General features: G+C 40.7%; 4 protein-coding genes across 4 annotated transcripts; 3 read left to right on the plus strand and 1 right to left on the minus strand.

Moving 5' to 3' along the window:
- The first annotated feature begins 22,894 nt into the window (after window positions 1-22,894).
- On the plus strand, window positions 22,895-34,012 carry ywhab (tyrosine 3-monooxygenase/tryptophan 5-monooxygenase activation protein beta). The gene is given in 6 exon segments (NM_001011116.1): window positions 22,895-22,982; window positions 29,370-29,671; window positions 30,460-30,583; window positions 31,586-31,749; window positions 31,920-32,015; window positions 33,252-34,012. Coding segments are annotated over 5 exon segments (735 nt in total). The 5' UTR covers window positions 22,895-22,982; window positions 29,370-29,377; the 3' UTR covers window positions 33,309-34,012.
- A 3,125-nt stretch (window positions 34,013-37,137) lies between these two features.
- pabpc1l (poly(A) binding protein, cytoplasmic 1-like) lies at window positions 37,138-62,522 on the plus strand. The gene is given in 16 exon segments (NM_001005062.1): window positions 37,138-37,225; window positions 42,323-42,535; window positions 43,812-44,005; window positions 45,651-45,766; window positions 45,864-46,003; window positions 46,828-46,922; window positions 48,057-48,194; window positions 48,955-49,050; window positions 50,309-50,575; window positions 52,309-52,396; window positions 53,151-53,273; window positions 54,832-54,965; window positions 59,491-59,584; window positions 61,524-61,654; window positions 61,752-62,229; window positions 62,309-62,522. Coding segments are annotated over 14 exon segments (1,890 nt in total). The 5' UTR covers window positions 37,138-37,225; window positions 42,323-42,342; the 3' UTR covers window positions 61,833-62,229; window positions 62,309-62,522.
- Window positions 62,523-64,786: 2,264 nt separating this feature from the next.
- stk4 (serine/threonine kinase 4) lies at window positions 64,787-99,560 on the plus strand. The gene is given in 11 exon segments (NM_203918.1): window positions 64,787-64,993; window positions 69,913-69,993; window positions 75,002-75,130; window positions 76,062-76,176; window positions 78,481-78,645; window positions 80,193-80,360; window positions 87,412-87,549; window positions 92,164-92,292; window positions 93,113-93,299; window positions 96,804-96,955; window positions 98,771-99,560. Coding segments are annotated over 11 exon segments (1,458 nt in total). The 5' UTR covers window positions 64,787-64,958; the 3' UTR covers window positions 98,930-99,560.
- Window positions 99,561-106,424: 6,864 nt separating this feature from the next.
- kcns1 (potassium voltage-gated channel, modifier subfamily S, member 1) lies at window positions 106,425-113,782 on the minus strand. The gene is made up of 3 exons (XM_002938013.4): window positions 113,368-113,782; window positions 108,328-109,318; window positions 106,425-107,269 (listed from the first exon to the last, which is right to left on the minus strand). The coding sequence occupies exons 2-3, from the start codon at window positions 109,291-109,293 to the stop codon at window positions 106,880-106,882; spliced, it is 1,356 nt and encodes a 451-aa protein (XP_002938059.3). The 5' UTR covers window positions 109,294-109,318; window positions 113,368-113,782; the 3' UTR covers window positions 106,425-106,879.
- Window positions 113,783-118,099: the final 4,317 nt, after the last annotated feature.

Below are 118,099 nucleotides of genomic sequence, written 5' to 3' on the forward strand. Positions count from 1 at the left end.
CTTGATCCCAACTAAGATATAATTACCCCTTATTGGGGGCAGAACAGCCCTATTGGGTTTATTTAATGGTTAAATGATTCCCTTTTCTCTGTAATAATAAAACAGTTCCTGTACTTGATCCCAACTAAGATATAATTAATCCTTATTGGGGCAGAACAGCCCTATTGGGTTTATTTCATGTTTAAATGATTCCCTTTTCTCTGTAATAATAAAACAGTACCTGTACTTGATCCCAACTAAGATATAATTACCCCTTATTGGGGACAGAACATCCCTATTGGGTTTATTTCATGGTTAAATGATTCCCTTTTCTCTGTAATAATAAAACAGTACCTGTACTTGATCCCAACTAAGATATAATTAATCCTTATTGGAGGCAAAACAATCCTATTGGGTTTAATTACTGTTTAAATATTTTTTTTAGTAGACTTAAGGTAGGAGATCTGAATTACGGAAAGACCCCTTATCCGGAAAACCCCAGGTCCCGAGCATTCTGGATAATGGGTCCCATACCTGTAATGTATCCAGAGCAAACATATTCTAGCACACTTTAATTCAATTCCACGTTTAAAAATATTATGCTTTTGATTATTGTCACTTCTTTTTACCAACTTTACTTTGACAATACTTTTATATTTTTAATCCATGGCTGTAAGGAAATATGTGTAAAACCATCAGTGTTATATAAATACGGTGGTTGTATATTTCTTGGGGGATGTGGCTGCTGCCCTCTAGTGTCCCTATAATTTTTCACATTTATCCCTTCACTGTGAATTATCAGGGACTTAATAATGTTACTATAATTCACTATAACGCCTCAGGATTTAATTCTATTGTGCAACATACGTGTGTAAATACAGCAGTCCCCCGTGCTTTGGTCTTAATTCTAATTTGCGTCCTTGTCTGTAGCTGTTTCAGCAAAGGGCTGCAACTCATTTAAACCACTAAATTGACTAATTGCACTGTTCCATACAATACCAGGTATGCAATAAAGTGCAGACTCTGTTCAATTCATTATTGGCAACTGCAATCAGCTTTGATGAGCAACTCTATGGTGTCAAAAAAAATCAATGTTAAAGAAGTAAGAAACCTCCTTCCTTTTAAGATATGTAAACCAATGTTTCCACCAATTTTTAACCTTCTGCAGTCTGGCTACCGACCAAAACACTCAACAGCTCTCATTAATTAATGCAAAATGGCAAGCTTTATCCAAAGGGTCGGTTCTTTCTACCCATGGATTTAGCTTGCCCAGCCTATAGCCAAACTTTAGCCTTTCCTAGACGTTCTGCATTCCAGAACCAACTCTTGGTTTGAGTCAGGTCCTATTGATTGGACTTCAACAGTTTCTTTTACATTCTGGAGAAACCAGTCCAGGTATAATCTTTATGTAAAAGACAAATTATTCTGCCTCTACTTCTGATGTCTCCTACACAGTCCTATTGAGGATTACATATACCTACCTGCCCTTTTCTCTATGTTCTGCAAAACCTAACCAGATACACTCTGAACCTCCTGATCTTGTAGAGTGATAGCTATAGTAGTCAACTTTATCCAAAGGGTTGGTTCTTTCTACCCATGGATTTAGCTTGCCCAGCCTATAGCCAAACTTTAGCCTTTCCTAGACCTTCTGCATTCCAGTAAAATTCTTGGTTTGAGTCAGGTCCTATTGATTGGACAGTATCTTTTACATTCTGGAGTAACCAGTCTCTTGTCTTTGGACCCAGGTATCATCTTTATGTAAAAGATAAATTATTCTGGCTCTACTTCTATTGTGGATTACATATACCTACTTGCCCTTTTCTATTTATCTTATTTATTTCTATCTATGTTCTGCAAAACCTAACCAGGAACACTCTAAACCTCCTGATCTTGTAGAGTGACAGCTAGATTAGTCAACTTTAGTGTCATCTTTCTTCCCCATTTATGAGACTGGCATAAAACACTTTTTACTGACCAGCTGGCAACCCTACCCTTCAGCTTCTATAGGCAACAAGGACAGTCCCAGAGATTTCCTATCCTTGACTTTCCTCAATCCTCCATGTTTCTGTCATTGACACCTTACATGAGCCAAGTCATTCTATTGTCATTGAACTCATTCTTCATGTCCATTTTCTTATAAAATTCGAACTTAAAGATTGCAGTTTCCATCATGTGCCACTTTGTTAGGTACAGCCAGGGCCAGAATTAGGGTTATAATGTGCTGGGGGTCGCTGAAGTAGTCCACAAGTGAACCCAATGGGGGGGATGAAGACAAGTGGTGGAACTGGGGAAGGAAGTGGAAGGGGCGGATATTGTGGTAAGTGAGGAAGGTGGTTAGAGGGACAAGAGGTACTCGCCTTGGGTGCCAATACCTTTTGCTCTGGCTCTCCCCAAATAATAAGGTCACACAATGAAAAAAAGCCCATTGTGCACACAATGAAGCACCCAATGGTGCGAAACGCGTTAGGAGTGTGGGTACCATGAGGCACTGGGATGCACCTATCCATTGTTTGGTATAGTATGTTTGATTTTCTCTAATTGTTTGTTTAATTTTGAGCCAATAAACAGTTGTTTTTCTCACTGAATACTTTGTTGATTGATTATATATATATTCAGGACCTATCAGTGGGATATAACTTGCAGACTCTCTTTCTTAATCTATTATTAATACTAATTACACACCAGATTCCCCATGTACCTGTCCCAAGCAACTTTCCAGCTGGTCTTAATTATTTACTGTTGATGTTTTCTCACTTATTAGCGTTTCTATTCCTAATTTTTCCAGCCTGCAACTGAAAAGTGTTGTCCTCGGCAACCAAAAACACACTGACTGAGGTTTCTTACAGTTATTTTTATTAATTATCTTGTTATGAGGGCTCCTCTCCTATCCGTGTATCATTCTGACTCGCTGGTTGCTATAGTAAATAAAACCTAGCAAACAGAAGTTAAAATTCCAAACCTTAGCGCTTCAGAACAAAGAAATCATAAAATTAAAGAGGTAGTTCACCTCTAAGGTAACTTTTAGTTTGTAATTATTTGCCTTCCTCTTCTTCCCCTTTCCAGATCTCAAACTGACCCCGGCAGCCAAGAATCTATTGCTCTGCGAGGCTACAGTTAAAGGTGGCCCTTAATTCTTAAAAGGGCAATTTTCCATATAGGATTACCCAATGGCACATACTACTAAAAAAGTATATTTTTATGAAAATGGTTTATTTAGATGAAGCAGGGTTTTACATATGAGCTGTTTATGCAATATATTTTTATAGAGACCTACATTGCTCGGGGGTATAGTTTTCCTTTAAATGGAGTAGGGCTTTGTCTATCCCACCACTACTTCTGTGCGCCTCTATCTTTCTTGTACAGGTATAGGACCCGTTATCCAAAATGCTCAGGACCAAGGGTATTCCGGTAAGGGGTCTTTCCGTAATTTGGATCTCCATACCTTAAGTCTGCTAAAAAAATAATAAAACATTATTATAAACCCAATAATATTGTTTTGCATCCCATAAGGGGTAATTATATCTTAGTTGGAATCAATTACAGGTACTGTTTTATTATTACAGAGAAAAGGGAATCATTTAACCATGAAATAAACCCAATAGGGCTGTTCTGCCCCCAATAAGGGGTAATTATATCTTAGTTGGATCAAGTACAGGTACTGTTTTATTATTGCAGAGAAAAGGGAATCATTTAACCATTAAATAAACCCAATAGGGCTGTTCTGCCCCCAATAAGGGGTAATTATATCTTAGTTGGGATCAAGTACAGGTACTGTTTTATTATTACAGAGAAAAGGGAATCATTTAACCATGAAATAAACCCAATAGGACTGTTCTGCCCCCAATAAGGGGTAATTATATCTTAGTTGGAATCAATTACAAGGGACTGTTTTATTATTACAGAGAAAAAGGAGACCAGTTTTAAAATTCTGAATTATCTGATTAAAATGGAGTCTATGGGAGACGGGATTTCCATAATTCGGCGCTTTCTGGATAACGGGTTTCCGGGTAAGGGATCCCATACCTGTACCACAGTAAATAAGTGGAGGCTGAAATTTTGCGTTAACCCATTATCTTTCCAAGACATTTTTAATGTCATCTGTATTTTTAGTATATGTGGAGCTAAGCTGCTTTCCCTCTTTCTCTGATGGGCAGCAGAACATAGAGATTGGCGATGAGCGAATCTGTTCTGTTTCGCTTCGGCCAAAAATTTGCAAAACAACAGGAAAATTTGCGAAACTGCGAAAAATCATTTGACATGCGACTTTTTTGTCACCTGCGTCTTTTATTGTCATGATATAGGGATTTATACCAGAAGAATATTTTATTTTATGGACATAAATTCAACTGATTCAAAAGCCTCATGTCTCTCGAACGTGCCAATACCTGATATGTATAGTTTTATGGAGATTTCTGACTTCTATAGTTCAAAAACTCCCAGCAGTAAATTATCGAATTTTCAAAGCACTACAGCAGAATACGGTATCCCTTATCCAGAAACCCATTATCCAGAAAGCTCCGAATTATGGAAAGCCCGTCTCCGATAGACTCCATTTTAATTAAATAATTCAGAATTTTAAAAATGATTCCCTTTTCTCTGTAATAATAAAACAGTACCTGTACTTGATCCCAACTAAGATATAATTACCCCTTATTGGGGGCAGAACAGCCCTATTGGGTTTATTTCATGGTTAAATGATTCCCTTTTCTCTGTAATAATAAAACAGTACCTGTACTTGATCCCAACTAAGATATAATTACCCCTTATTGGGGGCAGAACAGCCCTATTGGGTTTATTTCATGGTTAAATGATTCCCTTTTCTCTGTAATAATAAAACAGTACCTGTACTTTATCGCAACTAAGATATAATTACCCCTTATTGGGGCAGAACAGCCCTATTGGGTTTATTTAATGGTTAAATGATTCCCTTTTCTCTGTAATAATAAAACAGTACCTGTACTTGATCCCAACTAAGATATAATTACCCCTTATTGGGGGCAGAACAGCCCTATTGGGTTTATTTAATGGTTAAATGATTCCCTTTTCTCTGTAATAATAAAACAGGACCTGTACTTGATCCCAACTAAGATATAATTACACCTTATTGGGGGCAGAACAGTCCTATTGGGTTTATTTAATGGTTAAATGATTCCCTTTTCTCTGTAATAATAAAACAGTACCTGTACTTGATCCCAACTAAGATATAATTACCCCTTATTGGGGCAGAACAGCCCTATTGGGTTTATTTCATGGTTAAATGATTCCCTTTTCTCTGTAATAATAAAACAGTACCTGTACTTGATCCCAACTAAGATATAATTACCCCTTATTGGGGGCAGAACAGTCCTATTGGGTTTATTTCATGGTTAAATGATTCCCTTTTCTCTGTAATAATAAAACAGTACCTGTACTTGATCCCAACTAAGATATAATTACCCCTTATTGGGGCAGAACAGCCCTATTGGGTTTATTTCATGGTTAAATGATTCCCTTTTCTCTGTAATAATAAAACAGTACCTGTACTTGATCCCAACTAAGATATAATTACCCCTTATTGAGGGCAGAACAGTCCTATTGGGTTTATTTAATGGTTAAATGATTCCCTTTTCTCTGTAATAATAAAACAGTACCTTGTAATTGATCCCAACTAAGATATAATTACCCCTTATTGAGGGCAGAACAGTCCTATTGGGTTTATTTAATGGTTAAATGATTCCCTTTTCTCTGTAATAATAAAACAGTACCTTGTAATTGATCCCAACTAAGATAAAAATAATCCTTATTGAATGCACAACAATCCTATTGGGTTTAATTAATGTTTTATTGATTTTTTGATTAACATCTCCTTGAAACTGGCTGAAACAGGAAGCAATTAGGGGATTCATTTCTCCTTGAAACTGGGTGATACAGGAAACAATTAGGGGATTACCTTCTCTTTGAAACTGGGTGAAACAGAAAACTGGGTGAAACAGAAAACAATGAAGGGATTAACATCTCCTTGAAACTGGCTGAAACAGGAAGCAATTAGGGGATTCATTTCTCCTTGAAACTGGGTGATACAGGAAACAATTAAGGGATTACCTTCTCTTTGAACTGGGTGAAACAGAAAACTGGGTGAAACAGAAAACTGGGTGTAACAGAAAACAATGAAGGGATTAACATCTCCTTGAAACTGGCTGAAACAGGAAGCAATTAGGGGATTCATTTCTCCTTGAAACTGGGTGAAACAGGAAGCAATTAGGGGATTCATTTCTCCTTAAAACTGGGTGAAACAGGAAACAATGAGGGGATTACCTTCTCTTTGAAACTGGGTGAAACAGGAAACAATGATGGCATTAACTTCTCCTTGAAAATGTCTCAGGCACAGGCTGTCACTGACTAGTCCATACTAGTCCTCCTAAACCTCCATAGGACTCATAGGATCAAACCTGACAATTTTTTTTGACAAAAAAAGGTTAACTAAACATCAATAAATCACAAATTATAGAAGTTATTTTCGAAAAACTCCAATTTTTCAGGAAATATTCTTTTTAGAGAAACAATATCAGAAAAATGTACAAGTACTGGCAAAAACCCATTCGTAAATCTCAAAAATATAGAAGTAAAAAAAAAATCGACATTCTCAAAATTGCTTGGTAAATGTGGCCCTTGATTGATTGATTAACTGATGTTTGGTTATAATCTACATTCACTACATCTGCCATCAGTCCCACTTACATACAGGTGTTAAATGAATCTTTTACTTATTTTTGGTATTTATATTTAAAGGGTATAATTGAATAGATTTTATGTGTATTGCTATTGTTTTGATCACTCTTTATTACAATTGTTACTTGTTGATTTTTTTAGCTAGGTGATTGGCAGTCCTTTGGTTGGTGTTAATTATTAGCTGTTTTTTTTACATTTACAGTAACTTATGTTTCATCGTTCATTAATGTGGTATTTAGTAGAAAATAGTGCTAATTCTTGTGTAGCTTTTTGGGATCTAGTGCAATCAGCACATTGGAATAAGTAGTAGCTGTGTCTATTGTTATAACTTTCCTGTATTATTTATACAGTATTACTTGGCATTTATACTTTTACTATTGGCATTATTGGTCCATTTTTTTTTATCATCTCTTTATTTAGTTTTTCCAACATATTTACAAAAGGAAAAAAAAATTAAAACTAAAACATTGTAGACCAATATTGCGAGGCATATGTATAGTAGAAGTTGGTTAACTAACCCTAGAGAGACCAGTGAGTAATGGTTCAGTTAATGGTCATGTGAGGGGGCGTAACCACTGGGAAATGTGGTCCTTACAGTCTTGTAGGGGTTGCAAGTTCTGAAGGATTCGAGTTTTGTAGCTCCTGTGTTCTGAAATTAGTCCATAGATCTCAAATGTCCTTATGGAGTTCCAGTTTGTCCACAGAGAATGCTGAGAGAGTGCATGGAATGTATATAGTCGATTCGGGTATTAAGTTGTGTTGTATAGAGAAGCAGTTTAATGCTATAACCTAGTGAGTTGCTGTCAGAACATGAGTATTCTGGTTCTTTAACAAGGTTTTGATTTGTTTTGTAAAAACAGTAAGGCTGACTCAAGGTCAGGAGGGATCTCAATGTGGAAAATTTGAGATAACAATTGGAATGAATGTAGCCAGAAATGTTCCACTATGGGACATATCCACCATGACTGTAAGTAGTCTTCCTTGATTTGACATCCTCAAAAGAAAGTTGCTTGAAAAAGTTTGGGAAAAGATGTTTTTTTGTACCAGTGTTGTAACCATCTAAAGAGAAATTTGTATGCCACTTCTTTTATACTTATATAAGTAGAGATCTTCCAAATATATTGCCAAATCTTATCCCACTTTGTTGGTGTTGTAGAGAGTTGTAAGTTTGAATCCCAATTTTGCATATTATATATAAAGTCTACCCAGGGTAGTTTGTCAGGTGGGGTATGCCATTGTACTACTTGCACCAATCTTGCAGCTTTATAATGTTGAAAGGTTAGGGACCAATACCCCTAGGTATGCAATATTTGTTTGCTTTCATTGGAAGGGGAAATTTAACTCTAGTAGTTTCACTCAGTGTCGGACTGGCCTACCAGGATACCAGGAAAACTCCCGGTGGGCCCAGGTGTCAGTGGGCCCTCCTGCTCCTGACCATTTATCCTGCTTCATGGTCATTCCCTATTTCTGAATGGAAACAAAGAGGAGAAATAGATGGAAGAATAGATACTAGCATGTAAATAAAAGAGACTAGGAGAATAAAGAGGTTGGGTGAGGAAAGGAGGAAAAATTGTTTGGAGAGTGGGCATATGGGCTGTAATCCTGAAACCTGTTTAAATGTATCTAAAGTGTTAAATAGACTGGGGAGCCTTGTCAGGGGGTCTCGTCAATGTCAGGCACAAATTGCCAGCGTCTAAATTGATCTTATAATTTTTTGTGTCACCTGCTATGTTAGTGTCTAAGCGTATTGATTGTGCTAGCGGCTCTTTTGCCAGAACAAAGAGTAATGGGGATAATGGGCACCCCTGACGAGTACCTCTTCCAATCTGTATAGGTGTGGAAAGTCTATTGAATAATTTTATGGACGCTATAGGACCACGCAAAAGCCACGCAAACCCTCTACAAATGCACCATATATATTATACTGAGACAAAATATTGAAAAGGATCAATCAAAGAATCAAAAGCCTTATACACATCTAACATCAGGAGGAGCACTGGAGATCTGGTTCCTAGCAACTTTGCAATTTGGTTTTGATTTGCATAGTTTGCTCTGTGAGGCTACAATTTTATTGTTACAGTTACTTTTTATTACTTATCTTTCTATGCAGGCCCTCTACTACTCATATTCCCATTTCTCATTTAAAACTCTGCCTGGTTGCTAGGTTATATAGGTATTTAAGTATATGAGTGTTTGAAAATAACTCCCATCATTCGTGATTCGTTTATTTAACTTTTTTTGTAAAAAGAAAAAAAAAATGGACAGGTTTGATCTGTCGAGTACCATTGAGTTCTATGGAGGCTTAGAATAGTAGAGGTAGTGACAGCCTGTCCTTGACACGTTTTCAAGGAGAAGTTAATCCCCTCATTGTTTTCTGTTTCACCCAGTTTCAAGGAGAAATTAATCCACTCATTGGTTTCTGTTTCACCCAGTTTCAATGAGAGTTAATCCCCTCATTGTTTTCTATTTTTTACGTTTTCAAGGGGAAGTTAATCCCATCAAGTTTTCTATTTAACCCAGTTTCAAGTGAAACTTAAACAAATTTTTGTTTTCTAAGAATGAATGCCAATGCTCCTAAAATGGCTGCCGGAGCAATTCCTGTGTGGGAAAAATAAAGAGGATTCATGGAAACAAACGTCCATTTAAACTCAAATTTTGGGGAGTTTTAACGATCCTTTCGGCTCGAAAAATACAGGATTTTCAAATGTAAATTTAAAATTTTCGTATGGACGATTCAAGCATTATCGTGAAATTTTATAAACAAAACAATAAATGCATTTAATTAGAATGTATAGCATGTCGAGTTTATATGACTTTCAATGCCAGAAAAAAACACATTTTAGTAAATCAGCTCCTTAGTGTAAAAATGTAGTCAGTTATAAAAGTCTGTCTCTTACAGTAGTTTTACAGCAAACAGTTGTAGCCCTATTCGTCTACTGAAGGAAATCCTGCATCCATTTCCTGCTTTTTGGCACTACAGGAGTCCTGTGCCTCCGCTACAGGTACGCTGTAAAATAGCTGGCAGGCTGTATGTATCAATGTTATTTAAAGGTACAGTGTCCTGCAAATAAATGTTGCAGGACACTGCAGAGAAGTTCCCAGGGTTGTGATTGGTCCAGGCCTGGACTGGGAGTAAAAATAGGCTCTGGCATTTCAGGTACCCAGAGACCCAAACAGCCCTCACTGGCCCAATAAATTGTAACTCTCTATGGAATCTTACAGCCAATGGCAGATTAATAAAATGTGAGGCTCCAGGGCTACACTTCCCACAGGCCACCAGGAGACACACAGCACAGACAGCAGGCACGCAATGTATGCATAGGGGTCTAGTGTGGTCAGGGGGCTTTTTTTCAATTATTATTTCTATTTTCTCTTTCTGAATTATTTAATATTTCATTTTATATATGCTGAGTCTGGTTGGGTGCACCTGGGGGAAGAAGGCAGGCAAAGGCACATGTGTGTGCCCAGATGCATGCAGATCCAGTCACACATGCTCTCTACACTGGGTCAGCATACAGAGCTGACATGCCAAACTGAGTACTGCTGTACCTTTTGAACCCTGGAGTTGCCACCACCACCTGACCAGGCTGTAGATCCATGGTTCTTTTTGCGCCCAGCAGCAGTACACTTATGCCAGGTGGACTTCCACACAATTTTGTCAGATTTGCAACAAACTGCACGCACAGTTATGCGCTTTGGTGACTGCGCTTGAAATTGCACCTGCAGATGTACATGTTCCCTTATATAGGCTGGGGCAGCAACATGCCTCACTGATGGTGCATCGCCTGTTCACCTGGGTGGCACCAGGAAGGGTGCCAGGTACTCCCCCTGCCCCTGCAACCATACAACAGTGATTGTCAATCTCCTTCAGTTTAAACACCACTTGAAGGTCCAGCCTTTGTTTGGCCAGGGCCTTCCTTAAACCTGTAGCCTTTGGCCAGGTTCCCCTTTGCTCACAAAATGAGTTCAGCTATAGGAAAATATTTGTGTTTCAGTCATTCAGTCAGTTTCAAAATATCTAGAGCAAATGAATTATTACCCCAACGCTAACCCTAGCTGACCGTAAAACTGTGCCATTTTGCCCGATTCTACCCCCTGATTAGTCTTCAGGCTGAATCTCTATGGTCACATTTCCAAAAGCACCCCCAGGGTTAGTACCCCTTTAGTTTGGGAACCACTGCTCTACAGTACAAAGAGTAATCAAAGGAGAAGGAAAGGTACAATCACTGGGTGGTGCCAAAATGTTAGGCACCCCCCAGTGATTGTAATCACTTACCTTTTACCCTGCGTTGGTGCTCCTGTGATACCCCCAGTGATTTTACATTTCCTTCTCCTTTAAAAACACTGTTGTGGGGGGCACTAATCACATTAGTTAGTCTGTTACTTACAAAGCATGAACCCAAACAGAACATTGCTTGAGTTAGTAAGTAGCCTCCAGAAGGCAAAGGGGGCTGTGGTGCAGCAACTATGCACCATGCACCCACTTAGTAAATTAACCCTACTATCTGTAGAACATCAGTCGTTTGATTAATGTTTTTTTCTTTCCCTTTGGTGTTACTATGTTACTTGTAAACTCTACTATTTACTGCCTGTGCACTCCCTAGTAATACTGGTCAAACATACAAGGGAGATAAGAATCCCGGTACAAAGGGCACATTACTGATATGTGCTTAGTGCTGACAGAGGGACATCACGCTGTCCTTCTCAATAACAGGAGCTGGCACACACCACACATTTGAGCCAAGTTCCATATCACATGCAATTCGGCACAAGCATTGTGATTTTGTGCGTGTCTGACATACATACCAGAACTCACACTTTGGCTAGCAGCGGTATAGGGGTCTCTTCTGTACTTTCATAAACCCAGGGTCTCCTTCTGTACTGTCATGAACCCACAAATGTACCACAGCATGAATGCAAACATACAGGCTCTCTTTGCAAACCCTAAAAGAGCACCTAAGGAAGCAGATAAGCACAAGCCAGCAATATGCTGTGTTCCATATGGCATGCAGTGTTCCATGATGGCATGACTTTTTTTTCAGATCAATGACAGGACATGTGTACCCCCTTAGGCCAGGGGCACATGGAGCAGATCACATACCTTCCTCCATCTTGGTAAATAACTATGCATTTGTACGCTGATAACTGTTCTGTGTAGTTCTACATAGGCCAAAGCAGTCACAGTGCAATGCATTGTGGGTTATGTAGTTCCTGAATGCTGTCTGTAAGCTTTGGAGATGTTGTTACAATTTGCAACATCAATGTTTTAGTCTCTCCTCCCCTGCCAGGATTTGAAATAATGCAGAAAGAGGAGAACCGTTTTGCAATTGGATTTCAGCATACATAAATGGTATTTATTCATACTGTTTGAAGGAACAGATTATAGTGATAGGTACAGTATATTAGGGGTTTCAGTGTTGTGTGGGTCTCTTTAACAAATTTTAGTTCGGAGGCCGATGTTCAACTTTAAGTAATTTGGAGCTTGCTAGAACTAAAGGTAAATCAGAGTAATGTACATACAGAATTAATTCCAGGTAAAAGAAAGGTGTTAGCCAAAGGTGTTAGCCAATCAAACTCTTAAAAGGTACAACTCAAAATTAGAAATAAGTAAATCAAAGTTGATGCTTTATTGGCTAACTAAGAATATAATCATAGAATGCTTTGTGAACATTTCAGTTACCTTTTTTTATCAAGCTGCTTTATTGGACAGTAATTAACTGTAGGAATGAGACCAAGAACAGTTTCTTGAAAGGGACAAAGCAAGGCAGCAACTCAGTGGGAAAAACAAACAGAATAGGAAGAGTTTATAGAAAGGAGGCTATAGAGAGGCTATAAAACAGGGAGGTTATAATTGCAATTTCTAAGTGGCTATTGAGACCTTCTCTGGAACAATAATGTTGAGTTCTAGAGGCCTTATCTAAAGGAAGGCATTTAAGCTAATGGCACAGTTAGTATTTTAGGGTACTTTGTTTACTGTTTCTTTCAGCGGAAAAATACAAACCCTTTGATACTTAGATTGTAAGCTCTACGGGGCAGGGACCTCCTTCCTACTGTGTCTCATGCTACATGGCACTTAATCTCTGTGTATTTATAATTATTTATTGTATGTATTAAAACACTTGTCCTCCTTGTTTGTAATTGCGTATATTGTAAGATTGTACAGCGTTGTGTATCCTTGTAGCGCTTTATAAATAAATATATACATACATATATACATATTCTTGAGTAATTTCATATAATCTGGCCCATGAACCTGGGTCATGTTTTGTAACAGGTGACATGGAAAATGATGGACAGCAGTGTTCTACTATTCATTTCTGTATAATGATTGGTGGTTTTGCGCATAATGAAGAAATGTGCACTGTCGGGCTTTTAACCTTTCAACTGAATCCAATGCTTATAGCATAGGTTTAGCACTTCCCGGTCCTTTCTGTCAAATGTGCCCAGTCTTTATTCTCAAAAGTCCTACAGAAGTTTCCTACACACATTGCTCATATCTTGTGCACTGCCCTCACACCAGATACCAGCTCATCAGGGTTCTAGATTGTTTAGATAGCTGACCTACACTTGCATCTTGTCTCTCGGGTGAGCTACAAAAGGCTTCAAAATATACCCCTCGTTCGTAGGGCACTTATCCCAATTTGCAGTGAGCTGGTCACTGGTTGTTTGTTCTTCTGCCTGGGGTTCTCCAATGTTCCTTCCTTACTGTGGCCTCCTGTCTTCTGAGGTCCTCTGCTCCATTCCTCCTCTCCACTGAGTGGTATTAAACAGGCCTTCCCCTTTTCTTTATAAAATACTGGTGAAAAGTCTATCCTACCTAATTGTGGGCTATAAAGACCTATTACAACCACAAAAAAGAGGTAAAAATTGGGCCCTCACCAAAAAATGTATTTGCCTTACACGTTTTGTGCTCTTTGGGCATTTAATCATAAGATAGTTGAGATTAACAGGAAGTAGCTATTTATACACACATCAACCAATAAAAACATATGGAAAAACCTCTTGAAGACCTATTGTATACAGAACATTTACAACCAATCTTGACCCGGATGGGGCACAAACTTCACCCACAGAGGAAGCTCCCCATATGGGCCTTAAGCTTAAGTACACTAATAAAATAACAGCAATATAAATATCTATATATATATATAACAATAATAATGCTATTAAAGTATTTCAAGCTGCTCAAACCCAATTTTGTTGCACTTCTGTTTGTTTGGGGGCATAAGAACCAATATACTTTTGTTTACTAGCAGTTGTTCCTCTGGTGCAGCCCATAGCTCTTTAGGACGTCACCTTCTCCAGTTCAAAATGAAATACAAGACAGAGGGAGACACTTTAAAATACAATAAGCTTGGCATTTCATTTTTAGAATGTATGCAAGAGGAAGATCAAGCAACCCATGTAATTACCAGTTGACCTGTTATTAGCGACCTCTCTTATTTGACCCACCCTGCATTCAGACTCACAGCCTACATTTTTATCCACCTGAAACTGTTACCCGCAACATGCGTTACCCACACCCAAAACAAGGAAGTCATACCACACACAGGTTTAGTACTGGCTGTGAGGAGTCTATGTGCTACGTAACCAGTTGAAAGTATTTAAAGTCAAGGATGGCAAAAGCAAGGAACAGAGTCATCACTATTAGTTACAAGCCTAACTCCACTCTGACACCTGTTGCTAACCAGGGAAAGCAGAGGCCCATAAACACAAGGTCCCTGGTTCTAGACTGGACAGGTACTGACCACTTCCTGCACACTGTAATATAGTTTAGCAGGGATGGATCTTCCTCAGGAAATTGTGTTCCAGGGAGCCTGGGACCAACACAGCCCAGAAGTATCGAGCCCTAGAGGAAGCCAACATCTCTAGAGAAGTCTGGGAGTAGGGAACCCTGTGAACAAGGACTAGTTAGTGAGCAGGATATATTTTGTGCATGCTAGGAACGTAAAACAATTCAGGTCAGCTGCAAAAGCAGCTTGTGTGCTCCAACCAGGAGAGATAGCAGGGAGTAGTCTCCTAAAAGGCTCTGCTGTCTTAGTGAAAGGACTGCAGTAGTGACAAGTGCATCAGGCTTAGAACTGTTCCCCCTGATCTAGACCTGCTGTTGGGAAACCCTAAGGACATTCTGCCCATGCTACTCTCCACAGTGGTGCGTTAGTGTTCTGCCTGTGATAATATTTGAACTGACACCTATTACTCTAAATCTGCAAATGTACACATCCCTGTGGATCATTCTTATTGGACAAATTTAATTCAGTTCAGTTTTGTTACACAAGTGTTTCTGGTGTCCTTATTTTTATTTTTCCATTCACTATTTTACATCTGGCAGTGGGGAGATGTAATTCAACAATACCCCTTACATATCCCAACCCAGCACCCAACTGTAATTAAAATATTAGATATTATATTGTCTTAAGCTGGCCATACACTTAAAGATATACTCTTTTGGCAACATCACCCACCTTAAGGTCGGGCTGATCAATCACAGTGACGGGAATGCAGGCCTTCAGGGAGAGGATAGAATCAATGAGCCAACACAATTGTAAACCTGATCTTCTGTCAGATATTGGTCAGGCAGGCATGTCAATGAGTCCCATACACAAGCAGATAAGCTGCCAACTTGGTTTGAAAGGGCCATATTGACAGCTTAAATCTGCTGGTGTATGGCCACCTCTCTCTCTAAACCAATGGACCCAGTTTCAAATCATAATAAACTCATTCAGCTTTAAAGGGAACTAATCACATGGTATTTTTGTGTAATTATCTTAAACACATCAATGTTTATACCAAATTATATGTATTTTGGAAAAAACATATTCTTAGTTTAACACCAGTGACTATTTCTTTTATACACATTTATTACATGTGATGTGCCATGCCTTAACAGGTACATGACCAAGTGCTTAGAGATTCACAGCACTGTCTAAGACATATGGCAAATGGGGTGTTTTTGAGCAAAGGTACACCTGTTAATGTTTATATGCTTCACACAGCACTTCTGATTTAACATTAGCAGCGGCATTCTTCTCTACTGGAGGGTAATGTTTAGATATAAATAATGATGGGATAAAAAATATTAACTGAATAATCAATCCCCCCTGGAAAAAGAATTAAAGTTTGAAATAGGGTTTAGTGCAATTTTCTTAATTTTTTCTAAAAAAAGAGACTCTCTTCACAAAACATCTGATTAGTGATGCGCAAACTGTGGTAGTTAAAGCATTCTTCCCGGCCTGCAGCAGCTTTCCATTCATTTGGAAGGAAAATGCCCTGATGATGGTAGATGGAGATGCTCTCAGGTAAGTTTCTCTTGTAAACATGGAAGAAAGTGCTCCCAAGTGATTCCCCCCCGAAAAACCCAGGCGTCTTCCATATGTTTAAGATGCAATGAATAAAAAGCTGCTACAGTAGGGAAGGGCATTTTGACCACTGTAGTTGTCTGAGAGAATCAATACAGTCACACTTTGCTATGTGCCATAATGCTACAGAAGCCCCTGTCTTCAATGGGGCAATATGTCTGTATCTTTGCAAAGGGGAAGAAGCACACCAATATGCCGGCAATGCCTTAAACTCATTTATTTGCAGTAACAAACAGCACAAGCTTTTGGGGGTAACCCCTTCTTCAGGTAATACAGTGGTGTGAAAAACTATTTGCCCCCTTCCTGATTTCTTATTCTTTTGCATGTTTGTCGCACTTAAATGTTTCTGCTCATCAAAAACCGTTAACTATTAGTCAAAGATAACATAATTGAACACAAAATGCAGTTTTTAAATGAAGGTTTACGTTATTAAGGGAGAAAAAAAACTCCAAATCTACATGGCCCTGTGTGAAAAAGTGATTGCCCCCCTTGTTAAAAAATAACTTAACTGTGGTTTATCAATTTCAATTTTCAATTTCAATATCAATTTCTGTAGTCACCCCCAGGCCTGATTACTGCCACACCTGTTTCAATCAAGAAATCACTTAAATAGGAGCTACCTGACACAGAGAAGTAGCCCAAAAGCACCTCAAAAGCTAGACATCATGCCAAGATCCAAAGAAATTCAGGAACAAATGAGAACAAAAGTAATTGAGATCTATCAGTCTGGTAAAGGTTATAAAGCCATTTCTAAAGCTTTGGGACTCCAGCGAACCACAGTGAGAGCCATTATCCACAAATGGCAAAAACATGGAACAGTGGTGAACCTTCCCAGGAGTGGCCGGCCGACCAAAATTACCCCAAGAGCGCAGAGACAACTCATCCGAGAGGCAACAAAAGACCCCAGGACAACATCTAAAGAACTGCAGCCTCACTTGCCTCAATTAAGGTCAGTGTTCACGACTCCACCATAAGAAAGAGACTGGGCAAAAACGGCCTGCATGGCAGATTTCCAAGGCGCAAACCACTTTTAAGCAAAAAGAACATTAAGGCTCATCTCAATTTTGCTAAAAAACATCTCAATGATTGCCAAGACTTTTGGGAAAATACCTTGTGGACCGACGAGACAAAAGTTGAACTTTTTGGAAGGTGCGTGTCCCGTTACATCTGGCGTAAAAGTAACACAGCATTTCAGAAAAAGAACATCATACCAACAGTAAAATATGGTGGCGGTAGTGTGATGGTCTGGGGTTGTTTCGCTGCTTCAGGACCTGGAAGGCTTGCTGTGATAGATGGAACCATGAATTCTACTGTCTACCAAAAAATCCTGAAGGAGAATGTCCGGCCATCTGTTCGTCAACTCAAGCTGAAGCAATCTTGGGTGCTGCAGCAGGACAATGACCCAAAACACACCAGCAAATCCACCTCTGAATGGCTGAAGAAAAACAAAATGAAGACTTTGGAGTGGCCTAGTCAAAGTCCTGACCTGAATCCTATTGAGATGTTGTGGCATGACCTTAAAAAGGCGGTTCATGCTAGAAAACCCTCAAATAAAGCTGAATTACAACAATTCTGCAAAGATGAGTGGGTCAAAATTCCTCCAGAGCGCTGTAAAAGACTCGTTGCAAGTTATCGCAAACGCTTGATTGCAGTTATTGCTGCTAAGGGTGGCCCAACCAGTTATTAGGTTCAGGGGGCAATTACTTTTTCACACAGGGCCAAGTAGGTTTGGATTTTTTTTCTCCCTAAATAATAAAAACCCTCATTTAAAAACTGCATTTTGTGTTTACTTGTGTTATCTTTGACTAATAGTTAAATGTGTTTAATGATCAGAAACATTTTGTGTGACAAACATGCAAAAGAATAAGAAATCAGGAAGGGGGCAAATAGTTTTTCACACCACTGTATGTCTGTATACATTTTTTTTCAGCATGAGCAAAATAAAAGAACATATGCTTAATAAAATAAATACAGTGGCTTGCAAAAGTATTCGGCCCCCTTGAACTTTTCCACATTTTGTCACATTACAGCCACAAACATGAATCAATTTTACTGGAATTCCACGTGAAAGACCAATACAAAGTGGTGTACACGTGAGAAGTGGAACAAAAATCATACATGATTCCAAACATTTTTTACAAATAAATAACTGCAAAGTGGGGTGTGCGTAATTATTCAGCCCCCTTTGGTCTGAGTGCAGTCAGTTGCCCATAGACACTGCCTGATGAGTGCTAATGACTAAATAGAGTGCACCTGTGTGTAATCTAAGGTCAGTACAAATACAGCTGCTCTGTGACGGCCTCAGAGGTTGTCTAAGAGAATATTGGGAGCAACAACACCATGAAGTCCAAAGAACACACCAGACAGGTCAGGGATAAAGTTATTGAGAAATTTAAAGCAGGCTTAAGCTACAAAAAGATTTCCAAAGCTTTGAACATCCCACGGAGCACTGTTCAAGCGATCATTCAGAAATGGAAGGAGTATGGCACAACTGTAACCCTACCAAGACAAGGCCATCCACCTAAACTCACAGGCTGAACAAGGAGAGCGCTGATCAGAAATGCAGCCAAAAGGCCCATGGTGACTCTGGACGAGCTGCAGAGATCTACAGCTCAGGTGGGGGAATCTGTCCATAGGACAACTATTAGTCGTGCACTGCACAAAGTTGGCCTTTATGGAAGAGTGGCAAGAAGAAAGCCATTGTTAACAGAAAACCATAAGAAGTCCCGTTTGCAGTTTGCCACAAGCCATGTGGGGGACACAGCAAACATGTGGAAGAAGGTGCTCTGGTCAGATGAGACCAAAATTGAACTTTTTGGCCAAAATGCAAAATGCTGTGTGGCGGAAAACTAACACTGCACATCACTCTGAACACACCATCCCCACTGTCAAATATGGTGGTGGCAGCATCATGCTCTGGGGGGGCTTCTCTTCAGCAGGGACAGGGAAGCTGCTCAGAGTTGATGGGAAGATGGATGGAGCCAAATACAGGGCAATCTTGGAAGAAAACCTCTTGGAGTCTGCAAAAGACTTGAGACTGGGGCGGAGGTTCCCCTTCCAGCAGGACAACGACCCGAAACATAAAGCCAGGGCAACAATGGAATGGTTTAAAACAAAACATATCCATGTGTTAGAATGGCCCAGTCAAAGTCCAGATCTAAATCCAATGGAGAATCTGTGGCAGGATCTGAAAACTGCTGTTCCCAAACGCTGTCCATCTAATCTGACTGAGCTGGAGCTGTTTTGCAAAGAAGAATGGGCAAGGATTTCAGTCTCTAGATGTGCAAAGCTGGTAGAGACATACCCTAAAAGACTGGCAGCTGTAATTGCAGCAAAAGGTGGTTCTACAAAGTATTGACTCAGGGGGCTGAATAATTACGCACACCCCACTTTGCAGTTATTTATTTGTAAAAAATGTTTGGAATCATGTTTGATTTTCCTTCCACTTCTCACGTGTACACCACTTTGTATTGGTCTTTCACGTGGAATTCCAATAAAATTGATTCATGTTTGTGGCTGTAATGTGACAAAATGTGGAAAAGTTCAAGGGGGCCGAATACTTTTGCAAGCCACTGTATTTGCTTAAGCTGGCCATACACGGGCATATTTAAGATGCCAATTCTACCCCTTCAAATTGAGTTGGCAGATTGTCTGCCTATTTATGGACCCTCCCAGACTTCATCCCTGATATCTGAATGAAAATCAGGCAAATATCCATTGGACAGATTTAAAAATCCTGTCAGAGCAATGACAGCATGGGCACACTGATGCAGTCCTCTTCCGATGGTCTGCACTGGCGCCATGTAGGTGGCTGGATCAAGCAAAAATCCTCAAAAAACCCTGTCAAATGAGGAGGTCTTCAGGTGTATGGCCACATTTAGTTTGTAAACTAACAGAGCATTGTTTTGCCTTCAAACTTACTACCTTCCCAGTCCTTTTATTATTGGTGCACTGGTAACCTGATTAAGTACCTTGTAAGAACCAGGAAGTTAGAAACATGGAATAGCTTCAGTTCCTGGTTAGCTCAAGAAATAAAAATATATGCACTCATTATTACATTAAAAATGCGTTATCTGTTTGTATGGCATGTAGAAATAAACTATTTGTCAAGAAACAGCCTATTTTATCTGAGAGCAATTAAAGGCATTTGACATCTTTTTATGTCTCTGTGTAAAGCTGGCCACACATATCCTTATTTAGACAGGCAGTTTAGCAAGATTTGACTGTTAGCTTGGGGGCTGCCCCTGGGGACACACAGCAGGGTATTTATATAAACTATAGTAGGGTTTCTGTAGCAAACACCCCAGCTGTACCAGTGCAGGAATGGCTGCCCCCGGGGCTACACAGCGGGGTATTTATATAAACTATAGTAGGGTTTCTGTAGCAAACACCCCAGCTGTACCAGTGCAGGAATGGCTGCCCCCGGGGCTACACAGCGGGGTATTTATATAAACTATAGTAGGGTTTCTGTAGCAAACACCCCAGCTGTACCAGTGCAGGAATGGCTGCCCCCGGGGCTACACAGCGGGGTATTTATATAAACTATAGTAGGGTTTCTGTAGCAAACACCCCAGCTGTACCAGTGCAGGAATGGCTGCCCCGGGGCTACACAGCAGGGTATTTATATAAACTATAGTAGGGTTTCTGTAGCAAACACCCCAGCTGTACCAGTGCAGGAATGGCTGCCCCCGGGGCTACACAGCGGGGTATTTATATAAACTATAGTAGGGTTTCTGTAGCAAACACCCCAGCTGTACCAGTGCAGGAATGGCTGCCCCCGGGGCTACACAGTGGGGTATTTATATAAACTATAGTAGGGTTTCTGTAGCAAAGTAGGGTTTCTGTAGCAAACACCCCAGCTGTACCAGTGCAGGAATGGCTGCCCCGGGGCTACACAGCAGGGTATTTATATAAACTATAGTAGGGTTTCTGTAGCAAACACCCCAGCTGTACCAGTGCAGGAACGGCTGCCCCCGGGGCTACACAGCGGGGTATTTATATAAACTATAGTAGGGGTTTCTGTAGCAAACACCCCAGCTGTACCAGTGCAGGAATGGCTGCCCCCGGGGCTACACAGCGGGGTATTTATATAAACTATAGTAGGGTTTCTGTAGCAAACACCCCAGCTGTACCAGTGCAGGAATGGCTGCCCCGGGGCTACACAGCAGGGTATTTATATAAACTATAGTAGGGTTTCTGTAGCAAACACCCCAGCTGTACCAGTGCAGGAATGGCTGCCCCCGGGGCTACACAGCGGGGTATTTTATATAAACTATAGTAGGGTTTCTGTAGCAAACACCCCAGCTGTACCAGTGCAGGAATGGCTGCCCCCGGGGCTACACAGTGGGGTATTTATATAAACTATAGTAGGGTTTCTGTAGCAAAGTAGGGTTTCTGTAGCAAACACCCCAGCTGTACCAGTGCAGGAATGGCTGCCCCGGGGCTACACAGCAGGGTATTTATATAAACTATAGTAGGGTTTCTGTAGCAAACACCCCAGCTGTACCAGTGCAGGAACGGCTGCCCCCGGGGCTACACAGCGGGGTATTTATATAAACTATAGTAGGGTTTCTGTAGCAAACACCCCAGCTGTACCAGTGCAGGAATGGCTGCCCCGGGGCTACACAGCGGGGTATTTATATAAACTATAGTAGGGTTTCTGTAGCAAACACCCCAGCTGTACCAGTGCAGGAACGGCTGCCCCCGGGGCTACACAGCGGGGTATTTATATAAACTATAGTAGGGTTTCTGTAGCAAACACCCCAGCTGTACCAGTGCAGGAATGGCTGCCCCCGGGGCTACACAGCGGGGTATTTATATAAACTATAGTAGGGTTTCTGTAGCAAACACCCCAGCTGTACCAGTGCAGGAATGGCTGCCCCCGGGGCTACACAGCAGGGTATTTATATAAACTATAGTAGGGTTTCTGTAGCAAACACCCCAGCTGTACCAGTGCAGGAATGGCTGCCCCCGGGGCTACACAGCAGGGTATTTATATAAACTATAGTAGGGTTTCTGTATATGTAATATTTTTATTACTTTAAAACAATTTCATTTTTGGTGTTTCTTTTCCTTTAAACATGTGGTATATTTTTTTTAACTGCAGGTCAGTGTGCCAAGGGTCCCCTGTAGAATAATTGCAGCTTGAAGGGCCACAGGCAGCCAGCAGCTTCTGAAACAAATACAATATCACTAGGCCGGTATGAGGCTGTACAGGGGCCCTAGAGGCAAAGGGACAATGGTGTAGGCCACTCGGTCAGCCTGACAGCAAAGGTCCCGAAGCACACGTTACAATCGCCCAAACTATTGCTTTATCGAAGCAGTTCATTGATTATTTTCACAACACCATTTTATTGAAATTGAATAAGCTAGATTTTTTTTTTTTTTCAAAGGGGGTGGGGAAAGATAAGCGGACGACAAAATGGAGACTGCAGCAGGTTAGACGCCTTCATTCCCCACAGAATGCACAATAACACATTCTGTATACCCCACGATTGAGAAACTCAATAATACTCATAACTGTGTCAGGGCAGCTTAATCCCCCTGATTTCTGCCCAAAAGCCCCGCAAAGTGTCGCCTCAAACCCCCTACAAGCTGACACTTGCCTCCCCTTCCCGCCCAGACGCGCTTCCTCCCACCCCTCCTGCTAAGACGGTTGACGTCATCTCCCCGTTGCCGAGGAAACGATGAGGTCACCCCGCTTCTCCCCTCCCTCCAGTGAAGCCGCCAGTGCTTGTTGTACTGTCAGGAGTTTAGAACTGAAGGAGAAAGGTGGAGGGGAGGGGCTTGGAGGCGGGGCTTGAAGGAAGCGGAAGTGGCGGCTGGAACGGAAGTGGAACGGCCAGTGAATCTGCAGGAGAGGAGGAGAACGGTGAGGGAAGCTGAGCTAGCCCGGGTCGAATTACTGAATCTATTGGCAGGTCGCGGATTTTTGAGGTACGTGCGATGGCAGAGAGCGTAGTGCATTCGTGTGGGAGATGGCGGCCATTCTATAGCCGCCTATGGGGTCGCTCCTTACAAGGGCGGGGATCTGTGCGCGGCCTGGATCCCTTTCCCCAGCGCCTGGGGCTCAACATCCGCTCGCTTTCCCCATTGGGGCCCCCTTAGTACCCCACACCCTCCGATGCGCAGGGTAACCTCGCCCGATCCGTAGGCCTCTTTCCGACCCTGTCAGCCGTATTATCCCCAGCCCTGCCCTTACACAGCTCCCAGCATTTCCCGTTACATGCTTTCCCTGTTAAATGGAAAATACGTATATAATTAATAGACTTTTTTTCTTTGTTATGGAAAACCTATAACCGCACATTATTGATTATTTTTTTTTTACCCCTTAATGTCATTCGTTGCCGGTGCCCCAAAGCTTTTTGTAGGCAATATCTCATTTAACCTATAGACGTCATTGAAACAGCGACACCTAGTGGCCAGATGCTTGTATAGTGTCACAAAGCAATACCGCAATACTGAAAAAGCACCAAGATAGTCCCCTGTAATTCGCTGCAGAAGAGTGTATACAGCCAGCACACACCTTATATACAATAGGTTTCATATACATATACAATGTGTTTCATAATATCAATCAGGAAGTGATCTCTTTATTTCTGCAGCAGCAGGAAGTGGCAAATCAGGGAAACAAATGCTCCATTTGGGGATATCTACAATTATACAGGATCAGCAACTCTATGGGGTGTTTATTTGTAGCCTTTCCAAGCCCTGATCTATATGCAGGCCTATTTATCATTATCTACACTTTCTAGGCAGCCTGAGGGCTACAGTTCACATACACTAGATCCCAATTACTGAATCCGGTAGCTAAATTGTCATGCAAACCAAGAATGTCATCTATAGTTGTACATTACATTAACATTTATTTATAAAGCGCCAACATATTCCGCAGCGCTGTACAATAAGTGGGTTACATACATTGGACATACAGAGTAACATATAAAGCAATCAATAACTGATACAAGAGGTGAAGAGAGCCCTGCCCAAAAGAGCTTACAATCTACAAGATAGCACTGCAACTAGCAACATCCTTGTACAGGTATGGGATCCCTTATCCGGAAACCCATTATCCAGAAAGTTCCGAATTACATAAATGCCATCTCCCATAGACTTCATTATAAGCAAATAATGTAATAATAAAACAGTACCTGTACTTGATCCCAACTAAGATATAATTACCCCTTATTGGGGCAGAACAGCCCTATTGGGTTTATTTAATGGTTAAATGATTCCCTTTTCTCTGTAATAATAAAACAGTACCTGTACTTGATCCCAACTAAGATATAATTACCCCTTATTGGGGGCAGAACAGCCCTATTGGGTTTATTTAATGGTTAAATGATTCCCTTTTCTCTGTAATAATAAAACAGTACCTGTACTTGATCCCAACTAAGATATAATTACCCCTTATTGGGGGCAGAACAGCCCTATTGGGTTTATTTCATGGTTAAATGATTCCCTTTTCTCTGTAATAATAAAACAGTACCTGTACTTGATCCCAACTAAGATATAATTACCCCTTATTGGGGGCAGAACAGCCCTATTGGGTTTATTTAATGGTTAAATGATTCCCTTTTCTCTGTAATAATAAAACAGTACCTGTACTTGATCCCAACTAAGATATAATTACCCCTTATTGGGGCAGAACAGCACTATTGGGTTTATTTCATGGTTAAATGATTCCCTTTTCTCTGTAATAATAAAACAGCACCTGTACTTGATCCCAACTAAGATATAATTAATTCTTTCTGGAGGCAAAACAAACCCATTGGGTTTATCCAATATTTAAATGATTTAACTTAAATTGTGGAGATCCAAATTACAGAATGATCCCTTATCCGGAAAACCCCAGGTCCTAAGCATTCTGGATAACAGGTCCCATACCTGTATAACAAAGGGTTGCTGTGGGCCCTTGGGCTTATCATTCAGCCACTAGAAGGTAGTTGGTATTTCCTAAATAAAGTTGGCACTTATCTGGCTTTGCAGATAATGGATCTTTCCATTATTTGGGTCACCATACCTTGAGGCCTGCTAAAAAATAGTTTAACCATTAAATAAACCCAGTAGAATTTTAGCTTAGTTCCCATCAAGTACACAGTACTATTTAATACAGAAGAAAGGGATCTCGGTAAAATACATTTGAATTATTTACTTATAATGTGCTCTATGGGAGATGCTCTTCCTGTAATTCGTAGGTTTTTGGATAACGGGTTTTGGGTTAAAGGGATCCTATACCTGTTCCAATTTATCCATCTAGAGATATGAGTATATGCCCATATAGTGAGATGATATACAGCCATATAGGAAAAGGTCTGCCAATCTATACACACATTTCCTGATCTCCCATGTAGCCCCTAAGCCGCGCTTAATCAATACATTTCTTGGCTCCTTATTCAGCTGATGGTCAGTATTGATCCCTGACAAGCTGCCTTTAATCCTGCTATGACTCCCATCCATATTTCATGTGTACAGCTCTTAAAAAATCAGAAGTCTATCTCAAAAGTCTATCAAACAAAGGCATGCTTGGCTATATGAATAATTAATAATGGCACGTTTAGAGTGAGAATATAAACGTTCTGCCCAGTGTGCCTTGCCATGATTAAGCAGTTTGGTTCTGGAGTGCTGCATTGCATTCTATGTACCAGCAGAGTTTATGCCAACAAAACATTTTTTTTTTTAAATTCTTCTAACGTTTTAATTGCTTTTTTCTTTTACTCAGGATTAGCACTGTGGTTGCATATTTGCTCTGCATACCCTTCTCATTAGAAAATGTGCTTAGCTTGTTTGTACGGATCCTTTGTGCCGGGTTGTCTATAGCCTCCTTGCACCAAGAAGCTCGGCTGTTAATTGCATACATGACATTGTAGAAAATCCTTTCACAGCCAATATTGCTAATTACCTTTGATCCGAGCCTCCAGTTCCGAGGCAGGCCAGTGGGTGGCAGTGTGCTGCATGTGTGTGACACAAGAATGCCTCTGCTTATCTGATTTTCTACAAAGTTGTCAGTGTAGGGGCCTTTTTCTCATGAACACACCATAACTAATATGCATTCAGTATAGCCATGGCCCTTTAAAGTTGATTTTCATATACCCTTCATTTAGAACCTTTTGAACTAAAATACAGCATTTGTTAAAATACTTGACCTTTTCTTTTTCAAATAGTTTATTAAACATAATTTTAATTTGGCAAGATTTCCAAACAAGCTAATCTTTACCTGATTCGGGGAGCAATGGAAGACCCATCAGGACGCCCCACTTCCCAATCACTTTTATGGCAGTTACTGCAAACTCACAATATTTGCCGGTTTGGCCTGCGGGCAGATTAGTTGGATAAACACATTTTCACATGCCCTTTAGTCCTGCAAGTTCTTAAATGTGGGACTGGACCACTAGTGGGGATCCAAAGAAGTGGATGCAGGGGGCATCCAGTATCTGGAAACCCATTATCCAGAAAGCTCTGAAGTACAGGAATGCCATCTCCCATAGACTCTGTGTTAACCAAATAATTTACATTTTTAAAAATGATTTCCTTTTTTTGTGTAATAATAAAATAAAGTACAGGTATAGGATCCTTTATCTGGAAACCCATTATCAGTAAGTTCCCAATTACGGAAAGGCCATCTCCCATAGACTCCATTATAAGCAAATAATTCTAATTTTTATAAATGATTTCCCTTTTCTCTGTAATAATAAAACAGTACCTGTACTTGATCCCAACTAAGATATAATTACCCCTTATTGGGGCAGAACAGCCCTATTGGGTTTATTTAATGGTTAAATGATTCCCTTTTCTCTGTAATAATAAAACAGTACCTGTACTTGATCCCAACTAAGATATAATTACCCCTTATTGGGGTAGACCTGCCCTATTGGGTTTAATTAATGGTTAAATGATTCCCTTTTCTCTGTAAGGGTTGGCACACGCGGCGGCGCGATTTCCCGAAATCGCCGAAAAAGACTCGTAAGGCTTTTTCGGCGATTTGCGCGAAATCGTTCCACCGCGTGTGCCATCCCGCCGGCGACTTACATTTTTGCCGGTGGGAAGGCAACTCGGGGAGATTAGTCGCCCGCGACCAGGGAGTTTTGTCGCGGGCGACTAATCTCCCCTTGTGCCAGAGCCCTAATAATAAAACAGTACCTGTACTTGATCCCAACTAAGAAATAATTACCCCTTATTGGGGCAGAACAGTCCTATTGGGTTTATTTAATGGTTAAATGATTCCCTTTTCTCTGTAATAATAAAACAGTACCTGTACTTGATCCCAACTAAGATATAATTACCCCTTATTGGGGGCAGAACAGTCCTATTGGGTTTATTTAATGGTTAAATGATTCCCTTTTCTCTGTAATAATAAAACAGTACCTGTACTTGATCCCAACTAAGATATAATTACCCCTTATTGGGGCAGAACAGTCCTATTGGGTTTATTTAATGGTTAAATGATTCCCTTTTCTCTGTAATAATAAAACAGTACCTGTATTTGATCCCAACTAAGATATAATTACCCCTTATTGGAGGCAGAACAATCCTATTGAGTTTATTTCATGTTTAAATGATTTTCTAGTAGACTTAAGGTATGGAGGTTCAAATTGTGTAAAGACCCCTTATTCAGAAAACCTCAGGTCACGAACATTCTGGATAACAGGTCCCATACCTGAAATACCACTGAAGCCCAAGGAAGCTGCTTTTTTTCTAACCTCTTCTTATGAATTCATGATACAAGCCTAAGTGATGTTCTAAGGCAGGGATTTGCTGCTGGAAACCCACAGACCAAATACAGCTTACATTTTATGACCCCAGCCTAATTTTGATACAATCTAGCCTGCAAATGTATTGTCCATCAAATAACCTGCTCCATGGAGAAAGTTAGGCATCACTAATCAAGCATTTATTAAGATGTAAGGGCTATGGCTCATGGGGCAGTGGAGGTTAAAATACCCCTCTCCGCCTAGAAACTGCTTCCCATAGAGAGCTATAAGAAACACACTAGTTAAAGCCCATTTAATGATGGGAAGGCAGAAACAGGTCTTTGGATTGCCACTGTTTTCTAAATGCTGGCAGCAGCAGTCAAAATGTCACCTATGCCACAAGCCCTGCCCCATGGATGTATTGGCAGACCCAGAATGGCAAGTGGCTGGCCATTAGCCAAGCAAACAAATTGAATTTAATATGAATGCTTGACCAATACCCACTGGCCTCAATCAGCATGTTGTGTCTGCCCTAGGTCTTTCTTTAATTCTCAAAGAGCATTGGAGTGTATTTCTTAGACATTACTTGACTTTGTCCACCAAAAAATGTTGGAGCATCAACTTATGATTGGTCAAAATGCATGCTTTTGGAATAAACATGGATTTTCTCTCACTTCCAAAGCAAAGCATGATTTGTTCTTCTTTATTCCCTCTAATTGGGTCATGAAAGGGGGTGCATGACCAGTTCCTCCATATGCATAGTACAGGTATGGGATCCCTTATCCGGAAACCCATTATCCAGAAAGCTCCGAATTACGGAACGGCCATCTCCCATAGACTCCATTATAAGCAAATAATTCTAATTTTTAAAAATAATTCCCTTTTTCTCTTTAATAATAAAACAGTACCTGTACTTGATCCCAACTAAGATATAATTACCCCTTATTGGGGGCAGAACAGCCCTATTGGGTTTATTTAATGGTTATATGATTCCCTTTTCTCTGTAATAATAAAACGGTACCTGTACTTGATCCCAACTAAGATATAAATAATCCTTATTGGATGCAAAACAATCCTATTGGGTTTAATTAATGTTTTATTGATTTTTTAGTAGACTTAAGGTATGGAGATCCAGATTACGGAAAGACCCCTTTTCCGGAATACCCTTGGTGTCGAGCATTCTGGATAACAGGTCCTATACCTGTACCCACACGCATAAAGGTCTCATAATCACTACAAACCCCTCTCTGACTGGGTCTGACCAATTTCTGGTGAAGGAAAAATGTGTATCCAGTTTTTTTAGGAAAACCCCCACAGTTAAATTTAATCTAGTTAGTTTCCTGGAAATAGAGAAGTGATTCCTTTGTGTTTCCATAGGGATACAGTTCAGACTAACTGAAAGCGACTACGCTGCGTTATACTAAAGATGATTACCTAGTGTGATTGAAGCTGCTTGCTGCAGAATTAAATGGCTGTTGCGGTGTTCTGAATAATCAAATCCTAGGTCTAGAGTAGGCCTGCATTGCACTGCATTTGTTATTGATTATATTATGTTTCTCTCAAAGGGATTTTCTGTAAGCTTCAAGTCTAGTTGGATGTTGAGTAACAATTTTTATTTGTACCTTCTCAATAGATCTCACCATGGACAAGAGCGAACTGGTACAGAAGGCTAAACTGTCTGAGCAGGCCGAGCGTTATGACGACATGGCAGCTTCCATGAAGGCTGTGACCGAGCTGGGTGCCGAGTTGTCCAACGAGGAAAGAAACCTGCTATCTGTCGCCTACAAAAACGTTGTTGGCGCCCGACGCTCCTCCTGGCGTGTGATCTCTAGCATTGAGCAGAAGACAGAAGGAAATGATAAGCGGCAGCAGATGGCACGAGAGTACCGTGAGAAAGTGGAGACAGAGTTGCAAGATATCTGCAAGGATGTTCTGGTAATAAATTCTAATAGGCTTTTTTCTTTGCAGGGTATAAGGCAAAGCAGCTAAAGCTTCTTATAGGGCTGCTAAAGCATATATGTTACTTGCATATTGTTCTCCTATAGTCCTGGGTGCAAAGGTTTAATGAGCAACTATAGGTTTTGGTTGCCCTTGGTCAGATGTACCACGGTGCTATTGTACTGACGGCTTCTGTAGATACTTCTATGTATACTTTTTATTGTGAATTATAAGAACAATTGATGAGCTTAATGAATAAAATACGTGTGTCCCTTCTGGTTTATTTGCATGACATAGATCTGATTGTCTTGAGTCCTATCCAGAAACAGAAATTCGCCATTCCCCATACACTCCCCATATTACCTTGTGATGCCCCATGTAAACATGAAAACAGTTACAATTTCATTGGTATATAGCCTACAAATGCTACCCCATATTGCACATACAATACAAATAGCAAACTATAAAAGCCTCTTTAGCAAAAGGTGAAAATCCCCTTTCGCACTGAATGTACTGATTGTCTGCAGTAATCTTCTTGTCCCCCTGCAGGCTTACTGGCATTTATAGGGTTATGTACTATAGACAGCCTGCCTAGCTGAGAAAATGTTCAGGTACCTCCAGTTGCCATGGGTGCAACCAAACCTTATAAAACATGCAAAATATACATGGGTGTTAAAATACAGTTACATTTTATATTTAGATTTTATTCTATTTTCTTAAAAGCAGAAATATACACATATGTACATACATGCTTACAATGGGCTCTTCCGTATGTGTTCTTGTAGGGTCTTCTGGATAAGTACCTTGTACCGAATGCAACCCCACCAGAAAGCAAGGTCTTCTACTTAAAAATGAAAGGGGATTATTACCGATACCTTTCAGAAGTAGCTTCTGGAGACAGTAAGCAAGGTCTGTATAACCAATGAGAAGAATATCTGCAATTTCATTAATGCTGTTTATTTTTATTTGTCTTTTAATTTAGGCCATTTTGTCATTAAAGTAACAGTAACACCAAAAAATGAAAGAGCTTTAAAGTATATAATGCACTGTTGCCCTGCACTGGTAAACTTGTTACTTTTATACACTTTCATTTTTTGGTGTTACTGTTCCTTTAATACTATTGACTGGTTGCTAAGGTAAGTGGGAACCTTGCAACCAGTTAACTGCTGAAATAAAAAATTGCGAAGTTTCAGAACAAAAAACTTAATTCATAAGCTACAATTAATTACAACTAATTTTAATCACTGTGTCGCTCCATCACTGTCTACATCATGCTAAAATTAAGTAAACTATGAGCCTTGGGTCATTTCGTTTTTCAACTGGTATGTTTTAGCTAGCCCAAGAATACTAGTGGGTTTTTTTTTATCACCAGTTCCTATTGATTTAAATGGAATAAAGGCAGAAGTGCTGGCATGAATGCTGCTCAGTTCAAAACAAGCTAAGATCTTTGCTTCCATGCATATCCCGTTCGAGTCATTGCAAACCAAATAAATCACTGGTGCTTTTAAACGGCAGCATGTACTTGGTGAAAAGTGCAAAATGTGTCTTTCTTGGCTTGAAAAAGAGAAATTTAGGTGAGTTTAGCTCAGGCAAGAAGCAGATAACTAAACTATATAAACATAAAAGTGATGAATAATGATAAATTGAAATTGGGCAGCAGTTTGTGGCCATCTTGAAATAAAAATCAATCATCAAAATCAAATAGGGATGATTTTGTGGGTATTGAAGTCTTTGGCCTCTATTGCCTTGATAATACAACAAAGTTTAAACCTCAGGATATTGGGTAATTATTTGTCTGCAATTAGAAATATGATTTTGTCGTGTCAGAATTGCTTTAGGGATCAAATTGCTACAATATATTAAAATGTACAGTATTAATGAGCTGACCATTTTATATTTGTTTCCCATTAGAAACTGTAACCTGCTCTCAACAAGCCTACCAGGAAGCATTTGAAATTAGTAAAAGTGAGATGCAACCAACACATCCTATTCGACTCGGACTGGCTCTAAACTTCTCTGTCTTCTACTATGAAATTCTGAACTCTCCTGAGAAAGCATGCAGTCTAGCAAAATCGGTAAGTTTTTTTTTTTTTTTAAATTCTGTATTTTTGTATGTTGTCTATTTTGTGTGGGACTTTGAGTGCGATTGCAGTCTAATTGATTTAAGTTGGCCGTAGAATCGGCAGTAAAGAAAGTGTCTTTGCCATCTGTGTACAAGTTGAAAGATGGGTTTGTTTCATTGCAGGCATTTGATGAGGCAATAGCTGAACTGGACACGCTGAATGAGGAGTCCTACAAAGACAGCACTCTTATCATGCAGCTACTAAGGGACAATCTTACAGTAAGTTTTCTTTTTAACTAATGTCATCTTCACCTTCATCTTTTTAAAAAAGCAAGTATACTGCATCAGACTGCCCTGTGTCTGAAAGCAGTGTCTTGAACTGCATCACTGCTTCAGAGGGCAACTACATACCATGTAATACTTTCCTCATTGACTATATACACGCTAATGTGATCATTCTGTGCTGCTGTATAGACCAAATGTAAATATCTGGTTAAGTGCAAACTTAGTTGACCAGTTCAGATTAATTGAGTTAGTTGGCAAAATAAGATATGTACAAGAATCCTTTCTTGATAAGACTGTAGTTCCTTCACAGGTTATAGCAAACCAAAATCCTAAGGCCTTTCCTTTCAGTTGTCTGGGGTATTTTGGGAAATTTGGTCATGTACTAAAATGTCTAAATATCACTGCATTGGGGCAATTGGCTGTAGGTCCTCTTTCATCAGTCCCATTCACTCACTGGAAAATGACACTGGTAGATTTCATAAGTTTGGACAGACAGACTGGAAACCAATAGGAAGACAGGATGACCTGTCAAAACTCTTCTGGTGGACAAACCATGCAGCCACCAACAGCAGGTTAACCATGTTAGGCCAACTGAGCCACTTGTGATATGCACAGAAGGTATGGCACCTCACTTCAGCCAAGTCAGCAGCCTATTGGCCTGTATGTATATTATTTGTCTATTGCTGTAGATCAGAGATAATCAACTATTTTTTTTTTTTTTTTTTTAATACTAAGCTACTGAGCCACACTCAGATATAAAAAGTGTTGGTTGGCCACACAAACATGAAAATGTTCTTTGGGGATGCTATATAAGGGCTATGGCTATTTGGGAGCTTCATGTGGGCTGCTGGCTTGCAGGAGGTTCTGCTTGGAGTATTTTTGTCTCTGAGCTTCGAAAACTTGCCTCCAAGCCAGAGATGTAAAAATGGCACCTACTTTGAGGCCACTGGGAGCAACATCAAAGGGGGTGGTGAGCAACGTGTTGCTCCCGAGCCACCGGTTGGGGATCACTGCTGTAGTTTGTCTTTAGCTAGTACATTCCTACTCTTTGTGTGTCCTACACTCTAACGCTGGTTTTTACTTCTGACCAGCAGGAGGCAGGCTGCCAGAAAAGATAATACAGGAACCACACACTGTACATACAGAGCTCACTTGCAGTATTTTTATTTTTGTTCTCAGACTTTTCATATGATTTGCTCTTACACTCATGCTTTTCCTGTTTCTTTGCAGCTATGGACCTCAGAAAACCAAGGCGAAGAGGCTGATAATGCAGAGGCGGACAACTAACAACGGCCACCCATATTTTTTCCTTTTTTTCTGTTCAGTCACTCTGTTTTGTATACACATATATCCCTTTTTGTGCAACAAGTTAAAAGAATAGTACATCGACTTAAACAACCTCAGTAGCAGAACAATATGTGGATTAGGAAACAAGACTGGCGTCTTTACTCAGTGTAGGAGTAATACATTCTCAGTCTAAAAATATGGCATTCTATTTCTTTTTATATAAATATAAATGATTTAAATATGTAATTGTGTCCCTTTTTTTTTTTCTCCCCTCCCTCCCCCCCCCCTTTTTTTTTTAACTGAACACTGTGATTTACGGTTACGGAGTTTTGTTATAATTTCCAATTGGCAATCACTATAACCACATTAGAACCTTTCATTGCCTCGGCAGTAACAACAAAGTCGACGTACAATTCTGTTTTAACTGTTTGACAGAGCGTTTGTGACCATACTGTGACCCTCGGGATGGAATGGGTTCGTACCATAGTGTATTGCAGTTGTTTCAGTGATAGATATGTTTTGATCGACATGGTACATATTGAACCTAGTTTGTAAGCCTGAATATAATCAAGTCGTTTTGGGTTTTTTTATTTTATATATATATAAATATATTATATATATATATTTAGTCACAATTTTTGAAAATCGATGTAATGCTCACTTAGCCACTGTAACTCAGAAAAAAAAAGGTGGAAAAAAAAAAAGAAAAAATTTTTTATTACGCACATCAGGGGCTCAAACAGATTACATACAATATACAGTGTACAATATTATATTGGTAATTATCATTGCTGGTATGTATACAGATGACATTACTGGTTTCTTTGCAAAATATATAAAGATTTGTATGGTCTTCCCATAATATCATTTGTCGTGTAATATCTTAGAAATTAGCCTCCTCTTTATTTTCTACTTTATCTTCCTTTTCTTTTCTTTTCTTTTTTTTTTTTTTTTTGGGCACAGTATTTTAACAGTTTACATTTTTAAGTGATCACACATTGTTCTGCTTGCCTTTACTTACCCTTATTTTTTAACTTAACCATTGCATCACCTAGTTCAGCTGTCCCTTGCCGCACCCAAGATCCTTCCAAATTTTAAAATACTTTTTTTTTTTTAATTTTTAGTTAAGGATTAATATTGGTGATATCAGTAAATCGGTTTACCTTTCCCCTTTCCTCCGGTGACTTTAAGGACATGTATTCCAGTGAAGTACTGTATTTGATTTGTAATCACTGTCCCAGTATCACAGTATCATTCCTCTCAATACATTCCACTTGGCTGTAAAATTTTTCTAGGTGTCTGTCCATCTGTCCGCTTGGAAGCAAAAATTTTCATGCACTGATTTTCAATTCTCTTTAGCCGAACAAAAAAAATAAAATAAACAAAAAAAAACTCCCCCCAAAAAATGTGCATTTAATACTAGCGCTTGATAAATGCAGTAGTGAATGTGGAACTGAGCCTGTCTGTATATCTGGTAGCTCTTTTCGCTTTGTTTTTACTGACCAGTATTCTGCCTAAAGTTTGCTTCTGTGTTGGTTTTATTACCTAGCACACACGTGGTTGTGAAATTTAGTCTAGCAACAAAGAAACAAAATAAATTTTTAAAAACGCAAAAAAAAAAAAACCCCCTGGTTATTGATGTACTCCAATTTGTGTAATGTATTTTGAACAGCTCTAGTTTCACTCTACACGGAATAATCAGGAACATGTAAGAATTCAAGAGCGAAATAAATAAACAATGTTATCATTTGGTCTGGCTTTTTATTCGCCCAAACCACTTTCTCACAAATACTTATGTTTCCAGTGCCGGTTTCGGTCAGTGCTTGGGTCTCTGGCATGGAAGCAATTGTTTAGATGGGGCCGCCATGTTTGCCCTAAGGGTGCAGGCGTACATGGTATACAGTCTGGATCTCCGCCTGAGTGCAGTTACAAGGAGCAGAGATGATTGGTCCAAAAATGCAAGCTTTTCAGGCTGTTTTTCAAGGTGTTTTTTCGGGTTGATCTCCACTCCTTGTAGCTGCACTCGGGCCTGTCAGTGGAGCTACATATAGGATCGTATTCCTCTTCCAAAGTAGACCATACGCCACATGTAACTGTGCCCTAATGAGGTAACTGATGAAAATAATGGGAAGTTCCCTGTCATGGCCAGGGAAAATTGTGCAACAGCTATTGTTTTCTAAAGGAAGCATCTTGGAGACATGAGAACCTAGAAGGATAAATAAAGATATACATACATACAAGGTCATCTCTCCATAGGCTAAGGAATAGGGGGTATTTTGCCCACACCTGCCTTCAGGTGGCAAACATTTGTGGACGAAACTGTCTTATCTGCCTGTCAAATACTATTAGATTATAGCACCGACAATCTGCAGTAGTAGGCTAACTTGCCCTTAAACCACTCTGCTGTCACAGAGTTCCACCTGCCATTTTGCCATGTGTGTTAAACGTTTTGCTTTCAGTGCTCCAGTATTTGAAGTGACTGCATGTAGTGGGGGTGGTAGCATTTTGCCCACCACTGGATAACGATGCACATGTGTCAGGGGCCCAACGTCTACTTGCTGGGATATAAACATAGCCAGGGTGGTTCCTGGGCAAATCCCATTAACAGACCTATTTTACTCTTAATTGGTGCCCATCAGTGTAGTGCTTGGCAGATGGTACCCTACTGATAATTCTGATACAGAATGCACTGTAATGCCATGTAATGGGAATCCTTATTACTGAAATCTATATTATGTATATACAGTATATTTTGTGTTTGCCCCCTATGCCCAGGTAATTGAAAGCAGCCCAGAGCAGCTTTCAATGGATCAGCATTGAATATGAGGGGAGCTACTAAGGGCATTTATGGAGGCAAAGATTTCATTGTGGTGGCCTTATGTTGGTACAAAAGCCTGCAAAACAACATTTCTTGCCTAACCCTACTGAGCTTTTGTTTTATTTGTTATTTTTTTTGTTTTTTTTTTTGAAACATGACCCCCAAAACAAAATATTTTAGCCACTGTCTTCAATCCCCAAAACTGGTAAAAGTTAGAATGCACCGAATCCAGGATCTGGCCAAACCCCAGCTCTTTTTGCAGGATTCTAATGATTTCAAATCCTGACTTTAAAGCTCTGCACATCTGACTACTTATACAATTTTTAATTTCTCTCAAATTTGAATATGGATTCAGCCAAATCCAAAAATTATCGATGTGGCATATCTCTGATTACTACAGATGTATATTATAACAGGGCCTCACCCACCTCCCATATACGTTTGGGTGCACCACAGGAGCTGGATTTGCAACAGCCCAACACCATAGGCGCAATGTTACAGGAAGGGGTCCCTGCTGTTTCCAAGGGGCACACAGCCTGGGGTCCAGCAGGACACTGATAAGCTGTTTCTGGATGTTTATAAAAAATGTCTTATTCCTAAATTTGGGGGGGACATGAGCTTTTATTTATGCCACTAACTGAGCGCCATTGGAGCAGGGACTGATGTAAATAAAGAATAGTAGATAACTGAAAGGTAATAATAAGAGAAATAAAACTGAGGTAATTTCTCCATGGTAACTGTGAAATTAAGAATGTGTTGACTGACAGGAAAACTGGCCCCTTCCCTTCTTTAGCCCCTGTGGCATTCTGGGAATGAAAGGCAAAACCTTTGCCTAAAGTACATGTTAAAAGTGTAATGGTAATAATTTTATAAGGGCCACAATTTCATATTATTATTATTTTTGGCAGGTCCCCCACACTTCGTAATTTCCCGCCCCTTCCGGACAGTCTACATAAGCAGCAAGCCCCGCCCACCGAGCCTCAGTGCACTTTACGGCCTTAGCGTGCTGTGGGTCCGGCTCCTGCGTAATTAAGCCGCTTGGGGCAGAAGGGCCTCGGCGTGAGTGTAAGCCGCGGAGTATCAGGCGAGGGCCGCAGCGGTATGTGATAGGAAAACCTTTTCTCTTAGCATTAGAAAGGCCATGTTGAGTTAATATGGCGCCCCAAACCCTTACCCTACACCTGCCATTCATACTTGGCTGCTTTTATGGGCGGTGTCGTAAATATTTTTAAAAGGTAGTGTTGTAGACAAACGAATGTGGCGGTTCCCTATAACATATGGCAGCAGTGCCGTAAGTAGAAGATGCTGGGCCCTACAGCAGGTATCATTATAGGGCCCCAAAGGAACTTTTCTATGTTGCTGTTTATCAGTCCCCCTCCCCATATAGTTTGGCTCTGAGAGAAACAAAATAACTGGTTTATAGTTATATTGTGATAACTTGTGTGGAGGGTTCTTTTATATGGGTAGTTTTTATATTATATGTTTATATAGGCATCCCAGGGCCTGTGCCTAGCTTGCGTGACTATATAATATTATATTTTTTAATATATTTATTTTTTTATTAAAAAAAAAAAACCAGCCCGGGGGGGTAAATCAGACAGTGGGCTGATATGATGTCACAAGTAAGTGGAAGTGATGTCACATGCAAGGCTGTGTGTGACATCACTTCCATGAATGAGGTTGGGGTGCGATTAGGTCCTGTACTTCGGTTTGCATCTTGTTCTTAGCAATGTTTTAGTTGGCCTTTATTTTATTTTTTCATAACAGGTTTTGAATTATTAGCCCCGTGTTGCTACTTTTATGACTCACTTTTCTGCTCAGGGTCCTATCTGTTTTAATCTTCCATTCAAACCACAGCCTGGTTGCTAGGGTAAATTGGACCCTAGCAACCAGATAGCTACTGAAATACTAGATTGGAGAGCTGCAGAGAAACCAACCACAGAAAATAACCCCTAATACCAATAGTTAATATAAAACACTAAAGCTGCTACTTTTATGACTCACCTTTCTGCTCAGGGTCCTATCTGTTTTAATCTTCCATTCAAACCACAGCCTGGTTGCTAGGGTAAAATGGACCCTAGCAACCAGATAGCTACCGAAATTCTAGATTGGAGAGCTGCAGAGAAACCAACCACAGAAAATAACCTCTAATACTAATAGTTACTATAAAACACTTAAGTATTTAGCTTCAGACCTAAGTACATCCCCCAGATGGTGGAAGTGAGGTCACGTGCACGGGTGCATATGACATCACTTCTGGTGATGTCACAGGGGTGGCAACAGGAATACAATCCTATATGTAGCTTACCCTACACCTGCCATTAATACTTGGGTGCTTTTATGGGCTTTGTCGTAAATTTTTAAAAAAAGTTCCCTTTGCTGGTAAAAGGTAGCGTTCTAGAGAAATGAAAGGGCGGTTCCCTATATATTACATATGGCAGCAGTACCATGAGTAGAAGATGCTGGGCCCTACAGCAGGTATCATTATAGGGCCCCAAAAGAACTTTTCTATGTTGCTGCTCATCAGTCCCCCTCCCCATATAGTTTGGCTCTGAGAGAAACAAAATAGCTGGTTTAAAGTTATATTGTGATAACTTGTGTGGAAGGTTCTTTTATTTGGGTAGTTTTTAAATTATATGTTTATATAGGCATCCCAGGGCCTGTGCCTAGCTTGCGTGACTATATAATATTATATTTTTTAATATATTTATTTTTTTAATAAAAAAAAAACCAGCCTGGGGGGGTAAATCAGACAGCGGGGGTGCTTTGATGGGCTGATATGATGTCACAAGTAAGTGGAAGTGATGTCACATGCAAGGCTGTGTGTGACATCACTTCCACGAATGAGGTTGGGGTGCGATTAGGTCCTGTGCTTCGGTTTGCATCCTGTTCTTAGCAATGTTTTAGTTGGCCTTTATTTTATTTTTTTATAACAGGTTTTGAATTATTAGCCCCGTGTTGCTACTTTTATGACTCACTTTTCTGCTCAGAGTCCTATCTGTTTTAATCTTCCATTCAAACCACAGCATGGTTGCTAGGGTAAATTGGACCCTAGCAACCAGATAGCTACTGAAATTCTAGATTGGAGAGCTGCAGAGAAACCAACCACAGAAAATAACCCCTAATACCAATAGTTAATATAAAACACTAAAGCTGCTACTTTTATGACTCACCTTTCTGCTCAGGGTCCTATGTTTTAATCTTCCATTCAAACCATAGCCTGGTTGCTAGGGTAAATTGGACCCTAACAACCAGATAGCTACTGAAATTCTAGATTGGAGAGTTGCAGAGAAACCAACCACATGAAATTACCTCTAATAGTTACTATAAAACACTAAAGTATTTAGCTTCAGACCTATGTACACCCCCCAGATGGTGGAAGTGACGTCACATGCACGGGTACATATGACAACACTTGTGGTGATGTCACGGGGGGGGGGAATACACCCCCAGCTCTACCGCCGGCAGTGGCTGGGAAGGGTTTTTCTTTTCTTTTAAAAGTGAAGAACCCCTTGCTCTGCTGCTCTCTGGCTTGGCTTTATACAGTTACTAGGTTGCCAGGGTCCTTCATACCCTAGCAACCAGGCAGTTGTTTGAATAATAAACTGGTAGATTAATGGGAGAGGGTCTGAACAGAAAGATTCTGTAATAATGATATAATTGAGCATCATAATGCCAATCCCAACATCCATATAACATGGAAATTGGGGGCTAAATTAATTACAGTATAAACTGATTTTTTAATCAAGGTCCTACAATAATGTGCATGGCCTAAAGCTCCACTAACTTCTGGCAGTTCTCATCAATCAGACTTCTAGCACTAATGTTTAGAAAGGATGTGTAGCAGTGTAATGCTCTGCACTGTACGACATACCCTCCATTCTGCACATACAGAAAGGACCATTTTTCTTACTTGTGCTGCAAAGAACTTGGGGCCTCAATTGAAGTTTCCTTCTGCACAGGACTTATGTGGTAAAATCTTGTAAAACAGATGATAATTATGACAACAGGTAGAAACATGAATTAGCCATAATGCTAAGCTAGGACAGCACCTGCATTCCTAATAATGTGTATGGGACCTGAAAACCCATTATCCGGAAAGCTCAAAATTGCAAGAAGGCCATCTTCCTTAGACTCCATTTTAATCAAATAATACAAATGATTAAAAATGATATCCTTTTTCTCTGTATAGGTATGGGACATGTTATCCAGAATGCTTGGGACCTGGAGATTTCTAGATAAGGGGTCTTTCCATAATTTGGATCTCCATACCTTTAGTCTACTGAAAAATAATTTAACATTAATGAAACCCAACAGGATTGTTTTGCCTTCAATAAGGATTAATTATATCTTAGTTGGTATCAAGTACAGGTACTGTTTCATTATTACAGAGAAAAGGGAATCATTTAACCATTAAATAAACCCAATAGGGCTGTTCTGCCCCCAATAAGGGGTAATTATATCTTAGTTGGGATCAAGTACAGGTACTGTTTTATTATTACAGAGAAAAGGGAATCATTTAACCATTAAATAAACCCAATAGGGCTGTTCTGCCCCAATAAGGGGTAATTATATCTTAGTTGGGATCAAGTACAGGTACTGTTTTATTATTACAGAGAAAAGGGAATCATTTAACCATTAAATAAACCCAATAGGATTGTTCTGCCCCAATAAGGGGTAATTATATCTTAGTTGGGATCAAGTACAGGTACTGTTTTATTATTACAGAGAAAAGGGAATCATTTAAGCATGAAATAAACCCAATAGGGCTGTTCTGCCCCAATAAGGGGTAATTATATCTTAGTTGGGATCAAGTACAGATACTGGTTTATTATTACAGAGAAAAGGGAATCATTTTTAAAAATTAGAATTATTTTCTTATAATGGAGTCTATGGAAGATTTCTTGTAATTCCGAACATTCCGGATAACTGATCCAGTAACAGCTCCCGTATCTGTACTTGATCCCAGCTACAGTCATATTCAGTTTATTTTATGTTCAAATGATTTTTTTTTTAGTAGACAATTTGCAATTGGTCGTCATTTTTTTATCATCTGTGTTTTTTTAATTATTTCAGTTTTTGTTCAGCAGCATTCCAGCTTGGAGTTTCAGCAGCTATATGGTTGCTAGGATCCAAATTACCATAGTAACCAGGGAGTGGTTTTAACGAGAGACTGGAATGTGAAAAGGAGAGGGCCTGAATACAAAAATAAGTAATAATACCAATAAAACTGTAGCCTCGCAGAGCAAGATTTTGGCTGCTGGGGTCAGTGACCCCTATTTGAAAGCTGCAAAGAGTTGGAAGAAGGCAGCAAATAATCAAAAACTATAAAAAAAAAAAATAATGTGCGTGTATTTTGTGAAACCTTAACATGGGTGTGTGGTTACAATTCCAGCTTCAGTTTAAGGGTGAAGACACACAGAACTACTAGTAGCAGCTACTTGTCAATAGACAATGTTGATCATTTACTGATAATTGTCTCTACAATTGTTTTAGCAGAGGCAATGCTCAGTATTGTCTGTGGCAGGGTATTTTATTAGCAGTGACAAGTAGCTACTACTAAGTAGCTCTGTGTGTCTTCATACTAAGAGATCACCGCGTTGAATTGAGTGTACACAGTGACATTGTTGGTTTTCCTTAGCAGTTGTGTAACAAATGGTGCTGAATCTTAAAGGAGACATATTGGATAAATGGGAAAAAACCCTAATCCTGTAGGCAATTATAAATAATATATGGTGCTGGTTCCACTTTGGGCTAAACATTAATCCTATCCGTAACGATGGCCCTTTTATTGGCGCTGCCTATAGACCCTATCAGTTCTCTGTCCGTGTTTCAAATGAAGGGTGGGCGTGTCCTAACAGTCCCAACCAGAAGCACAGTAGGAGGGGGAGAGCCAATCACAGCCTTGCACTTGCACAAGCAAAGACAGGCTTCAGTTCCCTATCAGGTCAGCCTAGCTGGTTCCTATCCTACAGTGCAATGTACCGAGAGCCGCCGGCCCCCCTGCACAACCAAAGAATTCCGCAGCAGGTGGAACAGATGGGCGGGACTAGTGGGGTTTTGGTGGAATTTCTCAATAAATCAGTCCGAAACACAACTTTTTTAAACACAATCCTTTTACATCTAGAGGAGTATAATTCACTGGTACTTTCTTAATTTGTATATGAAATGTCTCCTTTAATCCCTGTGGCTGTAGAATCCAGCAAGCTGGCAAACATGAATGCAACAGGAGCCGGATATCCGCTGGCATCCCTCTATGTAGGGGATCTCCATCCCGATGTCACAGAAGCCATGCTGTATGAAAAGTTTTCTCCAGCAGGACCAATCATGTCTATACGAGTATGTCGAGATATTGCTACTCGCCGGTCTCTCGGCTATGCCTACATCAATTTCCAGCAGCCGGCTGATGGTAGGTGTACAGTCCGGTCACTGTTACCATTGGTGTATCCTCTCATATAATTTGAACAATTAAGGCTAATGTCACATGGGACTGATTTTCGACCTGCAGGTAAACAGAGGCCGAGAATCGGTCTCTACGCTGACTTTCCTGTGCCTAAGCCATTGCATCAACCTCGGTGCAGGTACACAGAGCCGATTTTGGCACCGAAATGCATCCGTGCCGAAATCCACTCCCATCTGCCTGCACCTGGATATTAATACTTTGGGGCACAATTACTAATCCACGAATGTCCGAAAAGCGCCCGAATGCGTTTTTTTCGTAATGATCGGTATTTTGCGACTTTTTCGCGAATTTTCGCAAATTTTTCGAGCTCAATACGAAAAACTCACGACAATTTGCGAAAGTCGTAATGGCTATGAAAAAGTTGCGACAATTCACGCAAGTCGTAACGGCTACGAAAAAGTCGCATCGGTGATGAAAAAAATCGAAAAAAATACGAAAAAGTCGCAAAATATTTGTTTCCAATCCGATTTTTTCCCATTCGGGATTCGGATTCATGGATTAGTAAATCAGCCCCTTTGTGTTCCATCTGACTCTAGAGTTAATCTGCACTCATTTTCTTAAATGGGATTTTCTACTGCCTTCCTGCAGCACCTGCGTTCCAATAACCGCAAGATGGTGCCAGTTTTATTTTTTTTTTTACGGAAAAACCACCAGCTGAACCAAGCAATATGGCTGCTCCAGCATATAATTTGCACATCTTTTTAAACCACGCCTACCGTGTAATTTTCTTTTAAAGACAATATTGCATGAAGTATGAATTCTGACAGCTATCAAAGGGGTAGTTCACCTTAAGATTAACTTTAAGTATGCGGTAGACTGATATTCTAAGAAAATTTGCAATTGGTATTCATTTTTCTTTATTTACTATGTTTTTTCCGTTATTTAGCTTTTTGTTCAGCAACTCTTCAGTTTGGTATTGCAGCAGCTATGTGTTTGCTAGGGTGTTATTTTTCTTAGCAACCAGGCAGAGGCTTGAGTGAGAGGCTAGAATAAGTATAGTAGACGGACTAAATAGGAAGGTAAGTAATAAAAAGCAACCGTAAAAATAGCTCCAATACTACAAAGAATAAATTGCAGAGGACGACTTGTGCATAAGAAATCATGTAACTCGTACAATAACATTTATCTTTTAATGTTTATATTACAAAGTGCCGCCATATTGTGCAGTTTGGTGTCGCACCATGTCTATTCATGCTGACGCTTGTTCCTATATTTCTTTCAGCCGAGCGGGCCTTGGATACAATGAATTTTGAAGTTATTAAAGGCAGGCCGATCCGAATCATGTGGTCCCAAAGAGATCCAGGCCTTCGGAAATCTGGCGTAGGGAATGTATTTATTAAAAATTTAGACGAGTCCATTGACAACAAAGCCTTGTATGACACATTCTCGGCATTTGGAAATATTTTATCTTGTAAGGTGAGTAGCACAGGGGCGTGCCAATGCCAATCAGTGGTTTTGCTGATATAATGCTGTAAAATAGTAGCTTCATCACAAAATGACACCATTACAAATGATGATACCCAGTCTGGACATTAAAATCATATTCTCTGTTCTTTTATGGTTTCATTATATTAAACTAGGTTTCATTTGAATTTTAAACAAAGTATTTCCATTTTTGTTTTAAGCTTTTTAATCCTTTTAATGGGTAATTCACCATTAAATTAACTTCATATGATATAGATGTTTATATTCAGAGGCAGCTTGCCGTTCTTAATATTTTATGTTTTTTTTTTTTTTTAGCTTTTTGTTCAGCAGCTTTTCATTTTGGTATTTCAGCGGCTATCTGGTTGCTAGGGCCTCACCAGCAGCATAGGGCAGGCAGAGTATGGCACACGCGGGCAGCATAGGGCAGGCAGAGTATGGCACACACAGGCTGGGTAGGGCAGGCAGAGTATGGCACACACAGGCAGGATAGTACAGGCAGAGTATGGCACACACAGGCAGCAAAGGGCAGGCAGAGTATGGCGCACACATGCAGCATAGGGCAGGCAGAGTATGGCGCACACATGCAGCATAGGGCAGGCAGAGTATGGCGCACACAGGCAGCATAGGGCAGGCAGAGTATGGCGCACACAGGCAGCATAGGGCAGGCAGAGTATGGCGCACACAGGCAGCATAGGGCAGGCAGAGTATGGCGCACACAGGCAGCATAGGGCAGGCAGAGTATGGCGCACACAGGCAGCATAGGGCAGGCAGAGTATGGCGCACACAGGCAGCATAGGGCAGGCAGAGTATGGCGCACACAGGCAGCATAGGGCAGGCAGAGTATGGCGCACACAGGCAGCATAGGGCAGACTGAGTATGGCATATGGGGAGGTGAACCTGGCAGGGGTTTGTTCTGGGATTTTTTCAGAAATAGCCATTAAAATGGTCCCTAAGGTGTGTAAATTTGTGCTGGTTGCTGTGCTATCCACAGGGGAGGAGGAGTCATAGATTTAAGGGCGTGTCTTAATATGACATAATATAATTCTTTCACATATGAGTGAAGGTTGATATCCCCATAGTGAGCACCAAGCATTTGGGTTTTTGCTGTGCTACCACCATTATGTGGGCATGGTCTTAAAAGCATTTGTGTTAACATGGGTGTGGTTTGAAGTGGGTGCAGTTTAAAAAAAGGGGAGTGGTCAAAATGGCTTCCATTAGCGGCCCTCCACTGTGTATACTAGAGAAATTCCAGCCCTCGGCACCACAGAAGTTGGACAGCACTGATGTAAAGTATGCATTGGCTGTGTTTGCAATGTAGATAATATAGAATATTCTTTTGTTTTCCACTAGCAGAAATATTAGGAGTTTAATGCAAAATTATTTTAATTTTACTTTTTACCCCAGGTTTCTGACAGTGCCACAGACTTTTTGTTGTGTCCTCCTATTGTTATGGCCTTCCATGCTCTATACATGCAGGGAATTTGGTTTGTTGGTGCTTATAGGGGCCAGCCTGGCTCTCTGAACTGGCTTGTGATTTTACTGCACAACTATAGGTGCTTTCATAACCTATAGGAAGAGACTGTAATTCTGAAGCTTCATACATTACATTATTCGTTTGTATCCAACCCCAATTCAGGTGGTTTGTGATGAACATGGATCTAGAGGTTATGGTTTTGTACATTTTGAGACCCAAGAAGCTGCCAATCGTGCAATTCAGACTATGAACGGGATGTTACTCAATGACCGCAAAGTGTGAGTAAAGTTGAAGGCAAAATGTGACCTTACTGTATCTAATCTGAGAGCCGTGCCGATATATATTTGTATGAAATACATATTTTTCTACCTTCAGGTTTGTGGGCCATTTTAAATCACGGAGGGAAAGAGAATTAGAATACGGGGCAAAAGTTATGGAATTTACCAATGTGTACATCAAGAACTTCGGGGAGGATATGGATGATAAAAGACTTCGAGAAATATTTTCTGCCTTTGGTATCTATTTATAATCTGATTTATAAAAAAAAAAAGCTTTTTATAAATTTCTGGATATGGGTAGGGCGAGTCTTCAGTTTAACGAATGTTGGCATATATTTCACTTTATCTTTAAGGGACATTTTATTGTCGTTTTTATTTCCCTTTGTATATGAATGTATATTTATGGATTGCATGTTTTCCCTAGCTTCTACAAAGGTGCACCAAATTTAACCAACTTGCCGAACCTTTAGACTGTGGGTTTGGGTGTTATACAGAATGGAACTGCTGGTTTGAAGTGTAAGGAATATTGCTGCTAGAACTATAAATAGGGGAAAAGCAAGTCTTTATTTCTTACATTTCAGTATTGTTTTGTGTTTCATTTGGCCTAATAATTTTTTCCAAGGCAAAGGTAATTTTCTGACCCAACAACCTTTCAGTCTAGATGGCTTCATAATCATTGCTAATGCTTTATTAACATAGTACAGTGTTCAAAAAACAATTTTGATGGTTAAATGTCTTACATTTTAAAAATTCTCAACAATTTGTTATCCCTTGCGTTCCTGTTCATGATATATAGCATACAGCAGTTCTTTATATATAACGTACCTGTTTCCATCTCATATCTGATGGCTATTAACATTGTGTGAGTTGCCATTCTTAAAACATAGAGCTCTATTTAGTGAATGGACCAAGGGGATTAAACGGCTAATAATAAATAAATGTCATATGACATTTTTGATGTAATCAAAATAATCACCGTGGTTGCTATCAGAGTTGAACTCAAGCCTAAAGCAGTACTATCTTTTAACAACTGTTTTAACAATTTCCATTTTTTTTTCTAGGTAATACGTTAAGTGTTAAAGTAATGATGGATGATACTGGTCGCTCCCGGGGCTTTGGTTTTGTGAACTATGGAAATCATGAAGAAGCACAAAAAGTAAGATTTATTACTAACGGCACCTGTTTTAAATGAGATACTAATGGTAACATAACCCATTTAAGTGCAGTCAGTAGTTTTTACAATATATTTTTGTGCAGGGGCGATATAGATGGTGTTGTACCATAACTTTCGGTTACTGCCATTTCCCATCCTACAGCTTGGGCACAATGCTTGATGTATGGGCTCTGTATAGAAATCGAAAATCTCAATAACTTGACTACCAATTTGCTACAAACCTGCTTACTTGAAACACCAAAACTGTGCCTTATTTTTCTTGCCTTCCATTTACCCAATGGTAAAGTTTAATCTCTCCTGTAGACACTGGTTGACAATGGGAACATGCATCAATTCAGGTTTTTATATAATACCACCCCCCCCCCGCTTTCTTTCTTGGCTCATCTGCTCAGTTATTCTGCTTTAGTTGGGGTTATTCTCTATGGGTCTTTGGGGGTGTCTTTAGGAGCAGTTGCTCATGGGGCAATTAGTTTTCTGCCTGCTCAATTAATAGTTCAGTGACTTAGGAAATAAACAAAACAAAATGGCAACCACCCTCAAGTGAGTGTGCCCTTATAGGCAAATGTCCTTTGGAAATAAATCCTTTACGGTGCTCAAATTTGCAACTTGGCCCATTGAAGTCTTACAGGACTTCACAATTTAGCATCCTAGTTATTTGGGTTGTTTACAACTCATTTAAATGCACCTTCTATGGACATTTCAGTGCATATTTACTTCAAAATTCTCACTACCAATGAGGTGCTTAAATTAATGTCTTCATACCTGACCTTATCAGAATAAACTCATAAGGTCAGGTAAACATACCCCATTTTGTTATGGGTCCCCCTGCTATGCTGGTTTCAATTTCTATTTGTGAGGTGTCTGGATATGAACCTAGAAAAAAATTATATGTGAGTTCTAGTAAGCTGATTGCATTGTCTTGTGGTTTCCTAATTATTATCTTATGTGACAGAATCTATTTGACATGTTAGCTGGCTGTAGCAGGCGTTTTGTCAACTGTTCTAGAGGTATCCAATGAGACGTGTAAGGCTTTTGATTCTCTTTGTGAAAGTAAAAACCCAATGCTGTTTCCTTTTACATTACATGAGAATTTTGTATTATAAAACTGGTTAACAGGCAGTTTCTGAGATGAACGGTAAAGAAGTAAACGGTCGAATGATTTACGTAGGCAGAGCTCAGAAGAGGATAGAGCGGCAGGGTGAATTAAAACGCAAGTTTGAACAAATCAAGCAAGAAAGAATCAACAGGTATCAGGTAAGATGCCCACAGCTCAGTAATGATTGCTAGTGTTTGCTTTCTTTAAACATCTCCACATTAGTGTGTGGGATATTAGCCTGGTGGATATCCAGGCAGGGTATATAGCAGGGCTTAGTCTATTTCACACCTCCAAACTACTGTTGGGATAATAGTGTAGTGTCCTCTGAATTATCACTGTTTCTGTGTTGGAGAAATATATATATATATATAGAGTTGTCATGCCTCCTTAAATAAAGTTCTTTGATGGATCACTAAGTCCTGCATGAGCGGTTCCTTCCTGCAAGAGATTATATATATATATATATATATATATATATATATATATATAATATATCCAAAAAAAGACCAGCAACACCGAGTTAAAAAATATGGCCAACTGTGGTCCTTTTTTTGTTGGTATAAACAGTCTCTTTGGCAGGATTTACAGGCTTTGTTGCTGCTATTTCATTTACAGAGTTTCTCTAATCAGTCATTAGGACAAGCTCCTTCCCAGGTCTACAAATGGACAGCCTGGTTGACTGTCTCCTATCAACTATTTTAGGGACTTCAGTGTATGATTTTATATATTTTATTTTTTTTTAGGTTGTGATCTTAATGACCCCCCTTTCCGATCTCCTCTTTAAGAGCCTGACTAGTGAGGTCATTGGAGAAGATCTTTGACAGTTTCATTTTTGGCTAATTCCATCAGTTATATTTTTTTCTTTTCTACCAACCTTACTTGGAGTGATTGTGAAACATGCCATTTGCTTCATTGCAGGGTGTTAATTTATATGTAAAAAACCTGGATGATGGTATTGATGATGACCGTCTCAGAAAGGAATTTTCCCCATATGGTACCATAACCAGTGCAAAGGTAACATCACATTGTGGTATCTTATCTCTATATACAGCTGTATTGGGAATCCTAAAGGGGCTATAAAATTATTAGCGACACTGTTATCTGAATATTTACTGTGCTGTTTTTCCCTTCTTTGAATAAATTCAAGGGGATGTCCACCCAAAAACTGTTTTTACATTTGAACATTTCAGTATAAAGTTATTGCTAATTTATTTACGTTATTTGTATTCTCTGCTCTTCTGGTTCTGTAGTAGAAGCCAGATGATTAAACATAAGGAGAACTGACTTCTGCTCTGTTGAAAACCACTGACAATTTTTAATCATTGTATATTTGTAAGTTGCTTAGAACTATACTTTTTTTCATTATGCATTAAACAGTTTTTGGGTTGAGGTTCCCTTTTACAGATTTTATTAGGGGGTCATGCCTTTATAATACGGGTATAGGATCCGTTATCTGGAAACACGTTATCCAGAACGTTGCAAATTACAGGAAGGCTATCTCCCATAGATTCCATTATAAGCAAGTGAAAAATTATTTCCTTTTTTCTGTAATAACAATACCTTGTACTTGATCCCAACTAAGATATAATTACCCCTTATTGGGGGCAGAACAATCCTATTGGGTTTATTTCATGTTTAAATGATTCCCTTTTCTCTGTAATAATAAAACAGTACCTGTACTTGATCCCAACTAAGATATAATTACCCCTTATTGGGGGCAGAACAGCCCTATTGGGTTTATTTCATGGTTAAATGATTCCCTTTTCTCTGTAATAATAAAACAGTACCTGTACTTGATGCCAACTAAGATATAATTACCCCTTATTGGGGGCAGAACAATCCTATTGGGTTTATTTCATGTTTAAATGATTCCCTTTTCTCTGTAATAATAAAACAGTACCTGTACTTGATCCCAACTAAGATATAATTACCCCTTATTGGGGGCAGAACAGCCCTATTGGGTTTATTTAATGGTTAAATGATTCCCTTTTCTCTGTAATAATAAAACAGTACCTGTACTTGATCCCAGCTAAGATATAATTAATCCTTATTGAAAACAAAACAATCTTTTTAGTACACTTGAGGTATAGAGATCCAAATTAAGGAAAGCCCCTTATCAGGAAAACCCCAAGTCCGGAGCATTTTGCATAACAAGTCCTGTACTTGTACTAGGAAATCATTTCCTTATGAATTATACAGATTAGCGTTTCTGGTTGAGTCTGTTCTTTAGCAAACCTTAATTGATTCACTTTTATATCCATTTTAACCTCAGGTAATGACTGAAGGAGGTCATAGTAAAGGCTTTGGCTTTGTGTGCTTCTCCTCTCCAGAAGAAGCCACTAAAGCAGTCACAGAAATGAATGGGAGGATAGTCAGCACGAAGCCTCTGTATGTTGCACTGGCGCAAAGAAAGGAAGAACGGAAAGCAATTCTAACCAACCAGTACATGCAGAGGCTAGCAACTATGAGGGCAATGCCGGGTCCTCTCCTTGGGTCATTCCAGCAGCCTGCAAACTATTTCTTGCCTGCCATGCCACAGGTAGGTTAACAGATTTGCCCAATCATAGAGAAATATTCAATTCACCCCACTGTACACTTGATTAGAGATTAGATGTGTGTTGTCATCCTCTCTTGCAGTCTTTTTAGCGTATGTCCCAAGCTCAAGAGAAGTTACTGTTCCACAGAAGCCTAAGTCTGAGCTGTGTTAATTAATTTGTATTTCTGCAGCACAAGTATCCTATTATGTTATTTCAATACCGAGCAGAAAGCATGGTTACATTCAACAAGCTATTAACAAACCTTGGTCATCACTTGTGCCTTTTATACCTTAATCTCCTACCTGGCTTGCCAAATTTTATGTTTATTATTCATATAATATAAAATACTAATATTAGTCTCTAACAATATTATAACCATAGGTTCTTAAAGGGAGGCTTGGTAAAGAGTAATACAAAAACTTGTATAGGCAACATCAAAATGCACTCTAACAAGTCTAAGTGTAGAAGCCTATAATCACAGATCGCAAATTATACACTATGGGTGGGGGGGATTTACGGAAAGTTTTTTTTTTCCGCATTTATATTTGTTTGAAAACATGAAAAAACAAATTTTCATGAATTGCTTGACTTTTTCGACTTGTTGCATGATAACTACAACTTTTTCTATTGTAATTATTGTCATGCAAAAACCAGCGTCAAACCCCAAAAACCTCTACAACCACAAGGCAAAAAAAGATCTTCCAGTTGTGCAGTGACATTCTGCCATTGGCTTCTACATGATCTTGACAAGTTTTAGCTGCCATATCTTTGCATTCAGAATTGTTGTAGTTTTGTGGTATTTTTTGCCACAAAAAGCCCAACCTGAAAAAATCATTCTTTAGTAAACGCCCCCTTAAAAGTAGCCAAGCAACTTTTAAGGTACAGAATGCTGTTTAACAGACATTTGGTTAATAATAGCATTTCACCCATAATCAAAAAGGTATCACAAAGGTTAGTACAAATTATTGTAATCAAAATAACAAACAATACCCTTTGCCATACTAGGAAATAACCGTTACCAATAGTTATAGTATAAAATAAGTCTGTCTCCTGGGCCTGCAGCTTTCAGAGATAAATTCCTGTACACAGTGGCCTATTGAATTAGATAAGTTGGCAGTGCATATATTCAAGAACAAGGTAGCCCCCAAAAAGTGAAGACTACTTGCAAATTTCCCCAGAACATTAAGCTCTACTTCATACTAAAAGGTAATTTTAAAGTGAACAACCCCTTTAAAGTGATACTGACACTAAAAAACTACTCTTTAAAATATGAATGTACATTAAAAGGGCTGCTTTTGTAAGTTACTGTTTCTTGAAGTTCCTAAACCTGACTGTTTTGCCAACCTGACTGTCTCTTCTCAGGCTGTCAGTGACAGCTTCTAATGCTAACGGTCTCCTGCTGCACAATATGGCAGCCCCCTCACAGTGGGACATGGGGGATCAGATAGGCAATGTAAAAGCATAGAAAAATACTTATAGCAAACTTATAACTTCCATACAAAAACAGATAGATGATAGATGTAAAAAAGGTTTAATTTCTGCTTTCAGTATCTCTTTAAGCGGTGTCCAGGTTTAACTCCAGGAGTAAAGAATAAGAAAATCCTCTTATTTTCCTTCTCAACACGTATTAGTTTTACTAGTCAGTAAGCAGGTGTAACCTGTTTGATAACAATGACATATTTATACATCTAAGTGCTGTTAACAGTTTTACTGTTTTAAATCGTTTTAATTAAAGCCTCCAAACAGAACATTTTATAGTCCAAATCCAGTTGCGCCTGTTCGTCAAGCTCCTCAGTGGACTTCCCACCAGTCCAGACCTCCACGTGAGTAAAGCTCAGTCACAATTTTTAGTGCTGTGCTCAGCACAAATGCAAGAAGGAAGAAAAAACATAACATTTACAGGTATGGGATGCATTATCCAGAAACCTGTTATCCAGAATGTTCTCAATTAGGGGAAGGCCATCTCCCATGGACTCCATTATAAGCAAATTAGTTTTTAAACAATGATACCTTTTTTCTCTGTAATAATAAAACAGGACTTTGTACTTGATCCCAACTAAGATATAATTACCCCTTATTGGGGGCAGAACAGCCCTATTGGGTTTATTTCATGGTTAAATGATTCCCTTTTCTCTGTAATAATAAAACAGTACCTGTACTTGATCCCAACTAAGATATAATTACCCCTTATTGGGGCAGAACAATCCTATTGGGTTTATTTAATGGTTAAATTATTTTTTAGTAGATTTAAAGTATGGAGACCCAAATTGCAAAAAAGACCCAAATGGAGATCCAAATTGCAAAAATTACAGATCCTGTATCTGGAAAATTAGGTCCCAAGCATTCTGAATAACCCCAACTAAGATACAATTAATTCTTATTAGAGGGGAACAATGCCATAGGGTTTAATGTTTAAATGATTTTATAGTAGACTTAAGTTATAAAGATCCAAATTGTGGAAAGACCTGGTCCCAAGCATTCTGGATTAAAGTCTTATACCTGTATTTATTATTTAGTACAGTTATTAGTTTGGTTATGTTCACTACATTTTCTCATCCATGCCTTCCTTTGTGATAGAGTACCAACCACCAGCCCCATTAATGAGGGCAGTGCCACCAAGAAGGATGTCTTCAAACATTAGTACAATGAAGCAGGCATCAACACAAGTACCCAGGGTGGCTCCGCATAGTCAAAGAGTAGGTACGTAGCAAAATATCAAACAAAAACCATTAGGGAATACATTTAATAATGTCAAAGGGAATGTTATTGAAGCAAATTATGGTAACTGATCAGCAGTAGTTATCCATTAATGTGTTTTGTAGCCGTGTCTATCAGTATTGCCATTGTTTGTGCAGAGTTCATAGCAGCACTTTACCTGCACTTTGTCAATTATATAAAATATATATTTTCTTGCATTAGAGTAAGTTTCTTTTGTTTCTGCCAATAGAGATAGATGAGTGGTAAAAAGAACTGCATGACTGACAAGCCAAATGAGATGCAGTAGCAAACATTTATGTTAAAGGTGGCCATACACGCACCGGTAATATCGTACAAAACCTCGTTTCGTACGATATTCGGTGCGTGTATGGTATGTCGGCGAGTCGACCGATATCGCAGGAAGCTGCTGATATCGGCCGACTCGCCGATCGGACCAGTTTGAAAATTTTGATCGGGCGCCATAGAAGGCGCCTGACTAAAATCTCCCTTCAGCGCTGAATCGGCAGAAGGAGGTAGAAATCCTATTGTTTCTACCTCCTTACCTGCCGATTCAGCCCTGAATGGTGTGTGGCGGATCTGACGATGTTTCGTGCGACCGATGGTCGCACGAAACATCGTCAGATCGCCACGTGTATGGCTAGCTTTACTCTCAGTAGTTAGAAGAATGTGTAACATCTTTGTGTTCCTTTGTGTAGTTCAGGTGCACCACAAAAAAGGTAATTTTTTTTTTCAAAGTGAACTCTCTGGTTTGTGTATAAAGTTTTTTTTTTATGGTTAAGTGGGTAGCAAGCAGCATTTGTCATTGTCATGCTTTTCTAAGCACTTTAGCAGTTCATTCATAATTTATGTTCTCAATTACCAAAAAAATTGTTTTTAACTGCCAAAGTAATGACTTTTATAACAGTACCCTCTGCTGGTCAGTTCCTGTAATTGTACAAAGAACTATCTCTTCAGAAGGAAAAATGGGAAGGCTTCTGATATTGCTCTGCTCAGAAAAGGTAGAAGCCTTAGATGCCCTTTCCTATCTCCTTCCTGAGAAGAGCAACATCAGAACACTTCTGTGTTTTCCTTCTTAAATGATCTCTCTCTAACTGTAGAGTTACAGGAACTGACCAGCAGTTAGTAAAAACTTAAATAGCTCTGAAACTGAAAATAAATAAATGTAAATTGCTTAGAAAAGCTCCACAACACACACCAAACGTGTAGAACACCCCCTTGTATACAAACCAAATTTGGTCCACCAAATAACCACCAAACCTGTCTATATCTTATCTGCCTGATGGAGCTGTCTCTGTCTTTCTCTGTATAGGCTAACTCTAGATTGAAAGATCATGATAGCCTTGGATATAATGCATGGCCAAAAAATTCTTAAGCCATTCTTGAAGGCATTAATATAATCTGCCATCCCAATATCCCTGGCAGGGCATTGCCCAACCTCACTGCCCTCACCGTGAAGAACCCCCTGCACTGCTGTGCATCAGATATCCTATATATCATTTTAGTCTGTGCATTGTATTAAACTATTATTGTTTGTTTGCAGCAAATATAGGCACTCAGACTGCTGGCGCTCGGGCCCAAGTGAACCCATCCATAATGCGCACGATGCCACATTACAAGTATTCTTGCGCTGTGAGGAATGTGCAGCCCATAGGAACCAACACACACCTGCAACAGGCACAGTATTGAATACGTTTATTTTTCTCATTTCAATATCATTGATTGAATGATGGGGATTTTTTGAAGTATAAGTCATGTTTAGCAATTGTGAGAGCCACTGTAGTGTGTTTGGACACACTCAGCCTTTAGAGAGGTGCTGGTAGATGTGGTTTAACAGCTTTTTAAGGGTCACTGGATACATTTCCCTGCATTACTGAGTCATTTTTTTTTTTTAGGCCCCCAAGCTACGTGCATTGTCCCACAGCCCCCATATCACTTTCTGCTGTGCATTCCCAGACTTTATAAATGGTTTCTGTTTACTAGTGATGGGGATCAGAAGGGGCAGAAAATGTACAGGTGCATTGGTATCATACAGCCAAGAGCATTGCACCTGGGCAGCACATTAAACATTAACTTGCTTTGGCTAAGTTTTGCAATACCCAAGCTTTGTACCGAATGGGACTGGTAGGCACCATAAAGATACATATTTGTTCTGCATAGAGGAAGTTGAGCTTTATGGGTCTTTACAGCCCTTATATATAATGTTTGCAGAAGCCCATACTGGACAATTACATAAAAGTGAGTGCAGAAGTTTGCATGCATGCCAAATCCATGCTTCCCCCAAGGAACTCCCAGCACCCTATGTAACTGCAGAGTGTATTTCAAGTAAGAATTGAGTCATATATGAAATGCCCATTATGACTGGCATCTTTAAGAGGCCTACATGGGTCAATTCATGTAGGGTGCCGAGAGTCCCTGAGTAATTATCACTGGGAAAAGACTCACAGATTTTTTTTATTTTTCTGCAAGCAAACACATTCTCAGTAAGTTTTACATCATCAGTTTTGGCTGTGACTTTTAATGGTTGAGGATTCAGTTGGGTTGCACCGAATCCGGGATTAGGCCCCAGGATTCGGCTGAATCAGTGTGCCTGGTGGAACCGAATCCTTAGGGCAGTGGCAGACTGAGATTAGTCGCAGGCGACTAATCTCCCTGCAATGCGTATGCCGTCCCACCAGTGATTTACATTATAGCCGGTGGGACGACATACGCGTCGCTGCGATGTCCCGAAGTTGTCTTGAGAGGAAACTTTGGGCGACTTTGGGACAGTTAAAAATTTTTTGCACCCAGTTCTCTTTAACCCCTCAATATTGCATAGGCAAATTAATATTTGGTTCGGTATTCAGCCGAATCTTTAATGAAGGATTCAGGGCATGGCCACATCCCAAAATAGTAGAATTAGAAAGGAGAGGTGCAGCTCTATACCATGAACATAGCAATGACCTCTACAATGACTTCATGCTGTCACACAGATAATCTTTTCTCCAAAACTGGGTCTGCCAGTTCTGCATATAGTAAAGAATTGGTTATTTATGTGCTATTTAGGGGCTTTCTGAAAGGTTGAGTAGGATAATTCTAATAATCTAGGGTTTTACTACAGGGATCAGCGGTGGCATTTTGGTGACTACCGGCAATATTTATAAGCTGAAAGCAGTGCAGTCTGTCAGGTCAGGACTCGTGAGAAGCTGCAATAAAATCTCATAGATCTGAATATAAAATATGGTCTACGCCCACTTGGCAATCAACTTCTGCCAACTCGTGTTAATGATTTATATATATATATTATTGTCCTTATTCAGTTTTCAGTATAGCCACAGAAATATTGTTATAGTAGTGGAACATTAGAGTAAATAACATACAAATTTTAAATGCTAAAAGTAGGTCCTTTTTCATTATATTGTACAGCACTAGGTTATCCGGTGTACATTTGGGGGCCTAGTTGGAGAGCGTGGGTCTGGTTTTGTTTTTTTACTTAATGGTGAACTACCCCTTTAACATTTAGTATGTTATAGAATGGCCAATTCTAAGCAACTTTCAATTGGTCTTCATTATTTGTTTTTTGAATTACGTGTCACCTTCTGACTCAACAGCCAAATTATTGCTCTGCGAGGCTATTGTTAGTTCTTATTACTTATTTTCCTATTCAGGTCCTATCCTATAAATATATCAGTCCTCCATTCAAACCATTCCCAGGTTACTAAGGTTATTTGAACCCTAGCAACCAGATACTTGCTAAAATTCCAACCCGCTGAACAAAAAGTACAATAATAAAAATACCTCAGAGCATAATAATGAAGAACAATTGCAGTTTGTCTGAGCATTACTTTATCAATTATACTCCAGGTTAACTACCCCTTTAAAGAAATCGTGAAACCCCTCCAGCTTAGGGGGAATCAGACAAACTTCAGGGGCGGCAAAGAACAGTTGCAGCAGTAGAAATCTTTACAGATAACTTCAAAAATCCAAGATCAGTTAGAAATCTGTTTTATAACAGGGCTTGTTTCATTGGCATCTAGAGGTTTTGGCAGCAGTTCAGTTCTCCAGACTTTTGTGCCATTCCTTCTCATTGCTCCACCTAGTGACGGAAAGCAGGCTACTTATATTTTTTATAATACATGGTTAAGGTCAAGATATTTAATTGAATAAAAGTAACTATGGCACTATAAAGAAAAAAAAATCCCTTAAAGATTTAAATTCTCAAGGCTCTGAAAGGTGACACAGTTCTGTGGTTTTATACGTTGTATGAGATGGAAAGGGGTATTGCAGCTAGGAGTAAAAAGAATCCAAAATTATTTTTTAATTATGTGAATAGTAAAAAAATTAAGCAAGAAGGGGTGGGAACCTTATTATCATGGGGGGGGGGGGGGGGGGGAAGTTGATTGATGAGAATGGGGAAAAAGCAGACATTTTTTTTATCTGTCTATACATCTGAGGAGCCAGCTAATGAAGGCTTCCCTTTTAATATTCCCAGTTCTAGTAATTTAGCTACTGACGCATGGGTCACTCGGGGGGGAATTCTAAACAGACTTGAACGTAAAGGTAAACAAAGGTCCAGGACCGGATGGGATTCATCCCAGAGTATTAAATGAGCTGAGCGCTGTGATTGCCAAGCCTCTTCACTTAATTTTTCAGGATTCGTTGAGGTCTGGCATGGTGCCGAGAGACTGGCAAATTGCTAATGTGCCGTTATTTAAAAAGGGATCCCGTTCTCAGCCTGAAAACTATAGGCCTGTTAGTCTGACATCAGCAGTAGGAAAGCTTTTGGAAGGGTAATAAGGGATAGGGTACTTGAATACATTGCAGTTCACAATACTATTAGTTTGTGCCAGCATGGTTTTATGTGTAACAGATCTTGCCAGACTAATTTAGTCGCCTTTTATGAGGAGGTGAGTAGGAACCTCGATGCTGGAATGGCAGTTGATGTCATCTACTTGGACTTTGCTAAAGCGTTTGATACAGTACCTCACAGAAGGTTAATGATCAAATTGAGGAATATTGGCCTAGAACATAATATTTGTAATTGGATAGAAAACTGGCTGAAGGATAGAGTACAAAGAGTGGGGGTAAATGGAACCAGTGTGGTTAGTGGAGTACCGCAGGGGTCAGTCCTTGGTCCTTTGCTTTTTAACTTGTTTATTAATGACCTGGAGGTGGGCATAGACAGTATTGTTTCTATTTTTGCTGATGACACAAAATTGTGCAAAACTATAAGTTCCATGCAGGATGCTGCCGCTTTGCAGAGCGATTTGACAAAATTGGAAAACTGGGCAGCAAACTGGAAAATGAGGTTCAATATTGACAACTGTAAAGTTATGCACTTTGGTAGAAATAATATAAACGCAAACTATCTACTGAATGGTAGTGTGTTGGGGGGATCCTTAATGGAGAAGGATCTGGGGGTTTTTGTTGATAACAAGTTGTCTAATTCCAGGCAGTGTCATTCTGTGGCTACTACAGCAAATAAAGTGCTGTCTTGTATAAAAAAGGGCATTTTTGGGCTCCAGTCCTTAAGAAGGATATTAATGAGCTGGAGAGAGTGCAGAGACTGCAACTAAACTGGTAAAGGGGATGGAAGGGTTAAACTATGAGGTTAGACTGTCAGGTTTGTGGTTGTTTTCTCTGGAAAAGACGCGCTTGCGAGGGGACATGATTACTCTGTACAAGTACATTAGAGGGGATTATAGGCAGATGGGGGGTGTTCTTTTTTTCCCATAAAAACAATCAACGCACCAGAGGCCCCCCCTATAGATTAGAGGAACAGAGCTTCCATTTGAAGCAGCGTAGGGGGTTTTTCATGGTGAGGGCAGTGAGGTTGGGGAATGCCCTTCCTAGTGATGCTGTAATGGCAGATTCTGTTAATGCCTATAAGAGGGGCCTGGATGAGTTCTTGAACAAGCAGAATATCCAAGGCTATTGTGATACTAATATCTACAGTTAGTACTAGTGGTTGTATATATAGTTTATGTATGTGAGTGTATAGGTTGTGTGCTGAGTTTTCTTGGAAGGGTTGAACTTGATGGACTCTGGTCTTTTTTCAACCCCATATAACTATGTAACTAACTATGTAACTATTTACCTTTGTACTAATACACAAACTGACAATTCCATACCTAACACAAATCCTCTGATCGTCGCTAATTTATCCGATTCCCCAGCCCAGCATGGCTTGAAGGTATTCTTATTCCAGATTATTTGTCCCTAGGTAATGGAACCTGCAGTTCTGATGCAGGGCCAAGAACCACTAACTGCATCATCGCTTGCATCTGCCCCTCCGCAGGAACAGAAACAAATGCTCGGTGGGTATAATTATCAGATTCATGTCTATAGTAGTATATCTAATAATATGACTGTTGGTAAAAAATCTCTGAGGGGACGGTAATGGCTCTAGTGTGGTGTTTCCATTGGCTTCTACTCAAACTGCAATAATGAAAATAATAAATATATGTGTGTATATATATATATATATATATATATATATATATATATATATTTATTCTCAGGGCTGAAACTAGGTATAGGCAGAAGAGGCACAGGCCTATGTCACATCGGTGGGGGTGGGGGAGTTCACTAGTCATGTACCCTCTTTACTACCCCAACCCAGTAAATCATTGCGCATAGGCTAGAAATGTCGCACATTATGCCTTGGGTTTCTGTACCAGCCCAAGGCAACCGCAGCCCCTTAGCAGGGAAGATCTGTGCCCCTAAAGATGCCCCAGTAGCCCCCCATCTTCTTTTCTGCTGATGCCCTGCACATACTCTGTGCTGCTGTCATTTACCTGAGCTTAGGGACCCACTCACTGTATATATGGAATATAAATGTCACAATATAAGGCTGAAAAGTTATATATCCAGGTTCATGTTACATGGCAGCTGTGAAACCAGTGAAATTCTCATCAGAATTTAATCAGCCCTATAGCATCGCCCTGTATGACAGATAAACCTCTTTTTTGCTTGATAATTTGCAACAACCTCTAAGCTCAGCTTCTCAACAGTTGCATGGATCACACTGAGCATGGGCAGTTTTACAAACAAAATCCAAGATGGGGAGCTACTGTGAGAATTGTAAAGTCCTGGATCATTACTGCTATAGAAATGCTAACACTTTAGGCTGGTGCAGTAGATTAGTATATAAAATATGGCATTTCTAGCCATATTCATTTTTAGGGTTTAGTTCTCCTTCTATATTGAATAGAGCAATCTAGAGCGTTTAAAACTGAACTAGTAATCTAGTAAGATCATTTTTGGCATCGGAAGTACTGTATGACAGCTCACCTCTTATTCATTATTTTTTTTTTCCTTTATTCAAGCACTAACCTTTCAATTTCCTGGTGTCAGAGACTCTTGAAACTTTGTTTTTAACACACAGTTCCCTCTTGCTTAGGAGCATTCACACTATGCCTTTTTGTTGTTGGTTACACCTTATATAATAAGTAACATGTAACTTCTTGTTACTAGGAAGATTTGTATATATATTATGTGAATTTATTCTCCATTTTTCTGATTGTTACTTGCACATTTGTAATATGTAAAATATTTTCATTAATTACACATCCATACTTTATAGTACAGGTACAGAACCTGTTATCCGGAAACCCATTATCCAGAAAGCTCCAAATTACCATCTCCCATAGCCTCTATTTAATTAAATAACCTAAATTTTAAAAAAAAATAACTTCCTTTTTCTCTGTAATAATAAAATAGTACCTTGTACATGATTCCAACTAAGATATAATTACCCCTTATTGGGGGCAGAACAGCCCTATTGGGTTTATTTCATGGTTAAATGATTCCCTTTTCTCTGTAATAATAAAACAGTACCTGTACTTGATCCCAACTAAGATATAATTACCCCTTATTGGGGGCAGAACAGCCCTATTGGGTTTATTTCATGGTTAAATGATTTCCTTTTCTCTGTAGTAATAAAACAGAACCTGTACTTGATTCCAACTAAGATATAATTACTTCTTATTGAAGGCAAAAGAATCCTATTGGGTTTCATATTTAAATGATTTTTAAATAGACTTAAACAGTGGTGGTCCAAATTACAGAATGATCCCTTAGCCAGAAAACCCCAGGTCCCGAGCATTTTGGATGACAGGTCCCATACTTGTAGTTATAATACAGGGATGCCGTTATATGGTTCTCAGATACAACTGAATGGCAGACCCCAGTATTTGCCAAGTAGGCGCAGATTGGGTGTCCCTAATAGTTATAACAAATTGTTTCTTTTAATAGGGGAACGCCTTTATCCATTAATACATGAAATGCATCCGACGTTAGCCGGGAAGATAACGGGAATGCTGCTCGAAATTGACAACTCTGAGCTACTGCATATGCTGGAGTCTCCGGAATCTCTGCATTCAAAGGTACAAAGGGTTGTGGCCTTGTAGAATATATATTTCTTTATTGATGTTTTACTACACTGAATTGTTTTGTGATGCTTCTTGCACTTTATATTGATAGGTGGAAGAGGCAGTAGCAGTCCTGCAAGCCCACCAAGCCAAGGAAAATGCTCAAAAAAGTGCACAGCAGTCTCTGATCTGATCCTCTTATTAAATCTAGACAGAGAGCTCTTGTGTAGTGAAATGCTCTGCACACTGTAAGTTTGTATAGTTTGCACAGGACACACACATCTGTATGTATTCACGGGGGTTGATGATTAATTTTTTTGTGTCGTTGAAGTCATATTGTAATATATAAAGGAAATTGAATAAACCTCTATTTTGGAGGTTACATTGTGGTAATTACAAAAGTTAATTTGGGGTGGTTGTTCGTGCTTTTTTTGTGCATTAAAAAAAAATTGCAAACTAAATTTGTCGTTTTGATAATTGAGTTGCTATTCCTTTCAGGCGTAAAGTGTTTTTCATTTACTGTTAGACTGCAACACAGGGGTTTCCAGGCAGGATCTCATCCATGGATAGTCTGCAGAATGAATGATTTTATATTTGTGCTTCATGTCAAAGCATCTGTGCCATGGGTTTGGACAGACTGTCCAGCAATCCCATTGGATCACAGCTAATATATCCAGACAGTTTTAGATGCCTCTTTTTGGTGCATGTATGGGGCAATAGCTTCCTCTTGCTTCTTTCAGCCTTTGGGTCTGTTGGGTCGTCTTGGAGGTCTGTTGACTGATTTTCTTGGTTCGTTCTTGAAGGGGGCCTGTCACCCTAATAAATAATTCCAAATCCTTTTGTATCATGTTAGCAGAGCAAAATAAATTTTACTTACACTGTATAAATTATTGATTTTCCTTTAGACCTGTAGTCAGTCTATAATCTGCAATATTTGTAAAAGGCCAACCGGTGTAATAGAAAAAAAAAGATATTGCCCCCCCACCTCATAATATAGGTACATTATCAGTAAAACTTAAATTAAGACCCGCACCCACACCTGCTGTTCTTACCTGTAAGCTGCCTGGTTCTCGTCCCAACGAATCTCTACATCAGAACTGTACATGTGCAACTACTACACTCTTAGGTTCAATATGAATTCATCCTGGAATTATTAAGCTTCGCCATACAAATTAAAAAGCAAGGCCAAGCTCTGGAGTATGGTTTGAAGGTCACTGTCCCTTTGCCCATTCAGCAAGCAAACGCCGCAAGGCACTTGTCTCGATAATGCTGCATACCCATTGACATTCCAAGGTCCAGTGGCCATGAAATGCCCTTTGTTGCGTCACATGGCAAATCTAATTTATCTGCATGGAGTTGACTAATCAACATGGAAAGTCTGACATTCTGAAGGCAGAAAGTGAAGATGGACGTTTGTTTTGTAGATTCTCTTTACCCATTACACTGTAGATATCTTAGTGGGGGAAGATATGACTGGCTTTTTAGGCACAAGTCCACAAGTACATGTTACTTTCACCTGTAAGGGTATCTTGAAGTAATGTTTTACATGCTATGACTGACATCTCTGTTTTTATCAGAAAGAAGAATAGAAGTTTTTTTAATTTCCATAGTTGAACAAAAGTAGTTCCACTAACCCAACCTTTTTTTTTTTTACTCATTAGCCACACTGAGATGTAAAAAGTGTTGGTAAGCCACACAAACATGGAAAAAGTTATTTGGGGATGCTGTGTTTGGCTAATTGGTAGCCCCATGTGGGCTGCTGGCCTGCAGGAGGCTCTGCTTGGAGTAAAACTGTGTCTCTGAGCTTCCAAAACTTGCCTCCAAGCTAGAAATATAAGAATGCTTTGTGGCCACTGGGAGCAACGTCAAGGGGTGGTGAGCAACATGTTGCTCACGTGCTACTGGTTGGGGATCACTGCACTAAGCCATATAACTTACCACAGACACTAGTGTGACGGTATGTAACAGGAATGAAGTTATGACTGGTCTGTTCCACACTTCAGTGCTAGTAGCCACTGTCCTCATGATATCCTTACAAAGCTGGGAGTTTGACATTACACAAATAGCAGAAAGGCTCAATGAGGGAGGGGTATCGGATGTACTTGTAATAAACCCGTGCTATCAAAATATATATTCTATTTTCCTATGGAATATCATCTTTATATACAGGTATGGGATCCGTTATCTGGAAAACTGTTATCCATAAAGCTCCGAATTACGGAGACTCCATTTTAATCAAATAATTTAGATTTTTAAAACTGATCTCCTTTTTATCTGTAATAATAAAACAGTACCTTGTACCTGATCCCAGCTAAGATATAATTACCCCTTATTGGGGGCAGAACAGCCCTATTGGGTTTATTTAATGGTTAAATGATTCCCTTTTCTCTGTAATAATAAAACAGTACCTGTACTTGATCCCAACTAAGATATAATTAATCCTTATTGGAAGGAAAACAATCCTATTGGGTTAAATGTTGTATTGATTTTTTAGTAGACTTAAGGTATGAAGAGCCAAATTATGGAAAGACCCCTTATCTCGAATTCCCTTGGTCCCAAGCATTCTGGATAACGGGTCCTATACCTGTACTAGATGGATTTTACTTGGAGGCACCAAGACTACTTGGCCCAGTTCTTCAGATTACTCCTTTATGTCCCTGTTGCTATTTCTTTATCCAGAACCACTGGTTCAGTAGCACTGTGTCGCAGGCTGACACTGCATGTTTTTTTGCAGTTTTCTCCTTATCCTACTTTAATAAACAACCCTCGTCTCTTCTACAGGGAAATTTTGTATTATTGAACTTTCCCACACAAGCTGTTTCTTTTAAGGGACCCCCAGGGTCACCCCTGTTGAACCCCCTGCAACACAGCTCCTATGAAGTGTAATTAAAATACCTTGCTTGTGGGGAAGGGCATTAAACCCTTCCTAAGCGAGTCACACACTCCCTGAAGCTAAGGCTTTGTACTAATTGCACTCAAGCTTGAAAATATTTTCTCACAGGGAGGGCGGGTGAATATTTTAGGTGTTGCCCCGGGAGTTAGAATTCCTGAATGGCTGCTGGTGTCCCTGACACACACTGCTCATATTTCACAACCCTTGCACATGTCTCTATCTGTGCACTCTCAGCTTCCGCCTCTGCTTTCCTGCTTCCGTCTGCTAGAGATGCAGCCGCTGCTGTCTGCTCTGCTCTTCTGGGAGGAAATGGTGAGGTGAGACTGCAAGGTGCAGGGAGTTTCATGTACACTGACCGGAGCAGGAGCCTGGCCTCCATGCTGTGCCCTTACCCTGCTTGCTGGATTGTGAGTGCCGGGCCAAAGGATGGAGACCGTACAGCTGCGGAACAACCCCAGAAGGTAAGATCGCTATTGCTTACTGGTTTCTTTAGTAGTGTCTCATCTCTCAGCAACTAGTTCCCCTTCTTCTGTGTAGGGCATTTGCTTAAAGCAGCTTTGTTCCCTCTGTTGTCCAATACACACACACATATATGTGTATGTGTATAGGACCCATTATCCAGAATGCTCGGGACCAAGGGTATTCCGGATAAAGGGGTCTTTCTGTAATTTGGACCTCCATATCTTAAGTCTACTAAAAAAATCAATAAAACAAACCCAATAGGAGTGTTTTGCATCCAATAAGGGGTAATTATATCTTAGTTGGGATCAAGTACAGGTACTGTTTTATTATTACAGAGAAAAGGGAATCATTTAACCATTAAATAAACCCAATAGGGCTGTTCTGCCCCAATAAGGGGTAATTATATCTTAGCTGGGATCAAGTACAGGTACTGTTTTATTATTACAGAGAAAAGGGAATAATTTAACCATGAAATAAACCCAATAGGGCTGTTCTGCCCCAATAAGGGGTAATTATATCTTAGCTGGGATCAAGTACAGGTACTGTTTTATTATTACAGAGAAAAGGGAATAATTTAACCATGAAATAAACCCAATAGGGCTGTTCTGCCCCCCATAAGGGGTAATTATATCTTAGTTGGGATCAAGTACAGGTACTGTTTTATTATTACAGAGAAAAGGGAATCATTTAACCATGAAATAAACCCAATAGGGCTGTTCTGCCCCCAATAAGGGGTAATTATATCTTAGTTGGGATCAAGTACAGGTACTGTTTTATTATTACAGAGAAAAGGGAATCATTTAACCATGAAATAAACCCAATAGGATTGTTCTGCCCCCAATAAGGGGTAATTATATCTTAGTTGGGATCAAGTACAAGGTACTGTTTTATTATTACAGAGAAAAAGGAAATCAGTTTTAAAATTCTGAATTATTTGATTAAAATGGAGTCTATGGGAGATGGGCTTTCCATAATTCAGAGCTTTCTGGATAACGGGTTTCCGGATAAGGGATGCACTGAAAGCAGTGGTCCACTTAAGTACTTTAGTGATGTGCTGCAGGTTTCAGACAAGTTAGGGTTGAAAATTGAGAGGCCATTGGGGGTTCAGGTTGGGTGCGGGTCAGACTGGGGATGTAAACTCTTCCTCTGCTCCTGAAGTTTCTCTGTCTTGGAACCTAAGGTGGAAAGTATAGGTTGGATGTGGGTCCTACAATGGTATCTTTTTGGGGGGTAGGGTCGGGAGCACATTGAGTTTTTCCTAGCCTGCACATTACTAGTTCATATTGGTTTTCAAAACCCAAGGCACATATGTCAGGTCATTTGTCCACTGTCTCAGGTATCATTAAAGTCAACTTTTAGTATCTTATAGAAAGGCCAATTCCAAGAGATCTTTCAATAAGTCTTCATTATTTTTTTTAATAGTTTATGAATTATTTGCCGCCTTCTAACTCTTTGCAGCTTTCCCTTTCCTATTCATATATCAGGCTTTCATTCAAATCATACCCTGGTTGCTAAGGTAATTTGGATCCTGGCAACCAAATAGCTGCTGAAACTCCACTGGAGAGTTGCTGATCAAAAAACAGAAATAGTTTAAAAACAAAAACTACAAGTAATAAAAAATGAAGATGCCCCTGCTGCATTACTCTGCTTTTTCTGAACAGGTAAGGCAAAAAGATAATACTCTGAGGGGCACAAGTATTGCAGCTCGGGAAGGGGATGAGAGTCGTCACCAGGTGTACTTTAAAGGAGAAGGAAAGGCAAAGTCACTTGGGGGTGCCAAAATGTTAGGCACCCCCAAGTCACTTAAATAGCCTACATTTTACCCCGGGCTGGTGCCCCTGTACGGAGATAACAGCACCAGCCCGGGGTACCTGTAGCGCTTCCTTCTTCCTGTTAGCTCGCGTAGAGTGAAAAAGCCGAACTTTAACAGAGAAGTCGGCTTTTCACTCTACTGCGCATGTGCCGGTCATGGCGTCCTGGCAAAACGAAGCAGGAAGGAGGAAGCGCTCGCTCGCAGATGCCCCGGGCTGGTGCTGTTTTCTCCTAACAGGGGCACCAGCCTGGGGTACAAGGTAAGCGATTAAAGTCATTTGGGGGTGCCTAACCTTTTCGCACCCCCAAGTGACTTAGCCTTTCCTTCTCCTTTAATAAGGCACAGGGCCCCCCTGTGAGAAAATATTTGGAAAGACCCGGTGCGCCTATAATCCCTCCCACCGCTGCCCACTTACGTCTCTGTTCCCTGCAGCTTACAACCAGGGGAGGGGGATTTTCTTTCCTGTAGCGGAAGCAGAACCCATGGGCTGGGCCCCCTGTGACCACAGGGTCTGCTTCCTCTATAGTTAATGCCACTATTCTTTTTATAAGAGGATCCGTATTAAAATAATAATTCGATTTAAGGCCTAATAAGTGTTTAGAACAACAATGCACCTCATTTGAACTTTTATTTACTATCGTAGAAAACTCAAGTTGCTAAAGAGAATCATGGGGAACATTAAACATCCTGGGGCTCATTCTCGGGTCGTGTCCCACAGGGTAAGGATCCCTGCATTAGAAGGAGACGTCTCTAGTTTGGAGGGAGCTGCCCTCTACCAAGAGGAAGCTGTTGAGCAGGATGTTATTTATAATTGCCATCAAGTGTTTCACAATTTTACTCCCCTTTCCAGTTCTCAGATTAGCAGTCGTGTGTAGTTCCCCTGCTAATGTTTGTGGCTACCGATATTGTGCAAGAACCTCGGCCCAACTATTGTTCTACTCCTAAGGATATCCATTCATTGTATATTCATTTACAGAGCCATCTGAGCTTTGGTGGGTTAAATGAATATATAGATAAGAGTTGCTGTACAGCATGGCTGCCTTTATGACTGCGGTTACTTTCACTTCTTCTTTTTGGGCAAATGGCGCCGGAGGGGGGGTGAAATACCCTGTTTTGCTATTACTTAAAGCTGCCTTTTAAAGGTAACAATACACAGAAAGGCATTGGCTTCTAATATCTGACTCACTTCTGACTCTTCTATGGGACAAGAATACTCACTTTTGCCAATCAATAAACACTTAGGGACCTATTTATTATGCTGTGTAAAATGAAATTGGGCAAAAAAAGAGTGTAAAAAAGTGTCAAATAAATGGCAAATGTGGCTGTCTGAACACCAGATTTTGCATTGGTATCTTACGTAAGTTCTGGAGGAAGAAAAAGCACTTCAAAAAACGATGTTTTTTTACGTGGTGAAGCCTGGTGATATGTGCTGAATTTTTTCCGATTAGGCTGATCCGCCTTGTCTGCCATCAGACTTTTATGAAAAATTCTGTTGGCCGCAGAACTCATTAGCTTGTGTATGAGCTCAATGGCTGACCAGTTCTAGCTTGCCATTGCTCATTCAGTGACCTGGCCGGATAAGCGTTTCATTACATGTATGTCTTGCATAAAGAAAAGCCATTAATGGCTGGTACGTGTGGTGCCTGATCTTACTGGGTTTGTCACTTAATGATTAAAGGGAACTCCATCCAAAAACAACTTGAAATTTTTGGAAGTAAACATCATTTCAAACAACTTTGCAATATACATCAATTAGAAAATATGCAGCCTTTTCATGATTTTTAATGTAATAATCTGGTTTGGAACAGTTCCCTAAGCCCCGCCCCCTGTTCCCCTGCTGATCTGGCTGACTACTTTGTGACTCAAATAAACTGTAACAGTTGTCGCCTGTCCTCAGCCTGCCTTCAGCCTGCATCCTCCCAATCCCACAATTCCCTGCTGCACACGTGATGTCAATAAGGAAAGAAACATCACAGTGCAATGCATTGTGGGTTATGTAGTTCCTGCATGCTGTCTGTAAGCTGTGGGGAAGTGGTTACAATGTGTAACATCAATGTTTTAGTCCCTCCTCCCCTGCCAGGATTTCAAATGATGCAGAAAGAGAAGAACTGTTTTGCAGCAGGATTACAGCATATCAAATAACATTTATTCATACTTTTTGAAGGAACGGATTACAGTAGTAGGTATATTAGGGGTTTCTATTTTGTGTGGGGGCTCTTTTCCAAATTTTGGTTCAGAATCCCTTTAATATTCTCCCTCCCTGATATATACTGTATGTCGCTCTTCCACATGGCCATATGTCCATACCCAGGCAGAAGGGCATTTATTGCATGCTACTGATGTACCTTGCTTGTCATTCCCAAGTAAGGAGCAGGGGTAATAATGAACTTTGTTTAATTGTGCTCAAGGGACTTGCCTAGGGGATAGAGAGCATTTACCCATGACGCCGACTGGAGCCCCTCAATAGCCATTGTTTCGAGGTCCTTTCTTAAAAGCTTAGCGTCTAAATATTGTGATTTCTCGGATTGCTCATGTGCATGTAGGCACCTGTGCTATGGAGACACTGTTTACCCGGCTTTGTAACGCAAGAAGATATCTGGAGCATGAAATGTATTGAATGTATTGCCCCACCTTTCTGTGCCAGTAATTACACACATTGCACCTGATATACATGATATACATGACTCCACTTCTTGCTACACCAACATTGCAGTGGTTATAGTACTCATCCTCCGGGGAAGGAACTTACTTAGTAAGTGACCCTGTTCTTTTTGGCTAGAACCCTTTAAACATATCGTGAATAATGTACCCCCTGTTGTATAATATAAGGATATTATAAGTCCCAGAGGAATTCCATGACCATATAAAGGTATGAGACCAAAGGCTTTTATATGGGCCGTGGAACTCTGAGGTGACTTCTAGTATCCTTATATTTTACAACAGGGGATACATTATTTCTTATAATACACACGTTTCAGAAATGAATATAACTGATGACATCACTAAGCACCATTTATAAGGCTATAATTACAGGATATTTACGACTCTTGTGTATTATAGTCAAACTGAAATGCCACAAGTGTCTAAAACTGTTTTTCTCCTTAGGCATCTGAAGAAGCTAAGCGAAGAAAGTCTCAATAAGCAGCCGGAAGAAGTTTTTGATGTCCTCGAAAAACTTGGGGAGGGGTAAGTCCAGACAAAGTAGAGAATAACTGTAGAATAAACTGTTATAACTAGCAGCACGTGAACAAACTTACCCTATAGACCAGGGGTGGACAAAACGTCGATCGCAGTCCACCAGTCGATCCCCCATGGATTTCTAGTGGACCGTGTTGAAGCTGGGAAATGTGGAAGTTCAGTGGTTCCGCGTGTTTATTGGGTATGCGTATGTACGCGGGGAGGAGCCAAAAGTCGATCACCAGGGAAAAAGTCTGGGCACCCCTGCTATAGACCATGCCATATAGGGACTTAACCCAAACTTTCCAGTTCACATTGGCAACCACAAATGTGGAGCTGTTAATCTGGTCGTACACAGGCCAATAAAAGCTGCCTTTGCCCTTTCATACCATATTGCCAACTTATTGTCCTGTGAAAGGGGCCTTCCTAATGGCCTGCCCAACAGATATCTGGCCAGATACTGTATCTATCTTGTAGGTTAGAATATATTGTTGTATAAGGACCACATCAATGAGCTCCTCTCTCCTGGTGGATCTTAATAGGCCCTCTGTATGATCCATTTTATGTGCCAGGGCCCAAACAATTGGGTCAGCTTAAATTGTCCCAGTATGTGGGTAACCAAAGCAGGTCGACCTTTCATTTGCTTGTCATCCTTGTCAGATAAGTAGATGTTGCCATGTATGCCCAGCAATAGGTGGCTGCTTTGATTGTCCTACAGGATTGCCAGGGGTGGTGCTGAAAATGACTTTGAAGAGACATAAGGGTGATGGCACACAGTATGTTGGACCATGGGGTCTGCTGTATGGTAGTTTCCCCTTCCGAGCCCTCTATGAAGATTAATCACTTATCTACAGTGGGCGGGGCAGATGGAAGAGGGAGGGAGGGTTTGGCATCTGTGTGTGCACTGGAACCCCCAAAGACCTCTTTGTGGGCAGATCAAGGTACGCCACTGTGTGCCATCACCCTAATATTTAAACTGCACTCTGATCCAGTAGTATCACCAGCTCTCAATATTTGCACCTTTCTGCTCTCAGATTGTAATGTGACTTGGAGGCAATTTCTCTATTTTTTATAAGTGATATCCCATGTTCAGTGCATGGCCTCTTGTTCTAACCTTCCTCTTCTTGGTTATGTACTTCCTTCCTGATTCTTCTTTATCACTTTATAGCAGCATACAATCACATACATCTTTTTCAGAAGACCGTTATAGTGGTGGCTATTTTAGTGCCCCAGCCCAGAGCCTCCCTGAAAGGGAACTATATTATCAGTCAATTCTTCCCACCCTGGCTTCTCTGTTGTTCAGTGATACTGTATAATCAGTTAGCCTAGGGCTAGACCACCTCTACTACGTGCCAGCCATCTCCTGCCCAATTTGGCCATGTTACCTGCCTGTGATTGGCCAGTACAAGTGATATAGGCCAGGGTTAGTCAGTAGATTTCATACCCTAATTCAGCTTTGTTGCCATTGTTACATTATGCCAAATGCACAGGGAACAAGTAGTTTATGCTTTTCAGTATGGCAGAGTATATATATATATATTATATTCCTGTAGTTTTACAGCAGGCTTTTCACTTAAAGCAGCCTTTACTATTTCAATAAGAGTCCAAAGGGCTTGTTTATGAACTCAAACAGAAAAACTGAAACTATACATCTCTAACATTCTGGTTCTTATGTGGAAGTTAATCAGGTTACTAGTGCACAGATATAGGCAGGAGGTTGTTTTTACAGAGCTCATCATTAAACTAACTCGGCTAAATACCAGCCAGGTCAGAAACGTGAAAGCAAAACAATGCTCCATTATAGCTTTATATTCAGGGCTGGGTGCCACCCTAGGCACCAGACTTAACTGCACCCCTATGCTGTGGAAGTGACACGTACACGTATGAGTAATGTCACTTCCTTCACCGCGGAGCTCCACTGCCGGATATGTCCTGGTTGTATCTGGCGGCAACTGGAAAGGGTTTTTATTAAAAAAAAGAATTATAGACTGATCTTATTTGCTAGTTTTAGCACCACCTGAACCCATGCCATACAGATTGCAAAGAGGATGATGGGAACTGACAGCTTACCATAAATGTCTCTGTACAGCAGTTTGTATATGGCCACAAAACCCCTCAACAAATATTGTTTTTTTTCCATATTAGATTACATATATTCAGACATTCACATAAATCCCTGCCATAGCAGAGCTTACAATCTAATTTCCGTACCAAGGGCACCCTGTCATATTAGGGTCAGTTTAATCAAGAGCCATTTAACCTGGCTGTACATTTTGAGATCGTAGGAGTGAATCAGAGCACTCAGAGCAAAACCAAACACACACGGGGAGAACACTGAAACATACAAACTACATGCCAATAGACAGGAATGCTAGTGACAGGGACACCGTGACATTGGGATGTTTCAGGACACTTTTCACTTTTGTCCCACTAAAATCACACACTTTAGGCTTTACAACATGGCAGCTATAGGTGGCCATATATGCACCAATCTGGTGTGACAATGAGGACAACTATCTTGTATCTAATAGTAAAACATCATGGTCATCTGGCACCTCCTATCAAAGCATGTATTTGGCATTATAGCAGCCACACATGACTCCTCCCACATTTCTTGTGCTTGTTTTGGTCGTTGGTCCAACAATAGGCAGTGATTTTGCCTACAGTTCAGATACGTGAATCATTAGCTAATGAAAGGCCACCTTAAAGATTAAAGAGGGAAACACCCCCCAAGGGGCCCCATGAACCACAAGGTATAAATCACACAGAAAATGTTTGGCATAGTTTGTCCTGTCCCGCAAAACACAATAAGGACAAATATTGATAGAGGTGTGTACACAGGGTTTATTCCATCGCATTCACAGCAGGGTGGGGTCATTATTGATCTAGTAGGTTTAGTTTTGTGTTTACTTGTATTCTTGTAATATTTCCAGAAATGTACAGTGTAGCATAGAATACAGGTATGGGATCCGTTATCTGGAAACCCATTATCCAGAAAGCTCCGAATTACGGAAAGCCTGTCCCCCATAGACTCCATTTTAATCAAATAATTCAGAATTTTAGAAATGATTTCCTTTTTCTCTGTAGTAATAAAACAGGGCCTTGTAATTGATCCCAACTAAGATATAAATAATCCTTATTGGGGCAGAACAGCCCTATTGGGTTTATTTAATGGTTAAATGATTCCCTTTTCTCTGTAATAATAAAACAGTACCTGTACTTGATCCCAACTAAAATATAATTACCCCTTATTGGGGGCAGAACAGCCCTATTGGGTTTATTTAATGGTTAAATGATTCCCTTTTCTCTGTAATAATAAAACAGTACCTGTACTTGATCCCAACTAAGATATAATTACCCCTTATTGGGGGCAGAACAGCCCTATTGGGTTTATTTCATGGTTAAATGATTCCCTTTTCTCTGTAATAATAAAACAGTACCTGTACTTGATCCCAACTAAGATATAATTACCCCTTATTGGGGGCAGAACAGCCCTATTGGGTTTATTTAATGGTTAAATGATTCCCTTTTCTCTGTAATAATAAAACAGTACCTGTACTTGATCCCAACTAAGATATAAATAATCCTTATTGGGGGGCAGAACAGCCCTATTGGGTTTAATTAATGGTTTATTGATTTTTCAGTAGACTTAAGGTATGGAGATCCAAATTACAGAAAGACCCCTTATCCGGAATAACCTTGGTCCCGAGCATTCTGGATGATGGGTCCTATACCTGTATTTATATTTATATGGACTAGAGGAAGAGGCATTGTTGGACTGGCCCATCAGGGTATCAGGAAAACTCCCGGTAGGCCCAGGTGTCTGTGGGCCCTCCGGCTCACCCAACTATCTTGCCTTGAATGCCTATACCTGTGATAACCAATCAGAGGCTTGTGTTTAAAATGTTGCTCCCCACCTTCTTTGATATTGCTCCCAGTGGCCTCAAAGTAGGTGCCATTTTTACATTTCTGGCTTGGAGACAAGTTTTGGAAGCACAGAGACACAGTTTTACTCCAAGCAGGACCTCCTGCGGGGCAGAAGTCCACATGGGGCTACCAACTAGCCAATCACAGCCCTTATATTGCATCCCCAAAAAACTATTTTCAACCCATAGCCATTCCCCAGTAATAGTTATGTGTGAGAGAAGCAGTGGGGGTGATATGACTGTGAGAATAGATGAGTGTATATAACATAAAAAAAGGTGATTTGGACAGTGGCTTCCTGACAGGCTCCTGGTACCATAGGCCTCCACTGGTTGGAGATCAGGCAAATGCCGGAGGGCTACCTAAGATGCCACAGACAGTCACTACTTTTTTGGCTGAGGGGGGGCTGTTTGGGTCTCTTTTCTTGAAATGCCCGGGCCTATTTTGAATCTCAGTCCAGGCCAGGTAGAGATGGTTAAATTTGTGTTACCAGAGAATGAAGACTACATGTGCTTTATATTGCAAGGCAACTGCTTCACTGGTGTCCCATGGGTGCTAACCAAAAGAAACAAATATTCTGTTATACTAGCATATTAGTTATGGCCTCCTGCATGAGAAAATGTTTTAAATTAAGGGGTGGTTCACATTCAGGGTAACTTTTAGTATGTTATAGAATGGCCTCTTCTTAGCAACTTTTCGGTTTGTCTTCTTTTTTTAATATTTTTAGTTTATGAATTATTTGCCTACCTCTTCTGACTCTTTCCAGTTTTCAAATGGGGGTCACTGACCCCAGCAGCCAAAAAACTATTACTCTGTGAGGCTACAATTTTATTGTTACTTTTTAATTACTTATCTTTCTATTTAGGCCCTCTTCTATTCATATCCCTATTCATATCCCATTAATGTAAAGGTGAACAACCCCTTTACTATTTTGGTAAAATAGCAAGTATTTTAGCACCGCCATTCCATACATGGTTTTCTCATTTATACCTGCTCAAGATGTCCCTGAGGTTTTGGGATAAAGAGCAAAGTTTTAAAGAACTGATGCCAATATCATTATCAATGTATTATGAATGTATGTTTCCTATGACAGGTCCTATGGCAGCGTATATAAAGCAAGCCACAAGGAAACAAGTCAGATTGTTGCAATTAAGCAGATTCCCGTTGAGTCTGATCTTCAAGAGATTATCAAGGAAATAGCCATCATGCAGCAGTGTGATAGGTAAGTTACACCCCACGTTCCCTGTTCACCTCGATTTCGCAGTTCGATTGTTTGGCCCTTGGGCCTTAGGTGGGCATATTGGTGGAAAGATCAGCTTGTTTGGCGACCACACCAATTAAGTGGATCTTATAGTTTAAGGCTTAAGCAGATTTTGGCACTGAAATGCATACTTGCACGTTTCGGCACCAAAATCCACTTTGTGTCTGTATTCATAGCACTTTCCAGTTTAAACCTACGTACACCTATATAATGATATTTTGGGTGGAATAATGATGTCAGGGACAGGGTTATTGCATCCATAGGATTTATTTCAGAGTATTCTGAGTATAGAATTCTCTGAATAAAGTCCTATGGATGCAATAACCCCATCCCTGACATTGTTCCATCTGAAATTTCATTACGTAGGTGACAATGTGATCACACGGCCTTCAGCAGTGTGCTCAATGATGTTGGGAAGTGCACTCAATGGCGTTGGGGGCCGCTGCTGACATCATTCCACTCACCCCCTATGTCCGGGTTTATTATCCGGCAAAGGTGGCAGACCTAGTGTGGGCATATCTGAAAGCTGATAGGTGCATAGGGGCTGATTCTCGGGCTGTGTGGTCATAGCCTAAGGTCCCAACAAAGACCACACCCTGTACCATACATGGTTAAAATATAGAGGGCCAATAAAGCACTGGAATACATTCACTTATCATGGTAGTAGCATTGTTCTATTTTCTTTTTTTTAATGTCTAAATGCCAATATCCTTGAGTCCTGGTTTTGTCCTTGACTAAATATACTGTGTGCAGTTAGCTTTCGAAATGTGCTAAGCCTAGACTTTACTGTAAATTGGGCTGTGATGTTACAACAATGCTTGGATAACTTTTGTTGCCTATATGCTATGTTGCACTGATGGTAAAATGGAATTATCCATGACTTTCTCCTCAGCCTCCACGTTGTGAAGTATTACGGGAGCTATTTTAAAAACACAGACCTGTGGATCGTCATGGAGTTCTGTGGAGGGGGATCCATTTCTGACATTATCCGACTCCGCAAACAAACGGCAAGTTGCTTCTTAGGCTTCTCAGCTTAAGAGACAGTGTCTGCTCTAATACTTATGGGGAAAGGCACCCTACTTGCTTCAGTTCTTAAAAACAAGAGTCTACTCCTCTTTTCATGCAAAATATTCTTTTTCTTGTATATCCCCCAGGCTCACAAATAAGGGACCCCCTTGTCTGCATAAACCATTGCTAGAGAGCCTGCCAGACTCATTAGGGTCTCTTATCTTAATAAAACTGCTGCTTTTACTGAACATAAACGTATGGCTAAATAAATGTTCTTATTAGACTGAAGGTCCTGCCGATCGAGCCTGGAAATGCTGCCCTTTTATAGAACTAATGGGGGTTAAGAGGCCAAATGTAGTTATTTTTCCACTTCCGAAGGCGTGGGAACAACAGGGATCCATATTTCACATTCTTTAGCGTCTTAGTGGTTTTTGTTGGTGAGAGCTGCCCCAGTGTGATTTTCTTTGTCAGAATAAAAGAAAAGTTTTTAAACAACTAAAACAATAAAAAAAAATGTGAAATATGAAAAGTACCCCAAAACAGTGCGAATATTGAAGTTTATTTGCACAGGTATTTTTCTAGTTGTCACTATTACAATAGGGTAAGGGCACACATGGTGGATCCCCCAGGAAGGTGGAGGAAATGCCATTGGTTGGATCCCCCAGGAAGGAAATACCATTGGTTGGATCCCCCAGAAAGGAAATGCCATTGGTTGGATCCCCCAGGGAGGAAATGCCAGCGTTTGCCAGTTTCTGCCCCCTGGTGCTATCTGTACTAGTTTTTACAAGCCTGAATTGGTATCTGCCCATCACTTGCCACAAATTTGCCTGTCTCTAGGGAAACTACTGGGTAGTGATAGCTACAAGGTAACCCGAAAAAAGAAAAATAGCAGAACTAGACTCCAATTCAGGATTCTAAAATCAATGTTCTATCAAACACTGGCACATCTGTTGCCTTGTGTGTTTCATGCTACAGCTAGCACTTACTCATAGGCACCTTAACCCGCCCAACCTGAGCCTGACCCGGCCGTCGCCCCAATTTATATATCCAGTGGTGGTAAATATAGAGGAAGCAGACCATGCTGTCATAGGGGGACACTCTCCTGAGAGTGAGTGGAGAGGGGGGGAATGGATGGGAGGTGGGTACTTGTTGCAATGAGGGGCTTGGTGCCGCTGTATTGACCCGTGCCTAACCCACTCCATCACTGACATTGAAGAAGCAGGGTGGGAAGAGCTTGAGTATATAGGCATGCACTGTCCAGTCACTAGTGGGGTCAGGGCAGCTCAGAGAGGTTAGGGAGTTGGCTGGACTGAGGGCAAATATGTCCCCCAAAACTTGGGGCAATTGGTTCACCTGACCCATAGGTAAACTCACAGGTCTGACCTGTGCATTACTAGTGCCTTGTACTTTACACCTTGCAGATTAGTTAGTAAAAGTGAGAGGCACTTTTGCACTTACACTCATAAATGACCATATATATATATATATATATATTATATACAGGATAAAGGCTTGTGTGCCCCGGTGTGAGAGAAGCAGAGAAGCTATTCTATAGACCCACAGGGAGGTGCAAATGATACACGAACGTGACAAGCAGAAAGTATTAATAGCACTATGTGAGAAATGGAGGTGCCAAGCTGTTTTGCCGCACTATAAAACTTGATAAACTGAGGATTGTGTTTTATTTAGAAAAGGTCATTAAAGGTAAAATAAATAGCTCTTTAGTGTTTATTTCCTGCTTATTTTAGTTTTCTTGTCACTTGCAGCTCCTAGTGGAGTTGTTTTAGGTATTTCTCTCTCTCTAGGAAGGGACCCCCAGTGGACCTAGAACCTGCTGGAAGGATTGGGGGGTAAGAAATGTAAGAACTGAGCAAGCTGTGGCTGTTATTTCATTGTGTGCATATATCTCCAAGTTGGCCAGGGAATGTCTGGAGGTGAACTTGAGTCTGTCCTCTGGGAAAGCAACAGGGTTCCAGGGAGATAATAATGATGGTGATAACCTCTTCCTAGCTTCCAGTTTGTGGGTACCTCATATTTCTGTTCAACGACCCCCAGCCCAGCAATTTGATAGGAACAAACATCATTTTCACAAAACTTACCCTCATATGTACGTTTGCCCAGGAACAGTAACCCATAGTAACCAATAAGATAAATTATTTCTTCCGGTTGGTTGCTATGGGTTACTGCACCTGGGCAACCTTAGTGTCTTTGATTACATAACCCCAAAAATCTTTAACTTGCCCTTTGCTGTGTTCTTGTCTGGATGATCTAACAGTACTTTTTTTACTCCCTTTCTCTAACAGTTGAAAGAAGATGAAACTGCAACTATTTTGCAGTCGACTCTCAAGGGACTGGAGTATCTTCACTTTATGAGAAAGATTCACAGAGATATAAAAGCTGGGAATATATTACTGAATTCTGAAGGCACCGCCAAGCTCGCTGACTTCGGAGTGGCCGGGCAGCTCACAGTAAGGGGCAGCTCCTTCCCTATAATAAGATCACCGGTAGAATTCTCTTGTAGTTATATATACTCCAGAGTCACCGGATGAAAGCTTTGCCAACTTATTAAATAATTCACAATTAGCAGTCATCTTATTCCTGTAATATGGTCAGAATATGTGTAGGGGCTTGCATAATGGGGCTGTGTACCTTTAAATTAACTTTTAGTATCATGAAGACATTGATATTCAGTCACATGCACTTAGTCTTCATTTTTTTATTTTGTAAGGTTTTTCAGTTATTTCACTTTTTGTTTAGCAGTTATGCAGTTTGGTATTTAAGCAGCTATCTGGTTGCTAGGGTCCTATTCATCCTAGAAACCAGACAGTGGTTTAAAAGAGAGACGGGAATATAAATAGGAGAAAAGAAAGATAAGGGATAAAAAGTAACAATAACATTGTAGTTTCACAGAGCAATAGCACAGGTATAGGATCCATTATCCAGAATGCTCGGGACCAAGGGTTTTCTGGATAAAGGTGTCTTTCCATAATTTGGATCTTCATACCTTAAGTCTCCTAAAAAAATCAATAAAACATTAATTAAACCCAATAGGATTGTTTTGCCTCCAATAACGATTAATTATATCTTAGTTGGGATCAAGTACAGGTACTGTTTTATTATTACAGAGAAAAGGGAATCATTTAACCATTAAATAAACCCAATAGGGCTGTTCTGCCCCCAATAAGGGGTAATTATATCTTAGTTGGGATCAAGTACAGGTACTGTTTTATTATTACAGAGAAAAGGGAATCATTTAACCATTAAATAAACCCAATAGGGCTGTTCTGCCCCAATAAGGGGTAATTATATCTTAGTTGGGATCAAGTACAGGTACTGTTTTATTATTACAGAGAAAAGGGAATCATTTAACCATAAAATAAACCCAATAGGGCTGTTCTGCCCCAATAAGGGGTAATTATATCTTAGTTGGGATCAAGTACAGGTACTGTTTTATTATTACAGAGAAAAGGGAATCATTTAACCATGAAATAAACCCAATAGGGCTGTTCTGCCCCAATAAGGGGTAATTATATCTTAGTTGGGATCAAGTACAGGTACTGTTTTATTATTACAGAGAAAAGGGAATCATTTAACCATTAAATAAACCCAATTGGGCTGTTCTGCCCCAATAAGGGGTAATTATATCTTAGTTGGGATCAAATACAAGGTTCTGTTTTATTTTTATAGATAAAAAGGAAATACATTTTAAAAATCTGATTAAAATGGAGTCTATGGTAGACGGCCTTTCCATAATTCTGAGCTTTCTGGATAACAGGTTTCCGGATAATGGATCCCATACCTGTAACTGTAATTACAGAACACCCTGTACTTGTAGCTTAGGCACAACAGATGGAGGGGTGGCTTTAGTAAAACAGAAAGGTTGAGGATCCAGTTCCTCTATCTGGGTTATCTACCCTGTAATATACAATGAAAGATTCTAATATATATATATATATATATAATATTGGAGGATGAATGGTATATTGATATGCAGCTGTGGTTGGTTTTACTATAGGATACAATGGCAAAGAGGAACACAGTCATCGGGACACCGTTTTGGATGGCTCCAGAAGTGATCCAGGAAATCGGATACAATTGTGTTGCTGACATATGGTCCCTTGGTATCACTGCAATTGAAATGGCAGAAGGAAAGCCGCCATACGCTGAAATTCATCCAATGAGGGTAAGCCATAGAAACACTGACTTCTATGCCTTGTATGTTTGTATACACTGCATATTTGCTTTTGCATCATCTTTAGTGGGGGTGTTGAGAACCTCCTAGGTGTCAGTTGACAAGATGGCAGGAATATTTACAGTTAGATTTAGACCAAGAAGAATGGGAGCTAGCAGTCAAATCGCTGAGAAAGTCCACACACTGTGTGTCCCATCATGAGAATCTCTTAAAAATGATATGGAGATGGTACCTCACTCCAGTAAAAATCGCCAAATTCGATACCAAAGTTACTCCACTTTGTTGGAGAGACTGTAAACAAGCAGGTTCTTTGGAACATATCTTTTGGGAATGTCCTAAAATCCAAGGATTGTGGAAGGAAATAGAGGTTTTTCTTAGGAAATTACCTGTGAATTTGATGTGTATTCCTCCCAGTATGGCCCTTCTCCACATAAAGACCATGGACTTGCCTCCCAAGGAGAGACTGATTTTTAATCACATTTTTGTGGTTACCAGGTGTAAGATAGCAGAAAATTGGAAATCTAAAATAATTCCCAAAATTGAAGATATTCTTAAAACTGTAGAGTTTAATCTCAATGCAGAAAAAACCTGGGCAATCAGATCAGGAAATTTACAGTCCTTTCTGGTGAGATCAAGTTTATGGCATTCAATATACCCAGATACTAAATTGAATGATCTTAATTAGAGGTTATAAATCCCATAAATCTAATAAATCCAATACAACCTATAAACCCTCTCACAGAGATGGAGACTTTTCCAGTTGTGTACTCTGCATAACACAATAATTTATGAGGAGAGCGTACTGTTCTTAACTCTTAGCAATTGAATACAACTTCATTAGTTGTAGTATTAGGTGTAGTTGTAGTTATAGTTTTTACTATATGTATACTTCCTTATTGGGATATATCAATTTATTATAGTAAAATATTGCTCTATATTTTTGGTGAAGCAAAATTTCTTAATGATACAGCTTGACTGTGTTCAATCAATCCTTAGATGGATGCGACCCCTAGGATCTCAGTAGTGTCAGTTTATACGCGTTTTGCACGTTTTCAACGCGTGATTAGTATACGGGTATAAATATACGTGTACATAACAAATTTCTTAACCAACAATATTAAATTATATTATATCATATTTTATCATATGTTGACCAATACTGAATGTATAAGTTTTCAACGGCTGTTATTATTTGTACTGCAGATTATTTTTCTGCATAATGTAAATATTAATGTTTGAAAATATTTTAATGCCTTTATTTGGCTATAATGTTTAAAAAATCCCAATAAAAATGATTGAAACTAGTTGGGGTGTTGCTGGAGACTGGAGTATGGGAAAGAAGGAGAGGAGGGGGTTCGAAATGGTGGTGAGATTGACGATAAGAATTGGGTATCACTGGAGACAGAGACTTGGATGAGAAAGGATTTGAAAGCTTCCAAACCAGCCTCCACCAACTTCCCTGGTTAAACTACTCACAAATTCTCATCCAAAAAGTGGCACAAGAATTTTGCAAAAGGTTTTGAGTGGTGTCATTAACTGTTTTAGGCCCTCTCTGTTCTAGTGATAGTGTCCTGCCTGCGTCATAATGGTTTATAAGTATAGGGTAATAGGTTTGGACAGGGATTCAAAATAGGCCCAAACAGCCCCAATAAATAGCGACTGTCTATGGCATCTTATAGCAGCCCCTCTGGCATTTGCCGGAACCCACAGATTGCCAGTCCAGGCCTGATTTTCAGTACACAGAGACCCAAACAGCCCCCCATAGGCCCAATAAATAGTGACTGCCTATGGCATCATACAGCAGCCCCTCTGGCATTTGCCAGAATCCACAGATTGTCAGTCCAGGCCTGATTTTCAGTACACAGAGACCCAAACAGCCCCTCCATAGGCCCAATAAATAGTGACTGCCTATGGCATCTTACAGCAGCCCCTCTGGCATTTGCCTGAACCCACAGATTGTCAGTCCAGCCTGGGGTTGGATACGGAGGGAAGTATTAAACGGGGTTCTTTGCTTGCTTCATCCTAAAGAAATAGCACTTGGCAGTGACCTACAGGGCCGCCGCTCCCTATAAGCAGAGTACGCAGTCTGCATAGGGCACCAACTCCCCTGGGGGCACCATCCCAGCTGCTCCAAAAAAAAAAAATATTTTTTATATATTATAACATACCCCCCAACACTGTCCCACCGGTTTTTATAGCACATCCCGCTGTCCCAGATAGTTCAATCAATCTATGGGGGCTATTGGGGGCATTGTCTATGGGGGCTATTGAGGGCACTGTGTGTGGGGCCCCTATAGTAGGTTTTTTTTATTATTTTATTTTTACTTCCGTAATATTTGGGGGAGGGGGCACAAAAGTAAATTTCTTCTTAGGGAACCCATTTGGCTAGCAGCGGCCCTGATGCCCTAATAAACTGGGTCTAAAATAAGGGGAAAGTTTTTGAAGGTTGCTCTGCCTCTGTTCTTCTCCCACATTTCCTTTAGTTTCCACTAGAGGGAGACATTAACTCACTGTTTAATGCTAGATTGGAGAATAACATTTTGCTTCTTCCGATGCTCATTTTGTTCCCTTTTACTAACCTACCCAAAGGCTAACACTGACATTTTACATTATCTGATAATGTTGAAATGCATCATTTTCGGGCTGTGTTTTCCCACAATAAACCTTTATTGATTGAGCTATTTAGTACTATATAATTACTGATGTATACTGATTTGATTTTAATAATCATTGACGCTTTTTCAGAAGATGGCAGTTTGGGTTATTGCCTTCAGTTGGTCTGTAAACTTGGGTGGTTGAAACATCAAAACAGAGGTGTATTGAGAGACAATAATTTGGGTCCTGGCAAAGACTTAGATTAGATTACTTTAAAGAGGTTGTTTGCCTTTATATGAGCTTTTAGCATGTTGTAGAGAGCGCTATTCTGAAACTATTTGCAATTGGTCTTCAGCTTTTATTGTTTGCGGTTTTTGAACGATTTTGCTTTTTATTCAGCAACTCTCCACTTTGGAATTTTAGCAACTATATGGTTGCTAGGGTCGAGATTACCCTAGCAACCAGGCAGTGGTTTAAAAAACCGGAATATGAAAGATAGGTAATTAAAGACTTAAAAAAGTAACAATAATAATAAAATTGTAGCCTCACAGAGCAATAGTTTTTGGCACACCCCAATCCTACCTTCCCCTGTTATACAGCTCTACCAGGGCTCAGTGCATAGCAAATAACTAGTAGCTATTTATTCCTATTCTTTATTAATAAGCTTCCATTTGGCAGTCAGTGTCATGTTTGGGGCAGTATAGTGGTCTCCCTCCCTCAATGTGATTTAATCTGAGATATCTGATGCCAATTAACCAGGTTTCTGGGCGCACATCCAAGAAAGAAGGGGGCTGTGTGACTTGCCGATAGGACGCAGTATAATTAGCTGCTCTGCAATCAATAAACAGCTTGGTTTTTCTTTTGCTGTTTTTTTTATTGGAAACCAAAGGCTGATACAGAGCGGCGGCAGAAAGGGCTCCGGCTGCATCACCGCACTTTGCAATATATATTTCATGAGCATTCCTGGTATAGGAGATGAGTAGGCACGAGATGTGAATTGTAAATTTATATATATATATGCTCCGGGCAGTGCTGATAGCCATGTACTTAATGCCAGCCATAGGCAGGGCTCAGCTGCACCTTGTATTTGCTGGTGCCCCCCCTAATTTGCCTGTCTGAGTAATGCACGTGTTAGGGGGTGTTCCCTTAGTAAGATGTAGAGAGTAATATTCTGAGACAATTTGCAGTTGGTCTTCGTTTTTTTTTATTACTATTTCACTTTTTCTTCAGCAACTCTCCAGTTTGGAATTTCCACAGTTATCTGGTTGCTAGGGTACAAATTACCTTAGCAACCAGGGAGCAGTTTGAATGAGAGACTCGTATATACATAGGAGAGGAAGTAATAAAAAGTGGCAATAACAGTAAAATTGTAGCCTCACAGTGCCAAGAGGTTTTTTTGACCCCCATTTGAAAGCTTGAATGAGGTGTTGCCTACTGCCTGCTGGAGTGCCATACGTACCATATGTGCCCATCTCTGGGGGGCATACAGATTATATGGGAGGATCCCAGTTTAGGACACTATTTAGCTCTGACCATGCAGGATGTACAAGAATCACATTAAATCACATTGAAGCCCAGTTCTGGTGCCGCTGCTCTGGCTGCCGGCCTGTTTTCCTTGTAGAGTCCTGCGCAGAACCAATTTTTCAGACCTGTACCCACTGCCCCCGAAACCCGTATTTTTACGTGTTTTGACCAACTAACCCGACCCAACCCGCAACTGCCTTATCTGCAATCCTTGACCCACTGATCACCATTAAACAGCAAGCGCTGTTGCTGCAAACCAGAAGTGACATTATCAGAAGTAGAAAAAAACATTTACGGGAGTAAAATATAGATAATATGGGTAATATAAGATAAGAAATATGGATAAGACCCGCAACCCAGGGCTGTTTTTGGCCCCTGAGGCAGCTTCTCCAATGCCGCACCCGCTTGGCCCCCCGCACTTACCTTAACTGAGCCGGAGGGGGTCCAGGGGGGCCACATCACTAGTGTAGAGAGTGCAGTTGCACTAGCACTAGCAGAACCCAAAAAAATGGAAATTTAAAGTTAAAGTTACCAGGAGCGGCTTTTTGCCACCCCTGGTAACTTTGGGAGCGCTGCTACCTGAGGTGAGTTTCTCAACCCGCCTCATGGTAGCAGCACCCCTGCCGCAACCCAACTCACAGACCCGTGACCCACAGACCCGTGACCCACCAACCCACAGACCCCTGACCCACAGACCCGTGACCCACCAGCCCACAGCCCCGTGACCCACCAACCCACAGACCCGTGACCCACCAACCCACATCTATACCTGCATCTGAAAATCCTGCTTTTCTTACAGGTTACCCTCAGGTACCCGACCCGCTGCAGGACTGTACTTCTGTCTAAGTTTTTGTCGTTTGCCTCACTTTCACAGGAATTCCCGTGGTGGGGGGTGGGAAATACCCTTCCCATGTGGCCTTTGCTCCCCCCTACCCAATGATAAGACCCCCCCTAGTGAGCCTAGCTCCACATTTTGAGAGGCATAGCCAGTCTCATTAGGCATCTTAATGCAGTGGATACCCAAAGAGTTTGGGTAAATTAAAATTTAATCGCATATTGTATTATTGATTTATAAGTACAAGTGCACTTCTTATTTAACCCTTCGTTCCAGCACAGCTTCCTCCTGTGATATCAAACCCACTGTTCCTTGTGCTGAATATTTAATGACTATTCCATGCTGTATCTGATGCGCATTCTGTAACATACTGCAAGCACCTATGCACTCAACTGGATAAAACACCGCCCCCAGTATCCTAGGCTCATTAGCTAAATTTATACTACTATTGTAATAAAGCGCCATGCAGAATTCTTACATTATATTGCATTAATTACTAATCTCTCGTACAGGTAATGGCTAGTGTTGGGTAGCTTAATATAGCTAAATATATCTAATGCACAAAAGGCATGAATAGTCTTATAAAGGCCACTCTGTCTATATAAATGGTGCTTAGTGGCATCACTTGTTCATCATATGATCCCTTTTAATACATGAGTGATACTCAGAGTTCCCTGTATAACTCAGCCTTCAGCCTTGTGCCTTTATATGGTCACAGAACCCCTCAGTGACTGCTAATATCCTTATCATTTACAGTAGGGGGTACATTATCCCTTATAATACATGAGTGATACTCAGAGTTCCCTGTATAACTCAGCCTTCAGCCTTGTGCCTTTATATGGTCACAGAACCCCTCAGTGACTGCTAATATCCTTATCATTTACAGTAGGGGGTACATTATCCCTTATAATACATGAGTGATACTCAGAGTTCCCTGTATAACTCAGCCTGCAGCCTTGTGCCTTTATATGGTCACAGAACCCCTCAGTGCCTTATAATATCCTTATCATTTACAGTAGGGGGTACATTATCCCTTATAATACATGAGTTATACTCAGAGTTCCCTGTATAACTCAGCCTGCAGCCTTGTGCCTTTATATGGGCACAGAACCCTCAGTGACTTCCAATATCCTTATCATTTACAGTAGGGGGTATTTTCAAACAGGTGACCAGTAAATGCTACCTGCTGATTGGTTGCTATGGATTACCACACCTGTGCAAATTAGTGCCTTTATTACATTCCCCAGTAGTATGCTATACTGTATGTGCTGGGGGGGGGGGTGCTATACTGTACAGTGGTTCTGCTGATCCTGTAACACAACCTATTTCCCCTCTGGAAAAACCACAGAGGTCACTTCGTGGGGGGGAAATGAAAAGGGTGACCACAACATGTCAAGCAGGGAGCCATATGTATGGGATCTATTATACGAAAACCCATTATCCAGAAAGTTCCAAATTATGGGAAAGCCATGTCCTATAGACTCCATTTTAATCAAATAATTTCTTTTTCTCTGTAATAATAAAACAGTACCTGTACTTGATCCCAACTAAGATATAATTACCCCTTATTGGGGGCAGAACAGCCCTATTGGGTTTATTTAATGGTTAAATGATTCCCTTTTCTCTGTAATAATAAAACAGTACCTGTACTTGATCCTAACTAAGATATAATTACCCCTTATTGGGGGCAGAACAGCCCTATTGGGTTTATTTAATGGTTAAATGATTCCCTTTTCTCTGTAATAATAAAACAGTACCTGTACTTGATCCCAACTAATATATAATTAATCTTTATTGGAGGCAAAACAATCCTATTGGGTTTTTTGTAAACTTGAGATTTGGGGATCCAAATTATGAAAACACCCCTTATCCAGAATACCCTTGGTCCCGAGCATTCTGGATAATGGGTCCTATACCCGTATGTGAATGTGAGCCCAGACTGCAGATAATGCTTGCTGGTTTGTACCCCAGAATGGAGCCTGCAGCTGAGCGAGCCCCCCAGCCGCTAGCTGCCCATTACTGATCTACTCCTTATATTATTATCTTATAGCTATCTGCTCAACTTGGTATATTTTTTGTGTTTTACAGGCGATATTTATGATACCTTCCAACCCACCCCCTACATTTAGAAAACCTGAACTTTGGTCAAAGGATTTTGTGGACTTTATTAACCTGTGTCTTGTGAAGAACCCTGAACTGAGGTCCAGTGCCACCGAGCTTCTGCAGGTAATGGGGCCAAATGCAAATATTAATGTGTCTGTCTGTCTGTCTGTCTATCTATCTATCTATCTATCTATCATCTATCCATCTATTAATCATCTATCTCTATCTATCTATCTATCTATCTATCTATCTATCATCTATCCATCTATTAATCATCTATCTCTATCTATCTATCTATCTATCTATCTATCTATCTATCTATCTATCTATCAAACAATCAATTATCTATCCATCTATTTATCATATATCTTTATCTATCTTTATCTATCTATCTATCTATCTATCTATCAATCAATCATCTATCCATCTATTAATCATCTATCTCTATCTATCTATCAATCAATCATCTATCCATCTATTTATCATCTATCTTTATCTATCTATCTATCTATCTTTATCTATCTATCTATCTATCTATCTATTTATCATCTATCTTTATCTATCTATCTATCTATCTATCATCTATCTATCTATTTATCATCTATCTTTATCTATCTATCTATTTATCTATCAATCAATCAATCAATCAATCATCTATCCATCTATTTATCATCTATCTTTATCTATCTATCATCTATCTATCTATCTATCTATCTATCTATCATCTCTCTCTTTGTCTATCTGTCTATCTATCTATATACTGTATCTGTCTATTAATCTATCTATCTGTCTATCAATCAATCATCTATCCATCTATTTATCATCTCTCTTTATCTATCATCTATCTATCTATCATCTATCTATCTATCTATCTATCTATCTATCTATCTATCTATCATCTCTCTCTTTGTCTATCTGTCCATCTATCTATCTATCTATATCTATCTATCTATCTATCTATCTATCTATCTATCTATCTATCTATCTATCTATCTATCATCTATCTATCATCATCTCTCTCTTTGTCTATCTGTCCATCTATCTATATATCTGTCTATTTATTATCAGTCTATCTATCTATCTATCTATCTATCTATCTATCTATCTATCTATCTATCATCTATCTATCATCATCTCTCTCTTTGTCTATCTGTCCATCTATCTATATATCTGTCTATTTATTATCAGTCTATCTATCTATCTATCTATCTATCTATCTATCTATCTATCTATCATCTATCATCTATCTATCATCATCTCTCTCTTTGTCTATCTGTCCATCTATCTATATATCTGTCTATTTATTATCAGTCTATCTACCTATCATCCATCTATCTATCTATTATCTATCTATCTATCTATCTATCTATCTATCTCTCTCTCTCTCTCTCTTTCTATTCATCTGTTTTCTCTCAAGGCAACTTCCACGATTTCACTGAAATCGCGCTGCCGCGTATGCGAGCGACTAATCTCCCCGTGTGCCAGAGCCCTAACAGGGCTCACACTTTGGCTGGGGGAAACAATTCTATTTTTGCAAGCAAATGCAACTCACTAAGAAGGATTACCTGATACAAACAGCCATATTGGGGTACACGTTTGTGCATTATGAGTATGGGCTCCAACTGTATTAGACTGCACCTTAGTCAATTTAAGGAATCAATTTTTCTATGACAGGTGCCATTTAAACATAGCATGATCATTTATTATGACCCTGGATGATGGTGCACAAAAGTTCCATTAAAAAAGCACACGTGTCCATGGTGTGGCTACAAATATTCCCTGGCAGGTCAAGTACCCAGAGGCCCAAACAGCCCCCCCCCCAGCCCAATAAATAGTGACTGTCTATGGCATCTTACAGCCCCCCTGGCATTCCCAGTACCCAGAGGCACAAACAGCCCCCCCAGCCCAATAAATAGTGACTGTCTATGGCATCTTACAGCCCCCCTGGCATTCCCAGTACCCAGAGGCACAAACAGCCCCCCAGCCCAATAAATAGTGACTGTCTGTGGCACCTTACAGCCCCTCTGGCATTCCCAGTACCCAGAGGCACAAACAGCCCCCCAGCCCAATAAATAGTGACTGTCTGTGGCACCTTACAGCCCCCCTGGCATTCCCAGTACCCAGAGGCACAAACAGCCCCCCAGCCCAATAAATAGTGACTGTCTGTGGCACCTTACAGCCCCCCTGGCATTCCCAGTACCCAGAGGCACAAACAGCCCCCCCAGCCCAATAAATAGTGACTGCCTATGGCATCTTACAGCCCCCCTGGCATTCCCAGTACCCAGAGGCACAAACAGCCCCCCCAGCCCAATAAATAGTGACTGTCTGTGGCACCTTACAGCAGCCCCTCTGGTATTTCAAGTACCCAGAGGCCCAAACAGCCCCCCACCAGCCCAAAACACAGTTATTGTCTATGGCATCTTACAGCAGCCGCTCTGGCATTTGCCAGAACCCACAGATTGCCAGTCCGGACCTGCCTGGCAGCACTCTGCACCAATCTACAGATTGGCATGGGGTTTGGGGGTGCCTATGTGCCTCCCCCCTTGCTTCTTATGAATAACACAATGCATTCGGGGGGATGCTGGACTCTGTGCTGTATTTTGAAGTGCAGAGATCTATGGATATTCTCAGGGTGGACTGCACCCACTTTTTCACACTTTGCATCCTGCACTTAGTAAATAAACCCCAATATGTGAATAGGGATTTTAGATTGCAAGCTCCACCGGGGCAGGGACTGATCTAAATGCTGGAAAGTGCCGGGCAAATATCTTGACGCTATATAAATAAAGGATAATGAGAAATATGCATACTTTATGTATAGATACAAGGGCTCCATTCTGAACTGATATCAGTGGCTCCAAGCAAGGGAAAATGGCATTTGTCCTGTCTAAAATCACAGATAAAAAAAAATGTGCCTGAGGAAAACTAGGACACGGTGAGATGGGAATTCCGAGCACTGTAAATATTACGCTGAATAATTCATTGGCCTAAGAGGTGGCCGCTGCCAAATACAACACAGGCCGAGTGTAAAATAATTAAAAGTAAGTGGGATATGATGTTAGAGTTAACGCCATAAATCAAAGGCGGGTTACTCTGATTCTCTATGTGCGCAAATGTTGTATTTATAATAGAGAGAGATGGCCTGGTCAGCGTGTAGAGGTGGTGGGGCAAATGAAAGGGTAACCACTTTTTTTTTTGTGTATTGAAGAATTGCAGCTTTATTTTGTGTATTTATGGCATGCCAACATATTTACACAAGACTTTAAGAGGTTGTCCATTATTCACATCAGTGCTCAATTTGCTCAAGAGCCAGTGACCCCCACCGGCATGTTTGGGAGCGTGGGAGGAAGCCGGAAACTCAGTAATGGGGTTGGGGGGGATATTTAAACACTTTATAGATTGCATCTAGCTCGGGAATTGAACTCAAGATCCCAGGGCTGCAAAAATGTCTATTGTATTTATTTATTTTTTTTTAAATTCTTTATTTTTCTTTTAACATGAAATGGGAGGGGATACAAAAGGCAATTGTATTTATTTATATAGTGCCAACATATTCCACAGGGCTGTACAGAGATTATAGATCATTATAGTCCCTGCCCCAGTGGAGTTTACAGTCTAAGGTCCCTTTCCCATTTACATACAGTAGGGCCAATTTTATTAGGAGCTGATTAACCCACCAACCTTACATATTTAAAGGGGGCAATACACTAAGGGGCACATTTACTAATCCACGAATGTCCAAAAAGCGCCCGAATGCATTTTTTTCGTAATGATCGGTATTTTGCGACTTTTTTGCGAATTGTCGAGAATTTTTTGAGCTCAATACGAAAAAGTCGCGAAAGTCGTAATGGCTATGAAAAAGTCACGACAATTCACAAAAGTCATAATGGCTATGAAAAAGTCGCGACAATTCACGAAAGTCATAATGGCTATGAAAAAGTCGCGACAATTCAGGAAAGTCATAATGGCTATGAAAAAGTCACGACAATTCACAAAAGTCATAATGGCTATGAAAAAGTCGCGACAATTCAGGAAAGTCATAATGGCTATGAAAAAGTCACGACAATTCACAAAAGTCATAATGGCTATGAAAAAGTCGCGACAATTCACGAAAGTCATAATGGCTATGAAAAAGTCACGACAATTCACGAAAGTCATAATGGCTATGAAAAAGTCACGACAATTCAGGAAAGTCATAATGGCTATGAAAAAGTCGTGACAATTCGCGCAAGTTGTAATGGCTACGAAAAAGTCGCGACGGTGACGAAAAAATCGCAAAAAATACGAAAAAGTCACAATGTTCGTTTACAATCTGATTTTTTCCCATTCGGATTCGTGGATTAGTAAATCAGCCCCTAAGTGGTGTAAATATTTGCTCCCAGGGTCGGACTGGCCGACCCAGACGTGATCTTCCCTCCCCCAATGGTGGCGGAGTATAAGGTATGTATGCTGTGTGTGCGTGTTGGGGGGGGCGTCAGTCAGTGACAGTGTGGGGACCCCAGGGCCCCGCACACCCCAGTCCCCAGCTTTCTCCAGATCTACCAACCCAATGCAACCAAACAGATATTTACTTTAAAAACAGCAGACAGTAAATGCCACCTGCCAACTGGTTGCTTTGTATTACTAGAGCTAGACAACTATTGTCTCTGTTATTGCATTACACCCATATAATTATTAATGTCACTCCATATAACGCCTGTGTACGCCATTGCTTTCATTTGTTTCCTTTTGTCGTAGCACCCATTCATCAAAACAGCCAAAGGGGAGTCCATTTTACGTCACTTAATAAACGAAGCCCAGGATGCAAAGCTGAAGAGGACTGAACTGAAACAGAGAGAAGTGGAGCCTGAAGAGGAGGAGAATGCGGTTAGTTATTCCTTTATTGCGAGCTTAAATGAAGCTCCGGCTAGGCTAAGGGCAATGACACGAGGGGGCCACCATTTGCCAACCCTGCATTTGTAAGTCAGGCAAGCTAAGCTGGAAGTCACTTGGATGGCAAAATGCTGCCGTAAAGCTACAGGAAACCCTTAGGGAATAAATATAGTCCCAAGAACATATGGTATTTCTCACAACACGCAACCATCCTTCGAGTTGGGCTTACAGGTGTATTTAGAAGGAAAAATGGGAATTCTTCACATAACTCACCCTGACTGGCCTTTAGGCTGAGTCCCCACTGTTCCAGTCCCTTCTCCTTCCTAGGGGCACAGGGCCCTCAATTTGGAACTGCTTTCCTTAAGGGAATATAGAACTTTCTTAGCCTTCCTTATGAATGGGATTGCCACCCATCCTGTATTTCACTGGCCTAGCCAGTAAAATACCAGTCAGGGACACGGCCGGGATTGCAAATGTGTATCACCACCTCCAGCCTGCTTCCGATCCGCTACAGTCCCACTTCCTATGTCCTCTCCCAGCTCCCTTTCTGACCCTCCTTGCTCCCCAATGATGTCAGGCCCCGGGGCGGGGCCTGACATCACAACCCTGCTCCAATGTCATAGACCCACCCCATCGTGGACTGACCCACCTGCCCTCCCACCATGTCCAGTAAGAATATTAATGAAAGGTGGCAACCCTACTTATGAAATGTCTATTAGGGCTTGGGTAGAGTATTTGGCAGTGTTAACCCTGTACTTGCATTGTTGTTAGTTTGTTTTTTATTAAAAAAATGTGGTTTGTTTTGATGATTTAGGATGAGGATGAAGCAGACGTGGGCACCATGGTCCAAGCAGGCAGCAAAGATCTGAACACAATGAAAGAGTTTAGTACAATGAATGAAGCAGCAGATTGCACCATGGTGGAAAAGGACAAACTGAACACCCAGATGGGCACCATGCTGATAAATGATGAAGATGAGGAGGAAACGGGTACAATGAAACGTAGGTGTATCCACTGAACAGGAAAATGACATACAAAAATAGAACTTATAGAAGAAGCTTCTCTCTGAAGTCTAAATATTAAATAGGAACATGAGTATGGAAAGATGTCCTCCTAGCTGAAGTGGTGTCCTTTTAGCCAAAGCATAATGTTCTGATGGGTTTTAGCAGTAAAAGGATGTTGTACTGTTGTATATTATCTAAATTTACTCCCAGTCCTTATATAAATGAAAGGGGAAAACATTTCTTCCAGTATCTACCTTCCAATGTGAAAGCTGGCCTGAAAAATCATGGCTACGTGCCGCACTTCTATTACAAACCATTGTTTTCAGAGTATATTGCCACAACCTTCCTAACAAACGTGTGCCATTAACTAAATGGATTGTGTGAGGAAGGTTTCCGATTCTGAATATCTGCCTCCCATGTAACATTTGTCTATCAAATGGTAATTACTTATCTACAATGGCGCTCCTTCTCTTTCTGACTGTGAAGACTTGAAAGAGGTGTCTACTGGGCACGGTCACTGCCTCTGCACCTATTGAAATCAGTCAGGCATGCCCAGTAGGCACCTCTGAGGTCATCATTGTCAGAGAGAGAGAAGGAGGGCTCAGAAAGCAAAAGGGGGTGGAGCATCTCACTAGACAAGGAAGTAACTAAAAGAGCTGCAGTTGAACTGGCTGTAATAGAGACAAATAAATCTGGATGCAGGGAGAAAGGTATGTTATTCTGGGGGCTGTATAGAGTATTTTAGAGATTAAAAAAAATATATATATTGTTCCTGACTTTAGAGCATGTAGATTCAGTCATTGCAAATCAGAGTGTTCTCCATTTTGCGTGGAGATGGTCTTTTTTATTCAGGGCAATCACATTAGCAGATGAAGATTATATTGGTCATTAATTGCTTACTTTTCTGTACCCAGCAAATGTATGCTAATACCTGCACATAGATATACTGTAAACCTATGTCTAGCGTAGATATTCCCCTATGGTAGCACAATGCATTAGAGAATTTGTAGGCCTCCCTCAGCTTTGGGAATACCTTCTCTATGCCGACAAATATGAAATGTCAAGGTGTGGGATCCGTCATCTAGTTCCGAATTACGGAAAAGGCGTCTCCCATAGACTCCATTATAAGCAAATAATTCTGATTTTTGAAAATGATTCCTTTTTCTCTGTAATAATAAAACAGTACCTGTACTTGATCCCAACTAAGATATAATTACCCCTTATTGGGGCAGAACAGCCCTATTGGGTTTATTTCATGGTTAAATGATTCCCTTTTCTCTGTAATAATAAAACAGTACCTGTACTTGATCCCAACTAAGATATAATTACCCCTTATTGGGGGCAGAACAGCCCTATTGGGTTTATTTCATGGTTAAATGATTCCCTTTTCTCTGTAATAATAAAACAGTACCTGTACTTGATCCCAACTAAGATATAATTACCCCTTATTGGGGCAGAACAGCCCTATTGGGTTTATTTAATGGTTAAATGATTCCCTTTTCTCTGTAATAATAAAACAGTACCTGTACTTGATCCCAACTAAGATAAAATTAATCCTTATGGGGGGCAAAACAATTGGGTTTAATTAATGTTTAAATGATTTTATGGAAAGATCCCTTATCCGGAAGTCCCCAGGTCCTGAGCATTCTAGATAAGAGCTCCCATACCTGTGCCTTATACATACTGTATGCTATGTGTCGGCAGTATATATGTGATGATTATCAGCAGACCCTTTCCCTGCCAGTTTAAGCTGGCTGCAGTTTCTCATGCTGTGCTGATTTTGCGAGCCCCCCAGAGATTGGTCCTTTAACAGCCATGTACATTTTTTTATTCTGTGGATGAGATTTCATGTGGGATGTGGAAGCAGGGGGCCATTCTTAGTAGCGCTTGGCTACACCGTAACCCTATCCCACTGTAATCCTCCTTCACTTGTTTATATCAAGTTCCCCACTCCAAGAATCCGAAAGAGAATCCTCCCAGAGGAGCCCAAGCATCTTGCTGCATCTCGCCGGGTAGGTGGGCACTTTGTCTCTCTCACTGCTCAGCCAAGGGCATGAAAGGGAAGACTCGCCCGAAGGTTTGCCATTCAGGAAGGTATAATGCAGATGTAGCACTGCAAAGAGCAAGGGAAAGCCCCATATAAAGCAACCCCTATATCATTCTTACACCAGCACCGATTTATTCAGAATAGTAAAATGGCTAGAGGGTTATGCAGTGGGTAATAACATTATATTTACTGGACAGGCCTGAAAGGGCTGGTTCACCTTTAAATTAACTTTAACTTTTAGTATGTTACAGAATGACCAATTCCTAGCAACTTTGCAATTGGTTTTCATCATTTATAGTTTTTTAATTACTTGCCTTTCTCTTCTGCCTCTTTCCAGCTTTCAAATGGGATTCAAAAAGGATTGCTCTGTGAGACTACAATTTCATTATTATTGTTACTTTTTTTTCTTTCTATGCAGGCCATCTACTATTCATATTCCAATCTGTGATTTAAACCACTGCCTAGCTACTAGGGTAAATAAGACCCTAGCAACCAGGTAGCTGCTAAAATACCAAATGGAGAGCTGCTGAAAAGAAAGCTAAATAACTGAAAATAAAAAATGAAGACCAATAGCAAATTGTCTCAGAATATCAATGTCTACATTATATTAAAAGTTAGTTCAAGGTGAACTACCCCTATAAAAGAACTAAGTTTGTGATAAAGCACACGCCCAATTGCTTCCATTTTGCTGAAGCCGGCGCAGTTGTGGTAGGTGCAGCGCAGTTGTATCAAGAGAATCATCCATTTGCGCCCCCCATAATGCCACAACAAAAACCCCATGGCGATTGCACTCAAATTGCGTTTGCCCACTGCACTTGCGGATGTGATTGAGCCCTGGAGTACTTTAAAGGAGACTGGTTCCAAAAATGCCTATAGCTCTGCCTTTGTCCACGTAAAAGGCTGAATCCAGTTCACAGAAGTAGTAGAGACAGGTACTCGCAGATGTTTAAACTGCAACTTATTATGACACATGTTTTGGGTGTAGCCCTCAAGTGGTCCTGCGAGTACCTGTCTCTACTACTTCTGTGTACTGAGCCCTTGTGTGTTGGCTTGTGTGTATAGCTATAACAGCACATTAGTCTGGGTGTGTTTGGGTGCTTCGGACTCAGCACCCACACATTTGCCTCTTTTGCCTTGGTCCAAAGTGAAGGGTGAGGTATGTGCCAATGGCTAAAAAAGTATATTTTTATGAAAATGGTTTATTTAGATGAAACAGGGTGTTACATTATTCTGCCATATATTTGTATAGAGACCTGTATTGTTGAGGTACAATGCGGAGTAAAGTCAGTGCTCTGAAACCCATCCTCCGTGTTGCTAGTGACAAAGAATAGAATGGCGGCTCTGGGAGAGGGAGAGAGTATCTATCTATTGGGTGATGAATTTTTTTGCAGTTTCAGTATATTTACTGCTAATATGCACTCTAATATTCACTATTATTCTCTTTCACCTTGCAGAATGCACTGAGTCGGTACAGCCAGCCAAACCCTCATTTCTGGAATATTTTGAGCAAAAGGAAAACCAGTTTGGCACCCCGGAAAAGACAACTCCGGCCCCATCTACGGACCCCTCGGAATGGAAAATACCACTCAATGGAGACTATAGCTTTGTAAGTGCACAGCCAAAAAGAACAAAGTCATTTGTGTGAGTTTAACCCTTCCAGTCCTGGTAAAGTGTTGGAGCAATAGAGGCAGCAGTACATATGGGGACTCTTGCCCTCTGCCTATTTAGCCCATAAACCAGTCGGTCGGAGAGCATACCCAATCAGCCCTGTTGCCCATGGCTGCCTTCAGACTTGGATGCTGACCTGCTATCTAGTTGCTAGGGCTGAATGCCAGTAGCAACCTGGCAGTGGTTAGATGGAAAGTAGTATTATTGTCAGACTGATTTTTGTTTGCTGGGGTCAGCGACCCACAACAGTCACTTGTGGCTTTGGGTCCTACGAGAGAAAAGCGCTTTACAAATGGTTGTTGTTGTTGTTGTTGTTGTCGTCACACAGTTTTCAGTTGCATGTTAGGCATGTCAGCGCTGGAACTATTCAGTGAATAGGAGGCTGAGGATGCTGGGAGTTGTATGTGGCAGAAGTGGGGTGCAGGAAACATGACTCGGATTTTAGTAGTATTCTGGGATTTGTAGTTCACTGGAAAGATGTGGGATGAGCATTCTGGCTCTGGGAGAGAAAGTCAAAGTGGCCTGATGTATCCAATATTCCTTCAGTGAAATCAATGTGGGCCCATTTAACACGTTTAGCTGAAACAGAATTATTCAGTACAGTTTGCACTTAGAAACGGAATGATCTGAGGAGAGGGGGGATCAATGGGAATCTCTTTAGCATCACGCTGTTCCCTTAAATGCATCAGGTAATCGGATTTTTATATGTCCTGCTGTTTGGTTCCATGGGAACATTGCTTACATTTTGGCATTGGAACAAGAGGCACAAGTGTGTGCCATCTTCCCTTCTATCAAACGGACTTCGGGTCTCTGCGCCGATACGGACCCTGCTCAAGCATGCACAGTAGGGGCTAGCAAGAAATCAGCTTAAACTGGGCATGCTCAAGCAGGGTCCGTATTGGCACCAAGTGAGGCCCGAAGTGCGTTTGATTGAACGGAAGATGGCCCCAGGTCTGCTGCTGCGCTGCTCTTTTAGGTTGGGGTTTTCTATAGGGACAGTTTTTTTAAAATTACAGACTATGCGATAAGTGCAGTGTCGGACTGGCCCACCAGGATACCAGCAAAACTCCCGGTGGGCCCAGGTGTCAGTGGGCCCTCCTGCTCCTCACCATTTGGCCTGCTTCATGGTCATTCTCTATTTCTGAAAGAGGATAAATAGATGGAAGAATAGATGTTAGCATGTAAATAAAAGAGACTAGGAGAATAAAGAGGTTGGGTGAGGAAAGATAGTTTGGAAATCAGGCCTAGGGTCTAAGGTTTTCTGGTGGGCCCCTGGTCCCCAGTCCGACACTGGATAAGAGAGAGGTGGGGGGGTTGAGGCAGGCCAGTTAAGGGGGCTTTTTGACCTAGGGGGGGTAGATGCCTGCCTATAAATACAGGCTGCTGAAGGCAGAAGTGGGGCATAGTAACATCATGGGTAGTGGATGGCAGAAAGATTTTGGCCCAAATCCACCACAACCCACAGAAAATGTGTGGATGTCGAGCCAGACATGTGGGTTTTGGGCTGACCCACACAACACTACTGTAGGGAACCATATCTTTATTTATCATATTGAAAACAGGTAGGGTTAAATAGTAATTGGATCAGTAACACCTATAGTTAGCTATGGTATACTTACTGGATATACTATGCCCACATTTCCTCTCTGTAAGTCCCGAATGCCAATTCAGTGTCGAGCTATTAATGCTTATAAATCCCCCTTTTCCCACATGCCTGTTTCATGTGACTCTGTGTCTCCCCCCCATTCTCTAGCTGAAAGACTGGAGTGTGACTGAGCTTCAGCTGAGACTGAATTCCCTGGATCCCATGATGGAACAAGAGATTGAAGAAATACATCACAAGTATCAAGCCAAGCGGCAGCCAATCCTGGAGGCCATAGAGTCCAAGAAACGCAGGCAACAGAACTTCTAAAAGTCTTAAAAGCACCTCTCATATATGGGCTACTGACCCACAGATACATGTACACGTAACGCACACGCTTACACGCATACACACACCTACACGCTTACACGCACACACAAACCTACACTCATACACACCTACACACACACCTACACGCACACACCTACACGCTTACACGCACACACAAACCTACACTCATACACACCTACACACACACCTACATGCACACGCTTACACGCACACACACACACACACACCTACATGCACACACAAACCTACACTCATACACACCTACACGCACACACACGCTTACACGCACACACAGCATCACATTACTCAGGTTATATTCCAGTTTGCCTTGACTTGCCATTACATGGATTAGTACTTGATTTTCTTAAAGAGGAAAAAAAAAATGACCGGTACATTTTCATAAAGAATTTTTTTTAAAAGTTTAAAAAAATATATATATATTTGTTGCTATAGAAAGCTAAGATTAAATCCATTCAATACGGTACCAGACCCAGTGGGCGAAAAGAGCTTTTAGCCTGATGTAAATAATTTTTTTATGTAATGATATTTTTGGAGCATTCACTGTTAAAATAATATGTATTTTATATCTTAAATAAATGATAGAAACTCATATTCATCACCGTACAATGGATAGGGTGTAATAGCTAGGATCTTACCATCTCTGTGTTCTGAAGCAATGGGGGGCTTTCATGTCTATACCAAATATTTTCCCTTTAAAAGGGCCTGTAATATTTTTACTACAGGTATTAGGATTCATTATCTGGAAGCCTGTAATCCAAAAAGCTCTGAATTACAGAAAGGCCATCTCCTATAGACTCCATTATAAGCAAATATTTCATATTTTTAAAAATTATTTATTTTTTCTCTGTAATAATAAAACAGTACCTCTACTTGATCCCAACTAAGATATAATTACCCCTTATTGGGGGCAGAACAGCCCTATTGGGTTTATTTCATGGTTAAATGATTCCCTTTTCTCTGTAATAATAAAACAGTACCTGTACTTGATCCCAACTAAGATATAATTACCCCTTATTGGGGCAGAACAGCCCTATTGGGTTTATTTCATGGTTAAATGATTCCCTTTTCTCTGTAATAATAAAACAGTACCTGTACTTGATCCCAACTAAGATATAATTACCCCTTATTGGGGCAGAACAGCCCTATTGGGTTTATTTCATGGTTAAATGATTCCCTTTTCTCTGTAATAATAAAACAGTACCTCTACTTGATCCCAACTAAGATATAATTACCCCTTATTGGGGGCAGAACATCCCTATTGGGTTTATTTAATGGTTAAATGATTCCCTTTTCTCTGTAATAATAAAACAGTACCTGTACTTGATCCCAACTAAGATATAATTACCCCTTATTGGGGGCAGAACAGTCCTATTGGGTTTATTTAATGGTTAAATGATTCCCTTTTCTCTGTAATAATAAAACAGTACCTGTACTTGATCCCAACTAAGATATAATTACCCCTTATTGGAGGCAGAACAGTCCTATTGGGTTAAATTAATTATCCGGAAAACCCCAGGCCCTGAGCATTGTGGATAACAGGTCCCATACCTGTATTAATAACATTTATTTATAAAGCATATCCCACAGAGCTGTACAATATCAAATGTACAAAGTTCTCTTTCACACACTTGGGCCAATTGACCTCTGATGACAGGGGGCAGGATCAGCCAGTTAATAGGACGGATCAGCACTGTTACCAAAGGGAAGGGCCCCTGCTTGGAGTTGACCTGCCACTAAGTTGACTTGTGCCGGAACCTACAATACGTGTGGGTAAATCCCTGGGTTCCATGGGTTTTGGGTCAAATTTCTCATCACTACGCTAAACATGCCAATAGTAAGAGAACTCTCAGTAAAACTATTGTGTGGCCTCCATGGGTCTGTGTACGGATGCCTTTGCTCCCAAGTCCCAGCCAGGGGGTCTCCAACCTTTCCTACCTGGGAGCCAGAATCAAGCATCATAAGGGTTCATGGGGTGCAAAATAAGGGCTGTGATTGGCTATTCGGTTGCCTCTATGCAGAATCTTAGCTTACAGGAGACTCTGATAGTGCATCTTGTTTTTATTCAGCCAAAACTTACCACCAACCCAGGAATTCAAAAATAAACACCTGCTTTGGAGGCACTGGGAGCCACATCCAACGGGCCGTGTTGCTTACGAGCCACTGGTTGGGGATCACTGCTCTAAACTCTTGTATCACTAAATCTTGAAACAATATCTCTTTAAAAAAAGGAGTACAATTCATGTCCTCCATGTGTCATAAAAGGCACAGTACTTGCCCAGATGCAGTAACTCATAGCAACCAATAAAAAGTTTTGCTTGGAAACTGGTTACCACTATACGTTGCCTGTTGATTGGTTGCTATAGACCAGGGATCCCCGACCTTTTATACCCGTGAGCCACATTTAAATGGAAAAAGGGTTGGGGAGTAACACAAGCATGAAAAAGGTAACTGGCGGTGCCAATAAGGGCCATATTTGGCTACTTAATAGCCCGTATGTGGACTGGCAGCCTACAGAATGCTCTGTTTGGCATTATACTTGGTTTTTATGAAACCAAAACTTGCCTCCTTACCAGAAGTTAAAAAATGAGCTCCTGCTTTGAGGCCACGGGGAGCAACCTGTTGCCCCTAAGCCACTGGTTGGGGATCACTGCTATAAACAATTAGACCTGTAGAAAACTTACAAAGCTTACTTGTTCCTTTAAAATATATATATAAAACCCCAGTAGTGTGAGCTGCAGTAGTGCGATGGGGCTGTTGTACCACTAGGCACATTAGCTGCCACTAAGTTTACATTTATCCTCCTATGAACTGTTGGCTTTGCAAACACCTAGAGAACAGGAGCACTTAAGGTCTCATAGGGGGTTTCCTTAGTAGCGGGCACTCAGCCCACATGGACCTTCTCCATTTATCACTTTGGTTTAAAAGCTTTTAGTGATCGGCCTTACTCCCTCTTGGGTATCTATTACCTTAATTGAAATATTGCTAAACCACACTTTGTACCCAACAGATAACACACTTTACTTAGGAATAATAAAATTATTCTAGCGATCTAACTTTAGAGCCCGGTGCTGGTTCCCAGACTATCGAGGCTGAGTGCCTCTGTGTGTTGAGGATTCGCTTGCTAACAAATCGAAGGAGGGTTGATGTACTCGGCACTTTAAAAGCCTCACCATGTCTTCATCTGTCTCTGAGATTCGCTGAATAATGAATTATTTGTGCATTCGTTACAATAATTCTTCTATATATTTGCAAATTAGCGGTTACTGGTTGGTTCTAGTTTGGAAGCCACAGTTCCCCTTTAATAAACTAGCCACTCAAGGCTATGTTTATTACTTGTTAAAGGAATACTGCCATGGGAAAACTTGTTTTTCTTTCAAAACCCATCAGTTAATAGAGCTTCTCCAGCAGAATCCTGCATTGCAATTCGTTCTTTAAAAGCACACACACAAAAGCTAGTCGTATTCTTCATTTCCCAGGGTGCCACAGCCATGTGACTTGTGCTCTGATAAACCTATTTGGAGGGTGCCGATCCCTCTAGCAGTGTGCACCGGACAAATTTTTTTTGGAGTGTTAGGGTGTGCGGATAAGGTCTCTGTGGTCCTGATAAACTTCAGTCACACTTTACTGCTGCGCTGCAAGTTGGAGTGATAACCCCCCCCCCCTCCCAGCAGCCAATCAGCAGAACAATGGGAAGGGAGCAAGATAGCAGCTCCCAGTAGGTATCAGAATAGCACTCAATAGTAAGAAATCCAAGTCCGACTTGGGACTCCCCCAGTTACATGGGAGTAGGAGAAACAATAGGTTAGCTGAAAGCAGTTCTAATGTGTAGCGCTGGCTGAAAGCTCAGACTCAGGCACAATGCACTGAGATGGCGCCTACACACCAATATTACAGCTACAAATACATTTGTTGGTTCAAGAATAAAAGTTTAAATGGCAGAGGGAATTATTTGCTATGTTAACAGCGTAATTTAGAAATAAAAAGTATACCATAAAAATCATGACAGAAAACACGGGTTTGTTCCTTATATCACCTTAAATCTGGCAAGCTTCTTATTTTTGGAAAAGTAACTTTTTGGATATTAAATTGGAATTTGAAAAGCAATGGCAAACAATGGCAGAAAAAGCTGGATAAGAAGCTGATTTCTGGCAACAATCATCCCATATTTATTACTTATCAAGCACCGAGATCCAGTGGAGCTTGTTATTTTTGGAAAAATTTCTAATCTAAATGGGAATTACAATTAGATTGTAGAAAATAAAAATGCAGAGCTTGCCCATATGTTATAAATTGTTAGTAATATAATCCAGCCACTAATTGGTTAGATTTATATTGGGCCACTTGCCCTTATCTGTTACACCGGCATTTTGTTCCAGAGAATAACGAGCATGGGGCTTTCATACACATTTATTTTAGGCAGACTAATGTGGAACACTGTTCATTTGACCTTGGGGGTATAGAAATGGAAAATGCTTGAGGGTAGGAAGCTTGGCAGCGGTTCCCAGGAAATACCTGGCAGGGGATAAGGTGATCAAATGAGCAGACAAATCATTACCAAGTGCCCGGCTGACACCCTTCAGAGAAAGGCATTAGCGGAAGCGACATTTGAGCAAACATAATGTGGGACTTTGGATGTCAGCACATAGGGCCGTACCGTGAGAGGATGAGAGGAGGCTTCCCCTCATGGCTTCACATTAAAGAAGAACTTATAAACTCCTTCTCATAACCTTCATTCTTATGCACCTCCCTACATCTCTTGTCTTGTGTCTCCATACGTTCCTGGCCAACTCCTCCTCTCCTCCTACAGCCACCACCTCGTCACAGCACCAACCTCCACTGCTGTTTCTGACCTTAAACTTTTCTTTCTTGCTGCCCCTTACATTTGGTATGCCATTCCTCTGGAGAGAATCTTCCCTTAGTCTCTTCAAAAATAAACTCAGAGACTACCTCCTGAAGCACTTGCCTAGCATGTGATCCATTTCTGGAATTTATTTGTGATGTAGGGCGATAGCCTAAAGAAAACCCTGTGTGTCTTCTGGACAGATATTATCGGCCCATGGATATCGGTCACTTCTGTAGTTATAAAGATTTTAATTTTGGTTGTGCCCCTTGTCCATCATATGACACTATCTATCTATCTATTTATCTATCATCTCTCTATCTATCTATCTATCTATCTATCTATCTATCTATCTATCTATCATCTATCTATCTATCTATCTATCTATCATCTATCTATCTATCATCTATCTATCTATCTATCTATCATCTATCTATCTATCTATCTATCTATCTATCTATATATCTATCATCTATCTATCTATCTATCTATCTATCTATCTATCTATCATCATCTATCTATCTATCTATCTATCTATCATCTATCTATCTATCTATCTATCTGTCTGTCTGTCTGTCTGTCTATCTATCTATCTATCTATCATCATCTATCTATCTATCTATCATCTATCTATCTATCTATCTATCATCTATCTGTCTGTCTGTCTGTCTGTCTGTCTGTCTATCTATCTATCTATCTATCTATCATCTATCTATCTATCTATCTATCTATCTATCTATCTATCATCTATCTATCTATCTATCTATCTATCTATCTATCATCTATCTATCTATCTATCTATCTATCATCTATCTATCTATCTATCTATCTATCATCTATCTATCATCTATCTATCTATCTATCTATCTATCATCTATCTATCTATCTATCTATCTATCTATCTATCTATCTATCTATCTATCATCTATCTGTCTGTCTGTCTGTCTGTCTATCTATCTATCTATCTATCTATCATCTATCTATCTGTCTGTCTGTCTATCTATCTATCTATCTATCTATCTATCTATCATCTATCTATCTGCCTGTCTGTCTATCTATCTATCTATCTGTCTGTCTGTCTGTCTATCTATCTATCATCTATCTATCTGTCTGTCTGTCTGTCTATCTATCTATCTATCTATCTGATATACCGCCGAGCTTTTCATAACAATACTATGATCTTTACAGATGATGAGGTGCCTCAATAAAGATCTGGCTGCTGACAGATCTCTCCTGCTAATGATAGCATACGCGGTCTTCATCATTCTACATAATGATTGGTCGGTCTTTGGGAGTTTATCTGATGTGGAATAACCTATATGTTTCACTGGTCTTTATAGGGAACAATGATGCATATATAAACCCTACTTATACCTAAGATATATATTTCTCCAAACACCATTTTGGATTTGGATTTTGGGCAAGTTTATTCAGGCAAAATGTAACACTGCGCATCCATAATAGCATTCATTTTGTATACAGCACATTCATTCATGATTGCAATGCTCTAGTTGCATAATGAACCCACTTTTTCTTTGGGTGATCCTGTGGGCGCCTCTGTCTATTCTTTGGCATAAGGTAGTGACTGGCAAGTGTCGGTGAGGGTGTCACTGTAACAGGCAAGTTGAGGAACAAGCCGTCAATAATTATTGTCCATTCAATTCATTATAAAAATAGTATGCATCTTCTTTCCATTAGCACATGTTGTTTCCATTAGCACATGCGAATCTACTTATTTTGCCCGACGACTGGAAATCTGAAATGTTGGCTGTACAGAAATAGTTATTTGGGTGCCAAAAAATGTGCATGCTCTACAACAGACTAGAGTTGAAACGTTCTTTGATGGGTGGGGCAATGGTAATAATTCCTCATCAACATCGTTATTTGCAGAAATATTATCTAGATATTAGAATTTTTCTATAGTAGTTTTTTTAAACTATGTATCTCCTTTGTATGGTCTAGTTGCAGTCTTAGGGCGAGGTAACACGATGCCTATATCTGCTTCTCTAAAGGTCCCCATACACGGGCCGATAGTAGCTGCCGATATTGGTCCCTTGGACCGTTTCGGCAGCTAATCGGCCCGTGTATGGGCACTTCTGATGGGCCTGCCCAACCGATATCTGGCCTGAAATCGGGCAGATATCAATCGGGCAGGTTAGAAAATCTAGTCGGATCGGGGACCGCATCGGCTCGTTGATGCGGTCCCCGGACCGACTTCTCCTATGCCCATCGTTGTAATTCGATCGTTTGGCCCCAGGGCCAATTACCCTGGATTCTCACCCGTAGGTGAGAGATATCGGGAGAAGATTCGCTTGCTTGGCGACATTGCCAATAGAGTGGATCGGAGGGCAGCCTGAAACAAGCCTCCGATCGGCTCTACTCTGTGTGCCCACACTCAGGGAAGCAGATCCGCTTCTTTCAGCCTGGCCAAAAAAGGCACGGCTGAGAGAAGCGCATATACACTTCACTTGCACTTACTGCGCTAGTGCAGTGATCCCCAACCATTGGCTCGCGAGCAACATGTTGCTCCCCAACCCCTTGGATGTTGCTCCCAGTGACTTCAAAGTAGGTGCCCATTTTTGAATTCCTGACCCGGAGGCAAGTTTTGGTTGCGTAAAGACCATGTGTACTGCCAAACAGAGTCTCTTGTAGTCTGCCAGTCCACAGTGGGCTACTAAATAACCTGTCACAGTCCTTATTGGTAACCTCCAAGGAATGTTTTTATGCATGCATTGCTCCCCCATTTTTTTTATTTGTGTTGCTGGGTAAAAAAAGATTGGGGATCCCTGTTCTAGAGGACCATATGTTTCTCTAGTGGAGCACATGTTTATCATCTCTCTTCTTTTAGAGCACCATTTTCCAGAATTGACTTATCCAAAAGTCCAAATGACTTTCCTTTGTATTGTAAGGTAAGACTTTGCCTTCAGATTGTTCTAGTTCTGACTGGTGGTATAGCCGTGTCTCTCTGTTACAAGTGCAAGCTTATTACTTAGTACGGTTTATTTTGTCTGTATACTTGCTTTATATTATATATACACATCAAGGACATGGCTAGTCACCACGGATCCTCAAAGCTCTACAGACTGCTCTGAGTTTTTGTCTTCAGAGACGTTACTGTCTTCTCTGGGAATTCTATCACTGTTCCTGACCGCGTTCTCAAGCGCTTTCTGTCTGCGGTAGAAGTGGGAGAACTTGTTAAATATGATTGTTATAGGCAGTGCCACCACTAATATTCCCCCCAAGATGCAACCAGAGGCTGCCAGCTTTCCCGCAACTGTCACCGGCACTACATCGCCATAGCCCACCGTGGTCATGCTTACAGTGCCCCACCACCAGCATGAAGGGATTGTGTCAAAACCAGTGTCTTCATCCATTTCTGCCGTATATGCCATTCCAGAAAACACAGAAACCCCAACAGCCAGGTAAAGGAGGAGTATTCCAACTTCTCTGTAGCTGTGCTAAAAGAGAACACAAATATATTTGTCCATGAACTGTCTGGCATCTACCTGTACTTGATCCCAACTAAGATATAATTACCCCTTATTGGGGGCAGAACAGCCCTATTGGGTTTATTTAATGGTTAAATGATTCTCTTTTCTCTGTAATAATAAAACAGTACATGTACTTGATCCCAACTAAGATATAATTACCCCTTATTGGGGGCAGAACAGCCCTATTGGGTTTATTTAATGGTTAAATGATTCCCTTTTCTCTGTAATAATAAAACAGTACCTGTACTTGATCCCAACTAAGATATAATTACCCCTTATTGGGGGCAGAACAGTCCTATTGGGTTTATTTCATGGTTAAATGATTCCCTTTTCTCTGTAATAATAAAACAGTACCTGTACTTGATCCCAACTAAGATATAATTACCCCTTATTGGGGGCAGAACAGCCCTATTGGGTTTATTTCATGGTTAAATGATTCCCTTTTCTCTGTAATAATAAAACAGTACCTGTACTTGATCCCAACTAAGATATAATTACCCCTTATTGGGGGCAGAACAGCCCTATTGAGTTTATTTAATGGTTAAATGATTCCCTTTTCTCTGTAATAATAAAACAGTACCTGTACTTGATCCCAACTAAGATATAATTACCCCTTATTGGGGCAGAACAGCCCTATTGGGTTTATTTAATGGTTAAATGATTTCCTTTTCTCTGTAATAATAAAACAGTACCTGTATTTGATCCCAATTAAGATATAATTATTGGGGGCAAAATAATCCTATTGGTACCTGTATAAGAATGAGCAGCAAAGATATAGATTTTGAGCTACATTAAAGGAGGTCAACTGTATCTTTTTCCAAAGTCTCGCGACGTTGCCTGCAGGAGGAAACTTTCCACAACTTCGGATTACCAAAGCAATGCGAAGGGCTTTCCACCGGTGACTCCTATTGTTGCCGGTGGAAAGCCTTTTAGGAGCGGTTTGTTGCCCATGATAGCACAGATCTATCGTAGGTGGCTAAACCGCTCTGTGGGATATCACCCATAGAGTTTACATTTTTATGTACCTTGAGTGTTGCTCCAAGTGAACGCAATCCAGTGGAGTGTCGGGCCAACTTCAGAACCCGGAAGATCCTCATTAAGCGAAATACTTGGACAACTTTCCCCACATTTCCCAGCTCGTAATCACTACCAAAGGTCAAGTCTATAAAAAGGGTTATATAAAATGGCAACACTGAGACAATGTCAATGAGATTTAATGGATGCCTGAAGAACTTCTTCAGGTTGGGTGCAAGAAGCAGTCTTGAAGATACTTCAAAAGTAAACCAGGAGATGCAGAAGTATTCCAGCTTGTGTAAGATGGGATCATCTACAGGTGCCAAATCCTCATCCACTTGCTGGTATTCGGGCATGCTGTTGATGCACATGGTAGATATTGATATTAGAACGACACAAATAGAAATAAAGCTGAATATTTTGCTAGGGATGGAGTAGCCAGGGTTCTCCATGGTGAGCCACAGGCGTTTGCGCAAGTTCCCACACTGCACGTTGTCAAAATACATGATGTCTTGGTTAAAGTCAGAGATTTCATCCACGGATGTCTCAATGCTGCTCGCGTCACTATCCTCATCCCAGTTGCGTCGCCTGCTTTCCAACTTCCGCTCGTGGTAACGGTAACTGCAACAGGAATCCAGGAAAAATTCACTGATTCCCCAGTATTCGATCTCTTGGGAGAAAGAAAAGGCGCACAAGTCGTCCATCATGTGGAGCTTCCCAGTCTCGTAGAAGTACAGGACGTAGGGGAAAAGGCCCGGGTTCCTGTCGAAATAGAACTCTTTGGACACCAAGTCATAGTCGTCGCAGATCTGAAGAATGGACTCTTCCGAGTCGCAGGAAAGCAACCTCCCCAGTCTCGTGTCCGGAAACTGCAACAACGTGATGGGGCTGATGCGTTTTTTCATTCCTCCCACGTTAATGTTAATGGAGTGATCTTTGAAATTGCCAATCCAAAATGGTTTGCTTTTATGTACCATGGTCTTCAGATATACCCTCGTGCTTCTGAAAGAGAGAGGAAACCATAGCAATTGTATTTCTTACAGTCAGTAATGCCTTCCCATGTACATTTCCTTCCTGTGTTTGGGAGCACTGTGTATGAAGGGTACTGTGTATTGGGGGCACTGTGTATGGGTGGCACTGTGTATGGGGGTTTCTGTCTATGGGGGCAATTGGGGACACTTTCTATGGGGGCATTGTGTATGGGGGTACTTTCTATGGGGCAATTGGGGGGCACTGTCTATGGGGCAATTGGGGACACTGTCTATGGGGCAATTGGGGGCACTGTCTATGGGGTCAATAGGGGGCACTGTCTATGGGGTCAATAGGGGGCACTTTCTATGGGGGGTACTGTGTTTGGGGGCAATGGGTGGCACTGTCTATGAGGGCACTGTGTATGGGGGGTGCTGTCTATGGGGGCACTGTGTATGGGGGGTACTGTATATTGGGCCATTGGGGGCACTGTGTATGGGGGGGTAACGTCTATGGGGGCACTGTGTATGGGGGGAACTGTGTATGGGGGTACTGTCTATTGGGCCATTGGGGGCACTGTGTATGGGGGGGCAAAACTGGTACATAGTTATAACTCACTTATAACTGACTGCCTTCTCTCTATATCTGTATTTTATATGTAGGAGTTGCTATATTGTTTTCCATTTGCGTCTGATCTCACCATTTCAATTATTTAAAAGGAGTATTTTTAGAAAAATATGGGGTGTGTTAATTGGGGCGTGGCCACAACATTTTTCAAATGTTGGGAGGTATGTTTGTAGAACATTCTACTATCCTATATTAGCATTCCAGTGGCGCGGCACTTGTTAATAGAATATTCTAGATTTATTATGTGGTTGGAAAATTAGCTGCAATTGCAGTAAATGGATTCAGATCCCTACATGAACCCCAGACATGTCAGTACGAATGAGCACTGCATTAACCCCAGATATGCCACTGCAAAAAAAAAAAAAGCATTGCCCTGCAGGAGAATGACAGTTTTGGGCAGTGGCCTTGGATAGACGGGGCCCTCTATAACTTTGGGGCTAAATCTTGCCCTTGAGTTGGCCCAGCCGACAACTATGGTGCTTACATGTTTCACATTTTGTTAGGCAATGCATGATCCGCAGGATTATTAAGGTAATGGATAATTGTTTACCTACAAAGAACAAGGGAAATACATTTTCGGCTTATGCCCGACTTGCCCTTTTAACAAACATTGCATTTCTTCTGAGAAGATCATTATTTTTATTTTATCTGATGGAGGTGACTGCCCGGGACAAAAGGAAACATGACAGGCGCTATCCAGGAAGGTAAACATCTTAGTTCAAACATTTACCAAGTACAGTGTTTATTCTAGCAAAGGAAAAACAAGGGCTGGGAAATCAAAGAACCGGTCATGAAGCAGAATTATAGGGGCCAAAAGTCTTTCCCTGAGATTGTAAGGTAATAACATGCGATAAATTCATTACTATGGGCAGAAGAGCAAGTGGGGTACAGAATGGCTTCCCTTAGGCTAATACCAGATGGGGCTGATCTTGGCCTGCGGATAAATGTAGCCTGAGAATAAGCCCCTATGCTAGGGTTGCCAACTTGCCAATATTTCACTAGCCTAGCCAGTAATATACTAGCCAAGGCTGGTGCCAGTATTTACTAGCAATGTAGCTGGTGGTAAATTTATAATGTTGTTTGGCCCCTGCTTTCCTACCCCTGTGTCCCCTCAAAACCCTACTTACTTCTTGAAATCGGACCAGCCTTGTCTATCCCTGCAACACCAAGACTCCACCCATTTTCAGACCTGTCCCTCACCCCTTATGTCATTGGCTGGTAAAGGTCAGAAGAAAAGGGGGCAACCCTATCTTACTCTGGCATCAGCATTGCCCGGTGCCTGCATACAGACCCATTACTGCAGCCCAGGAGCAGGCACACAGAGTAGATTTCAGCACTAAAATGCTTACTCACCCAAAACCCGCTCCATGTGCCCACCTCCAGGCCAATGAAATAACTCCAGGTGCAGGCATTGGGGCTGATTCTTAACCCGCAGCTCCTTGTGGCATTAGCCTTAGGCCCCATTAGAACCTTTAGAGCCCATACTCAAATCACTTATTATTGCTAAACTGTATGTTAAGTTTCTAAAACTCTAAATTTAATTTCCTTGCCATGTCTATCCCTAACAACAGGGCTATCCCTAGCAACAGGGCTATCCCTAGCAACAGGGCTGACACTTGAACAATCAGGACAGCATGGGAAAGAGGACGCGCAACAAAATTCTATGCGTGCCTACTCCGGGGACACAAATATCAACTCTCAGTGAATCCCTGTGAGTTCTCGGAGGGAGGTTGTTGGGACCCAGCCTTACCCACGGGACAGGGTGACCAACAAACAAGAAAAGGGAAAATCTTACCTTGTGGGTCCTGGAGGTCCAACTCCAGATCCCATATTGAGGTACAGTGTGGCCCTGATGGGGCTCCAAATGTTAGGATTGTGGGTAAGTTTACCCAAGATTCCCGGCACTTGAAGACCCATAAAAGATGTCCAATCAGAGTTTTAAGCACCGAGCATAGAATACATCTGCGTTTTACTGTCCCCCCTGCAGAGCAAATTACAGTTTTCCTTTGATTGATCACTTCCATTCAACCTAATCCCCCATCTGATAATTGGCTATTAACCGTACATGTTACCCCTTGTAACCGAGCCAGCATACATTTGGACCCGTCCATTTTCTTCTCCATACAGTAGTCTACAGTGTCTATGCCTGAGATAATTATTGAGCAGTCACATGAAATTCTAATTAACCATTTAGGTTCTTATTTAACATATAGATGCAATGTTCAAAGCTACTTTAGCTGGAAATGTGATTGCAGCACATCAGCTTAGGGCCTAAATCCGGGAGAACCCTTGGACCCTAACAGCATATGCACAATGATCAGGCTGGGGCCAGGGCTGTATTTATATATAAGCACCCCCGTAGGCCTGTGCCTGGGGTGGCAGATTTTGGGGTGGCAGCTCCCGAGTGCCTATATAACAGATTTTGTTTGTTTTGTAAAAAGGATTAAAAAGGGGTGACATCACGCCGACTGGGGGTAAGCTGACTGGGGTAAGTGGGTACGTGTCCACAACGTTCCCCGACTGGGGGCAAAACTCAGGGGCAGCGTGCACATGATGTCACTTCCAGCCAATGTCACTCCTCACATCGCTGGCGTGTACCCCCTTACCCTACTCAGCTCACCCCCAGTTGGCATGATGCAAGAACACACCCCCTAACCCCCCCCCCAGCTCCACCTCTGGATTTCCCCAGGAACTCTCTGGAGGGATTTTTTTTTGCCTAGGATGGCACCGGACCTAAATACAGCCTTGGCTGAGGCAGTCAATAATTATACGGATTATGCGCTCCAACATGGCTGCCCATGCTAGGAGCTTTCTTCTGGTATAGGGGACCCAGCACTAGTTTGGGGGCTTTTCTGCAAAAAAGACTATTGGAGGGGTTGAGCTTGATGGACTTTGGTCTTTTTTCAACCCAACTTAACCAGGTAACTATGTAATTATGTTTCCCCCCTTCAGGCGCGTGGGCTCTCTTGGCCTCTGGTGGGGGAAATCTTTTCATGGGATATGTGTCCTTTAATATATGCTGATCCAAATTACAAGAAAAAACTCCAGTCCCAAGCATCATGGATAATAGATCCAAAACAAAAAAGCTTGAAATCCTTGTTTATATGAATTATAACATAATAAAACCATATCGTATTTTCTTTGACCCCAGCACCGGAGAAAGAAAAATCCCAACCCGCTATGGGAAAGGGTAAGTCAAATGCAATTATTATAAGGATCCCAGTTCAACTGAAACCTTGGGGCCACTTATCAAAAATGCAGCTTCAAGGGCTGAACTGAATGTGTTATTATAAATACAACCAGTTTGCACTGAGTGCAACCCAAGAACTTGCATTTATTACAAGTCCCTGATTTTATCCACAACCTGGGAGCTTCTAACTGTTCTGCACTCACCATACAGGAACAACCCATAAGCATTAAAAAGAAAATCTGCTCTCGTTTAATGAAATTCTTACCTGATTCAGAAAATGCAAATCTTCTTCTTTGCACGACTGGTATCTTCATGGGACATCAAAAACCAAGTACGGTTGATAGACGACGTGTCGGTAATCCAGTTTAGAGAAAGCGAATGAATGGTTGGGACCTACGGCAGGGTCTTCAGATAAACATCATTACATGAGAACCTATAAGACCTCTGGCAGAAATAAAGGTTATGGAACGGATGGTGCGTGGAGACCGCCTATGTCGTCTCTGAACCTCCTTCCAGCTTACTTGGTCTTGTAGTGAGATCCAGTTACTTAAATATTGATGTTCTGTACACACATTTCCAGGCAGCTGCCAGTACGAGCCCTTTAGGTTGTAAAGATGAACAAGTAAAAGCCGTTAACCTCTTGAGTGGTGGGACGCAGCTGCTCGGCAAACTTTGGAACACGCTGGATGGAAATAGCACCGGTTATTGTACGTCAACTGGATCTGTCACTCATAATAACCTGGACCGGGTCCATTGTTCTGATCTGAGAAACATGTTAGTGGTGACTTTGCACATTTTCCTAAGAAAAAATTCCCATTTTTGATGGCAAAATTGTGTCACAGTAAGTCACAGGCTGAAAATTGGCATTAGCCAATCAAGTTCAGTCTTTCTAACCTGCCAAAGGCTGGCAAGCATACCATTCTAATATAAGCTCTGCTTGTTAGCAAGGAGACAAGGACAGGTTGGAGATTATATGCCTGCAGATTGCACAAATTGTAAGGTTCAACTCCTTGCAGTAGAGAATATATAATAAAGTACCCCCTGTTGTAAAATATAAGGATATTAATATTCACTGAGAAACACTATGACCATAAAGAAAGGTTATTCAGTTCGTGAAAATTCAAGGTGGCTACTAATATCATCTAACAGTAGAGGGCATATTTTTTTTAAATAAAACACATTGTCATGTGACCCAAGTGGCTTTAATAGGCACCATTTATATAGAGCATAATGTACCCTTTATTGTAAAAAAAAAAAAAAAAAAGGAGTTCCATGACCATATGAAGGGACAAGTCCCCCAGAAGATGACTGCTTACTGAAGCGCTTGAGTAGGGTTGATACCTTTTCCCTTCCATAACACTGGGCAGGGGGCGGGATGTGGGTGGGGTAGTGACATCACATGGGTGGGATGGTGATGTCATTGGGGTGGGGTTATGATGTGGTGATCGACAATTGGCCTATATCAGCATCAATCTCGGCGAGTCCTCGGAGGCAGTTTTGACCTACACAGCCCTTCTGAAAACCAAGATGTCTGGGTCAAGACCGGACAGGTGGCAACCCTATGTATGAGCCTGGTAGTAGCATTTATTATACACACATTGAATTTTAGCCTTCAGATGGCCCCCCAAGGGTCTTTAAAGGCTTGGAGTCTTCCTAAAGGGTTCAGCTAATTATTTGTTTTGCCCAACAATTAGGGCATGGGGTGTCTTGTATTGCAGCATATTAATTGGCTTCTATGGCAAAATGATAGGGGTAATGGGTCTTCTAGGATTTCTTTCCAAATTTAGATTAAAATCCTGAAGTAATAGAGAAATCAGAACCCACCAGAGCTTGTGTTTATAGTGGGATTGTCAAATGGGGTCAGAAAGAGTGAGACTGTTTGTGAGACTGTTTGTGAGACTGTTTGTATCTGCTGAGAGACTCCAGAGTCAGTGTGCAGTGAGTTAGTAAGGGAATTTCCATGCCGTCTCACAACCCTCCATGCCGAGCACTCATAGCCATGCAATATTAACAGCATGCTGCGTGTTAGAGCGCTCACGCATAAACTGCTTAGTAAATGGGGCCACGTAGGCCAAGTCTGTGGATGAAATAATGGGGTCTGTTGGTTGCTGACTGCTAACCAGGTGCTGGGTATAAAGGGGTTCAGGTCACCCTACTTTATTTGCACTTAGTGCTGTAGAATATGTGGTAAAGTAGCTCTATGGTGTGTCTCTCTCTAGCGGACTGTGAGACAGTGTGTGATTACTATTTCGGTGACCCTTCCCAGTTTGGAGGCCCAACCTCTCTGATCTGATGTGGGTTTGCTTTCTGCATGGGGCCCTCACCTTCTCTGGAAAAAAACGAATGTTCTTCCTTTATATCTAGCTTTCTTAATAACATTGGGACCAAGCATTATTTTTTTTACCAGCCAGGTGTCTCTCAGTGGCACTACGTGCTTTTGGCACATGTCTCTTGGCGACAGCACACTCTAAACATGACTGTGAAGGTGCTGCCCATGGCTGGTCCTAGGGTGGCCACATTTGATTGTTTGGCCCTAGGGTGGCCATATGCCCTGTAGGTGGACATATTGGCAGATATGGGACCGTGTATGGGCACCTTTATACAATAAATACTTCTTTAGATTCTCTCTCTTCTATATGCTTCTCACACACATCCAGTGACCCCTGTCCCATCTGGATGTTACTAGTTCCAGGGGCTCTCTGCTCACTAGGGACCTTTACCCCTTCTTCTGCGATGGCCGTATGTACAGTGCTCAAGCTTCACCCGTAGTTTCTCCTATAACCTCCCCCTAAACACTCAGTTCCCTCTTCGCCTCAGGGCATCTACCCCTCTCTAAGTACTCCTCGTCGAGACAACAGGCTGTCCTTGCTAACTAACCCTCACTATCTGACATACTGACATACCTCTGCTATCGCTAGCTAGTCTAACCTACTAACCTCCACGGTAGGTCTGGCCACACGTGCTGATGCCTCTTGATGTTTCCAGGCCAAAAGAGCAAGTGCTGCAGAAAGGCATTGTCTTATATAGGCTCACAGGTAGGCTTAGCGCCACCTGCTGGCTAGCCTGCAAATAGCTTTAAATATATACCTTATCAAAATAATTTCTTTATTTCTCCCCTTTACTTGAAGGTATCACTTTGCATTGCCCTCTGCTGGTTCAGTCCACTGATGCATTTTATTTTGTCCCTGGGGATCCTCATACAATATCCCACCAGCCAGCAAAGAAACACTGATTTGTATTTCAATGATTCTGCTTCCCTTTTGTGCTGGAATATTAGTTTTATAGAATATACACTATGGTTATTACTAAGGCTCGGCTACAGGCCAGTCTGGGGTTATGGAGCAGGCTCGGGGTAAGGGTGCCTGGCATGTAAATCAATTTAGTACTTAGAAGAAATAAAAAGCCAGCAGGGATAAGGAATATGAGGGTAAAACCAAGTAAAAATATTCGTCCCTAAGTATTACCACTAGATGTCTCTAAAGTGCTGTGTGACGGCTACCCTGGCCTTTCAGAGCCAATGGGTTGCAGCTATGGAATAAGTGCAGGCTGGTTAAGTAAAAGTCTGGAACCATGGTAGCTGCCAAAAAGTAGCACTTTTAGGTCCTTGCTTGGCTTCTGGAAGGCAAAAGGGCCCAGACCTAGGGTAATTTTTCATTCATACATAGACCTGGAGCACTGGGGACTGGCCGGCCTAAGGGTGCAAGATCTTGCGTTGGAATGTTCTGAAAGGTTGATATGGTTATCATCTTAGTTATCCATAACAGGCAGCACCTTTATGCCAATTTTGCCAGATAAGAATAGACCTAGACCATAACTTCTGTATGTTTGCCCCCCCCCCCAGACAGTGCAAAATACAGAGATGGCAGCTAAGCTCATGTTATTTGGACAGGGTTGGACTAGGGTGTGTAGGGCCCACCAGGGCTGCCCACCCAGGGGTCCCCCACCCCCATAGGGGTCACAGCCCCCGCACATCTTCCTGCCTCTTCCCTCACGTGCATATCTCATAGTTAACTAGGCACAGTTGGGCAAGTGAGGTAAGTGGGGGAGTATCGGGTCTGGGTGGGCGGAGCCCTCCAGGTTTTTTCCCCAGTGCCCCGTCGGCCCAGTCTGACCCTATATTTGGATGATTATGATCAAGCCCTCAATGGGGTTCATATATAAAGTTAACACAGCACAGAATTATCCGCATGGGTCTGTGCCTAGAGGACAACTTTTGTGGGGTCACTAGTACCTGTGTATATAGAAAAGCAAATTGGGTTAAAAAATTTCTCCCCAGGCCGCTACTGGAACCTCTGAAAAGGTGAGGGAGGGGGTACCCCTTTGTTTGTTTTGCTTATGAGCAGTGGATAACCTGGGATAGTGGGCAGTTAGAAATCCTGTGTAGGCACCAGTGAATTCATCTCTACATTGGTCTGTGTCCATTTCAGGGATTTTACTTTTCTGATCAATATTTGGTTATAAGTATAGGAAAACACTGTCATCGCAGGGGTTTCTAGGGCATCAAATAAACATTAACCACAGATCCTACCCAAGTTGCTCCTCAGTTGACCAATGATATCTACTACTGAGTGTCCCCTTAGTAGGGCTGTGTGGCTTTTGTACCATCTGCTCTGGATTCTGGTCATTGTGATTCATACGGATCATAGTATTGATAATGGACTTTGCATTGCTGTTCCCCGAGGACTATTCAGAACCAGCGCACAATATCTTTAATAAAGTTATGAAATGTTTATACCTTTTTCTTCCCTGTTGATTGTTGCCCCATTTCTCAATGTATTGTCTTTCAGTTTCTTAGGGCAAATATCCCTGTATATCTCCTAATGTTCGTCTGATTAAAACCTTTAATAACTGGTATGAAGAAAGCATTCTTAGCATCCTTATGGGAGGGGGAGCAGGAGAGGGGTGAGAGGAGAGAACTTCTGAGAGGAGAAGTCGGACACTGGAACATCATGTTTACAAAAAAAAAAGACAGGAAATCCTGTTTCTTTTGATAGAGG

This window comes from Xenopus tropicalis, chromosome 10 (assembly GCF_000004195.4).
Source record: "Xenopus tropicalis strain Nigerian chromosome 10, UCB_Xtro_10.0, whole genome shotgun sequence".
Lineage (NCBI taxonomy): Eukaryota > Metazoa > Chordata > Amphibia > Anura > Pipidae > Xenopus > Xenopus tropicalis.

Excerpts from the sequence above, each read along its gene's own strand:
- kcns1 (XM_002938013.4), bottom strand. The coding sequence starts at position 109,293 with ATGGTACATAAAAGCAAACCATTTTGGATTGGCAATTTCAAAGATCAC. Across the intron at positions 107,270-108,327 it reads CACTTGGAGCAACACTCAAG|CACAGCTACAGAGAAGTTGG; the intron begins GTACATAAAAAT and ends GTTCTCTTTTAG.